General features: G+C 37.4%; 3 protein-coding genes across 6 annotated transcripts in view; all 3 read left to right on the forward strand.

The window, feature by feature from the left end:
* Positions 1-1111, forward strand: part of ciao2b (cytosolic iron-sulfur assembly component 2B) — an 8553-nt gene extending 7442 nt beyond the window's left edge. Inside the window, exons 3-5 of the mRNA XM_061972606.1 lie at positions 24-149; positions 230-275; positions 341-1111. Coding sequence (XP_061828590.1) covers positions 24-149; positions 230-275; positions 341-441 — 273 coding nt within the window. The 3' untranslated portion in view covers positions 442-1111. The remainder of the gene's footprint in view (positions 1-23; positions 150-229; positions 276-340) is intronic.
* A 16227-nt stretch (positions 1112-17338) lies between these two features.
* wipf1b (WAS/WASL interacting protein family, member 1b) lies at positions 17339-78753 on the forward strand. Its single transcript, XM_061966489.1, has 10 exons — positions 17339-17480; positions 49347-49454; positions 67710-67804; positions 67897-68005; positions 70538-70690; positions 70758-71448; positions 71522-71613; positions 74740-74967; positions 75049-75162; positions 78282-78753. Exons 3-10 carry the CDS (start codon positions 67745-67747, stop codon positions 78332-78334), a joined length of 1500 nt encoding a protein of 499 aa, XP_061822473.1. The 5' UTR covers positions 17339-17480; positions 49347-49454; positions 67710-67744; the 3' UTR covers positions 78335-78753.
* A 7350-nt stretch (positions 78754-86103) lies between these two features.
* Positions 86104-115601, forward strand: gpr155b (G protein-coupled receptor 155b). 4 transcript variants are annotated; one of them, XM_061966457.1, is made up of 20 exons: positions 86107-86477; positions 86707-86906; positions 100695-100842; positions 100918-101047; positions 101126-101304; positions 102918-103070; positions 103149-103216; positions 105643-105814; positions 105957-106112; positions 106186-106269; positions 106338-106461; positions 106550-106634; positions 108532-108619; positions 108754-108973; positions 109055-109129; positions 110861-111018; positions 111101-111196; positions 111272-111336; positions 111399-111536; positions 114961-115601. In XM_061966457.1, exons 2-20 carry the CDS (start codon positions 86743-86745, stop codon positions 115253-115255), a joined length of 2598 nt encoding a protein of 865 aa, XP_061822441.1. In that variant the 5' UTR covers positions 86107-86477; positions 86707-86742; the 3' UTR covers positions 115256-115601. The 4 variants fall into 4 exon arrangements, with proteins under 4 accessions (XP_061822449.1, XP_061822432.1, XP_061822423.1 ...); XM_061966465.1 differs by having other exon boundaries at positions 86104-86477; positions 100918-101304; positions 114900-115099; XM_061966448.2 differs by having other exon boundaries at positions 86106-86477; positions 86674-86906; positions 100918-101304.
* Positions 115602-122500: the final 6899 nt, after the last annotated feature.

Genomic DNA, 122500 nt, shown 5'->3' on the forward strand with positions numbered 1-122500 from the left:
CCTCCTGTGTCCATCTTATCCAGGTAAACGATGTAGGCAGCACCGTGGGCATCGAGTTCACCCCCACCATCCCTCACTGTAGCATGGCAACGCTCATCGGCCTGTCAATCAAAGTCAAGCTCCTGCGCTCGCTCCCGGACCGCTTCAAAGTGTGTGCATCTCCAAGCGTCACAACTTTTGTGTTTCCGTGTGTGAGCGCCACGAGTGTGTGTGTGTTTTCCCCCTGCAGATTGACGTGCACATCACGCCGGGGACGCACGCTTCAGAAGAAGCAGGTAAGAAGCATGCGGGACGTTTGTCCACCACGGAAGATCTGATTGTCCCTCGTTTGTGTGCGTAGTGAACAAGCAGCTGGCCGACAAAGAGCGAGTGGCGGCGGCTCTGGAGAACTCGTCCCTGCTGGAGGTGGTCAACCAGTGTTTGTCCTCCAGGAGCGTCTGAACAACACTTCCTGGCGTGGGGAAAGAACGCGTCCACCTGAGGAGGTGCATTGCAGTTCCACATCTGCAGGATGTCGGCGGTGTGGGACAAAAAGCGCAGCTCACTGCTTGCTTGGCTTCCAGGTTGAAACACACTGAGACACTTCATTAGGTACACCTGCACCACCCAGTCACGTTAAATACAAAGCTCATGTATCGGATCTCATAGTATTTACATTATTTACTTACATTTACTACTTAATGGTGAGACTATTAATATATTTTTACCTATTGCAATAATTTGAACTATCAAAACAAAACATTAAACATCTATTTAATAGACTAGAATGCTTTTGCTGCAGACATGCAATAGTAAACAGAATAATAGAAAAATAAAGATTGATGAGTGGATATTGGACAATGAGAGTTATGATAAACATGAAGTACACACCAAAATACAGTAGGTTTTTGTCTCAAACAATGAAGGGAGTGCTTTCACACCCTTTTATGCTTTATGAATATTTGTTTATAATATTGCATTACAATTATGTGTGCACCAGCCAGCATGTTACATATAGTAGTCCAGTGCACAGGGACTTAGAACTTACACGCAATCAAATTACATTGCCTTCAAAGAAGTCATGCTTATGTTTTCAAGGGCCAAAGTAAATAAAATGTTCCAAAAAAAAAAAGGTTTCTTGATTATCATTTGCCCATCTCAGTGGTGTCCAAACTTGTTCCACTGAGACCGCACTCTGAAAATGTTGATATTCTTTGTTTTCTAAATCAATACAATATATACAACTTTTTTTTATCTTTATCTTTGGGGCTCTCTAGTTTGTTCCCGGGGACCCAGAAGGGTCTCAGTCATAAACATTTTCAAAAATAAGTCATATACCGGTATATGTATTTAAAAAAAAAAAAAAATCAGTGCCTAAATCTCTGGATCAACTTTTGGTCTATCCGTCAATATAAAGGAAAACAATTGTTATTGTTTTGTGCCATTTTTTGTTAAATAAAACTTAGTTTTTTAATAGAAAAGACACAAAATATGCACTATCCCCCACCCAAATGTTTACCATTTTTGTCAATGCACTGAAAAATTAAAGCATGCAAGGACCGTTTTTATATTTTTAATTTGCAAAATCAATACAATATATATGTTTTTATATTTTTATTTTTTTTTTTTTTTATATATACGGGTATATATATATAGGGCTCTCAAGTTTGGTCCTAGGGTCCCGTGAGGGTCTCAACATAAACATGTTAAAAATAAATCATAATATTTTTCTATCATTATTATTATTATTTTACACTTATATTTTTAAATCACCTTAAGATCTATCTATCGATATAAAGTTAAACTATTTTTACGTTTAATGCCCTTTTTTCAAAGAAAACCCTGTTTTTTTAATGGCCAAAACACAAAATAAGCAATATTTTCCCCCAAAATGTTTAAAAAAAAAATGTCAATGCAGTGAAAAATTAAAGCATACAGGGCCATTTTGATATTTTTCAATTGCAAATATATATACACTTTTTAAAAACATTTTTATTCATTAGGGCTTTCCTCAAGTTTGGTCCCAGGGCCCCGAAAACACAAAATAAGCAATATCGCCCCCACATTTTAACAATTTTTTTTCCAATGCAGTGAAAAATTAAAGCATGCGGGGTCGGTTTGATATTTTTAATTTGCAAAATCTATTAAAAATATAGATTTTTTTTTTTTTTTACCTTTAGGGCTTTCCTCAAGTTTGGTCCCGGGGACCAAACCCACAGAAAATGCGAGATTTTCCACAAAAAAATATCTCAAAGTGGAATACTTAATGTGAGCAATAACCATTAAAAAAAAAATCCCACTACAATTTTGGACGATCCATAAGGACCCCACTCATAAAAGTGTAAAAAATAAGTCATGCTTTTTTTCCCCTCTAGTTTAAATTCATATATATTTGTCGATTATATGTTTTTATTAGTTTTTTTAATGTGTTTTTATTTATTTTTGTTTTATGCCCTTTTTGTCAAAAAAAACAACAACTTTTTTTTATAATGCAAACCCACAACATATGCAATATTTTCCACACAAAATATCTCAAAGTGGAATATTTAATGTGAGCAATGACCATTAAAACTAAAAAAAATCCCACTACAATTTTGGGGGATCCAGAAGGGCCCCACTCATAAAAGTGTAAAAAATAAGTCATAAATGTTTTTCCCTTCTAGATCAAATTCAAATATATATGTCGATTAGAAGTTTTTATTCGTTTTTTTTAAATGTTTTTATTTATCTTTGTTTTCTGCCCGGGCTTCACGGTGGAAGAGGGGTTAGTGCATCTGCCTCACAAGACGAAGGTCCTGAGTCGTCTTGGGTTCAATCCCGGGCTCGGGATCTTTCTGTGTGGAGTTTGCATGTCCTCCCCGTGACTGCGTGGGTTCCCTCCGGGTACTCCGGCTTCCTCCCACCTCCAAAGACATGCACCTGGGGATAAGTTGATTGGCAACACTAAATTGGCCTTAGTGTGTGGATGTGAGTGTGAATGTTGTCTGTCTATCTGTGTTGGCCCTGCGATGAGGTGGCGACTTGTCCAGGGTGTACCCCGCCTTCCGCCCGAATGTAGCTGAGATAGGCTCCAGCGACCCCAAAGGGAATAAGGGGTAGAAAATGGATGGATGGATGGATGGATGTTTTCTGCCCTTTTTGTCAAAAAAACAACTTTTTTTATAATGCAAACCCACAAAATATGCAATATTTTTGAGCAATGACAATTTTAAAGAAAAAAAACAGCCTGCATGGCATCTTTGTGTTATTCGAGTTAACATTGCAACTTTTGATGGTTTTTTTTTTTTTTTTTTTTTTTAATAGTATTTTAGAATGTGCCTCAAATGGACACTTTGAACACCTCTGGCCTATCCTAAAATAAACAACCTCATTTTTGGTAAATTTTAAATGTGCTCTATAAATAAAGTTGATTTGATTTGATTTGATTTAAGTCAGTCCTGAACTTGGTGGATAAAAGCGAGTAATGCCCCTGAACATCCACCAGGGGGCGTCCTTGTATAGTTGCTCACCAGAACATTCTTCTCTTTTTCCATCAGATTTGAAAAGGGAAGCCATTTGGCTTTGAGTCAGGAACATTCCGTCAGTACCGAATATGGCAGACAGACCCCAGTGACGTCACTTCTTGCACACATGAACACTCCTTGTAATAATAATAATAGCAGGAAAGTAACATTTGAACAGACAGCAGAGTGATTATGTGAGCGGTCCACATGTGACTTAGACTTAGACTGCACACGTGTAAATGAAGGAAAGGAGAAGACGTTGTTCGACTCCTCACATCTGGAAACATCGCGAGGCGGAGGAAGTGCAGACCACCAAGAGGGAGGGGGAGACAAAAAAACACCTCAACATTGCACTAAATTATACTACGAGCGGCCCACGCCTGTGCAGTGGTGCAACACCACTTTTAATTGGTTCCGTGGCGCAGCTCATACCAGGAGAAACTGTTGTTAGCATTCTAATGTTAGCATGCTAACTTTTTTGTGCTAATTTAGCAGGTGTACACCTCAGTCATATTGTAGTACTTGATGCATGCTAACGTTAGCAAGCGAAAAATTTTCAGACACGCATCTTAGATCAATATATTTTGCCACCTGACGCATGTTGCAGTTAGCATTTTTAGCATGCTAACATTAGCATGCTAGATCTTTTTTTAGCTAATTTAGCAGATATTTGTCGAATTGATTGATTGATTGAGAAGTTTATTGACATCTTAAGGAATTGACGAGTTCAAGAGGATTGTTTCCATTGTAGGCCATTACATATTCAGCACATTTGATACATTCAATAATAAAAGTTATATAACCTGTAACATGTATATAAAAAATTACGTAAAAAAAAAAAAAAAAAATACCTGTTAGCATGCTAACGTTAATATGCTAGTTGTTTTTTTTGCACATTTTGTACAAGTATACACCTCTGCCATATTTTAGTACTTAGCAGGCTAACATTTGAAACACATTGTTCAGGTACACATCTTAGAGTAATATATTTTGGTACCTGACGCAAGTTACAGTTAGCATTTTAGCATGCTAACATTAGCATGCTAGATTTTTTTTTTAGCTAATTTAGTAGGTATACACCTCAGCACCAAATGTTGTATATTTAGTTACTTGTTGAGTGATACCTTTTAGCATGCTAATGTTAATATGCTAGTTTTTTTTGCTAATTTTGTACAGGTAAACACATCAGCCATATCTTAGTACTTGATGCATGCTATCGTTAGCAGGCTAGCATTTCAAACACATTGTTCAGGTACACATCTTAGAATAATATATTTTGGTACCTGAAGCAAGTTACAGTTAGCGTTTTAGCTAGCATGCTAGATTATTTTAGCAGGTTTACACCTCAGTGTCATATACTTTGGTATTTCACTCATTTTAATGGTAAGCATGCTATTGTTAGCATGTTAGTATAGTACTAATAAGCATGCTAGCTTTTTATGCAAACATTTTTTGCAAAATTTGTACAGGTATACACCTCAGCTAACGTTAGCAGGCTAATATTTCAAACACATTTTTCAGATACACATCTTAGAGTAATATATTTTGGTACCTGACGCATGTTACAGTTAGCATTTTAGCATGCTAACATTAGCATGCTAGATATTTTTTTAGCTAATTTAGTAGGTATACACCTCAGCATCAAATATTGTATATTTAGTTGTTGAATGGTACCTTTTAGCATGCTAATGTTAACATGCTAGCTTTTTTTGCTAATTTTGTACAGGTAAACACATCAGCCATATTTTAGTATTTGATGTATTTGTATTTTACATGCTAACGTTAGCAAGCTAGTATTTCAAACACATTGTTCAGGTATACATTTTAGATTTATTTATTTTGGTACTTGACGCAAGTTACAGTTAGCATTTTAGCTAGCATGCTAGATTATTTTAGCGGATTTAGCAGGTTTATACATCAGTGTCATATACGTTGGTATTTCACTAATTCTAATTGTAAGCATGCTATTGTTAGCATGTTAGTATAGTACTAATAAGCATGCTAGCTTTTTTTGCAAAATTTTTTGCAAAATTTGTACAGGTATACACCTCAGCTAACGTTAGCAGGCTAATATTTCAAACACATTTTTCGGATACACGACTTAGAGTTATATATTTTGGCACCTGACGCAAGTTACAGTTAGCATTTTAGCATGCTAACATTAGCACGCTAGATATTCTTTTAGCTAGTTTAGTAGGTATACACCTCAGCATCAACTATTGTATATTTAGTTACTTGTTGAATGGTACCTTTTAGCATGCTAATGTTAACATGTTAGCTTTTTTGCTAATTTTGTACAGGTATATACCTCAGCCATATTTTAGTGCTTGATGCACGCTAACGTTAGCAGGCTAGCATTTTAAACAAATTGCTCATATATACATCTTAGAGTAATATATTTTGGTACTTGACGCAAGTTACAGTTATCATTTTAGCATGCTAACATTAGCATGCTACATTATTTTAGCGGATTTAGCAGGTTTACACCTCAGTGTCATATACTTTGGTATTTCACTAATTCATATGTCACGCATATGCTTTCCACTGCCACTAGAGGGCGTATGTGCACAGTGACTGCTACTTTTATCATATTTTCACAGTCCTCCTCTTGGCTGCTGATTTACACACGCAGTATTTGTTTGAAAAACCTCTTTTTAAAATTGTGTTTTTAAATTGCATTCACAAAAATCACAGATTGTTATCTAATCTAATAAAAGGAAATAGAAAAACTGCAACCGAATCCCAGCTTTACAATACTTAGGAGAGCCAAGTTCAAAGTAATTGACTAGACATACAAATACAACACTTATTAAATATAATACTTATTAAATACAATACTTATTAAATACAACATTTATTAAACACAATACTTATTAAATACAAGACTTATAAAATACAATACTTATTAAATACAATACTTATTAAATCCAATACTTATTAAATACAACATGTATTGAACACAATACTTATTAAATACAATACGTATTAAATACAATACTTGTGAAATATAATACTTATGAAATATAATACTTATTAAATATAATATTTATTAAATACAATACTTATTGAATACAACATTTATTAAACACAATACTTATTAAATACAACATTTACTAAACACAACACTTATTAAATACAATACTCATTAAATACAATACTTATTAAATACAATACTTATTAAATGCAATACATACATAATACATTCATCCATCTATTTTCTACCGCTTGTTCCGATACATATTAAATATAATACATATTAATTACAACACTTTTTAAACACAATACTTCTGAAATATAATACTTATAAATACAATATCTATTAAATACAATACTTAATACTTAATTAAAAAAAAAATATATATATATATATATATATATATATATATATATATGGGTGCTCCAAAAAAATAAATTCGCTGCCAAATTGGGATTTTTATACATTCTGATTCTAGGTCGATTGGTAATTTTAAATAAACATTATATATATATATATATATATATATATATATATATATATATATATATATAATTTTTTATTTTTTTTTGCAATATAGTTTAATTGTTAGGGGTTTGTTTTTTTGCAAAACATTTTTAAGAATCAATTTTTAGCTATTGCTGATGTTATTGATATCGTTCCTTTTATTCATTTTAGATGTTCTTTTTTTTAGTATTGTATTTAATAAGTATTGCATTTAATAAGTAATGTATTTAATAAGTATTGTTTTTAATATATGTTGTATTTAATAAGTATTGCATATATATATGCATGTATATATGTATATATATATATATATATATATATATATATATATATATATATATATATATATATATATATATATATATATATATATATATATATATACATATATATATATATATATATTATGTATATGTGGGCAGCACAGTGGTACAGGGGTTAGTGCGTGTGCCTCACCATAACAAGGTCCTCGGTTCAAATCCTGGGCTCGGGATCTTTCTGTGTGGAGTTTGCATGTTCTCCCCGTGACTGCGTGGGTTCCCTCCGGGTACTCCGGCTTCCTCCCACCTTCAAAGACATGCACCTGGGGATAGGTTGATTGGCAACACTAAATTGGCCCTAGTGTGTGAATGTGAGTGTGAATGTTGTCTGTCTATCTGTGTTGGCCCTGCCTTGTCCAGGGTGTACCCCGCCCGAATGCGGCTGAGATAGGCTCCAGCACCCCCCGTTACCCCGAAAGGGACAAGCGGTAGAAAATGGATGGATGGATGTATATGTGTATATATACATATATTTATATATATACATATATATATATATACACATATGATTAAAAAACAACATTGTGCATGTAATAAAAAGTACTTAAGAAAAATACAATGAAAATAAATATCTATATATAGTACAGAGCTGCTGGTTGCAGGAGCTCTGTCCTCTTGTGTATCCTCCTTTTGTGTTCTTGAAGTTTTTCTCTTGTTTTCTTGTGGTTTTTGCCTTTCGGTTCGAGTCCCGACTGCGCAACATTGGGCAGCACTTTTGTGACTTCTCTTTTTGTTTTTGGTGCTTTTTTTTTTGTTGGTCAACTTATGGATCTGCCTTCTGGGAGCCTTTTGGCAACGGCCATGCAGAGACTGGGGGCGAGATGCGGAGGAAGCAGCCGGCGACGGACGAGCCTAGCGGAGCTGAATGAGCACGTTTTAGACACTCGGGTCTCCCCTCGACGGATTCTTGCTCAGCCGCAGGGGATTGGACATTGGCCGAGAGCTAGTGGGCAGCCTAGGATGGAGTCGGCTTTTCTGGTTGCTTTGTTGGGTCTGTTCCTTTCTCTGGCCCCTCAGCGGACGATGGCGTATGTTAAGTTAAAGTTAAAGTACCAATGATTGTCACACACACACTAGGTGTGGCAAAATTATTTTCTGCATTTGACCCATCACCCTTGATCACCCCCTGGGAGGTGAGGGGAGCAGTGAGCAGCAGCGGTGGCCACGCCCGGGAATCATTTTTGGTAATTTAACCCCCAATTCCAACCCTTGATCCTGAGTGCCAAGCAGGGAGGTAATAGGTGGGCATTGGAATGGCATTAGTGTGCCGGTTGAAAAACACTGAATTAAGGAATGTTAAGTTAAAGTTAAAGTAGCAATGATTGTCACACACACACGAGGTGTGGCAAATTATTCTCTGTATTTGACCCATCACCCTTGATCATCCCCTGGGAGGTGAGGGGAGCATTGAGCAGCAGCGGTGGCTGCGCCCGGGAATCATTTTTTGTGATTTAACCCCCAATTCCAACCCTTGATGCTGAGTGCCAAGCAGGGCAGGCAATGGGTCCCATCTTTATAGTCTTTGGTATGACTCGGCCGGGTTTTGAACTCACGACCTACCGATCTCAGGGCGGACATGTGAATAAACATTTAAATAATATTTCTGTGTAAAAAAACTAATTTCAGAACGTATATATCTGCGGCTTATAGTCCAGAGTGGCTAATATATAGGGGGGGAAAAAAGTTTTCCGCTGGCAGTGTGCCTCCGCATTTTTTCAACGCAAAAAATATGCCTTTGCTCAAAAAAGGTTGAAAAACACTGAATTAATGTATATAAATAAACATTTACAAAATATTTCTGTGTAAAAAAAATCATTTCAGAACGTATGTATCTGCGGCTTATAGTCCAGAGTGGCTAATATATAGGGGGGGAAAAGTTTTCCGCCGGCAGTGTGCCTCCGCATTTTTCCAACGCAAAAGAATGTGCCTTGGCTCAAAAAAGGTTGGAAAAACACTGAATTAAGGTATGTAAATAAACATTTACAAAATATTTCTGTGTAAAAAAACTCATTTCAGAACGTATATATCTGCGGCTTATAGTCCAGAGTGGCTAATAAATGGGAAAACATTTTTTTTCCTGCCGGTTGTGTGCCTCCACATTTTTTCAACGCAAAAAATATGCCTTGGCTCAAAAAAGGTTGAAAAACACTGAATTAAGGTATGTGAATAAACATTTACAAAATATTCTGTGTAAAAAAAAACTCATTTCAGAACGTATAAATCTGTGGCTTATAGTCCAGAGTGACTAATATATGGGGGGAAAAAAGTTTTCCGCTGGTTGTGTGCCTCCGCATTTTTTCAACGCAAAAAATGTGCCTTGGCTCAAAAAAGGTTGAAAAACACTGTATTAAGGTATGCAAAGAAACATTTACTAAATATTTCTGTGTAAAAAACAAACTTCAGAACGTATATATCTGCGGCTTATAGTCCAGAGTTGCTAATATATGGAGGAAAAAAAAGTTTTCCGCTAGTAGTGTGCCTCCGCATTTTTTCAACGCAAAAAAATGTGCCTTGGCCCAAAAAAGGTTGAAAAACACTGTATTAAGGTATGTAAATAAACATTTACTAAATATTTCTGTGTAAAAAACTCATTTCAGAACGTATAAATCTGCGGCTTATAGTTCAGAGTGACTAATATATGGGGGAAAAAAAGTTTTCCGCTGGTTGTGTGCCTCCGCATTTTTTCAACGCAAAAAATGTGCCTTGGCTCAAAAAAGGTTGAAAAACACTGAATTAAGGTATGTAAATAAACATTTACAAAATATTTCTGTGTAAAAAACTCATTTCAGAACGTATATATCTGCGGTTTATAGTCCAGAGTGGCTAATAAATGGGAAAACATTTTTTTTCCTGCCGGTTGTGTGCCTCCGCATTTTTTCAACGCAAAAAATATGCCTTGGCTCAAAAAAGGTTGAAAAACACTGAATTAAGGTATGTGAATAAACATTTACAAAATATTCTGTGTAAAAAAAACTCATTTCAGAACGTATAAATCTGTGGCTTATAGTCCAGAGTGACTAATATATGGGGGGGAAAAAAGTTTTCCGCTGGTTGTGTGCCTCCGCATTTTTTCAACGCAAAAAATGTGCCTTGGCTCAAAAAAGGTTGAAAAACACTGTATTAAGGTATGTAAATAAACATTTACAAAATATTTCTGTGTAAAAAAATTATTTCAGAACGTATATATCTGCCGCTTATAGTCCAGCGGGGCTAATATATGGGTATTTTTTTTAAATTTTCCGCTAGTAGTGTGCCTCCGCATTTTTTCCACGCAAAAAAATGTGTCTTGGCTCAAAAAAGGTTGAAAAACACTGAATTAAGGTATGTGAATAAACATTTACAAAATATTTCTGTGTAAAAAACTCATTTCAGAACGTATATATTCTGCGGCTTATAGTTTAGAGTGGCTAATATATGGGGGGGGAAAAAAGTTTTCCGCCGGCAGTGTGCCTCCGCATTTTTTCAACGCAAAAAATATGCCTTGGCTCAAAAAAGGTTGAAAAACACTGAATTAAGGTATGTGAATAAACATTTACAAAATATTCTGTGTAAAAAAAACTCATTTCAGAACGTATAAATCTGTGGCTTATAGTCCAGAGTGACTAATATATGGGGGAAAAAAAGTTTTCCGCTGGTTGTGTGCCTCCGCATTTTTTCAACGCAAAAAATGTGCCTTGGCTCAAAAAAGGTTGAAAAACACTGAATTAAGGTATGTAAATAAACATTTACTAAATATTTCTGTGTAAAAAAACTCATTTCAGAACGTATATATCTGCGGCTTATAGTCCAGAGTGGCTAATATATGGGGGGGGGGGAAAGTTTTCCGCCGGCAGTTTGCCTCTGCATTTTTTCAATGCAAAAAATGTGCCTTGGCTCAAAAAAGGTTGAAAAACACTGACTTAAGGTATGTAAATAAACATTTACAAAATATTTCTGTGTAAAAAAATTATTTCAGAACGTATATATCTGCCGCTTATAGTCCAGCGGGGCTAATATATGGGTATTTTTTTTTCTTTTCCCGCTAGTAGTGTGCCTCCGCATTTTTTCCACGCAAAAAAATGTGTCTTGGCTCAAAAAAGGTTGAAAAACACTGAATTAAGGTATGTAAATAAACATTTACAAAATATTTCTGTGTAAAAAAACTCATTTCAGAACGTATATATTCTGCGGCTTATAGTTTAGAGTGGCTAATATATGGGGGGGAAAAAAGTTTTCCGCCGGCAGTGTGCCTCTGCATTTTTTCAACGCAAAAAATGTGCCTTGGCTCAAAAAAGGTTGAAAAACACTGAATTAAGGTATGTAAATAAACATTTACTAAATATTTCTGTGTAAAAAACAAACTTCAGAACGTATAAATCTGCGGCTTATAGTTCAGAGTGGCTAATATATGGGGGGAAAAAAAGGTTTATGCCTCTGCATTTTTTCAACGCAAAAAATGTGCCTTGGCCCAAAAATGGTTGAAAAACACTGTTCTATGTATATATAGAACAATATATATGTGTATGTGTGTGTGTATATATATATATATATATATATATATATATATATATATATCCATCCATCCATTTTCTACCGCTTATTCCCTTTGGGGTCGCGGGGGGCGCTGGAGCCTATCTCAGCTACAATCGGGCGGAAGGCGGGGTACACCCTGGACAAGTTGCCACCTCATCGCAGGGCCAACACAGATAGACAGACAACATTCACACTCACATCCACACACTATATATATATATATATATATATATATATATATATATATATTAGGGGTGTAACGGTACGTGTATTTGTATTAAACCGTTTCGGTACGAGGGTTTCGGTTCGGTTCGGAGGTGTACCGAACGAGTTTCCACACGAACATATAAAGTAGCTAAAGTCTTAACAAGCTGCTCCGCTTCTTCTGCCTCATCTCTGTCAGTACTCTACACAGCACCCAGCATTGTCCCGCCCACACAACCATCTGATTGGTTACACACAGAGCGGTAACAGCCAATCAGCAGTGCGTATTCAGAGCGCATGTAGTCAGTGCTTAGCGTTTAGCAGGTAAGCATCAAGCAGCGGACTCTCCCCAAATGATACTAAACACCTCCCAGTCAACTACTAGTAACATCACTATGAGCCCGTTGACCTTCTAGAAACATAAAAGGCAGCTCAGCTCGCTCGCAGTCCTGGCTTGAGGTGAAGGCTATTTCGCTTTTAGCGTAACGTTAGCTCATTTTGCGGTGTGTGTGTGTGTGTGTTACGGACAGCAAAGCCCTGTCTGTCTGTTATTTCACTTTACCTTTTTCTGTGTTGATTGAGCTGTGTTGAAGCAGCAAAAAAGGACATTATGTTAAATGAAGAGTTTCTGTCTCTGATAGTTGATATAATAATGTAAGTGCATCATTAAGCCTACATGAACTCCATGGTGTTCTTGGATGAATAGTCTCTCCTATTGCTATTGTACCATTTTTTTCAGCTATAGTTACATTAATCATTAGTAATGTAGCAGCCTAGTTTTGAATGGCAGGGTCCCTGCTATCACATGTTGATAAAAATATAACATTATCAACTACAGGCTTCCCAAATGCTGTAATAAATTAAGCGTTATGAGTTGACTTGAAACTGTTTAATGTTGCACTTTTTATACGTAGAAGAAATGTTTTGTCATTTTGTTTAATCTGAGCAACAACTTGAGGCAGTTTAATGTTGATAAACGTGGGCAGAATTATTATAGTGTTCCCAATGTTAAAAGGATAAAGCCATTGTTTACAAATTTGGTAAATAAATAACCAAAAAATGTATATTTTGTTGTTTTCTTACTATACCGAAAATGAACCGAACCGTGACCTCCAAACCGAGGTACGTACCGAACCGAAATTTGTGTGTACCGTTACACCCCTAGAAACTCAACCGACTGTCATGGAATAGATATGGTAACGATAAAAAAGGTTATACAAGACATTTCAGAACCTCTGACATATATCACCAATGTATCATTTTTAACCGGTAAATTCCCTGATATAATGAAAATTGCAAAAGTCGTACCAATTTATAAGAATGGAGACGTACACCAGTTTACTAACTACAGACCAGTTTCATTACTTCCACAATTCTCCAAAATCTTGGAAAAATTATTCAATAGTCGATTAGATTTATTTATTAACAAAAGTGGGACGCTTGTGGAGAACCAATATGGATTCCGAGCAAATATCTCAACATCAATAGCACTAACCAAAATAACAGAGGAAATTACCAATGCAATAGATGGTAAAGAATGTGCGGCCGCAGTATTCATGGACTTAACAAAAGCATTTGACACAATTAATCATGATATTTTAATACGAAAATTAGAACGATATGGCATCAGAGGTTTGGTATTGAATTGGGTAAGAAGTTATTTAACCAACAGGAAGCAATATGTAAATATGGGTGAAAATATGTCAACACGGCTAGATATATCCTATGGTGTACCCCAGGGGTCAATACTGGGACCAAGATTGTTCAATCTTTATATAAACGACATTTGTAAGGTTACGAAGGACTTAAAGTTAGTTTTATTTGCAGACGACACAACTGCTTTCTGTTCAGGAGAGAGCACACAGAAGATAATACAAATAATAACAGAAGAAATGAACAAATTAAAAAGATGGTTTGACAAAAACAGACTATCTTTGAATCTCAGTAAAACTAAAATAATGCTATTTGGTAATAGTAGAAAAGAGCATCATACACAAATACAAATAGACGAAGTAGACATAGAAAGGGTAAAAGAAACTAGATTTTTGGGAGTATTAATAGATGATCAAATGAACTGGAAATCTCATATACAAAACATACAACATAAGGTGGCAAAAAACATTTCAATAATGAATAAAGCAAAATATGTCCTGGGCCAAAAATCACTGCATATTCTCTACTGCTCGCTAGTGTTACCATATCTGAGTTATTGTGCAGAAATATGGGGAAATAACTACAAATGTGCGCTACATTACAAAAAAGATCAGTTAGAATAATACATAATGTTGGATATAGAGAACACACAAAGCCTTTATTTATTAAGTCAGAAATATTAAAGTTTGGTGATTTGGTAAAATTGCAAACAGCTAAAATGATGTACAAAGCAAACTATAACCTGCTACCAAAGAATGTAACAATTCTTCTCAACTAAAGAGGAGAAATATAACCTTAGAGGAAAAAATAATTTAAAACATTTATATGCACGTACAACACTTAGAACTTTTAGCATATCAGTATGTGGAATTAAATTATGGAATGGATTAAGTAAAGAAGTTAAAAATTGTACTGATATGATCCAGTTTAAGAGGTTGTTCAAAATAATAGTGCTTGCAGAGTACAAAAAAGAAGAATTATGAGAAATACTTTCAACCCTATTGAAAATAAGGTTGAAAGTATCTCAGTATGTTAATAATGACTGAATTAATTAATTAATTACATATTACAAAACTGTTGTATACTAATTCATAGATGTTATTTTATTATATAAAAGGTCAGTAAATGATTCTATATATTTGTAAACGCTTGAAGTGAGAAAGGGGTAGGATTAAATAAGCTTTGCTTCTTCCTACTCCTTTTCGGGCATGATGTAAAATGAAATGATATGAAATTGTGTGATGTATTATGATGTAAGTGTGTTCATGTTCGAAATAAACTAAAGAAAGAAAGAACGCTAATGCTAATCAGAAGCATGTTTACGGCATATCCAATTTAAATTAGCATCGAGCTAGCCTGTTTTGACTCGTGACTTGCTTGCTTTGTTACCATGGAAAAGTGTAACGTTACGGAATACGCTCGTTTCCCCGCCAAACGCTTTGCAACCTCGGTGTCAAAATTTGGGCGCCGTTTGATTTCACGTGAATTGCTAACCGGCAGTGCCGTCGGAAACGGGCGAGTACCGACAAAAATACTGAATTCAGTAGTGAAGTGAATTATATTTATATAGCGCTTTTTTCTAGTGACTCAAAGCGCTTTACATAGTGAAAACCCAATATCTAAAAGTTACATTTAAACCAGTGTGGGTGGCACTGGGAGCAGGTGGGTGAAGTGTCTTGCCCAAGGACACAACGGCAGTGACTAGGATGGCGGAAGCGGAGATCCCAATGTTAAAAGGATAAAGCCATTGTTTACAAATTTGGTAAATAAATAACCAAAAAATTTATATTTTGTTGTTTTCTTACTGTACCGAAAATGAACCGAACCGGGACCTCCAAACCGAGGTACGTACCGAACCGAAATTTTTGTGTACCGTTACACCCCTAATATATATATATGTATTAGAGATACCCCTAATATATATATATGTATTAGAGATGCGCGGATAGGCAATTATTTCATCCGCAACCGCATCAGAAAGTCGTCAACCATCCGCCATCCACCCGATCTAACATTTGATCAGAACCGCACCCGCCCGCACCCGCCCGTTGTTATATATCTAATATAAACGATGCAAGGCATTAGTGAGGTTATAAAGCTTTTGCCTGTTAAAGAAAGGAGACTGATCCAATGCAGCACAGACATTCGCGTGCCACGCTGTCACGGCCCAGACGCACACCAGTGCGCAATCATATGGGAGCCGCGCTGAGCGCACCTCCAAGCGCGTCTCGCTGCCGGCGACGGCCGGGTATGGGCCCGACGCTCCAGCGCCATCCATTTTCAGGGCTAGTTGATTCGGCAGGTGGGTTGTTACACACTCCTTAGCGGGTTCCAACTTCCATGGCCACCGTCCTGCTGTCTATATCAACCAGGGTGAGCCCCACCCCTTTCGTGAGCCCCACCCCTGTTACGCGCCCCCGGCAACAGGGGTGGCGGGCAGGTAAGCTGCACGGGCGGAGCGCGCGGAGTGACCCCTGTTACGAGCCCCCGGCCACGGGGGTGGCGGGCAGGTAAGCTGCTTACCTGCTGCGCGTGACGCCGGCCGCGGCGAAGGCGGACGAGGCGGGGTGTCGGTGCGGTGGGCGCGGTGGTGACCCTGGACGTGCGTCGGGCCCTTCTCGCGGATCGCCTCAGCTACGGCTCCCGGTGGGGCCCTCTCGGGGGAAGGGGCCTCGGTCCCGGACCCCGGCGAGGCGTCCCTTCTCCGCTCCGTAAAAGCGTCCATCTCTCTTTTTTTTTTCTTCTGTTGTGGCATATGCAGCAGGTGCCTGCTCGTTTTTCGTATGTGGGTAACAACATTTAACTATGTATATATATTTCCGAATTGGTTTAACTGCCACCCGCCTGAATCTATTTAAAATCTAATTTTTTTTTTATTTCAACCGCCCGACCCGACCCGCGGATAAAATCTAATTGGAGAGTGGCCGTGCGCGACCCGAGGGTCCCTGGTTCAATCCCCACCTAGTACCAACCTCGTCATGTCCGTTGTGTCCTGAGCAAGACACTTCACCCTTGCTCCTGATGGGTGCTGGTTAGCGCCTTGCATGGCAGCTCCCTCCGTGTGTGAATGTGTGTGTGAATGGGTAAATGTGGAAGTAGTGTCAAAGCGCTTTGAGTACCTTGAAGGTAGAAAAGCGCTATACAAGTACAACCCATTTATTTATCATTTAATTTCATCCGCCCGATCCGCGGATAATCCGCGGACTCCGCGGTTGTGCCCGCAAACCGCGCATCTCTAATATGTATATATATATGTATCTGTTTATATTTTTTTATTTAATTTCTGATTATTATTAATGTATTATTATTTTTTTTTTTGTTTATTTAATTGATGTATTTATAGATACTACTTTTTTTTTTTTGCTGTTTCTTTCTTTTTTGGGGTGGGGGGTGGTATGGTTGGGATATAAACAAAAAATATTTTGACATTTAGGACAGACAACAGATATATGATATATGTGAATATGATGTAATGGATAATAAAAATAAAAAGAAGAAAAACACTGTTCTATGCATGTGCGGAATATGTATTGTTTTGTAGCTGTATGTAGAAACGGCGCCGCTGGTTTGCATCAGCGTTTTTTTTATGTCCTTTGTGTTTTTACCTTATTTTGTTGTGGAAAAACTCACGCACGTATGCATGCACGCAGGGCTCTTGAGGAGGAGAAGGAGGAGGGGGGGAGGAGGAGGATCATCTGGCCCCGCCCCTTTGCAGACTTGACCACCGCCTGCGCGCGCAGTCGCACACAAGCCTCCTCATCGCATCGGCGAAAGCGCTCCGTGGACGACTAACCGGGCCGCGCGCGGTGCTGCTCCACGCGTGCCGAGGTGAGTAAAGTTGTCGCCTTCCCATCCGTCTCACGGCGGTCCTTGCAGCGGGGCAGGAAAGTTCCGCCGCCGGCCGGAGGCTCGGCGAGGCGTTGTTGTTGGCTGCCCGCCCGCCTTGGCTCATTTTCGGACTTTCTCTCTCTCTCTCTCCCTCTCTCTCTCTCTGTGCACATTTCGCCTTTTTTTTTTTTTTTTTTTTTTTTTTTTGCACGCACTAAAAAAAACCATTACGTGTTTTGTCGCCGGTTTGGCGGAAAAGAGCATTGACATGTGACAGGCCGTGACAGAAGGACTGCTCATCCGCATATCCTGTTTGACAGTCAACATCTCCAGAGGAGAGATTGCCACCTAAGATTAGTTATGCAGATTAAAAGCCTCTTTTTTTTTTCTTCTTCTTCCCCCCCTCACGCAACATGGCGGCATCAGTGTTATAATAAGCACCTTTCATACAGAAATATGACCAACAACAATGTCGGGTCTGTGCCTTTCGCACAGAACCCCACATTAGAGTCATTTCACCCAACTTTTTTCACTTCGGATCAAATATTATTCCGCGGGTCGTTAAAAAGCATTAAAAGCAATTAACATGGATTTTTTGCTGATATTGAACCGATATCACTTATCGATACCCCGTCCAGGCGTTAGAGACTGGTATAGCTCAGTTGGTAGAGCGGCCGTCCCAGCAACTTGAGGGTTCCAGGTTCGATCCCCGCTTCCGACATCCTAGTCAATGCCGTTGTGTTCTTGGGCAAGAAATTTTACCCACACTGGTTTAAATGTAACTTGGGTTTTCACTATGTAAAGCGCTTTGAGTCACTGGAGAAAAGCGCTATATAAATATAATTCACTTCACTACTGAATTCAGTATTTTTGTCGGTACTCGCCCGTTTCCGTCGGTACTGCCGGTTACCAATTCACGTGAAATCAAACGGCGCCCAATTTTTGACACCGAGGTTGCGAGCATTTGGCGGGGAAACAAGCGTATAAGTGACGTTACACATTTCCATGGCAACAAAGCAAGCAAGTCAGGAGTCAAAACAGGCTAGCTCGATGCTAATTTACATCGGATATGCCGTAAACATGCTTCTGATTAGCATTTGCGATTTCACATGGCGATTTCCACGCCTCCATCTCTGGCATTTGAAACGACAGCTGAGATGCACGTTGCAACCGTGTGTATTAAGTGCAATACTTACAGTATTAACACTTTTTAGGGCACGACAAAAGACATATTCAAGGTAATGAATCTTTCTTTCTTTCTGGTTTATTTGAAATGGGGACAGATACAGAAAAATAGATATCTGAAACAGTCATCCCATGTATGCATCATAGTGTTTGTAGCCAAAGCTAATTTACAACACTTGTCCCCGACAACAACAACAACAACAACAACAACAACAACAACACAGATCTAACATCATTAAAATAGGAAAATAAAAAGGCAAAGACTACTTTCTGACACCTCAATCAAACTGTGGCGGTATAGCTCGGTTGGTAGAGCGGCCGTGCCAGCAACTTGAGGGTTCCAGGTTCGATTCCAGCTTCTGCCATCCTAGTCCCTGCCGTTGTGTCTTTTGGCAAGACACTTCACCCACCTGCTCCCAGTGCCACCCACACTGGTTTAAATGTAACTTTTAGATATTGGGGTTTTCACTACGTAAAGCGCTTTGAGTCACTAGAGAAAAGCGCTATATAAATATAATTCACTTCACTACTGAATTCAGTATTTTTGTCGGTACTCGCCCGTTTCCATCGGTACTGCCGGTTACCAATTCATGTGAAATCAAACGGCGGCAATTTTGGACACCTTGTCAAGCATTTGGCAGGGAAACAAGCGTATCCCGTAGCAGACGGCCTCTGAGTGACGTTACACATTTCCGTGGCAACAAAGCAAGCAAGTCACGAGTCAAAACAGACTAGCTCGATGCTAATTTACATTGGATATGCCATAAACATGCTTCTGATTAGCATTTGCGATTTCACATGGCGATTTCCACGCCTCCAACTCTGGCATTTGAAACGACAGCTGAGATGCACGTTGCAACCGTGTGTATTAAGTGCAATACTTACAGGATTAACACTTTTTAGGGCACGACAAAAGACATATTCAAGGTAATGAATCTTTATTTCTTTCTGGTTTATTTGAAATAGGGACAGATACAGAAATATAGATATCTGAAACAGTCATCCCATGTATGCATCATAGTGTTTGTAGCCAAAGCTAATTCACAACACTTGTCCCTGACAACAACAACAACAACAACAACAACAACAACAACAACAACAACACAGATCTTCCATCCATCCATCCATTTTCTACCGCTTATTCCCTTCGGGGTCGCGGGGGGCGCTGGAGCCTATCTCAGCTACAATCGGGCGGAAGGCGGCGTACACCCTGGACAAGTCGCCACCTCATCGCAGCTAACATCATTAAAATAGGAAAATAAAAAGGCAAAGACTACTTTCTGACACCACAATCAAACTGGGGCGGCATAGCTCGGTTGGTAGAGCGGCCGTCCCAGCAACTTGAGGGTTCCAGGTTCGATCCCCGCTTCCGCCATCCTAGTCACTGCCGTTGTGTCCTTGGGCAAGACACTTCACCCACCTGCTCCCAGTGCCACCCACACTGGTTTAAATGTAACTTTTAGATATTGGGTTTTCACTATGTAAAGCGCTTTGAGTCACTAGAGAAAAGCGCTATATAAATATAATTCACTTCACTACTGAATTCAGTATTTTTGTCGGTACTCGCCCGTTTCCGTCGGTACTGCCGGTTACCAATTCATGTAAAATCAAACGGCGCCAATTTTGTACACCTTGTCAAGCATTTGGCAGGGAAACAAGCGTATTCCGTAGCAGACGGCCTCTAAGTGACGTTACACATTTCCATGGCAACGTAGCAAGCAAGTCACAAGTCAAAACAGGCTAGCTCGATGCTAATTTACATTGGATATGCCATAAACATGCTTCTGATTAGCATTTGCGATTTCACATGGCGATTTCCACACCTCCAACTCTGGCAATTGAAACGACAGCTGAGATGCACGTTGCAACCGAACGGCCGGTGTGTATTAAGTGCAATACTTACAGTATTAACACTTTTTAGGGCACGACAAAAATACATATTCAAGGTAATGAATCTTTCTTTCTTTCTGGTTTATTTGAAATAGGGACAGATACAGAAATATAGATATCTGAAACAGTCATCCCATGTATGCATCGTAGTGTTTGTAGCCAAAGCTAATTTACAACACTTGTCCCCAACAACAACAACAACAACAACAACAACAACAACAACAACAACAACACAGATCTTCCATCCATCCATCTATTTTCTACCGCTTATTCCCTTCGGGGTCGCGGGGGGCGCTGGAGCCTATCTCAGCTACAATCGGGCGGAAGGCGGAGTACACCCTGGACAAGTCGCCACCTCATCGCAGCTAACATCATTAAAATAGGAAAATAAAAAGGCAAAGACTAAATGTAACTTTTAGATATTGGGTTTTCACTATGTAAAGCGCTTTGAGTCACTGGAGAAAAGCGCTATATAAATATAATTCACTTCACTACTGAATTCAGTATTTTTGTCGGCACTCGCCCGTTTCCGTCGGTACTGCCGGTTACCAATTCATGTAAAATCAAACGGCGCCAATTTTGGACACCTTGTCAAGCATTTGGCAGGGAAACAAGCGTAGACGGCCTCTAAGTGACGTTACACATTTCCGTGGCAACAAAGCAAGCAAGTCACAAGTCAAAACAGGCTAGCTCGATGCTAATTTACATTGGATATGCCATAAACATGCTTCTGATTAGCATTTGCGAGTTCACATGGCGATTTCCACACCTCCAACTCTGGCAATTGAAACGACAGCTGAGATGCACGTTGCAACCGAACGGCCGGTGTGTATTAAGTGCTATACTTACAGTATTAACACTTTTTAGGGCACGACAAAAATACATATTCAAGGTAATGAATCTTTCTTTCTTTCTGGTTTATTTGAAATAGGGACAGATACAGAAATATAGATATCTGAAACAGTCATCCCATGTATGCATCATAGTGTTTGTAGCCAAAGCTAATTTACAACACTTGTCCCCAACAACAACAACAACAACAACACAGATCTAACATCATTAAAATAGGAAAATAAAAAGGCAAAGACTACTTTCTGACACCTCAATCAATCTGGGCCGGCATAGCTCGGTTGGTAGAGCGGCCGTGCCAGCAACTTGAGGGTTCCAGGTTCGATCCCCGTTTCCGCCATCCTAGTCACTGCCGTTGTGTCCTTGGGCAAGTCACTTTACCCACCTGCTCCCAGTGCCACCCACACTGGTTTAAATGTAACTTTTAGATATTGGGTTTTCACTATGTAAAGCGCTTTGAGTCACTGGAGAAAAGCGCTATATAAATATAATTCACTTCACTACTGAATTCAGTATTTTTGTCGGTACTCGCCCGTTTCCGACGGTACTGCCGGTTACCAATTCATGTAAAAATCAAACGGCGGCAATTTTGGACACCTTGTCAAGCATTTGGCAGGGAAACAAGCGTATTCCGTAGCAGACGGCCTCTGAGTGACGTTACACATTTCCGTGGCAACAAAGCAAGCAAGTCACGAGTCAAAACAGACTAGCTCGATGCTAATTTACATTGGATATGCCATAAACATGCTTCTGATTAGCATTTGCGATTTCACATGGCGATTTCCACGCCTCCAACTCTGGCATTTGAAACGACAGCTGAGATGCACGTTGCAACCGTGTGTATTAAGTGCAATACTTACAGTATTAACACTTTTTAGGGCACGACAAAAGACATATTCAAGGTAATGAATCTTTATTTCTTTCTGGTTTATTTGAAATAGGGACAGATACAGAAATATAGATATCTGAAACAGTCATCCCATGTATGCATCATAGTGTTTGTAGCCAAAGCTAATTCACAACACTTGTCCCTGACAACAACAACAACAACAACAACAACAACAACACAGATCTTCCATCCATCCATCCATTTTCTACCGCTTATTCCCTTCGGGGTCGTGGGGGGCGCTGGAGCCTATCTCAGCTACAATCGGGCAGAAGGCGGCGTACACCCTGGACAAGTCGCCACCTCATCGCAGCTAACATCATTAAAATAGGAAAATAAAAAGGCAAAGACTACTTTCTGACACCTCAATCAAACTGGGGCGGCATAGCTCGGTTGGTAGAGCGGCCGTCCCAGCAACTTGAGGGTTCCAGGTTCGATCCCCGCTTCCGCCATCCTAGTCACTGCCGTTGTGTCCTTGGGCAAGACACTTTACCCACCTGCTCCCAGTGCCACCCACACTGGTTTAAATGTAACTTTTAGATATTGGGTTTTCACTATGTAAAGCGCTTTGAGTCACTGGAGAAAAGCGCTATATAAATATAATTCACTTCACTACTGAATTCAGTATTTTTGTCGGTACTCGCCCGTTTCCATCGGTACTGCCGGTTAGCAATTCACGTGAAATCAAACGGCGCCCAATTTTTGACACCGAGGTTGCAAAGCATTTGGCGGGGAAACGAGCGTATTCCGTAACGTTACACTTTTCCATGGTAACAAAGCAAGCAAGTCACGAGTCAAAACAGGCTAGCTCGATGCTAATTTAAATTGGATATGCCGTAAACATGCTTCTGATTAGCATTAGCGATTTCTAGGGGTGTAACGGTACACAAAAATTTCGGTTCGGTACGTACCTCGGTTTGGAGGTCACGGTTCGGTTCATTTTCGGTACAGTAAGAAAACAACAAAATATACATTTTTTTGGTTATTTATTTACCAAATTTGTAAACAATGACTTTATGCTTTTAACATTCGGAACACTATAATAATTCTGCCCACGTTAATCAACATTAAACTGCCTCAAGTTGTTGCTCAGATTAAATAAAATGACAAAACTTTTCTTCTACATATAAAAAGTGCAACATTAAACAGTTTCAAGTCAACTCATCATGCTTAATTTATTACAGCATTTGGGAAGCCTGTAGTTGATAATGTTATATTTTTATCAACATGTGATAGCAGGGACCCTGCCATTCAAAACTAGGCTGCTACATTACTAATGATTAATGTAACTATAGCTGAAAAAATAGTACAATAGCAATAGGAGAGACTATTCATCCCTGAACACCATGGAGTTCATGTAGGCTTAATGATGCACTTACATTATTATATCAACTATCAGAGACAGAAACTCTTCATTTAACAAAATGTCTTTTTTTGCTGCTTCAACACAGCTCAATCAACACAGAAAAAGGTAAAGTGAAATAACAGACAGACAGGGCTTTGCTGTCCATAACACACACACATACACACACCACAAAATGAGCTAGCGTTACGCTAAAAGCGAATTAGCCTTCACCTCAAGTCAGGACTGCGAGCGAGTTCAGCTGCCGTTTAGGTTTCTAGAAGGTCAACCAACGGGCTCATAGTGATGTTACTAGTAGTTGACTGGGAGGTGTTTATTATCATTTGGGGAGAGTCCGCTGCCTGATGCTCACCTGCTAAACACCTACCTGCTCATCACAACGCTGGAGGACTGACTCCATTCGTTCTGAATACGCATTAAAATAGGAAAATAAAAAGGCAAAGACTACTTCCTGACACCTCAGAAAAACTGAAAGAAGAGTAAGAAAACAAGACAGGATAGTCATAGCTCACTTTTGTAAAGTTTGAAGATGAAGAAGTTATGAATGTTAATATAAAATACATATGGCGATAAAAGTTGAATGATAACGTTGCTTGAATCTAATTAATGAATTAATCGACACAGACGTCACAAAGTCATCAAGGTTCACCTTAGATATAAGACATGGGAGAAAGTTGTGAACGAGTTTCACTTTGGCGTCTCGTTGCGCATTACTGTGGTGTGTTCAAGGACCCTTGATTAAAGTTAGAAACAGAGGCGTCATTAGTTTTTGAAGACCGTGGGAGACTTAACCCTGATGAGATGCACTAATAATAATATATTCATAATAATAATGATGTGTTATTATGATTTGTATGTTAGGTGAGGTGAGGTGACTTTATTAGCGCCCGAAGGTAAACTTGTTTTGCAGCCAGCAAGATCAGGAGGATCCATTAAACAAACACACAGGAAGAAAGTCAGTCTAAGACATGCAATACAAATAACTACCACGTAACAAGCAATACACGCATCGCTAAGATTATACATTTGGAATGTACTAAAAGGATACAAATATAAAATCACTTTTAGATATTTCCCCATAAAAAGGATGAAATATAAAATCACATCCAGATACAATTTTCCCCCCAAAATAGCTAAAATATAACCTCACAATCAGATAAACATTCCCCATAAAAAGGGTAAAATCACATTTAGATACAATTTCCCCATAAAAAGGATACAATATAACCTCACAATCAGATACAATTTCTCCATAAAAAGGATGAAATATAAAATCACATATAGATAAAATTTCCCCATAAAAAGGATACATATAAAATCACATCTAGATAAAATTTCACCATAAAAAGGGTAAATATAAAAATATATATATATATATTCCCCTTAAAAATAATAAAATAAAAAATCACAATCAGATAACATTTCCACATAAAAAAATGATAAAATATAAAATCACATTTAGATAAAATTTCCCCCCAAAAAATGCTAAAATATAACCTCACAATCAGATAAAAATTTCCCTGTAAAAAGGTAAATATAAAAGCATATTCAGATTAAATTTCCCCTTAAAAAGAATAATATACAAATTCACATTCAGATAAAATTTTCCCCCAAAAAAGCTAAAGTATAACCCCACAATTAGATAACATTTCCCCATAAAAAGGATAAAATATCAAATCACATTTAGATCAAATTTTCCCCTTAAAAAGGATCAAATATCAAATCACAGTCAGATGAAATTTCCCCCCAAAAGAGGCTAAAATATAACCTCACAATCAGATAAAATTTCCACATAAAAGGGGTAAATATAAAAGCATATTTAGATTAAATTTCCCCTTAAAAATAATAAAATAAAAAATCACATTGAGATAAAATTCCCCCCCCGAAAAAAGCAATAATATAACCCCACAATCAGATAACATTTCTCCATAAAAAGGATGAAATATAAAATCACATTTAGATAACATTTACCCATAAAAAGGCTAAAATATAACTTCACACTCAGATAACATTTCCCCATAAAAAGGGTAAATAAAAAGCATATTCAGATTAAATTTCCCCTTAAAAAGAATAAAATAAACATCACATTCAGATAACATTTCCCCCCCAAAAAGACTAAAATATAACCTCACAATCAGATAAAATGTATTCATAAAAAGGTTAAATATAAAATCACAATCAGATAAAATTTATTCATAAAAAGGTTAAATATAAAATCACAATCAGATAACATTTCCACATAAAAAGGGTAAATATAAAAGCATATTCAGATTAAATTACCCCTTAAAAAGAATAAAATAAAATAAATCACATTGAGATAACATTTCCCCCGAAAAAGGCAAAAATATAACCCCACAATCAGATAAGATTTCTCCATAAAAAGGATAAAATATAAAATCACATTTAGATAAAATTTCACCATAAAAAGGATAAAATATAAAATCACATTTAGAAAAATTTTCCCCATAAAAAGGGTACCAGTAAATATAAAAGTATATTCAGATTAAATTTCCTCTTAAAAATAATATTTAAAAAAATCACACTCGGATAACATTTCCACATAAAAATTATAAAATATAAAATCACATTTAGATAAAATTTCCCCATAAAAAGGCTAAAATATAACCTCACAATCAGATAACATTTCCCCATAAAAAGGGCAAAAAAAAGCATATTGAGATGAAATTTCCCCTTAAAAATAATAAAATAAAAAATCACAATCAGATAACATTTCCCCCCAAAAAAGGCTAAAATATAACCTCACAATCAGATAACATTTCTTCATAAAAAGATTAAATATAAAATCACAATAAGATAAAAAATATCCACATAAAAAGGGTAAATATAAAAGCATATTCAGATTAAATTACCCCTTAAAAAGAATAAAATAAAATAAATAACATTCAGATAACATTGCCCCCAAAAAAGGCTAAAATATAAAATCACAATCAGATAAAATACTATAAATAAAAGATTAAATTACACAAAAGCAAATATGGTCAAAACATTGTATTATCCATTGATGATAAACCTACTTGGCATATTTATAATCATATTTAAGTGAATAATGACAGTTTATATGATTTTTTAAAACTATTTTCTGGTCACTTTACATTGAATTTTGGACACTTTTCTGGTAAACATTTTTTTTTAAATTATTTTTAAACAAAATTAAATTATTTAGGGCACCGGTGTCCAACCCAAGGACTGGGGGCCAGATATGGTCCGCCACATCGTTAAATGTGGCCCGTTTAATGTGAAAGTACTTTATCTTTTCTTACAAAATGTATTCGTTCTTTCCATTTTGACGGGAAAAAAATGCATGTATTGCATGCGATGGCATATCTTTTAAACTTTAATATTATCTAATAATGCAACAAATGTACTATCATATGTGTAAAACCTCTTTATCAAAATAAAAATATTATTAAATATCTCCTTGACTTATGATTTCGAAGCAAGTTATGCATCAAATTGTACACTGTAAAAATGACAATAGATGTTACGGTAAAAAAAACCTCCCAGCTCAGTTGCCAGAATTTTACTGTAAAAAATGATGTACTAAAATTTTTTTAGTTACAGTAATATGCAGTAAAAAAACACCGTAAATTTGACAGTACAATTTTGGGCTGCCGATTTTTTACTGCAAAATTTAAAAAAAATGTTTACATCGTGTGTAAAAAATGATAATAATTAGATGCATAGGCACTTGAAAATTATTATAATGAGGAATTATTCACGGTTACAAGCGGCCCTCTAAGGAAAGCCAGATCTGCAATGTGGCCCTCAGTAAAAATGTGTTCGACACCCCTGATTTAGGGGATTTATTTACTGTTGATATTTTTTAAGATACTTTAATCCCCTTTTTTAAAGGTAAGAAACCTTCCGTAAATTCCGGACTATAAGCCGCTACTTTTTTCCTACGCTTTGTACGCCGCGGCTAATTTATGGATTTTTCTTTGCTGACGGCATCAAACCAAATCGTTTTTATTAAACACACGCAAAGACACCCAAATGGTGGGTTATTGTTTGTGCTGCGGCGCCATCTTTTGGACCACTTTGCTCACTGCAGGTGCTGCTGGGTGACGTTGAAATTCCTGCTGTTTTAAGCTTTGAACCGGAAGTAGAAGTACCGTTCGGTCTTCTAACCGTCCGTAGTGTTCCTACTTGTATGGATTCTTCTTTCATCCTTACGAACAACGTTTGTAGGTTTTACAGTATAACTAAAACAATTCTTTCTTACTAAACCAGGGATCCCCCAAACTACGGATCCAAAATCCGTCCCGTGGCAAGTCCCAAAATTAAAAAAATTAAAAATAAATAAAGCAATATTTAAACAATTATTATTATTATTTTTTATCTGTCTTTTCTAATCCATTTTCTACCGCTTGTTACTCTCGGTGTCTCCTAGATGCTGAGGCAAATCATATTGGCAAAAAATGCATTTTCCCATCGATAACGTGACATCATCGCGCTTGGAATATGTATATATGTATATATATATATATATATATATATATATATATATATATATATATATATATATATATATATATATATATATATATATATATATACATATATATATATATATATGTATATATACATATACAGTATATATATATATATATATATATATATATATATATATATATATATATATATATATATATATATATATATATATATATGTATGTATATATATATATATATATATATATATATATATATATATATATATATATATATATATATTATATACATATATATATCGCTATAGCTTGCTGTTCTATGCGCCATGTTTGTTTGTGTTGGCATCACTATGTGACGTCACAGGAAAATGGACGGGTGTATATAACGATGGTTAAAATCAGGCACTTTGAAGCTTTTTTTTAGGGATATTGCGTGATGGGTAACATTTTGAAAAAAACTTCGAAAAATATAATAAGCCACTGGGAACTGATTTTTAATGGTTTTAACCCTTCTGAAATTGTGATAATGTTCCCCTTTTAACCAAATCCGTGCAATAATACATTTTGAGTGCATGTAAACATACCAAGTGTTGGGTTTAACGTGGGACAGGGGGCAGGGGGGCCTTCAAGAATCTTTTGTATGGGTCCCCAGAATTTGATGCTCCGCCTCTGCTTGGCAGCACACACTTGTCCAAAATGTCCAAAATGACGAAGTTGATGATGCAATGAATTCCCGACTGGTGTTTGAACGTCACAAGTTTGCTGTTCCTTCAGTTGTCGTTTTAGTGCAACCGGAATCTCAAAACCACTTCCTCTGCTGGTTATCATTACAAAGGAGCACATGTGGAACACACACACACACACACACACACACACACACACACACACACACACACACACACACACACACACACACACACACACACACACACTATTTACAAGCCTATTTTAGGCATAAAAAGCAGCATGTTGGTAGTAGTTTCTGGCCTCCTGTCATCTGTTAGCTTTGTAACACAACCGGTTTGAAGTCCTCGCGACTCCCAAGTTCCGGGAATTCCTCCTCGGTGGCCCTTTTTGCGGCGTAGTCGTCACCCGGATCGACGTTGTGTGACCTTCTCACGGCGCCGCGTTGATGCTTTTTCCATTGACTGGAAGAACGTGCCGGGGAAACCAAGAGCGACGTGAATAAAACACACCTTTGTGTCTGTTTTGGATGGTGACATCATCGCCACATGACTGGCTTGTTGCCACACCGCACACGCACACGCACAGATACGGAGATGTATTTAAAGATATTGCCGTGTCACATGAAGAAAAAAAATGTACTGCCCAGAAATGAGTCACACCACACATTTTGAGTTTTAAGTCTATTTTAGATGTGTCTTGTCCAAAATCAAGCCTTGTTGCTACTTAGGGCCGGGCGATAAAATGATATCAATCTACATCGGGATAGTCGATAATCGATATCTGTAAAAAAAAAAAAAATGCATTTGATATAACGTTCAATCATTTTTTTTTTCTTCTTCGGAAGGAAGGAAGAGGAAGTTGTAAAGCAAGGTTGGTTGCATGAACAAAGGCAGTAACAGCCAATCAGGTGACAGTATCAACTTCTGCGATAGATAACTCAAAAACTCACATTGCAACAAGCGATCACCGTATTTTTCTGACTAAAACCGTTTTTATTTCCTCAAAAATGGACAGTGCGCCTTATAACCCGGTGCGCCTAATGTACGTTTTAATTCCGGCTGTGCTTACCGACCTCAAAGCAATTTTATTGTGTACATGGCGACCAGTAGATGGCAGTCACACCTAAGAGTAGGGATGATGATAATAAAGACGGAAAAAAACATATATAAATCGCACCGGAGCCCGGCCAAACTATGAAAAAAAATGCGACTTATAGTCCGAAAAATACCGTATATATATACACACACAATGGAATTCTTTTTGTATTGTTTCCGTTTCACAAATTCACCAAAATGTCGCCGTGGAGTTATTGAGTCTGTTCAGCTGATTGGAGCTCGTAGGTCCATCCCGATGACTTCTGTTTTGTTTGATCAGCCGTTTTACTGCTGTGTTACAGACACCATTTAGAAACAATTAAGGTATGTAAATAAACATATACAAAATATTTATGTGTAAATAATTAATTTCACAACATATATGAGTGTGGTGTGGCTAGGGATGATACTCGAAACCGGTTTTCCCGGTTGTTCGATAAGAAAAGAACCGAGTCCTCGGACTCGAATCCCTTTTTGAGAACCGGTACCCGTTATCGAGACCACTATAGTAAAGAAAAAGAGTTGGTTCTTTATTCGAATCCCTGGGAACGAGTCACGTCCCAACCAGAAATGCCCCTTGAGACATCACAAGAAATGACGTCATGTAGCTCAGTCATTAGGCGCAGATAGGGAAAGCAGGAAAAACAATGGACCGGAAAAAGCGCTCCAAGGTGTAATAAAGTTCAAAACAAAAAGGTATAATCCAATGAATAACTTTACTGAGAGATTTGAGCAGGGTACAAACACATGACGGACACTTTTACGACCAACCGGAAACATAGCAACCAGGCTAGCAACGCACCTCCTTTACGGCAGCTGTCGCAACGTTCTTAAAGCAACCGCAGCACATACATACTGTATATATACAACATATATCTCCCTTTTTTAACTTTTGTTTTTCTTTCCTTGTAAACAAAACAAAATCACACTGTATATGTGTTGTCTGTCTAATTATAAATAATGCAGACGAGGCGTGTTGGCTGAGTTCTTGACGTTTACTTTCACAGCGTGCTCATAACCTCATTCTTAGCTGCCGGGTGACGACATGCAACAACACTTTTCGGGGCAACCCCGCATGCTCGTCACTCCCGTTGCATGCTGGGTAGTGTAGTTGTTATATTCCCTAGCTCAGGGGTCGGCAACTCGCGGCTCCGGAGCCGCATGCTTGCCGACACCCCCGATTTTCCCGGGAGACTTTCGGATTTCAGTGCCTCTCGCAGAAGACTCCCGGGATTAATTTTCCCCGAATAATAATAATAAGGGCGTGCCATGATAGTACAACATTTAGCGCCCTCTACAATCTGTATAAACAGCTTGTCTGCCCAGCCTCTTATTGTATGCATCTTCTGCTTGCACACGTAAGTGACAGCAAGGCATACTTGCTCAACAGCCACACAGGTTACACTGACGATGACCATATAAAACAACTTTAAGACTCTTACTAATAATGCGCCACACTTTGAACCAAAACCAAACAAGAATGACAAACACATTTCGGGAGAACATCTGCACCTTAACACAACATAAACACAACAGAACAAATACCCAGAATTCTATGCAGCCCTGACTCTTCCGGGCTACATTATACACCCCTGCTACCACCAAACCCCGCCCCCACCCCAATCCTGCTCCCTCACACATCAACCCCCACCTCCCCCACCCCCTCCGTGCGTCGGTTGAGGTGGGCGGGGTTTGGTAGCGGGGGTGTATAATGTAGCCTTTGAATTTAAATATTTACAAAAAAAATTACGTAAAGAGTAAAAAAAATCTGTGGATTTTGCCAGTTTTTTTTACAGAAAAAACCTGGCAGCTTAGTTGCCAGTAAATTTTTTTACTGTAAAATATATGGTGTTATTTTATTATTATTTTTTACAACATATTACTGTAAATAGAAATACGGTACCGCTGTTTAATTTGATTTTTTTACCATAATAAAATGTGCTACCATATAATCATCAACCGTGGATTTTACAGAAACATAAAAAAAAAAAAAAGCTCACAGCTCAGTCGACGGAATTTTACTATAAAAAAACAAACATCGGTCGGTTTTTTTCAAACTTACAGTAATATGCTGTAAAAAAAAAAAAAAAAAAAAAACTCCCTAAGATTTACAGTAAAATCTATTGGTCATTTTTATAGTGTACAATTTGATGGATAACTTGCTCGGAAATCATAAGTTAAGCAGATATTGAAGTATTTATTTGGATTTTGACCAACAAAGTTAGATAATATAATATTTGTTGCAATATTGAACACTAGTTTTTCCCCTTGTTAAAGGGGAACATTATCACAATTTCAGAATGGGTTAAAACCATTAAAAATCAGTTCCCAGTGGCTTATTATATTTTTCGAAGTTTTTTTCAAAATTTTACCCATCACGCAATATCCCTAAAAAAAGCTTCAAAGTGCCTGATTTTAACTATCGTTATATACACCCGTCCATTTTCCTGTGATGTCACATAGTGATGCCAACACAAACAAACATGGCGGAAAGAACAGCAAGCTATAGCGACATTAGCTCGGATTCAGACTCGGATTTCAGCGGCTTAAGCGATTCAACAGATTACGCATGTATTGAAACGGATGGTTGTAGTGTGGAGGCAGGTAGCGAAAACGAAATTGAAGAAGAAACTGAAGCTATTGAGCCATATCGGTTTGAACCGTATGCAAGTGAAACCGACGAAAACGACACAACAGCCAGCGACACGGGAGAAAGCGAGGACGAATTTGGCGATCGCCTTCTAACCAACGATTGGTATGTGTTTGTTTGGCATTAAAGGAAACTAACAACTATGAACTAGGTTTACAGCATATGAAATACATTTGGCAACAACATGCACTTTGAGAGTGCAGACAGCCCAATTTTCATCAATTAATATATTCTGTAGACATACCCTCATCCGCTCTCTTTTCCTGAAAGCTGATCTGTCCAGTTTTGGAGTTGATGTCAGCAGGCCAGGGAAGCTAGGGTCGATATTCTTCTCTTGATCATCTTCAGTGACATAAGGGACGGTGTGAGCCAAGACATCCAGGGGGTTTAGCTCGCTCGTCTGCGGGAACAAACTGCCGCCATTGCTTGCCGTGCTACCGAGGTCCTTTGTCCCTGAATTGCTCACACACTCCGGCAGATTCAATGGGGGTCTGGCGGCAGATTTCTTTGACTTTATCGTTGGAAATGCATCTGCTTTGAGTGTCGCAGGATATCCACACATTCTTGCCATCTCTGTCGTAGCATAGCTTTCGTCGGTAAAGTGTGCGGAACAAACGTCCAATTTCTTGCCACTTTCGCATCTTTGGGCCACTGGTGCAACTTGAATCCGTCCCTGTTCGTGTTGTTACACCCTCCGACAACACACCGACGAGGCATGATGTCTCCAAGGTACGGAAAACAGTTGAAAAAACGGAAAATAACAGAGCTGATTTGACTCGGTGTTTGAGAAAATGGCGGATTGCTTCCCGATGTGACGTCACGTTGTGACGTCATCGCTCCGAGAGCGAATAATAGAAAGGCGTTTAATTCGCCAAAAGTCACCCATTTAGAGTTCGGAAATCGGTAAAAAAAATATCTGGTCTTTTTTTCTGCAACATCAAGGTATATATTGACGCTTACATAGGTCTGGTGATAATGTTCCCCTTTAAACTAGAAAAAAACCATAATACCATTAGTAAGAAAATAAGAAAATAAAGAGAGAAAATATAAGGTATTTTATTGACACATTAATTCCAGGCTTTTGCGGGCCATATAAAATGCGTGTAGGGCCAGATCTGGCCCGCGGGCCTCGAGTTTGACACCTGTGCACTGGACACACCAATAAGCTTGTTTATAGATGAACAATAAAACTCATCATAGGAAGTTACCATTTGTTATATTTGTTATAACTTTGTGACATGATACAATGCACATTAATGAACATATCAAATAGAAAAGTGACAGATTGTTTCCAAAGGCTAATTTCCATCTGTATCTCATTCAAAGGAACACTAATTCAGCGTTATACTGAGTTGTATTTTTCATGCACTTATTTTTGCTCTATTTATCTGGCACAAGTGGAAAGACGGTCCCTGAAAATAATGCCTACATTGAACCGGTCTGTGGTGCCAAAAAGGTTGGGGACCACTGATGTAGAACACAAGGAAGTGTTTTGAATGTAGACAAAAAAATCATAATATGACCCCTTTAATGCGTCTATGGTCCGAAAAATAGAGTACAGTATTCAGGACTTTTTTTTTGTATTCACTATTGAGTGGTTTCTGGCTTTAAGACGTGTAGCAAAGCCTGCTTTCTATTTATAATTTGTATGTTTTTACGCCTCGCCTCCTCATATGGAAGGAGGTTTTTCCCATCAGGATGTCATTAAAAGCTTCAAAAGCGAGCCTTTGAGGGCCTCTTTTCACAAAAGTGAGGGAGCACCATGTTCCTCACCTACAGGGACACATGCCAATAATATTAATGCATTTTTATTTAAAATTTTTACAGAGGGTAAAAAGTAGCAAGGAGAGCATTTAGGCATCGGAAACAGATCTAATGTTGGTCTAAAACTGTAAGAGAGGGGAAAAAAAGAATGAGCCGTTTTGTGCTCGCCGGAGAGAGATCATGTGACCCATGTGCAACCGTGCTCCTCTTCTGAGAGAGAGAACCGTTCCAAAAGTAAACGCCGTGATGCGTTCCACATGCGGAATGTCCGAGACGTGGTCAAGCATGTTGAAGTGCAGCATTCTTTCCGCTGCCACGTTTGGGACCACTCGCGCTTTCTGATGCAGGAGACGCATCAATATTTCAAGCACGGATACCGTCTGCGCCTTCTCGGGGGCCTTTTGGGAAATGCTGATGTCAGCGTTCGCGCAGAGCGTCCCTTCCACTGTTTTGGAGAATGTGCTGTTCCGATTGGAACCTCTTGAGTCAAACGCTCCAACAGTGGGAGCCAACGTGTTCTGCAAAATATGCATAACAAAAACAGGCCTGGGCGATACGGCTGGACTCGGTATCACGATTTAAGTGTTTTACGTCAGTCGTTATCAATCATTATTGATATTTAAATACAAGAGCAGGAGAAAAATATATTTTTATTTTAAATCTAACCTTCTTCGGCTACCAAAGCAGAAAGGAAATGTCAACACAAGCACGGAAAACACTCAAAACAATGTAAACAAAATAGTAAAATCACATTGAACACTTAACAATAATAATACAAATCAAAAAATAAGGAACACGTAAGAAATGATTAATAAAGTGTAAGAAAATAGTGCAAAATGTAAACATACAGAAACCTGAGAAGAGCTATTTTCTGCAGGTTTAGTGGCAGGAAGCTACAGCTGTGCTCTAAAGGGTGAGCGCGGCTAAGGAACAAAAATGCAAAAATAAGGAACATGTAAGAAATTATTAATAAAGTGTAAGAAAATAGTGCAAAATGTACACAAAGAGAAACCCGAGAAGAACTATTTTCTGCAGGTTTAGTGGCAGGAAGTTACAGCTGTGCTCTAAAGGGTGAGCGCGGCTAAAGAATAAAAATGCAAAAATAAAGAACATGTAAGAAATTATTAATAAAGTGTAAGAAAATAGTGCAAAATGTAAACAAAGAGAAACCTGAGAAGAACTATTTTCTGCAGGTTTAGTGGCAGGAAGTTACAGCTGTGCTCTAAAGGGTGAGCTAAGGAATACAAATGCAAAAATAAGAAACATGTAAGAAATTATTAATAAAGTGTAAGAAAATAGTGAAAAATGTAAACAAAGAGAAACCTGAGAAGAACTATTTTCTGCAAGTTTAGTGGCAGGATGTTACAGCTGTGCTCTAAAGAAATTATTAATAAAGTGTAAGAAAATAGTGCAAAATGTAAACAAAGAGAAACCTGAGAAGAACTATTTTCTGCAGGTTTAGTGGCAGGATGTTACAGCTGTCCTCTAAAGGGTGAGTTAAGGCATACAAATGCAAAAATAAGAAACATGTAAGAAATGATTAATAAAGTTTAAGAAAATAGTGCAAAATGTAAACATTAGGAAACCTGAGAAGAACTATTTTCTGCAGGTTTAGTGGCAGGAAGTTACAGCTGTGCTCTAAAGGGTGAGCGCGGCTAAGGAATAAAAAAGCAAAAATAAAGAACATGTAATAAATGATTAATAAAGTGTAAGAAAATAGTGTAACATGTAAACATAGAGAAACCTAAGAAGAACTATTTACTGCAGGTTTAGTGGCAGGAAGTTACAGCTGTGCTCTAAAGGGTGAGCGCGGCTAAGGAATAAAAATGCAAAAATAAGGAACATGTAAGAAATGCTTAATGAAGTGTAAGAAAATAGTGCAAAATGTAAAAAAAGAGAAACCAGAGAATAACTATTTTCTGCAGGTTTAGTGGCAGGATGTTACAGCTGTGCTCTAAAGGGTGAGCTAAGGCATACAAATGCAAAAATAAGAAACATGTAAGAAATTATTAATAAAGTGTAAGAAAATAGTGAAAAATATAAACAAAGAGAAACCTGAGAAGAACTATTTTCTGCAAGTTTAGTGGCAGGAAGTTACAGCTGTGCTCTAAAGGGTGAGCGCGGCCTAGGAATAAAAATGCAAAAATAAGGAACATGTAAGAAATGATTAAAAAAAGTGTAAGAAAATAGTGCAAAATGTAAACATAGAGGATCCGGAGAAGAACTATTTTCTGCAGGTTTAGTGGCAGGAAGTTACAGCTGTGCTCTAAAGGGTGAGCGCGGCTAAGGAATTAAAAAGCAAAAATAAGGAACATGTAAGAAATGATTAATAAAGTGTAAGAAAATAGTGCAAGATGTAAACATAGAAACCTGAGAAGAACTATTTTCTGCAGGTTTAGTGGCAGGAAGTTACAGCTGTGCTCTAAAGGGTGAGCGCGGCTAAGGAATAAAAATGCAAAAATAAGGAACATGTAAGAAAGGATTAATAAAGTGTTAGAAAATAGTGCAACATGTAAACAAAGCGAAACCTGAGAATAACTATTTTCTGCAGGTTTAGTGGCAGGAAGTTACAGCTGTGCTCTAAAGGGTGAGCTAAGGAATACAAATGCAAAAATAAGAAACATGTAAGAAATTATTAATAAAGTGTAAGAAAATAGTGCAAAATGTAAAAGTAGAAAAACTTGAGAAGAACTATTTTCTGCAGGTTTAGTGCCAGGATGTTACAGCTGTGCTCTAAAGGGTGAGCACAGTTAAGGTGGTGTGGTATTAGCGGTCTTGGTATCATATACAGACCACATTGGTCTGACTACAGTCCCTTTTAAAGTCCACAATTTCTCCATTTTTACTTTCTGTCCTCACTCAATGCAAAGAATCAACCGTCAGACAACCAAACTTGATAGTTGATACTGTTACCTGATTGGCTGTTAGCGTGCCACGCCCACTGATCAGTGACCAGTGCCTTTGTCCATGCAACCAACCTTGCTTCCATACTTCCGCTTTCTTCCCACGAAGAAGAAAACAATGATAAAAATTAACGTTTTATCCAGCAACACAGAGAGGGACAAGCAGTAGAAAATGGATGGATGGTTTTATCAAAGGCATTTTGTGTGTGTTTATCAGGGATATATACTGATACTGTTTTATCACCCAGCTCTAATGAAAATCCAAACATTTATTGTTTATTGTTACGATTTTTCTTTATTTCATAACAATAACAGTGATGATAACCATAGAACTAGAACCAGGACATAGGAACGCGTCCCAAGGTTTTTCCTTCCAGGACCAAGGGTCAAAGAGAGAAATTGTGCAACGCTGCCAAAACGTCCTCGTACTGCTCAGAGCCACTGGGGGGCATTTTTGCTTGGTTATCTGCTGACTGAGACCACTAAGTGAGCTCCAGAGCCAATAATGTAGTGAGTCCGGGCTGCAGAGCCGTTAAAGTAGAAAAGCCATGACGCAATCGAGCCCGCCGCGAAAACCGGAAAAAAGTCAACAAAAAGTGACACCTCTGCATGTACGACCACAAGACTTCTTGTAAGCTCTTTTTTTTTTAAATTATTGTGGTAATACAGTAAGTGTTTCTGCTATTTTGCAAAAATACAAATACAAAACTATTAATAAGATTTACAGCGGTTTAATTGATTAATTGAAATGGATTACAATCAATGCCCCCCTCTACCTCAAATAACTACTCACCCCCAAATCCTCCACACGACACCTCCGCTCCGGACAAAGCTACGAACAATGGGAGACCGGGCTCTCTGCTCCGCCGCTCCCAGTCTGTGGAACGCTCTCCCTGACCACCTGAGGGCACCACAGACTGTGGATGCTTTTAAAAAGGCTTAAAAAACCCTTCTTTCTTTTTTCTTTTTTTTCTTTTTTTTTTTTTTAATCTTTTTTTTTTTAATTAATCAATCCAACAAAACAATACACAACAATACCACAACAACCCAGCAATATTCAGAATAGCAATAAACAGAGCAATTGAGGACACACAAACATGACACGGAACAATCTAAAAGTAGTGAGACAAAAATGAATATTATCATCAACAGTATCAATATTAGTAATAATTTCAACATAGCAGTGATTAAAAATCCCTCATTGATATTATCATTCAAACCCTTCTTTTTAAAAAAGCCTTTTTTTTTTAACATACTGTATGCATACTAGTTTTAGCTATTTGGCTGTTCTGGTTTTTATTTTTATTTTATTTTTTATTATCTTTTTATTTTTATAATTATTATTATTTTTTTTAATACACTGTAGCACTTTGAGGTTGTTTACTCAATGTAAAGTGCTTTTTACAAATAAAATGTATAATTATTATTATTATTATTAATTTAATCTCTGTTTGGACCCTCCAAAATAAAGTGGTAATGTCATAATAATGTACAGTATTCACCTTGGAGGGTTGACTTATATGGCATCTCCTTGCAGCATGCTTCTCGGTCAAATACACCATCCGCAGCTTCTCCATATTTTCATGGATACATGTCAGCCGATGTTATTTTAACGTCTTTGACTGGCGTTATCAACTCGTCTCATTCTGCTTCAGCACGGTGCCGACTAGCAGTGCTACGCTCCAACTGCTTCACCATGCTTGCTATCTACACGCTCCGTCATGTTTTTGATGATTTATTTTTTTAATCCATTGAATTTCATCCACTTTTTCTACTCAAGAACTCACTTTTTTCCTGTATTAAATGTGCTTCATCACTTATAACACGAGAGGATAAGACGGGCGTGTCAAACTAATTTTTATTGAGGGCTAAATGGAACATATTCGGCGTAGCAATATGTTTGGTGTAGCAGCGTGATCGGCGTAGCGGCATGATAGGTGTGGTAGCATGATAGGTGTAGTAGCATGATAGGTGTAGTATCATGATAGGTGCAGTATCATGATAGGTGTAGTATCATGATAAGTGTAGTATCATGATAGGTGTAGTATCATGATAGGTGCAGTATCATGATAGGTGTAGTATCATGATAAGTGTAGTATCATGATAGGTGTAGTATCATGATAGGTATAGTATCATGATAAGTGTAGTATCATGATAAGTGTAGTATCATGATAAGTGTAGTATCATGATAGGTGTAGTAGCATGATAAGTGTAGTATCATGATAGGTGCAGTATCATGATAGGTGTAGTATCATGATAAGTGTAGTATCATGATAGGTGTAGTATCATGATAGGTGCAGTATCATGATAGGTATAGTATCATGATAAGTGTAGTATCATGATAGGTGTAGTATCATGATAGGTATAGTATCATGATAAGTGTAGTATCATGATAAGTGTAGTATCATGATAGGTGTAGTATCATGATAAGTGTAGTATCATGATAGGTGTAGTAGCATGATAAGTGTAGTATCATGATAAGTGTAGTATCATGATAGGTGTAGTATCATGATAAGTGTAGTATCATGATAAGTGTAGTATCATGATAGGTGTAGTATCATGATAGGTGTAGTATCATGATAAGTGTAGTAACATGATAAGTGTAGTAACATGATAGGTGCAGTATCATGATAAGTGTAGTATCATGATAGGTGTAGTATCATGATAAGTGTAGTATCATGATAGGTGTAGTATCATGATGGGTATAGTATCATGATAAGTGTAGTATCATGATAAGTGTAGTATCATGATAAGTGTAGTATCATGATAGGTGTAGTATCATGATAAGTGTAGTATCATGATAGGTGTAGTAGCATGATAAGTGTAGTATCATGATAGGTGTAGTATCATGATAGGTGTAGTATCATGATAAGTGTAGTAACATGATAAGTGTAGTAACATGATAGGTGTAGTATCATGATAAGTGTAGTATCATGATAGGTGTAGTATCATGATAAGTGTAGTATCATGATAGGTGTAGTATCATGATAGGTATAGTATCATGATAAGTGTAGTATCATGATAAGTGTAGTATCATGATAAGTGTAGTATCATGATAGGTGTAGTATCATGATAAGTGTAGTATCATGATAGGTGTAGTAGCATGATAAGTGTAGTATCATGATAGGTGTAGTATCATGATAGGTGTAGTATCATGATAAGTGTAGTAACATGATAGGTGTAGTATCATGATAAGTGTAGTATCATGATAAGTGTAGTAACATGATAGGTGTAGTATCATGATAAGTGTAGTATCATGATAAGTGTAGTATCATGATAGGTGTAGTATCATGATAAGTGTAGTATCATGATAAGTGTAGTAACATGATAGGTGTAGTATCATGATAAGTGTAGTATCATGATAAGTGTAGTAACATGATAGGTGTAGTATCATGATAAGTGTAGTATCATGATAAGTGTAGTAACATGATAGGTGTAGTAGCATGATGACACAACCTGACTTCAAACTGCCTACCAGTCATGATCAAACGATGCAAAGCGGTCAAGTAAAACCAGATTGTGTCGTCACATTTATTGCTCATGTCATGTCATGTCATGTCACGTGTGTGTGTGTGTGTGTGTATGTGTGTGTGTGTGTGTGTGTGTGTGTGTGTGCTGTGAAAGTGAAACTGAAGTCAACAATGAAAGGTGACACCAGCTTCCTGTTGCTGGAACATAACTTATTGTCAATCAATCAACGCATGTGTGTGTGTGTGTGTGTGTGTGTGTGTGTGTGTGTGTGTGTGTGTGTGTGTGTGTGTGTTCTGGCAATGCTTACTTAATGGGGACATCGCTCTGTTTACACAGTCACCTTTAGGGGACCTCTGACGGTATGGGGACAAAAAAACAGGTCCCCTAAAGAGAAACCTTTTTAAATGATAGTCAGATCCATTCTGAACTATATTTTGTGTGTGTGTGTGTGTGTGTGTGTGTGTGTGTGTGTGTGTTCTGGCAATGCTTACTTAATGGGGACATCGCTAGTCTGTTTACACCAGGGGTGCTCACACTTTTTCTGCAGGCGAGCTACTTTTCAATTGATCAAGTCGTGGGGACCTACCTCATTCATATATATAATTTATATTTACTTATTTATGAAATATATGTTTTTGTTAACAAGTTAAAGGTGTTTAATGATAATACAAGCATGTTTAACACATATAGTTAATATTGTTAATAAATTAAAGGTTTTTAATGATAATACAAGCATGTTTAATATATATAGTTAATATTGTTAACAAGTTAAAGGTGTTTAATGATAATACAAGCATGTTTAATACATATAGTTAATATTGTTAATAAGATAAAGGTGTTTAAAGATAATGCAAGTATGTTTAACACATATAGTTACTATTGTTAACAAGTTAAAGATGTTTAATGATAATGCAAGCATGTTTAACACATATAGTTAATATTGTTAATAAATTAAAGGTGTTTAATGATAATACAAGAATGTTTAACACATATAGTTAATATTGTTAACAAGTTAAAGGTGTTTAAAGATAATACAAGCATGTTTAACACTTATAGTTAATATTGGTAATAAGTTAAAGGTGTTTAAAGATAATACAAGCATGTTTAACACATATAGTTAATATTGTTAACAAGTTAAAGGTGTTAAAAGATAATACAAGCATGTTTAACACATATAGATTCCTTTCTTTCATGAAGACAAGAATATAAGTTGGTGTATTACCTGATTCTGATGACTTGCATTGATAGGAATCAGACGGTGGTGCTGATAAGGTCCGCATTTTCGAATGGAGGAGAAAAAAAGTCCTCCTTTCTGTCCAATACCACATGAAAGTGGTTGGTTTTTGGCATCTTATTTGTCCAGCTTCCATACTCCTTTGTATACACTTTACAAGAAATACATTGTCGGCAAACTCCTAGGCTTGCTATCTTGTGCACGCCAGCTTTCTGAGACTCTTATTTTGTAAGGCAGGCAGGATGAAGCAGCACTTTTATTGTGCAACTGTGCAGTCGGTCTTTGGAGTTTTGACGACAGGTACGGCGCCAGAGTCTGTTGAAATAAAGTGTTTCTCGCCTTCCTGTCGGTAATTTTAATGAGCTGGCAGCAGCCAGCGTCATCTCAGAAGACCCTCGGGTGCCGTGAATGTCAATCAAGTGACGAAAGTGACGTCATAGTGAAGATTTATGATCGCTCATTTTAGGACTATTTTTTTAATGCCTGGCTGGTGATCGACTGACACACCCTCCACGATCGACCGGTAGCTCGCGATCGACGTAATGAGCACCCCTGGTTTACACAGTCACCTTTAGGGGACATCTGACGGTATGGGGACAAAAAAACAGGTCCCCTAAAGAGAAACCTTTTTAAATGATAGTCAGATCCATTCTGAACTATATTTTGTGTGTGTGTGTGTGTGTGTGTGTGTGTGTGTGTGTGTGTGTGTGTGTGTGTGTGTGTGTGTGTGTGTGTTCTGGCAATGCTTACTTAATGGGGACATCGCTCTGTTTACACAGTCACCTTTAGGGGACATCTGACGGTATGGGGACAAAAAAACTGGTCCCTTAAAGGGAAACCTTTTTAAATGTGTGTGTGTGTGTGTGTGTGTGTGTGTGTGTGTGTGTGTTGGGAGGGTGTAAGCAAACAATGACTCGAAGGCGTGGCTGTTGCTAAATTTGTGCCTTGTTTTTTTAATTACACATTTTATATTTGCCTTCTAGGATAGTTCATTACACATGTTTGACATTTTTACAACAATTTATATTTTATTTTCTAACTTGGATTTAGTTTTTTAGTGTAATTTAGGGCCAATGTGTGTATTACACACATGGCAGTACATAAAATACACAAAATATGAAAAAAAGTACATTTTTATAATAATAATAAGGATGATAATCTTCATCATCCTTGTTGTTATTGAAATGTTTATGATTATACAATATAACCGTATAAACATTGCATATCATGGTTATTTTGACCAAATTATCACAATTAGCATTATTATCGCGGTATTGTTGAATGTGCTCAATAAGTACTTTTACACGCACTGAAATCTTTTAACAAAATTTTATATATAAATAAATAAATAAATAAATAAATACAAATAAAATAAGTAGACTCAGAAAAAAAAAAGTTTTCTCGCTCCGTAAGATTTATTTTTAATTGTGTGTTAAATATGTTCATTGTCGTCCACTTTGATTTGAAAGCGTTTTAGAATATTTTTTAAATTAATCACTTTGTTTTACTTCCGGTTTATGTGACGTTTTTTTTTTTTTACTGGGGAACGACGTTAATGGCTCCTGTTTTCATGTTAGCATTTAAGCGAGCTAGCAAACTAATGCTAACCGGTCCATAAGTATATGAAGGTGTGGTTATCAGTTGCGGTTTTTCAATAATTTTAATTTGATACGGTTGTACTCACGGTCGGGAGTTTTACCGCGGTTATCATTGTGTGAATGCTCCAAAGCATTCACACAATGATGACCTATTCTGGAATCGCGGGCTTTCCCGTAGCAAATTCCAAAAATTCCCAGATTACCCAGAATTTCCGGTTTCTCGGTACATTTTTTCCCATTTAAAATGAATTGGCCATTTTTCAAACTTTCACCATTTTCACATTTTTCAACCTATCCATACCATTCCACCTTCAACACATTCCACCATCCTGGAAATTCAAACTACTCTTTTTCCAAGTTCCAAAAAATTCCAGGATTTTCCAGAATTACTGGTTTTCCAAAGCCCTATTTCTACCCTTTTTTCTGGCGACTACTCCTCACACATTTTTCAACCCACTTCAATCGTTCCACCGTCAAAACATTTCTCTTAATCAGGACAAAAAAACTAAGTTGTTTTTTTGAACTGGAAAAATTCCTGGGTTTCCCCAAATTCCAGGAATTCCGGAATACCATTTCTCAATTCAACATGTTACCACTTCAACATTTCTCGATCGATTTGGAAAATTCCAACACCAACCATTTCAACTCATTCAGAACATTCAAGTTTTTTACCATTTTCCCCAAAATTCCTGCTTTTCCCGAAATTCCCAAATTTGGGGGAAATTCCCATTGAAATCAACGGGACATTCTTCAAAGTTCCACAACTCCAAGTTAAAAAAAATTCCAGGATTTTCCAGAATCCCTTGTTTTCCAAAGCCCTATTTCCACCCTTTTATTCTGGCGACTACTCCTCCCACATTTTTCAACTCACTTCAACCGTTCCACCGTCAAAACATTCCTCTTAATCAGGACAAAAAAACGAAGTTGTTTTTTGAACTGGAAAAATTCCCGGTTTTCCAGAAATTCCAGGAATTCCGTAATGTCATTTCCCAATTCAACATGTTACTACTTCAACATTTCTCGACCGATTTGAAAAATTCCAACACCAACCATTTCAACTCATTCAGAACATTCAAGTTTTTTTTACCATTTTCCCCAAAATTCCCGCTTTCCCCGAAATTCCCAAATTTTGGGGAAATTCCCATTGTAATCAACGGGACATTCTTCAAAGTTCAACAACTCCAAGTTAAAAAAAAATTCCAGGATTTTCCAGAATCCCTTGTTTTCCCAAACCCTATTTCCACCCTTTTATTCTGGCGACTACTCCTCCCACATTTTTCAAGCCACTTCAACCGTTCCACCGTCAAAACATTCCTCTTAATAAGGACAAAAAACAACGTTGTTTTTTGAACTGGAAAAATTCCCGGTTTTCCAAAAATTGCAGGAATTGCATAATGCCATTTCTCAATTCAACATGTTACTACTTCAACATTTCTCGACCGATTTGAAAAATTCCAACACCAACCATTTCAACTCATTCAGACCATTCAAGTTTTTTACAAGTTTCCCCAAAATTCCCGCTTTCCCCGAAATTCCCAAATTTTTGGGAAATTCTCATTGAAATCAACGGGACATTCTTCAAAGTTCCACAACTCCAAGTTCCAAAAAAATTTCAGGATTTTCCAGAATCCCTTGTTTTCCAAAGCCCTATTTCCACCCTTTTATTCTGTTGACTACTCATCCCACATTTTTCAACCCACTTCAACCGTTCCACCGTCAAAACATTCCTCTTAATCAGGACAAAAAACAAAGTGGTTTTTTGAACTGGAAAAATTCCCGGTTTTCCAGAAATTCCAGGAATTCCATAATACCATTTCTCAATTCAACATGTTACTACTTCAACATTTCTCGACCGATATGAAAAATTCCAACACCAACCATTTCAACTCATTCAGAACATTCAAGTTTTTTACCATTTTCCCAAAAATTCCTGATTTTCCCAAAATTCCCAAATTTGGGGGAAATTCCCATTGAAATCAACGGGACATTCTTCAAAGTTCCACAACTCCAAGTTAAAAAAAAATTCCAGGATTTTCCAGAATCCCTTGTTTTCCCAAACCCTATTTCCACCCTTTTATTCTGGCGACTACTCCTCACACATTTTTCAACCCACTTCAACCGTTCCACCGTCAAAACATTCCTCTTAATAAGGACAAAAAACAACGTTGTTTTTTGAACTGGAAAAATTCCCGGTTTTCCAAAAATTGCAGGAATTGCATAATACAATTTCTCAATTCAAAATGTTACTACTTCAACATTTCTCGACCGATTTGAAAAATTCCAACACCAACCATTTCAACTCATTCAGAACATTCAAGTTTTTTTTACCATTTTCCCCAAAATTCCTGCTTTTCCCGAAATTCCCAAATTTGGGGGAAATTCCCATTGAAATCAACGGGACATTCAAAGTTCCACAACTCCAAGTTCCAAAAAAATTTCAGGATTTTCCAGAATCCCTTGTTTTCCAAAGCCCTATTTAAACCCTTTTATTCTGTCGAAGTTGTTTTTTGAACTGGAAAAATTCCAGTTTTTCCAGTAATTCCAGGAATTCCGTAATACCATTTCTCAATTCAACATGTTACTATTTCAACATTTCTCGACTGATTACAAAAATTCATACACCAACCATTTCAACTCATTCAGAACATTCAAGTTTTTTTTTACCATTACAACTTTTCCCAAAATTCCCAAATTTTGGGGAAATTTCCATTTAAATCAATGGGACATTCTTCAAAGTTCCACAACTCCCACATTTTTCATCTGATTCAAACTGTTCCAACTTCAAAATATTCAGCCTGTTTGGGAATTGTGTGCTCTACTTTAACAATTCTAAAAAAAAAAAAATTCCAGGATTTCAGTTCAACTTCAGCATTGGAGCATTCACACGCAATTCCTTCAGGAATTGCCTCATCGAGTTATTATTGTTTATCGTTACAGTCCTAATATATAATATTAATAATTATACAATTATTATTATCTTATATTTATAATGATTCTAATGACAAGAAGAATAATTAGGGCAGATATTGGCAGAAAAATGATCTACCTTTTACTGATAAATTTGATAATATTACAAAATAGAACACATAAAAAAAATTAAAAACACGATTATAATGAGGCAAGATTACCTGTCCTGTGCTGTAGGTTGTTCGGGTGAGCTCAATGTAAACACACATGGCGTCCGTCGCTTTGGGACTTCTTCACTGTTCAGCGGAACACATTTTGCGTGGTATTTGCACCAAATGTTCTGCAAAACCCCCCCCCCCAAAAAAACATCACGCTTCAACACATCAGACTTTACCAGCCAATGATTGTGCCAGCTCCAAAGAAAGGTGTGCACACAAAAAAATAAAGACAGTAATAAATAGTTTCACGCAACCTGAACTGACTCCACTTTGCAGCCAAATTCCTTTTTAATGTTTACTCAGACGAGGCCCCGTGCTGATTTATCATTTATGTGCGCGGCGTTGGCTTCTGGCAGAGGCCCCTTGCACGCCACATCAGACGCCGCTATTGTTAGCAGACGAGTGCGCCAGCTCCAACAGGTTCGGTTCTCGCCCCCTCAGCCGAGGCCAAAGAACGGCTAAAGAACACAAAGCTCGTGCGTCTCCTCGAGTTGCAAAAAAAAAAAAAAAAGTCAGAAAAGAAAGCAGGAAGTGCCATGCTGAGAGAACAGGAAGTAGCCGCTGTGAAAATATTACACTACTTTTAAATTAAAGTACACGTGCACAATAAAAGTGTGCAAACGTAAAGTGTGTTTACGACGAATAAGGTTGACAAACATTCAAAATAAGACAAGTTTAAACGTTTAAAAAGTGAGTGGCTGTTAGCACTTTAGCATGGTAGCAACAACAAAAGACTACTTTCAGATAGGGTTGTACGGTATACAGGTACTAATAAAGTACGGCGGTACTAATGAAAAATACTAGAGATGTCCGATAATGGCTTTTTTGTCGATATTCCGATATTGTCCAACTCTTAATTACCGATTCCGATATCAACCGATATATACAATCGTGGAATTAACACATTATTATGCCTAATTTTGTTGTGATGCCCCGCTGGATGCATTAAACCAGGGGTCGGCAACCCGCGGCTGTAGAGCCGCATGCGGCTCTTTAGCGCCGCCCTAGTGGCTCTCTGGAGCTTTTTAAAAAATGTATGAAAAATGGAAAAAGATGAGGGGGAAAAAAAATAATTTTTGTTTTAATATGGTTTCTGTAGGAGGACAAACATGACACAAACCTCCCTAATTGTTATAAAGCACACTGTCAGCTTCACGGATTCGAGTATTTGGCAAGCGCCGTTTTGTCCTACTAATTTTGGCGGTCCTTGAACTCACCGTAGTTTGTTTACATTTATAACTTTTCTCCGACTTTCTCGGACATGTTTTATGCCACTTCTTTTTCTGTCTCATTTTGTCCACCAAACTTTTAAGGTTGTGCGTGAATGCACAAAGGTGAGTTTTGTTGATGTTAATGACTTGTGTGGAGTGCTAATCGGGCATATTTGGTCACTGCATGACTGCAAGCTAATCGATGCTAACATGCTATTTAGGCTAGCTATATGTACATATTGCATCATAATGCCTCATTTGTAGCTATATTTGAGCTCATTTAGTTTCCTTTAAGTCCTCTTAATTCAATTTATATCTCATGACATACTATCTGTATGTAATATGGCTTTTAATTTTTTGCGGCTCTAGACAGATTTGTTTTTGTATTTTTGGTTCAATATGGCTCTTTCAACATTTTGGGTTGCCGACCCCTGCATTAAACAATGTAACAAGGTTTTCCTAAATAAATCAACTCAAGTTATGGAAAAAAATGCCAACATGGCACTGCCATATTTATTATTGAAGTCACAAAGTGCATTATTTTTTTTTAACATGCCTCAAAACAGCAGCTTGGAATTTGGGACATGCTCTCCCTGAGAGAGCATGAGGAGGTTGAGGTGGGCGGGGGGTAAGGGGGAGCGGGGGGGGGGGGGGGGGGTGTATATTGTAGCGTCCCGGAAGAGTTAGTGCTGCAAGGGCTTCTGGGTATTTGTTCTGTTGTGTTTATGTTGTGTTACGGTGCGGATGTTCTCCCGAAATGTGTTTGTCTTTCTTGTTTGGTGTGGGTTCACAGTGTGGCGCATATTTGTAACAGTGTTAAAGTTGTTTATACGGCCATCCTCAGTGTGACCTGTATGGCTGTTGACCAAGTATGCTTGCATCCACTTGTGTGTGTGAAAAGCCGTAGATATTATGTGATTGGGCCGGCACGCAAAGGCAGTGCCTTTAAGGTTTATTGGCGCTCTGTACTTCTCCCTACGTCCGTGTACACAGCAGCGTTTTAAAAAAGTCACTTTTTGAAACCGATACTGATAATTTCCGATATTACATTTTAAAGCATTTATCGGCTGATATTATTGGCAGTCCGATATCGGACATCTCTAGTTGTAGGGCAACTTCAAGCAGTTTGTTATTCCTTCACATTGTGAACAACATCAGTCCCCATGAGTCCAGTTTCATTGAGGCTCAAATGATTTGATTGAAAATGGTAAATATAAGAGGAATAAATCCAATTGGGTTAAGTTGTCAATGACCATATATGGTGATGGCATGCTGACTTGTTGCACATATGTTTTAATGGTTTTAAGATGAAGGAGCATGTTTAGGGTGAACTAAATAGGAAGTGAGAAAGAAGAAGTGGCGTTTGCTGAATGTGAAGCTCGCCTTGTCAGAGTTTACAGGAAGTTCTTGTCGTTTTTTGTTTTTTTTACATTCTAGCAACCACTTCATCTTCTGCTTTTCTTTTTTTTTTTTTTCCTTTTCAGCTGCATGCGGCTGCTGCTCGCATTTTGCGTTTTCATGAGGACGGAACTGAGGTGCTTCTTCTATTGTCTGCTCAACGTGCTGCTGATTCTTCTATGGACGCAGATTGAGTAAGTGGACTTCATCTTGTCTTTTGTGGCGCCGCCGGCGTGGACGGCGATCGTGTTTGAAAGCCGCCATCCTTGTTTGACCTCGGGGCACGTTTGGAGCTGGTGTTTTTAGGGGCACACTGCGGAACGTTCGCCGTTTAAATAGGTGCATTTTGTTGATACAAGAACCAACAATGATGCCATTTTTTTTCTAAAATTTGATATGATTTAAAAATGTGTATACTGCAGCGTTACACAGCCAAAATGTGTCAGATAACTGAAAACACACATTTATTTGATTATTAAGCATATATATTTTCGCAGGGATTTTTATTGAACCAGCTCTTGCTGATGTTTGCCATATTTTTATGTATTTATTTTTGTAAACATTTTTATAATTTTTTTTAATTGTGTTTGAAGTACTTTTATTATTTGTTTTTATTTTATTTAAATTTTATTTTTATAGTGTTTGATGTATATTTATCATTTATTTTTGTTTATTTTGTTTGTTATTTTTCGACGTATTTTAATGATTTTTTATGTTTTTTTTATATCTGATATGTTTTTAACATTCTGTAAGCACTAATATTATTACTATTATTATTAGTATTACTATTATTATTATGTCAAATAAATAATTATAATTGACTATAATACATTTCTTGTAATTATAATAAACCGCACAGTACAGTGCTGCAAAAGTAGCATAATAATACAAATTAAATAAAATACAATGTATAAACATTTTAAAAATAAAAATACAAAAAATACAAAAAAAAATACAAAATATATATATATATATATATATATATATATATATATATATATATATATATACACATATATTTATATATATATATATATATATATATATATACATATATTTATATTTATATATATATATATATTTATATATATATATATATATATATATATATATATATATATATATATATATATATATATATATAAAATATATGTAATACATAGAATAAATACATATATTACATACAAATAAATAAAATACATTTAAATGTATTAAATGTTTAATCCTGTAAATTTAATGGTAATTAACCATAATAGGAGAGATAAGAAAAAACATTATTACATAATATGTAACATTTTTGCTAAAATGTCTGGATCCCGATCATATTTGCCTTTTTTGAACCGACTGACGATCAGCCAATGATTTCCCGAGCCCAGCCGAACTTTGCCGCAGCTGTGTCCCAGTGTTTAAATGCTAAAGGTTGTACTCCCCTGAAAGGTTCCTTCAAAAGGGACGGGGTGAACGCTCAAAGAGAACCAATTATATTTCCATATTTCTTGTTACGCCCACGCAGTAGTTGCATGCGTTCCAAGAGGGTGCATGTCTTGCCAGAACACCGGCTCCAATTTAAGAGCGATCTGCAACAAACGGGTCGTCTAGCCACGGTGAGGATACTAATCCTCCAAAAATAAATTAACTTTTACCTCCAAGTATCATTATCACTGGAGGACTAGGGAGAAAGGAATAGCTAAGCATGCTGGACACGCACACACACACACCGAGCAGGATGAGGCAAAAAGCTAAAAACATTTAATGCAAGGTAGAACTGATCGATCCAGATATCGATACATAGTATAGTATCAGCATCACCAACAATGTTCCCTCTAATTTTTCATGTGTGTGAGCAAACGCAAAAACTCCCTGAGTATTCAGTGGAGCCCATGTGAGCAACATCACACGTGCACACTGTGGCTACACCAGCAGCACACCTGTCCCAAACCTGACTAAATAACAAGTTAAATTTCCATCCATCCATCCATTTTCTACCACTTGTCCCTTTCGGGGTCGCGGGGGGTGCTGGAGCCTATCTCAGCTGCATTCGGGCGGAAGGCGGTGTACACCCTGGACAAGTCCCCACCTCATCGCAGGGCCAACACAGATAGACAGACAACATTCTCTTATTATTATAATTAAATGACAGCAGTCATTTCCATGAGGTTATTTTCTAATATAAGTGTTTAGGCCCACTTACAATGACAATAACAAACAATATTGTTTTTCATGAACTGTGTACTTGTATTGTTTGTCTGGGTGGAGGTCCTGCTTTGGAAATAATTTGTACCCCTTTCAGACATTGCATTTAGTTCCCATTAAAACATTCACATGTTGCACAATGAGATGTAAGCAGGGGATCATGTGTACATTCCTGCAACTTCCTTTTTGTAAAAAATATATTTCTATTAGTATTTATTTAATATACTAACAGCATTTCATGATTAATATTTATAACTTAAGATTCCTAATAAATGACACGAGAATAAGCACACATTTGATTGGTAAACCATAGTGTAACGACCTGGAATTACACTTTATGTGTGGTGTTGGAGTTGTCCGACTTTTTGTGTGGCTGTAAACGCATCACTGGTTAAGTGCCATATGTGCATGTGTTGGCGCAAGTGAGAAAGAGCGAGCGGCTGCTGTTGATATAACAAAGTTGCTTTTGGTCTGGTTTGTACTGCAGAAAATGACCACTTTTGCTAGATATAATTTTTTTTACTAATGTTTTGGTGATGTGTTTATGGCCGACAATAAAGAGTTTTGCTCAGTAAAGTGGTCGATGGAATTCATGTCCTCAAAGCGTCTCGACAGACGTTACAATATTTGAACAATGATGACGAAAACTGTTTTCTCTGTCGTGTCCATGTCGTGTCGAAAATTGTTATGCGCTTATTTTTTTATTTGATTTTGTGCGTGGCATAAATTTGCCGTGCGCAGAGGATGCTTGAGCAGTGCGCAATTGCACAGGCGCGCACCTGAGAGGGAACGTTGGTATGTATGTATGTGTGTATGTATGTATGTATGTATGTATGTGTATATATGTATATGTGTGTCTATATATATATATATATATATATATATATATATATATATATATATATATATATATATATATATATATATATATATATATATATTTGAGATGCGCGGATAGGCAATTATTTCATCCGCAACCGCATCACAAAAGTCGTCAACCATCCGCCATCCACCCGAACCAACATTTTATCAAAACCACACCCGCCCGCCACCCGCCCGCCACCCGCCCGTTGTTATATATCTAATATAGACGATGCAAGGCATTAGTGAGGTTATAAAGCTTTTGCCTGTTAAAGAAAGGAGACTGATCCAATGCAGCAGAGACATTCAATGCGTGCCACGCATCTCTTGGCCACGCATTCGTGGCTAAGAGATATTAATGCATGATAATATTATTTATCATTATTATAATATTATTGTCATTTCCATTAAGAAAGTGTTGACTATTGTTGCCAATGCCCTCAGATCAGGAGTGCGTTCCTCCCACTTTGTGTGCGCAGTTGCAGCAAGCAGAACGAGGCTTTTAAGAAGTTAAAAGATATAGCTAGGCCTATATTTTCGTTAGGTAAAAAAAATGTTCTGAATTTATTTCAATGAATATTAACTTGTTAACGTTATAATGCTCAAATAGGGACAAGGGCGGGGTGCACAGTGAAGCAGTGAACAATTTCGCGACAAAGATGAACCTTTATTGATTGATCTGCAGCCATGACAAAATATCAGACAATCTCCATTGTCAACGACAGGCGGGAAAATAAAGATAAACACATAGCCTATGTTATAGGCATAGGCTCATACGTTTTTAAGTTGAAATAAAAAAAAATAAAAAAAATGTGCCTCATAAGCCTTAGGCTGTCAATCACGCGCACAAACTTAAATTATACAATAACATATGTATGTCATCTCTATTTAAACAAAAATAAATTAAATAAATAATAATAATAAATTACCTGCAACTTATTGGCCAAGGCAAATAGCTGAAGGGGGGAAATCTAACCCATCAGACTGCACTTTATCATCAAACTTGAATTATAATGAAAATAGACGGTCGCGACAAACAAAGCAGGCTAAATAGCCTTACATTGTCGCCAATCGGAGATGCGCTTCACTTGAAAGCGAGGCCAAATAATTAACACACAGTAGTATATCTCGAATAGAAAAAAACCACAATAAACAACGCAATTGCCTTAATTTCTTTGCATTGTAGTGCGCCCAAACAACACGTAACCATCAAAATTATTTAGCTGACCGAACTCAATATAGGTTAGACATGGGCTTATTTGGTATAGCCTATAGGTAACGTAGACTAATTTGTTAAACATATCCAACCGTATGTCTACTTACTTTTTTTTTTGTTAGCACTATGCAGGAATAAAAGGGCATCTACAGTGCCAGGATTCATGCGAGAGCGCCTGGCCTCTAAAATGCGCCCTGCTGCGCTGAAGGAGCGCTCACTTGCGCCACTTGTTACTGGGACGCGGTGCCTGATGAAAAATTGACTGTTTCAAAGAGTGCTGCTCGTTTTTCGTATGTGGGTAACAACATTTAACTATGTATATATATTTCCGAATTGGTTCAACCGCCAACCGCCTGCATCTATTTAAAATCTATTTTTACCCGCCCGACCCGCGGTTTATCCGCGGACTCCGCGGTTGTGTCCGCAAACCGCGCATCTCTAATATATATATATATATATATATATATATATATATATATATATATACACATACATATGTATATATACGTTAGGTCAGGAAAAAACACAGAGGCTATTTCATGATGAAATACCCTATCCTGACCCAACCTATATTCCGCTATACCCCGGTATTGAGCACTGTATAACGGATAAACCACAGAAACCTCAACTATACATATATATGTATATATATATATACATATATATATATATATATATATATATATATATATATGTATATGTGTATGTGTATATATATATATATATATATATATATATATATATATACATGTATATGTATATGTGTATGTGTGTATATATATATATATATATATATATATATATATATATATATATATATATATATATACACACATACATATGTATATATACGTTAGGTCAGGAAAAAACACAGAGGCTATTTCATGATGAAATACCCTATCCTGACCCAACCTATATTCCGCTCTACCCCGGTATTGAGCACTGTATAACGGATAAACCACAGAAACCTCAACTATACATATATATGTATATATATATATATACATATATATATATATATATATATATATATATATGTATATGTGTATGTGTATATATATATATATATATATATGTATATGTGTATGTGTATATATATATATATATATATATATATATATATATATATATATATATATATATATATATATATATATATACATGTATATGTATGTGTATATAAATCTCCTGATGAATGAGGGAACCCACCCTCATGAAACAGGCCTGTAGAGATGAAATAGTCTTGTGATTTTTTCCCCCACACATACATATATATATATATATATATATATATATGTATATGTATATGTACATATATGTTTATGTATGTATATATGTATTTATATGTGTGTGTATATATACACCATGTGTGTTGACCTTTATGTTAGTTGCATTTTTTTTTTCTTCTCCATGACCAGGGAAGGTTGTTTGGACCCAAATCATTTAAATGGGAACCAATGCTAGTTTTTGTTTAGTTATTGTGCACCAGTCACTTTATTTTTATTTAAAAAATACATCATCTGATTTGAAACAATACGAGCAAAATCTAAATTTAGGTAGGTCAGCTTCATAAAAATGTGTTATTGTGCTTATTTTCATTACTGTTCAAAGTCAGATAGGGCTAAATGGGGAACTCAAATGTGGATCGGATTTGAGGCCAAAAATGTCAGATCCGGAAAAAGTTTGTTTTCGCATTTACATTTTGCTAACTACTATAGGGCTTGAATGTGTGACGTGTAAAGGCAATGCATCATGGGTCTTACTGCATTGGAGTAGCATCTTTACATTGGGTTGAACATAAGACTCTGTCCTAAAGTTGTGTTTGTTTCTTGAACAAGATCCAAATATGTTGCGAACGTGCGGCATCAAAAACTGCCACAATTGTTGTCATTGGAGTTATCCGATAATGGCTTTTTTGCCGATATTCCGATATTGTCCAACTCTTAATTACCGATTCCAATATCAACCGATACGATATATACAGTCGTGGAATTTACACATTATTATGCCTAATTTTGTTGTGATGCCCCGCTGGATGCATTAAACAATGTAACAAGGTTTTCCAAAATAAATCAACTCAAGTTATGGAAAAAAATGCCAACATGGCACTGCCATATTTATTATTGAAGTCACAAAGTGCATTATTTTTTTTTAACAGGCCTCAAAACAGCAGCTTGGAATTTGGGACATGCTCTCCTAGACAGAGCATGAGGAGGTTGAGGTGGGCGGGGTTGATGGGGGGTACGGCGGGGGGTGTATATTGTAGCGTGCAGGAAGAGTTAGTGCTGCAAGGGGTTCTGGGTATTTGTTCTGTTGTGTTTATGTTGTGTTACGGTGCGGATGTTCTCCCGAAATGTGGTTGTCATTCTTGTTTGGTGTGGGTTCACAGTGTGGCGCATATTTGTAACAGTGTTAAAGTTGTTTATACGGCCACCCTCAGTGTGACCTGTATGGCTGTTGACCAAGTATGCCTTGCATTTACTTGTGTGTGTGTGTGAAAAGCCGTAGAGATTATGTGATTGGGCCGGCACACAAAGGCAGTGCCTTTAAGGTTTATTGGCGCTCTGTAATTCTCCCATAAATTTTACTTTTTTAAACCGATACCGATAATTTCCGATATCACATTTTAAAGCATTTATCGGCCGATAATAACGGCAGTCCGATATTATCGGACATCCCTAGTTGTCATGATCGCTTTAGGAACAAAACAAAACAAAATTCGATGCGATATGTTTCATTTCCAGCATGGAAGCAAAGCCAAGGAAGTCGGGTTAGTGAGCTAGTAAAGAGATGGCGAATAGCCTGGGTCGCAGCCGTGAGACCATCAAACATGACTTTTAACGTCACCACCTGGTACATGTTGGCGTGTTCACGGCATTTTCACACTGGTCAGTTTGAACCAAAGCCTGTTTTGTTCTGTTTCACATTTAGTAGGATGTTCCTGGAATAGAAAGTTCTGGAATCTTCCTGCTTGTAGGATTTATAAAAGGCTTTCTTTTACACACATTCATCCCCCGGAAGGTTTATTTATTTATTTTTTTTACTGTTGGATTTAGTGAAAGGTCAAATTACATTACTGAATAAAAGCACAGAGCACATCTGGAAGTGTGTGTGTGTGTGTGTGTGTGTGTGTGTGTGTGTTCGGGCAACGCTTACTTAATGGGGACATCACTCTGTTTACACAGTCACCTTTAGGGGACCTCTGACGGTATGGGGACACAAAAACAGGTCCCCTAAAGGGAAACCTTTTTAAATGATAGTCAGATCCATTCTGAAGATGCCTAAGTAATTTTTAAGCTTTGGCCCATAAAACATGTTTACTGTTTAGTTTGAGTATGTTAGTATATTAGTTAAAACTAATATATTTTTCCAAAAACAAAACCTGGCTTAGTGTTCTTTAGGATGACATTTTCAAACAGCATGGTTATAAAACATTATTACCTTAAAGTATGATTCACATCCAGAATTTTCCATCCTTCTATATATGGTAGTTGGAGTTGCAGACAACTTCATTACTGCTGAATAGCAGTTGTCAGTAATGTCACAGAAGATGCAGGATTTGCTTTAACATTTAAGTGGTGAAACTTCCTATAAGAGGACAGTCTGTGGAACGCTCTCCCTGACCACCTGAGGGCACCACAGACTGTGGATGCTTTTAAAAAAGGCTTAAAAGCCCTTCTTTTAAAAAAATTTTTTTGGGGGATATATACATACTAGCTATAGCTATTTGGTTGTTCTATTTTTCATTTTTATTTATTTATTTATTATCTTTTTATTTATTAAAAAAAAAAAATATTTATTTTTATTTTTTTTATTTAGTTTTTTAATACACTGTAGCACTTTGAGATTGTTTACTCAATATAAAGTGCTTTTTACAAATAAAATATATTATTATTATTATTAGCTGTAGTGCTGTATTCTGAGGATCATGTCATATTTAATTTGAACTTCTTTTTTTTTTTTTTTTTTTTTTTTTATAAATGGTCCTCAGTCGTCACGTAGAAATTTGTGTGAATTACGCAAAATTATTTAAATTTGGTCCCCATGAACCATATTAACTCTTTTTTTCCCAGGGTCCCCAGTAAGAATGATCAGCACATTACTTCATCAATCCAGAGATTTAAAGACGTGTATGAGCTAACTGGGCAGTGGCCATTTTACCTCATTTTCTTTATGCCTCCACAACCTGTAGAAAGGGTGGTCCTCACAAGTGATGATCAAAAACTTGGTCCCCATTCCAAATGATAACCAGTATGTGTGTGTGTGTGTGTGTGTCATGCATATGCAGCACAGGATGTTAGCTTAGCCACTCAGCACACTCCTTGCACCGCCAACACGTTGCAAGTCTGCGATGACATTTTCCCCTCCGGTGTTATTGTCCAGACAATCTGCGTCTCCATGAGTAATACCTGAGTATTGGCGGTGGAAACGAGCGTGTTAAGCGACGTGATGCAATCCGTGGCCCTCGTGAGCCAGCGAGTTGAGGGACTGAGCCTGACGTACACGTTTATCAATGTCCAGGGACGTAAACAATCTGAAGAACAGTTGTTCCTCAGTGCTGCTTCAAGACTCTTTCTTCAAAGCAGGTGGAGTTTGGCGACGAGAGAAGGCTCCGTTCATGCTGAAGACGTTAGGACGGGGGCTTCCAAAATGTGGCCTGCAGCTAATGTTTTAACGGCACATTCTAAAAATACAATAAAAAATTAAAGCTGCAAGCAGCGGTGGACGGGACCGACTTTGACGGCACATAAAATCCAAACCGGAACAGTAATTAAAACTCTTTGGTCAACTTTTAATCAGAAGGGGTAAATCTCTCTCCTGTGCTAGTTTGAAGCCGACACGACAAACGCGCTCAGAGGAGATAATGTTTGAAAAAAGGTGACCGGTTTTTACAAAACTTTTGTTTTGAAGGGGACCTATTAGAGGCTCCAATTACTTCACATCAAATATTCCATTAAAAAAAAAAAAGGTAGTGGCAAGATATTGCAGATTTTAGTTTTTTGCCATAAAAAAACGGGTTTTGACAAAAAACTTAAATATATACATTTTGACAGATAGACCTGAAGTTGATCAAGAGATTTAAGTGTTAACATTTGGGGCGGTATAACTCGGTTGGTAGAGAGGTCGTGCCAGCAACTTGAGGGTTCCAGGTTCGATTCCCGCTTACGCCATCCTAGTCACTGCCGTTGTGTCCTTGGGCAAGACACTTTACCCACCTGCTCCCAGTGCCACCCACACTGCTTTAAAGGTAACTTAGATATTGGGTTTCACTATGTAAAGCGCTTTGAGTCACTAGAGAAAAGCGCTATATAAATATAAATTCACTTCACTTCATTTTTATGACTGAAACCCTTCCGGGAAACTGAGGGGAGCCCTTAAGGTTATATATATATATATATATATATATATATATATATATATATATATATATATATATATATATATATATATATATATATACAGTATATATATACAGTATGTATATATATATATATATATATATATATATATATATATATATATATATATATATATATATATATATATATATATATATATATGTATATATATGTATATGTATATATATATATATATATATATATATATATATATATATATATATATATATATATATATATATATATATATATATATATATATATATACGCGTTCGGTCAGGAAAAAACACAAGAAGCTATATCATCCCTACAAGCCTGTTTATATATTTTATAAAATCAGGGAAACATATATATATATATATATATATATATATATATATATATATATATATATATATATATATATATATATATATATATATATATATATGTATGTATGTATGTATGTATGTATGTATGTATGTATGTAAATATATATATATATATATATTAGAGATGCGCGGATAGGCAATTTATTTCATCCGCAACCGCGTCAGAAAGTCGTCAACCATCCGCCATCCACCCGATGTAACGTTTGATCAGAACTGCACCCGCCCGCCATCCGCCCGTTGTTATATCTCTAATATTAATTTAAAAAAAAAAAAAAGGGTGAAAACTACGCGAATTGCACCTTGTGCAGACAAGATTTTTTCGATCGGACACGGAGGAATTAGCGATGTAAAAGACCACGTTGGGACAAAAAAACACAAGTCTAATGCCGTTGCTAGCGATACAAGTGGAAAACTTTCAATGTTTTTCGTCGCCCAAACAGATTCTTTGGATGTGATGAATGCCGAAGTTTTATTTACGGAGGCAATAATTGAGCATGGACTTCCAATCGCACTGGCTGATCACATGGGACAGTTAATAATCCAGGGTGTACCCCGCCTTCCGCCCGATTGTAGCTGAGATAGGCTCCAGCGCCCCCCGCGACCCCAAAAGGGAATAAGCGGTAGAAAATGGATGGATAATGTAATGCAACCTTTAAAAATCATTACGCGGTGATCGCGATCCCAAAAATAAACTTTTCTTGCATGATAATGTCCAGAAAAATTCGCTTTATATCACTATAGAGTCCTTTTAACGAATGAGTTTGATGGTTTATCACAAACCTTAAATGAAAGAAGTCCTTTGTTCTCCTGTAGCATGGCCTTGCTTCGTGTTTGGTGCGCGTGTCGGCTGTATTTCACAGCACGACATACTGTTAAAAGTGTTTATACTATTTATACTTTCAATTAACAAATTGAAGTCTTGTGAAAGGTTGACAGGATAACTGGCATTAACTGTCAAAATAATTTCAAACTATTGAAGTTAGCTTACAGAATAAACATGTCAATCAACCCATATGATTTTTGCTGTAATATTTTTGTTTTGAAAAGTCACTGTGACTGATAGAAAAGTGATGGTTTTAGCAACATTTTAACCTGTCTGAATGCTAATAATCATTTTGCGTCGGGGGGCGAAGCCCTGAACCCTCCACCAGGACTTTGTCCTGGACCTACCGGGGCCTGCGGCCCTTGGACCCTGGCTACTAGGTTTTTCTGATTTAAAAGTTGGCAGGTATGGTGAGGTTATAAAGCTTTTGCCTGTTAAAGAAAGGAGACTGATCCAATGGAGCACAGACTTGCGCGTGCCACGCTGTCATGACCCAGACGCACACCAGTGCGCAATCATATGGGAGCCGCGCTGAGCGCACCTCCAAGCACGTCTCGCTGCCGGCGACGGCCAGGTATGGGCCCACGCTCCAGCGCCATCCATTTTCAGGGCTAGTTGATTCGGCAGGTGGGTTGTTACACACTCCTTAGCGGGTTCCGACTTCCATGGCCACCGTCCTGCTCTCTATATCAACCAGGGTGAGCCCCACCCCTTTCGTGAGCGCACTGCGCGCGGAGTGACCCCTGTTACGCGCCCCCGGCAACAGGGGTGGCAAGCAGGTAAGCTGCGCGGGCGGAGCGCGCGGAGTGACCCATGTTACGAGCCCCCGGCCACGGGGGTGGCGGGCAGGTAAGCTGCTTACCTGCTGCGCGTGACGCCGGCCGCGGCGAAAGCGGACGAGGCGGGGTGTCGGTGCGGTGGGCGCGGTAGTGACCCTGGACGTGCGTCGGGCCCTTCTCGCGGATCGCCTCAGCTACGGCTCCCGGTGGGGCCCTCTCGGAGGAAGGGGCCTCGGTCCCGGACCCCGGCGAGGCGTCCCTTCTCCGCTCCGTAAAAGTGTCCATCTCTTTTCTTTTTTTTTCTTCTGTTGTGGCATATGCAGCAGGTGCCTGCTCGTTTTTCGTATGTGGGTAACAACATTTAACTATGTATATATATTTCCGAATTGGTTTAACTGCCACCCGCAAAAAAAAAAAAAAAAAAAAAAAAAAAATCTAATTAATCCGCCCGACCCGACCCGCGAGCGGATAAAATCTTTTTTTTTTTATTTCATCCGCCCGATCCGCGGATAATCCGCGGACTCCGCGGTTGTGTCCGCAAACCGCGCATCTCTAATATATATATATATATATATGTATGTATGTATGTATGTATGTAAATATATATATATATGTGTATATATCTATATATATATATACATATATATATTTAAAAAAAAAAAAAATAAAAAAAAAAAAAAAAAAAATATATATATATATATATATATATATATATATATATATATATATATATATATATATATATATATATATATATATATACATATATATATATATATATACACATATATATAGTCGATGTTTCTGTGGTTTATCCGTTATACAGTGCTCAATACCGGGGTAGAGTGGAATATACGGTAGGTCAGGATAAAACACAAGACGCTATATCATCCCTACAAGCCTGTTTCGCAGGTTTTATATATTTTTATATATTTTATAAAATCAGGGAATCCTGCAAAACAGGCTTGTAGGGATGATATAGCCTCTTGTGTTTTTTCCTGACCTAACGTATATTCCGCTGTACCCCGGTATTGAGCACTGTATAACGGATAAACCACAGAAACCTCGACATACATATACATATATATATATATATATATATATATATATATATATATATATATATATATATATATATATATATATATATAAAAAATGTATTAGTTATAAAAATGAAAAATATCAAAATGGCCCCCGCATGCTTTCATTTTTCAGTATGCGGTCCTCAGTGGAAAAAGTTTGGACGCCCCTGCATTCGAAGGAAACAATTTGGCCTTTTGTTATTTGCATTGGACACACACACACACACACACACACACACACACACACACACACACACACACACACACACACACACACACACACACACACACACACACACACACACACGCACACAATGCAGTGCTGTGTCCACAGCTGATCACAGCGTGCGACATCAATGTCAGCGTGCATCACGTGACGTCAGCGTGCACAGTGGCGTCATTGATCCTTCGTCGGCTTCTTTCAAAGTTAGAGTTGTCCTCATGGCGCTGCAACATGAATTTCAAAACGCAGTCTCTTTACTGGGGGGCCGCTGTGGGGAGCGTCCACTTCCTGCCTCGTGTCGTCACACGTGCACTTTCGTCACCGCCGCAGGAAGTCGGCCGAGTTGCTGCATCCACAAAGCGATGAGTTCAGTCGCTGAGAGTTGGCAAGATGCTCAAATCAGTTTAGTTTGCGCCCTCAATTCACCCTCATACACTAAGATAAGTGGACCACATCTGATTTATAAAAAAAATCTGATTTAAATCTGATTTTGTTCTGTTTACATTACAAGTAAAATGTGATCCAGTATAAAAGAGGAAAGGCCCCAATGGCCCCGTTTACACTGCACACCAAATCAGATTTTTTTTTGACACGGATCTGATTTTTTTGGCCAGTCTAAACGCTCCAAAGGGCTTCAGATGTGATCCTTTCACATTAGATTCAGGCCACATCAGAAGGCAGTCCTGAATCCGATTGGAATCGGATCTTTTCAAATGTGACTTCAGTCTAAACAAAAATGCGACTTAAATGCGACACGATTGCGACTTTTGTCATCTTTGGGCGAGCTACGTCATTTGTGTGCGTGTGTATGTATGTATGTATGTATAGTCGTGGTTTCTGTGGTTCCGTTATACAGTGCTGAATACCGGGGTAGAGCGGAATATACGGGAGGTCAGGAAAAAACACGGAGGCTATTTCATCCCTACAAGCCTGTTTCGCAGGTTTCCCTGCTCTTCAGGGGATTTTATATGTATGTATGTATGTATATATTTATATATTTCTATATATATATATATATATATATATATATCTATATATATATGGGCTTCACGGTGGCAGAGGGGTTAGTGCATCTGCCTCACAATACGAAGGTCCTGAGTAGTCTTGGGTTCAATCCCGGGCTCGGGATCTTTCTGTGTGGAGTTTGCATGTCCTCCCCGTGACTGCGTGGGTTCCCTCTGGGTACTCCGGCTTCCTCCCACCTCCAAAGACATGCACCTGGGGATAAGTTGATTGGCAACACTAAATTGGCCCTAGTGTGTGGATGTGAGTGTGAATGTTGTCTGTCTATCTGCGTTGGCCCTGCGATGAGGTGGCGACTTGTCCAGGGTGTACCCCGCCTTCCGCCCGATTGTAGCTGAGATAGGCTCCAGCGCCCCCCGCGACCCCAAATATATATCCTTATATATTCATATTCATATATATATATATATATATACATACATATATATATACATACATACATACATACATATAAAATCCCCTGAAGAGCAGGGAAACCTGCGAAACAGGCTTGTAGGGATGAAATAGCCTCCGTGTTTTTTTCCTGACCTCACGTATATTCCGCTCTACCCCAGTATTGAGCACTGTATATATATATATATATATATATATATATATATATATATATATATATATATATATAAATATAAATATATATATATATATATATATATATATATATATATATAATCTGAAAAAAATTATATCATATATATATATATATATAAATATAAATATTATATATACTGTATATATATGTATATTTAATATTTATATATGTATACATATACATTTATTCAGATTTTATATATATATATATATATATATATATATATATATATATTATAAAATCCCTCTGAAGAGCAGCGAAACCTGCGAAACAAGCTGTGTTTTTTCCTGACCTAACGTATATATGTATATATATGTTTATATGTGTATACAGTATATGTATGTATGTATGTATATATGTATATTTATGTGTATATATGTATATATAAATATATGTATATGTATATATATGTATGTATGTATGTGTGTATATAAATACTGTATATACAGTATATGTATTTATACATATATGTGTGTATGTATGTCTATGTATATATGTATGTATGTTTATATAAATATATGCATATAAATACATATACATATATGTGTGTGTGTATGTATATACGTATATATATACATACACACACACATATATATATATATATATATATATATATATATATATATATATATATATATATATATATATATATAAATCTCCTGATGATTGAGGGAACCCCCCCTCATGAAACAGGCCTGTAGAGATGAAATAGTCTTGTGATTTTTTCCCACACATACATATATATATATATATATATATATATATATTTCTTACATATGGCGACTATTGACGAGTGATGCGTGGAAAATTTGGCCATCGAAAAAATACTTTGCTCACCGAAACCGGATGTTGTGGTGACGCATCCACTTCCGCCGGCGGGTGGCGTCCTTCCCCGCACACACAAATGACGTCGCTCGGCCAAAGATGAGGTGAAAGTCACATTTAAAAGATCACAGATTCCAAATGGACTCCAACAATCTTCCATACGTGGGCCAAATCGTATACAAAAAGATCCGATTTGAAGCACTTTGGAGCGTTTAGATTGGCAAAAAATATCACTTGAGGGCAACAAAAAGAATCAGATTAGGCGTGTGTGCAACCATGAATTACACGCAAAGAAACGAAACGAGGCCTCAACATGACAGCTGTGCTGAACGACACTTCCTGTTGATTAGCCGCCACACAGGAAGTCAGTATTCATATGTTATTGTTGCTGAGAGAGGCACCAGCACCTCCCGCGACCCCGATAGGGACAAGCGGTAGAAAATGGATGGTATGGATGTTCACCTTGCTGGTAAATCTGTTAAAGGTTCTCCGGATGACAACACGTCTGTTAAAAGAGGGCTCAGGCGCCAAAGCAAGCGGAACGCCAAACGTGCCTCATTAATCATTTCAATACTTTGCCACATTTCCACAAAATGCTCCAGTTCATTCTTCTTCAGCGTGGAAGGGAGGGAGGATCCTTTTACTGGAATGATGGAGTCCAATTAGAAAAACACTAAATAGAGCATGCCTGGAATAATGGTAACTTAAGGCTTGTGATGATTTTAATCTGCATTTACCTTGTGGTCTACATCAGGGGTTTCCTCACCCTTTTGACCTTGAAACACAACTTTCCAACTACAGAGGGGCCCGGGACCCACTCAAATGTTAACACTGACTTAGTAACCTTACTCCTCATTATATCTAACCTACTTACACCTTGTCAAATAATATGAAAGCATGTGTTCAAAGCTCAGTCTAAACAGGAGGGGGAAATCATAACCTGCAGTGAGCGAACTCGTCCAAAAGATGGCGCCAAAGCACAAACAATAACACACCTATTCAGTGTCTTTGCTTTGTTTAGTTTGTTTTTTTAAACTAATCGCATTATGGCCGTCCATCCATCCATCCATCCATCCATCCATCCATCCATTTTCTACCGCTTGTCCCTTTTTTGGGGGGTCAGCAAAGAAAAATCCATAAGTTAGCCGCACCGTTTTGCAGAGCGTAGGAAAAAGTGATAGTCCGAAGTTTACGGTAACATTTATTAACACGCGCAAAAGTACCGTCGAGTACCAGTATCGATTCCCAGGTACCAGGAATTGGTACCGTATCGGTTCAAATGTGTACCCATCCCTATTGATCATTGCAGACTGCATTTAAAAAATATATATTTTTACGTTTCATGTTTTTTCTTTATGATCAATCAAATTGGTATCGGGGGCGCCCCCCTGTTGGAGGTACAACCCTTCAAATTTTAATCCAGTGGTTCTCAACCTTGTTGGAGGTACCGAACCCCACCAGTTTCATATGTGCATTCACCGGACCTGAACCATCCATCCATCCATCTTCTTCCGCTTATCCGAGGTCGGGTCGCGGGGGCAGCAGCCTAAGCAGGGAAGCCCAGATTTCCCTCTCCCCAGCCACTTCGTCCAGCTCCTCCCGGGGGATCCCGAGGCGTTCCCAGGCCAGCCGGGAGACATAGTCTTCCCAACGTGTCCTGGGTCTTCCCCGTGGCCTCCTACCGGTCGGACGTGCCCTAAACACCTCCCGAGGGAGGCGATCGGGTGGCATCCTGACCAGATGCCCGAACCACCTCATCTGGCTCCTCTCGATGTGGAGGAGCAGCGGCTTTACTTTGAGCTCCCCCCGGATGACAGAGCTTCTCACCCTATCTCTAAGGGAGAGCCCCGCCACCCGGCGGAGGAAACTCATTTCGGCCGCTTGTACCCGTGATCTTGTCCTTTCGGTCATAACCCAAAGCTCATGACCATAGGTGAGGATGGGAACGTAGATCGACCGGTAAATTGAGAGCTTTGCCTTCCGGCTCAGCTCCTTCTTCACCACAACGGATCGATACAGCTTCCGCATTACTGAAGACGCCGCACCGATCCGCCTGTCGATCTCACGATCCACTCTTCCCTCACTCGTGAACAAGACTCCGAGGTACTTGAACTCCTCCACTTGGGGCAGGGTCTCCTCCCCAACCCGAAGATGGCATTCCACCCTTTTCCGGGCGAGAACCATGGACTCGGACTTGGAGGTGCTGATTCTCATCCCAGTCGCTTCACACTCGGCTGCGAACCGATCCAGCGAGAGCTGAAGATCCTGGCCAGATGAAGCCATCAGGACCACATCATCTGCAAAAAGCAGAGACCTAACGGACCCAAACCGTAATCATAAAATGATGTTGTTATATTAAAGACATACTAATAAAGATATACTTTACAAACAGAAAGTTACAGGAATGTACACATGATCCCATGTTTACATCTCATTGTGCAACATGTGAATGTTTTAGTGGGAACTAAATGCGATATCTGAAAGGGGTTCACATTATTTCCAAAGCAGGACCCCTCCACCCAGACATATAATACTAGTACACAGCTCATGAAAAACAATATGTTATAGTCATTGTAAGTGGGCCAAAACACTTATATTAGAAAATAATCTCATGGAAATGACTGCTGTCATTTGATTATAATAATAAAACATTGAACTTGTTATTTAGTCAGGTTTGGGACAGGCGTGCATGTGCACGTCTGACGTCGCTCACATGTGCTCCACCGAATGCTCAAGGAGTTTTTGCATTTGCTCACACATATGGAAAGTTAGAGGGAACATTGTTTGGGGGTATCCATAATACGCCGACAGGGAGAAGTTTTTGTTTACACGATGAGTCGGGTGTGTCTTGACCTCCGCGGCGGAGGCTCTGCCGAACCCCTGAGGCCGACTCACCGAACCCCTAGGGTTCGATCGAACCCAGGTTAAGAACCACTGTATTAATCCATTCATTTTGTGTCTACTCTCCCAACCACCAATCAGCAGAGAGTATTGTTTCTGGCTCCGCCCCTTGGCAACATTTACAAAGCAAGCAGTTTGTGTCACCTCCGCCCTTTGTCCACCAGGGTGCAGCGTCCGGTGCAGACAGTGTGACGTGGCCATGCCAGCCCCGCCTCCCCCTCCTCCCCCAGGAGCCCCGCCTCCGCCCACCTTTGCACCCGTGAGTCAATCAACAGGACACTTGTCAAAATCAGGGTCAGGTTTCCTTTCACGATGTGTGTGTGTTGTGTGTGTGTTGTGTGTCATGTTTAGGCGAGCCGTGGGGAGCAGAAAGGAAGAAACGCTCTGTTGTCGGACATTTGTAAAGGTTCCAGACTCAAGAAGGCTGTCACCAATGACCGCAGTGGACCGATACTCGACAGTAAGATACCGGACAGTAAGACCGAGGCTGCGACAGTCGTACCTCAACTTGGGATCGTTTTCTCCTTGAATTGAAATCCATTTATTCAGGGGTTCTCCCCCCGAAAAACGGCACCATTTGAACATGTGACATGCCTTAACGTTGCAACTCCAAAAAAAATAATTAAAAATTTAAAAAAAAATTGAAAATACCCGTAAGTTGAGGTACCACTGTATTAGTGAATTATATTTATATAGCGCTTTTCTCTAGTGACTCAAAGCGCTTTACATTGTGAAACCCAATGTCTAAGTTACATTTTCAAACCAGTGTGGGTGGCACTGGGAGCAGGTGGGTAAAGTGATACAACGGCAGTGACTAGGATGGCAGAGGTGGGGATCGAACCTGGAACCCTCAAGTTGCTGGCACGGCCACTCTACCAACCGAGCTATACTGCCCCACTGTATGAATCAGGGGTGTCCAAAGTGCGGCCCGGGGGGCCATATGTGGTTCATAGCTATTTTTTTTACCGGCCCGCCTTAGAGTCGTTAGCATTTTAATAATAGCATGCTAAGGTTTTTTTTTTTTTTTCAAATTTTGCCTCAGCGTCAAGTATTTTGTTTCTTGACAAATGGTACCTTTTAGCATGATAATGTTATTTTTGCTACCTTTGTTTAGCTAATTCTGTAAATATACACCTCAGTCATATTTTGGTACTTGTTGCATGCTAACATGAGCCGGCTAGCATTTTAAAGGAATTGTTTCAGGTACACACTTAAGAATGATATGTTTCGGTACTTGACGCATGTTAGTTAGCATTGCACCTGCGAAATTAGCTAAAAAAGCTAGCATGCTAATGTTAGCATGCTAGCTTTTTTAGCTAAAAAAAAAACTGGCACATTACCGTTAGCATGCCAACAGGTATCATTTGTCGAGAAACAAAATATTTGACGCTGAGTCCTAAACCTGCGAAATTAGCTAAAAAGCTAGCATGCTAAATGTTATAATGCCAGCTTTATTAGCTAATTTTTTTGCTTAAAAAAAAAAAGCTGGCATATTAACGTTAGCATGCTAACAGGTATCATTTGTCGAGAAACAAAATATTTGACGCTGAGGCCTAAACCTGCAAAATTAGCTAAAAAAGCTAACATGCTAATGTTAGCATGCTAGCTTTTTTAGCAAATTTTTGAGCTAAAAAAAATCTGGCATATTATCGTTAGCATAACAGGTATCATTTGTCGAGAAACAAAATATTTGACGCTGAGGCCTAAACCTGCGAAATTAGCTAAAAAAAAAAGCTAGCATGCTAATGTTAGCATGCTAGCTTTTTTAGCTAATTTCGCAGGTGCAATGCTAACTAACATGCGTCAAGTACCAAAACGTATCATTCTTAAGTGTGTACCTGAAAAATTCCTTTAAAATGCTGCGAAATTAGCTAAAATTGCTAGCATGCTAATGTTAGCATGCTAGCTTTTTTAGCTAATTTCTCAGGTTCAGGCCTCAGCGTCAAATATTTTGTTTCTCGACAAATGATACCTGTTAGCATGCTAACGTTAATATGCCAGATTTTTTTTTAGCTAATTTTGTATGTATACACCTCAGTCATATTTTTATAATGATGCATGCTAACATTACCATGCTAGCATTTTAAAGGATTTTTTTCTGGTACACACCTCAGAATAATTTATTTTTCGCAGGTTTAGGCCTCAGTGTCAAATATTTTGTTTCTTGACAAATGATATCTGTTAGCATGATAATGTTATTTTTGCTACCTTTGTTTAGCTAATTTTGTAGATATACACCTCAGTCATATTTTGGTACTTATTGCATGCTAACATGAGCCCGCTAGCATTTTAAAGGAATTTTTCAAGTACACACTTAAGAATGATATGTTTTGGTACTTGACACATGTTAGCATTGCACCAGTAAAATTAGCTAAAAAGGCTAGCATGCTAATGTAAGCATGCTAGCTTTTTTATCAAATTTTTGAGCTAAAAAAAAGCTGCCATATTACAGTTAGCATGATAACAGGTATAATTTTTCGAGAAACAAAATATTTGACGCTGAGGCCTAAACCTGCGAAATTAGCTAAAAAAAAGCTAGCATGCTAATGTTAGCATGCTAGCTTTTTTTAGCTAATTTCGCAGATGCAATGCTAACTAACAAGCGTCAAGTACCAAAACATATCATTCTTTAGTGTGTACCTGAAAAATTCCTCTAAAATGCTGCGAAATTAGCTAAAATTGTTAGCATGCTAATGTTAGCATGCTAGCTTTTTTAGCTCATTTCTCAGGTTTAGGCCTCAGCGTCAAATATTTTGTTTCTCGACAAATGATACCTGTTAGCATGCTCACGTAAATATGCCACATTTCCTTTTTCTTTGATTTTTTTAAATTTTTTATATTGTACTGGTTTTGAAGGGGGAACAACCAAAATGGTCCCCGCATGCTTTGGTTTGCCAGTCCGTGGCCCTCAGTGGGAAATGTTTGGGCACCTTCGGTATGAACGTAATGGATGTAAATGAACCACAACTCATACTTCTTGTTTGCATCTCAGACCCCAAAGGTGGAGGGAGTGCAGGAGGAGGAGGAAGTTCGGGCGGAGCGGGAGGCGGTGGAGGTTTTGGTGGCGGGGCCTCTCCTGGTTTAGGGGGCCTCTTTGCAGGAGGGATGCCAAAACTGCGCTCTTCATCCAACCGAGACTCCGCTGGTAAAAGTGACAATAATGGTGAAAAACATGAACGTTGAATTTTCACACGTCGCGTTCTCTCCTCCAGACTCCACGCCCCCCAGGGGACCGGCGTACCCCCCAAGTCGCTACAGCGGCCCCAGCCCCTTCAGCAGCGGTGGGCACTCCGGCGGTCCTCCAAAATTCCCAGGGGCGTCTTCTGTGGTCCGTGGCGGCGTTCTTGACTTCCCCAAGAACCGGACAAGTCTCTCGCCGAGGCAAGACACTCCTGGAGGTCCTCCACCCGTGCCCAACACGCCGCGGCCCAACCAGAACTTCAGTCCCCGCGGTGGGCCGCCACCTCCTTCCGGACCCAGAGCCAGCCCTGCGTCCGGGCCGCCGCCCCCTAGTCTTCCCCCAGGGCGGCACGGGCCCCTTCCTCCGCCGCCGGGGGCACCAAGGCCCGGGTTCTCCACGTCGTCGCCCACGCCATCCTCCAACAGCGGCAGACCGCCTTTGCCGCCAGCACCAGGGGGGAGGCCCACGCTTCCTGACGACCGACCTCCTCCCCCGCCGGCGCCGGTCGGGGGTCACCGGCCGTCGATGCCCCGTGACCTTCCCCCTCCACCTCCTCCCGCCGTCAACTGCAAACCTCCCTCGTCTGCTTCCCCGCGCTCTTCTGGGGGAGCGCCGCCTCTCCCGCCCGGGCGCCCGGGACCTCCTCCTCTACCGCCCACGCCGGCCGTGGGGGACGACCACAGCACGCCTCGGCTACCCCAAAGGAACAGCTCGCTCCACAGGTGAGAAACATGTGGAATATTTATCTGGATAATCATGAATTATGGTCCGTTCATGATGTCGTTCCTCCTCCAGCAATTCCCCACATACCCGCACGGGACCCCTGCCTCCGCCGCCCAACGAGAGGCCGCCATCCTTCGGAAGAAACCAAAGTTCACCACGCGCAGGTTGATATCACACTTTACGCCGATACAGTGGGTCGATACTAAAATATCCATACCCCAGATACCAGAAATGTTTGCTCTAATATCGATTCTCAAAGCAAAATATTGATACTTTAGGTCAGGGATGGCAACTATTTCCATACTGAAAAGTCAGGTGGCTATATTAATAATAATAATAATAATAATGAATTACATTTGCAACGCAATTTACATTTGTTAAAATCTCAAAGTGCTACAAAGTAATAAAAAAATAAAATTAATAAAAATGAATAATAACAATAATACAAAAAATAAAAATATTGGTATTTTTTTATATAAAAACAATTCTAACAACAGATATTGTGTCAACTTTGTAATATTGGTGACAAAGTATATTAATATTAATTATTAGAACAATTCAGTTTTTTCTCATTATGTACCACTTTGTTTTGCTCTTTTTTTTTTACTGTTTTTTTCCCCTTTAAGACAATAATAAAAAAAAAAATAATAATAATATGATTGTGTAGCTACATAACCTAGTGTGTCAAAAAATTCTGCCTGTATGAAAATATTCATTTTCATTTACATCATTTTAACAGTGTTATTATGGTTGTTTTATTTTTTAAATTTAATTTATAAGTTAATTAATAGTAAATAAAAAATACTATATATTAATATATTTTATTTAGAGAGCATCTATTATTTTCGATCAGGGGTGTCCAAACTATTTCCACCAAGGGTCGCATTCTGAAAAGTCAAGGTTTTTAGCTTTTTCTCATTATGTACCACTTTGTTTTGCTCTTCTTTTTTTTTTTTTTTTTTTACTGTTTTTTCCCCCTTTAAGACTAGAATAAAAATATTAATACTAATAATGCGATTGTGTAGCTGCATAACCTAGTGTGTCAAAAATTCTGCCTGTATGAAAATATTCATGTTCATTTACATAATTTTAACAGTGTTTGGGGTGTCCAAACTATTTCCACCAAGGGTCGCATTCTGAAAAGTCAAGGTATGGCGGGGCCATATTGATAATTTTTTATTTTTTAAAAAATGCTTAAAAAAAAAAAATTAAAAAAAAAGATGCTATAAAACAGATATTGTGTCAAGTATATTATTATTATTATTTATTAGAAAAATTTAGCTTTTTCTCATTATATACCAATTTTTTTTCTCAGTTTTTTCTACATTTTCACTATTTTTCCCCTTTAAGACTAGAATAAAAATATTATTAATAATGCGATAGTGTAGCTGCTTGTATGAAAATATTCATGTTCATTTACATAATTTTAACAGTGTTATTATGGTTGTTTGATTGTTTTTATTTAATTCATAAGTTAATAAATAAATACATAAGAAATACTATATATTAATGTATTTTATTTAGAGAGCATTTATTTTTTTAGATCAGGGGTCACCAAACTATTTCCACCAAGGGTCGCATTCTGAAAAGTCAAAGTATGGCGGGGCCATATTGATATTTTTTTATTTTAAAATATGCTAAAAACAGATATTGTGTCAACTTTGTATTATAGGTGACAACGTATATTATTATTATTATTTATTAGAACAATTTAGCTTTTTCTCATTATGTACCAATTTGTTTTCTCTTTTTTTTGTAAATTTTTACTGTTTTTCCCCTTTAAGACTAAAATAAAAATAATAATAATATTGTGATTGTGTAGCTGCATAACCTAGTGTGTCAAAAATTCTGCCTGTATGAAAATATTCATGTTCATTTACATAATTTTAACATTATTTAGAGAGCATCTATTATTTTAGATCAGGGGTCTCCAAACTATTTCCACCAATGGTCGCATTCTGAAAAGTCAAAGTATGGCGGACCCATATTGATATTTTTTTTTTATCTAAAAGAAAATGCTAAAAACAGATATTGTGTCAACTTTGTAGTATAGGTGACAAAGTATATTATTATTATTTATTAGAACAATATGTGGGCTATACCGAGGATGTCGTTGTGGCTTGTGCAGCCCTTTGAGACACTTGTGATTTAGGGCTATATAAATAAACATTGATTGATTGATTGATTGAATTTAGCTTTTTCTCATTATGTACCATTTTTTTTTCTTTTTTTTTTCCACATGTTTACTGTTTTTCCCCTTTAAGACTAGAATAAAAATAATAATAGTAGGATTGTGAAGCTGCATAACTTAGTGTGTGAAAAATTCTGCCTGTACGAAAATATTAATGTTCATTTACATAATTTTAACTGTTTATTATGGTTGTTGTAATTGTTAAAATTAATTAATAAGTTAATTAATACAAAAATAAAATAGTACTATATATTAGTATTTTTTATTTTGAGAGCTAAACTTCACTGCAAGGGTTGCATACTGAAAAGTCAAAGTATGGCTGGGCCATATTGATATTTTTTTTATTTAAAAAAATGCTAAAAACAGATTGTGTCAGCTTTTGTATTATAGATGACTAAGTATATTATTAATAAATATGAGAACATTTCAGCTTTTTCTCATTATGTACCAATTTGTTTTGCACTTTTTTATCTATATTTTTACCGTTTTTTTCTTCTTTAAGACTAGAATAAAAATAATAATAATAATAAGATTGTGTAGCTGCCTAACCTCGTGTCAAAAATTCTGCCTGTACGAAAATGTTAATGTTCATTTACATAATTTTAATCATTTAAAAAAATTATAAGTTAGTATTATTTTATTTTTTGATTAACTTACTGAACATTGTGTATGGTTTAAGTATATTTTATTTTGAGAGCTTCGAATATTTTAGATCAAGGGCTGCGTACTAAAAAATAAAAATAAAAAATAAAAATAGCAAAAAAAATAAAAATAAATTGCAAAAAACTTATATATATTTAATGGCAACACTTTGTGTTATAGATGACTAAGTAAAATATTATTACTAGTTTTAAAAAGTCAGATTTTTCTCATTACTTTCCGATTTTTTGCTCTTTTCTTCCTATATTTATTGTGTTTTTTTAGATAGTCATGTTATTATTCGAAAATACACAACTTTTAAAATTTTAGCAGACACGTCTGGTATATTTGCACAAAGTTTAGGTATCCGGTATCCGCAGCCTGAATTTTATTTGGTATCAGATCGGAAAGACAAACGCCGGTATCGCACATCACTACCGTTTACCTCCGCCTTCCGCAGGGCCGCTTCCTCCGCCGCCCCCCGCGGGTCGCAATGTGGGCGGCGGCAGCGTGAGGTCATCGCCGGGGCACTCTCCGATCGGACGGATGGGATCGGATTCCCCTCGTGGCGGCCCCGGTGGCAGACCCCCTCTGCCTCCGGACAGACCCGGGGCCGGGGGCGCCCCTCCTCCGCCGCCGCCGCCCATGGGCAACGGTTTCCTCAACTCGCACCACAACCAGACACACGGTGAGTGCTGCCAACTGGATTTATTCCATTACAATTGGATGCGTTGTTATAATATCTGATCCCCCGATGCCCCGCCCCCAGATGACTGGGCGGCTCGCTTCACTTTCCACCCGGTGTCGGACCTGCCGCCGCCAGAGCCGTACCAGCCCTTCCACAAGACCTACCCCAGCAAGATGGGCAAGGCGGACAGCAGAGGTCAGCCTGACACTTTAGCATGCACACAGTGCCACCTGCTGGCAGAAACATATAGGAGGGTCAAATGAGACAGAAGGAAATAAATAAATACACATTAAAATATTTTAGGTAAAGGTCTCATTAATTGATTATAATTTAAATTAAATACATAAATGTGTTAATACAATATAAAAGTATATTTAAAAAATAAATAAATAAATAAAAAAAACAAAAAACTGCCATATCTTTTTTGTAGTTGTATTCCTTTTTTATTATTGTTATTATATTATATTATAAGTCGCAGATTTATATGTTGTGAAATGAGTTATTTTCACAGGAATATTTTGTAAATGTTTTTTACATACTTAATTGTTTCCAAACGGTATCTGTAACAAGGCAGTAAAACGGCTGATCAAACAAAACAGAAGTCATCGTCATGGGCCCGCTAGCCGCGTAAGCTCGCTCTCCAATCAGCTAAACAGACTTAATAACTAGAGATGTCCGATAATATCGGCCGATAAATGCTTTAAAATCTAATATCGGAAATGATCGGTATCGGTTTCAAAATGTAAAATGTATGACTCTTTTAAAACGCCGCTGTACGGAGTGGTACACGGACGTAGGGAGAATTGCAGAGCGCCAATAAACCTTAAAGGCAATGCCTTGCCTGCCGGCCCAATCACATGATATCTACGGCTTTTCACACACACAAGTGAATGCAAGGCATAATTGGTCAACAGCCATACAGGTCACACTGAGGGTGGCCGTATAAACAACTTTAACACTGTTACAAATATGCGCCACACTGTGAACCCACACCAAACAAGAATGACAAACACATTTCGGGAGAACATCCGCACCGTAACACAACATAAACACAACAGAACAAATACCCAGAACCCCTTGCAGCTCTAACTCTTCCAGGACGCTACAATATACACCCCCCCCCCCCCCCCCCGCTACCCCTTACCCCCCCCACCTCAACCCCGCCCACCTCAACCTCCTCATGCTCTCTCAGGGAGAGCATGTCCCAAATTCCAAGCTGCTGTTTTGAGGCATGTTAAAAAAAATAATGCACTTTGTGACTTCAATAATAAATATGGCAGTGCCATGTTGGCATTTTTTTCCATAACTTGAGTTGATATATTTTGGAAAACCTTGTTACATTGTTTAATGCATCCAGCGGGGCATCACAACAAAATTAGGCATAATAATGTGTTAATTCCACGACTGTATATATCGGTATCGGTTGATATCGTAATCGGTAATTAAGAGTTGGACAATATCGGTGACTCCACGGTGACGTTTTGGTGAATTTCCTAAAAAATGTCCTAAAAAAAAAAATAGCTCACACAATTTAACAAATAATAAAAAAGATGAATAATTAAAATAATTAGAAAAATACAATTCATCTTCGGGCCTCATTTGCTCATAAAATTCGGTAGGTCTTTATTTGTGTAGCACAACTATTGGCGCTATCCTATGAGCGATTTATTTTAATTTTTTTCAGGCCTGCGGGCCTTACATCGCAAAAAGTCAGTGTTCAAAAACAAGGAAAAAAATACAAAAATGAGGGGTATTTTATTTGAACTAAGCAAAATTATCTGCCAATAGAACAAGAAAATTCGGCTTGTTAAGACTTTCCAAAACAAGTAAAATTAGCTAACCTCAATGAACCCCAAAATACCTTAAAATAAGTATATTCTCACTAATAACAAGTGCACTTTTCTTGGTAGAAAAAAAATAGACCTTTTTGCTCAAAATGTTGAAAAATATTCTTAAATGAAGTAAATGCTAGTGCCATTATCTTGACATAATGATATGCGCTCGGCATGACATTTCTTGAAACCAGCAAACTTATACTAAAAACAAATTTATTGTTCTTAATGGAAAGGCAACAAGGCAAGCGCTTGTTACTCTCGGGGTCTCCTAGCCGCTCAGGCAAATCATATGCTCTAAAGATGCATTTTTCCATCGATTAAATTAGTGCGCATTTATACAGCCTTTTTTATTGTAATTTTGAAGAATTTATCTGAATGTGCATGAACTATTTCTGTTCAAAATTGTTTGAAATGTTAAATGTTTAAATATTAACTGTCAGTTTACTGTACTGTGCCAACTGTACTACTATATGAGTACATCTTTTCTATTGTTTCATTGAAAATAAAACAGCAAAGTCCTTTTGGCTGTCATCTGTTTTAATTATGAGACACAATTGTGTCAAAATCATGATTTTTTTTTTTTTCATACTTGAAGTAAGAAATTATTACTTTAAAAAAGTAGTTTTATACTTGTGAGTGTTGATGACACAGTTGATATTCTAGTTTCAAGCATGTTTTACTCAATATAGGTCATCAAATCTCAGCAACAAGCTGTAATATCTTACTGAGATCATTTAGGACCAAAACACTTAAAACAAGTAAAACACTCTAACATAAAATCTGCTTAGTGAGAAGAATTATCTTATCAGACAGAAAATAAGCAAATATCACCCTTATTTGAGATATTTCATCTTACTTAGATTTCAGTTTTTCCAGTGTAGCTTGGACACCCCTTCCTGAAGGATTTACACAACTCCCGTTGCCTCAACAAAGCAAAAAGCATCACTAAGGACAACACACACCCTGACTTCCACCTGTTCGACCTGCTACCATCGGGCAGGCGCTACAGGTGCATTAGAGCCAGAATAAACAGGCTCAGAGACAGCTTCTTTCCCAGAGCTGTCACCATCTTGAACTCTAACTTATAATAATAATTCACCCCTATACAATATCCTACCCTAATACCCTACTGTGCAATATTACCCTTCGAGTGCAATACATCCGACACTGATTGTTATTTATTACTCCGGTACTCTTGTCTTGTTCTGTATTTCTATAGTGTTTTGTATATTGTACAGGATTGCTTATTATTTTTATTGGATAGTAGTCTGTTTATTTAAATTGTTAGTTGTTTCTTTATTACCTCTTGTGTAATTTATTTTTACCCCATATTTGTTCCCACTACCGCACCTTAAGTTGGAGTCCTTAATCTTGTTATATGCAAATATAATGACAATAAAGTCCATTCTATTCTATTTAAACCCATCCAAGTAGTTCAGTTTGCTAATTCAGCTTGTTTTTTGTTTTATCGTTTGGCAGGTTCGGGTAAAAAGGAACGAGGCGCTCCCCCTCTTCCTCCTACACCCAGGTGAAAAAGATGAAGACAAACATGCGAAGTGGACCAAAAGGACGGACGACAAAAGTGTTAAGAGAGGGGGGAGGGGGGGACTATGTTTTTGTTTGGAAGAGTTTTATCCACTAATCAGACAAACGTTCCAGCCTCCACTATCACAAGATTCCAGTTCATGCTTTGCCTAATATTTTAATTATTCCACAATGTGTGTGTGAAGAAGTCGTTCATTCGCACAAAACCAATCAAAGTGTCACTCAGCTTCCTCAGGGGATCCCTTTTTGTCCTTTTTTTCGGCTTCAAATGTGGCGAGTCGTGTTCATATCGTGCCTTTTCCTGTCGGCCTGCTTCACGGCGTGGAAGGAGATCCGCCAGGGATGACCCCCGTGTGCCTTAAAGCAGATAATATATGACAAATTGAGAATATTATGCAGATAAAAAGCGTCGGAGGGAATGCAGTGATTTAGCCAAAGTGCGTTTACTTACGTGTGAGTGTTCCTGAACGCTACTTTTCCTTTCCTGATTGCACATCTTTGGTTCAAGTCTTTAATGGCTGTTGCTGTTGTTGTTGTTGCACACGGCACTGATTCTTCTTTTCTGCTGGTTTGTTGTGAACGAGCCACCTGTTGGACCATGAAAGACCTGTGTGTGTGTGTGTGTGTGTGTGTGTGTGTGTGTGTGTGTGTGTGTGTGTGTGTGTGTGTGTGTGTCCAAGGAAGTGTTAGCGAGGGTTTGTTGTTTCAACAACTGTGCAGTATTATGTTGTTTGTGCGTTACACAACAATGCTTTGGTCTTTTGCATACATGACGGGTTAATTGTGCACAAAAGTGGCTCCGACTTTGTTTTACACGACAATCAGAAGTGAAATAAACTTACAGTTCCACCCTGGCGGATGTCGTTCATATGAAAGGAACACAAAGTCTTTTTTTTTTTTTTTAATGGCACATTCTTAAAAAAATATTATTACAAAAAGAAAAAAGAAAAAAAAGTGGAATAAAAGAGAAGACATTGCAATGTTGACTCTACACAAAGCTGTTTTTTTTTCTTTAAACCTGTCATTTCTCAAAACATAATAATGAATCAAAATCAATGTTGTTATGAATTATTGACCTATAGAAGGCTCCAATTACTTCACATCAAATATTGCACTTTGAAATATTTTTAGGGCAAATATTTCATATTTTGTGTTTTTTTTTTCTTTAAATCTGTCTTTGCTCAAAACATAATAATGAATCAAAATCAATGTTGTTATGAATTATTGACCTATTAAGGCTCCAATTACTTCACATCAAATATTGCAAATATTTTTGGGGAAAATATTGCCAATTTTGTGTGGTTTCTATGACAAAAAGGGCAAACAACAATTAAACCATTAAAAAAAATAATTAAAAAGTGGAATAAAAGAGAAGAAATTGCAATGTTGACTCGACACAAAGCTGGAATATAGGCTGTTTTTTTTCTTTCTTTAAACCAGTCATTTCTCAAAACATAATAATGAATCAAAATCAATGTTGTTATGAATTATTGACCTATAGAAGGCTCCAATTACTTCACATCAAATATTGCACTTTGAAATATTTTTAGGGCAAATATTTCATATTTTGTGTTTTTTTTTTCTTTAAATCCGTCATTGCTCAAAACATAATAATGAATCAAAATCAATGGTGTTATGAATTATTGATCTATTGAAGGCTCCAATTACTTTAGATCAAATATTGCATTTTGGATTTATTTTTGGGGAAAATATTGCATTTTAATTTTTTTAATTTTTTTTCTTAAAGTCTGTTTTTGCTCAAAACATAATAATGAATCAAAATCAATGTTATGAATTATTGACCTATTGAAGACTCCAATTACTTTAGATCAAATATTCCACTTCGGATTTATTTTGGGGGAAAATATAGCATTTTTTATTTCTTTAAATCTGTCTTTGGTCAAAACATAATAATGTATCAAAAGCAATGTTGTTATAAATTATTGACATATTGAAGGCTCCAGTTACTTCACATCAAATATTGCACTTTGTATTTATTTTTGGGGAAAATATTGCATATATATATATTGTTTTTCTTTAAATCTGTCTTTGCTCAAAACATAATGTATCAAAAGCAATGTTGTTATGAATTATTGACCTATTGAAGGCTCAAATTACTTTCACATCAAATATTGCAAATATTTTTGGGGAAAATGTTGCCTAGTTTGTGTGTTTTTTATGACAAAAAGGGCAAAAAACAAATAAACCATTAAAAAAAAAAAAGTGGAATAAAAGAGAAGAAATTGCAATGTTTTTTTTCTTTAAACCTGGCATTTCTCAAAACATAATAATGAATCAAAATCAATGTTGTTATGAATTATTGACCTATAGAAGGCTCCAGTTACTTAATATCAAATATTGCACTTTGTATTTATTTTTGGGGAAAATATAGCATTTTTTTTTTTCTTTAAATCTGTCTTTGCTCAAAACATAATAATAAATCAAAATCAATGTTATGAATTATTGACCTGTTGAAGGCTACAATTACTTTAGATCAAATATTCCACTTCGGATTTATTTTTGGGGGAAATATAGCATTTTTTTTTCTTTACATCTGTCTTTGCTCAAAACATAATAATGTATCAAAAGCAATGTTGTTATAAATTATTGACCTATTGAAGGCTCCAGTTACTTCACATCAAATATTGCACTTTGTATTTATTTTTGGGGAAAATATTGCATATTTTGTGTGTTTGTTTTTAGAAAAAATCTGTCTTTGCTCAAAACACAATGAATCAAAAGCAATGTTGTTATGAATTATTGACCTATTGAAGGCTCAAATTACTTCACATCAAATATTGCAAATATTTTTGGGGAAAATGTTGCCTAGTTTGTGTGTTTTTTATGACAAAAAGGGCAAAAAACAAATAAACCATTAAAAAAAAAATGGAATAAAAGAGAAGAAATTGCAATGTTGACTCTACACAAAGCTGGAATACAGGCAGTTGTTTTTCTTTAAACCTGGCATTTCTCAAAACATAATAATGAATCAAAACCAATGTTGTTATGAATTATTGACCTATTGAAGGTTCCAGTTACTTCACATCAAATATGGCACTTTGAAATATTTTTAGGCGAATATTGCATATTTTGTGGTTTTTTTTCTTTAAATCCGTCATTGCTCAAAACATAATAACGAATCAAAATCAACGTTGTTATGAATTATTGACCTATTGAAGGCTCCAGTTACTTTAGATCAAATATTCCACTTTGGATTTATTTTTGGGGAAAATATTGCATTTTATTTATTTTTTATTTTTCTTAAAATGTGTTTTTGCTCAAAACATAATAATGAATCAAAATCAGTGTTATGAATGATTGACCTATTGAAGGCTACAATTACTTTAGATCAAATATTCCACTTCGGATTTATTTTTGGGGACAATATAGCATTTTTTTTTTCTTTAAATCTGTCTTTGCTCAAAACATAATAATGTATCAAAAGCAATGTTGTTATAAATTATTGACCTATTGAAGGCTCCAGTTACTTCACATCAAATATTGCACTTTGTATTTATTTTGGGGGAAAATATTGCATATTTTGTGTGTTTGTTTTTAGAAAAAATCTGTCTTTGCTCAAAACACAATGAATCAAAAGCAATGTTGTTATGAATTATTGACCTATTGAAGGCTCAAATTACTTCACATCAAATATTGCAAATATTTTTGGGGAAAATGTTGCCTAGTTTGTGTGTTTTTTATGACAAAAAGGGCAAAAAACTAATAAACCATTTAAAAAAAAAAATTTAATAAAAGAGAAGAAATTGCAATGTTGACTTTACACAAAGCTGGAATACAGGCAGTTGTTTTTCTTTAAACCTGGCATTTCTCAAAACATAATAATGAATCAAAATCAATGTTGTTATGAATTATTGACCTATAGAAGGCTCCAGTTACTTAATATCAAATATTGCACTTTGTATTTATTTTTGGGGAAAATATAGCATTTTTTTTTTTCTTTAAATCTGTCTTTGCTCAAAACATAATAATAAATCAAAATCAATGTTATGAATTATTGACCTGTTGAAGGCTACAATTACTTTAGATCAAATATTCCACTTCGGATTTATTTTTGGGGAAAATATAGCTTTTTTTTTCTTTAAATCTGTCTTTGCTCAAAACATAATAATGTATCAAAAGCTATGTTGTTATAAATTATTGACCTATTGAAGGCTCCAGTTACTTCACATCAAATATTTCACTTTGTATTTATTTTTGGGGAAAATATAGCATTTTTTTTTTCTTAAAATCTGTCTTTGCTCAAAACATAATAATGTATCAAAAGCAATGTTGTTATAAATTATTGACCTATTGAAGGTACCAGTTACTTCACATCAAATATTGCACTTTGTATTTATTTTTGGGGAAAATATTGCATATTTTGTGGTTTTTTTTCTTTAAATCTGTCTTTGCTCAAATCATAATGAATCAAAAGCAATGTTGTTATGAATTATTGACCTATTGAAGGCTCAAATTACTTCACATCAAATATTGCAAATATTTTGGGGGAAAATGTTGCCTAGTTTGTGTGTTTTTTTATGACAAAAAGGGCAAAAAACAAATAAACCATTAAAAAAAAAAAAGTGGAATAAAAGAGAAGAAATTGCAATGTTGACTCTACACAAAGCTGGAATACAGGCAGTTTTTTTTCTTTAAACCTGGCATTTCTCAAAACATAATAATGAATCAAAACCAATGTTATGAATTATTGACCTATTGAAGGCTCCAGTTACTTCACATCAAATATGGCACTTTGAAATATTTTTAGGCGAATATTGCATATTTTGTGTTTCTTTTTCTTTAAATCCGTCATTGCTCAAAACATAATAATGAATCAAAATCAACGTTGTTATGAATTATTGACCTATTGAAGGCTCCAGTTACTTTAGATCAAATATTCCACTTTGGATTTATTTTTGGGGAAAATATTGCATTTTATTTATTTTTTATTTTTCTTAAAATGTGTTTTTGCTCAAAACATAATAATGAATCAAAATCAATGTTATGAATTATTGACCTATTGAAGGCTACAATTACTTTAGATCAAATATTCCACTTCGGATTTATTTTTGGGGAAAATATAGCATTTTTTTTCTTCTTTAAATCTGTCTTTGCTCAAAACATAATAATATATCAAAAGCAATGTTGTTATAAATTATTGACCTATTGAAGGCTCCAGTTACTTCACACCAAATATTTCACTTTGTATTTATTTTGGGGGAAAATATTGCATATTTTGTGGGGTTTTTTCTTTAAATCTGTCTTTGCTCAAAACATAATAATGAATCAAAATCAATGTTGTAATGAATTATTGACTTATTGAAGGCTCCAATTACTTCACATCAAATATTGCACTTTGGATTTATTTTGGGGAAAATATTGCATATTTTGTCGTTTTTTTTCTTTAAATCTGTCTTTGCTCAAAACATAATAATGAATCAAAATCAATGTTGTTATGAATTATTGACTTATTGAAGGCTCCAATTACTTCACATCAAATATTGCACTTTGAACTATTTTTAGGGCAAATATTGCATATTTTGTGTTTTTTTTTCTTTAAATCCGTCATTGCTCAAAACATAATAATGAATCAAAAGCAATGTTGTTATGAATTATTGACCTATTGAAGGCTCCAATTACTTTAGATCAAATATTCCACTTTGGATTTATTTTTGGGGAAAATATAGCTTTTTTTCCCCTTTAAATCTGTCTTTGCTCAAAAAATAATAATGAATCAAAATCAATGTTGTTATGAATTATTGACCTATTGAAGGCTCCAATTACTTTAGATCAAATATTCCACTTTGAAATATTTTTAGGGCAAATATTGCATATTTTGTGGGTTTTTTTCTTTAAATCTGTCATTTCTCAAAACATAATAATGAATCAAAATCAGTGTTGTTATGAATTATTGACCTATTGAATTCTCCAATTACTTTAGATCAAATATTGCACTTTGTATTTTTATTTTTGGGGAAAATATTGCATATTTTGTATTTATTTTTCTTCTTTAAATCTGTCTTTGCTCAAAACATAATAATGGATCAAAATCAATGTTGTTATGAATTATTGACCTATTCAAGGCTCCAATTACTTTAGATCAAATATTGCACTTTGTATTTTTATTTTTGGGGAAAATATTGCATATTTTGTATTTATTTTTCTTCTTTAAATCTGTCTTTGCTCAAAACATAATAATGGATCAAAATCAATGTTGTTATGAATTATTGACCTATTCAAGGCTCCAATTACTTTAGATCAAATATTCCACTTTGGATTTATTTTGGGGGAAAATATTGCATATTTTGTGGGGTTTTTTCTTTAAATCTGTCTTTGCTCAAAACATAATAATGAATCAAAATCAATGTTGTTATGCACTATTGACCTATTGAAGGCTCCAATTACTTTAGATCAAATATTCCACTTTGGATTTATTTTAGGGAAAATATTGCATATTTTGTCGTTTTTTTTTCTTTAAATCTGTCATTGCTCAAAACATAATAATGAATCAAAAGCAATGTTGTTATGAATTATTGACCTATTGAAGGCTTCAATTACTTTAGATCAAATATTCCACTTTGGATTTATTTTTGGGGAAAATATAGCTTTTTTTTCCCTTTAAATCTGTCTTTGCTCAAAAAATAATAATGAATCAAAATCAATGTTGTTATGAAATATTGACCTATTGAAGGCTCCAATTACTTTAGATCAAATATTCCACTTTGAAATATTTTTAGGGCAAATATTGCATATTTTGTGGGGTTTTTTCTTTAAATCTGTCATTTCTCAAAACATAATAATTAATCAAAATCAGTGTTGTTATGAATTATTGACCTATTGAATTCTCCAATTACTTTAGATCAAATATTGCACTTTGTATTTATTTTTGGGGAAAATATTGCATATTTTGTATTTATTTTTCTTCTTTAAATCTGTCTTTGCTCAAAACATAATAATGGATCAAAATCAATGTTGTTATGAATTATTGACCTATTCAAGGCTCCAATTACTTCAGATCAAATATTCCACTTTGGATTTATTTTGGGGGGAAATATTGCATATTTTGTGGGGGGGTTTCTTTAAATCGGTCTTTGCTCAAAACATAATAATGAATCAAAATCAATGTTGTTATGCACTATTGACCTATTGAAGGCTCAAATTACTTTAGATCAAATATTCCACTTTGGATTTATTTTGGGGGAATATATTGCATTTTTTTTTTTTTTTTCCTTTAAATCTGTCTTTGCTCAAAACATAATAATGGATCAAAATCAATGATGTTATGAATTATTGACCTATTGAATTAATGGTGAATATCTTACTAATTTGCATGTTAATAAGGCCATGCAGAATAGGGCATTAATAAGTACTTAATAATGACTAATTAAGAGCCGATATGTTACTAATTTAAAATTAGTAACATATTGGCTTGTAATTAGTCATTATTAAGTACTTATTAATGCCCTATTCTGCATGGCCTTATTAACATGCAAATTAGTAAGATATTCACCATTAATTCGTTGCTTATTAACATGCAAATTAGTAACATATTGGCTCTCAATTAGTAATTATTAAGTACTTATTAATGCCCTATTCTGCATAGCCTTTATCAACATGCAAATTAGTAACATATTCACCATTAATTAGTTGCTTATTAACATGCAATTACTAATTTGCATGTTAATAAGCAACTAATTAATGGTGAATGTGTCCCCCATACTTAAGTGTTACCAAAAAAACATTAGATTGAAGGACATTTTTATGACATTTACCAAACTTGAGGGATTAAAAAATATATATTTCATTTGCATATATTTTAATGGTTTTGAAAATGATAAATATCAAAACAGCCTCCACTGCTTTGTTTTCTTTAGTGGAAAAAGTTTGGACACCCCTGCTTTTAACACACCACAAACATGAGCAACCCAGTCACGTGATGTCCCCGCCCATCACCACGCCCACATCCAATCACAGACCGCTAACGGAATCATGCCTGCATTTCTATTGGCTCGTTCGCCCGTCAGTCACTTCCAGCTGTCAGATTCAGAAGCCGTGCTTGCTTTCGCCTCCCGGAGACAACCAACCTTGAAGGAGCCTTCGTGTACAAAAATGGTCGTTTAAGTGACAAAGGTACGCGGTATTTGTTGTAAAGTAAAGTATTTCAGGACCGTTTGAGTGGTAAAATCAAGATACATGTCCGTTGTCGACGTCGGAAGGCTGGACGTGCCCGGATGTTTTTAGCATGCTAATGCTAGCCTTTGCTACATCCATGCTAGCATGACTTCTATATACTTTTCACTTTAACTGTTTCCGTTTCCGGTTTTAGTATTCGACTTTCTCTTCATTTCGCCTCCTTCAGCGTGCCATCATCACCTGGCCCAGCCCAGCCGTCACCATGGAGACCGCCTCCAGCTACGTGCTCATCCACGGGAAGAACGTCTCCCACAGCACCGTGGCGGTCTCCGCCGCCGCCGCCGGTGCCCACATGTCCATCGACAAGCTCTTCCCCGCCCTGCTGGAGTGCTTCGGCATCATCCTGTGCGGATACATAGCCGGCAGGTGGGTGGGTGCCCATTTCATACAGAATGGAGCTTCCGCTACTTTGGGGGGCGTGGCATCGCAGGGGGTGTCCAAAGTGCGGCCCGGAGCTAATTTTGTAACGTCCCGTTTACATTCTAATATTAGCATGCTAATGTTGGTATTTAAGTTAGTGTAACCGAGGGTTTATATATGTCGCCTATACGGTATAAAACTACAAAATAATAAACACGGAGTCTCCAGTTCACACGAGGACCCTTTATTTACCTTCTTTCCAAAACCTCCGCTCCACTTCAACAACGTGACCTCACTTCCGCTCTTAGCGCCTTCAAAATAAGAGCTCAAGGCATATACTGTATGACAGCGTATAACAGGAACTTAACATCACCAAGAGGAAAGCCCATAAAAATAGGTTACATACCTCCCCTCCTACAAAAAGAAACGTCCTCGTTTCAACACCATAACAGAATAAGTGCAAAAATAACACAGGCAGTAAAAAAAACACAGGAGTTAACACACACACACAAAAAAATATATATGCATGTTCCCCTCACACCACTGCAGTCAGGCCCGGTCCTAACCAATCTGGCGCCCTAGGCAAGATTTTAGGTGGCGCCCCCCCACATCGGCACTGAAGTGTATATACTCACAAGAAACTGAATAGCTTTGTCTTTAACCTTTTTTTTTTACTTACAACTATACCTAATATATAAAGGGGTGGAAAAGTGACTATTACCTGCAGGGCAAACATTAGCTAACCAGAAGGCAATAACAATGTAAACAAAAAACACCTGCTTAAAAGATCTAATACAAATGTCCCTGAGGAATGTAAGGTGGGAGTACTGTAATTACCTAACGTTACATTATTATTTTCCATAACAATTTAGCCCCCTCCACAATATTAACCCGACGTTAAAACAGAACTAGCTATTTATTGATTAGCAATTGCCGAATCATGTAACATTAGCTTAATGCTAAAAAGCCAGCTACTATCACATTCTGTAACAGACAAATAATTTCATGTAGGCTAACGTTACCTACCTGCTACCTCTGTCTTTACTCGTTTCTCCTCCTCTTCTTTTCTCTTTTTTCTTCCCTGGGCACCTGACAGTTTTGGCCGTTTTGACATCTTGTGTTGATTTTTTGATGTGGTGACGTCCAAAAAGAGTCATGATACGGGAAGGGAGGGTGTGCACCGTGCGGGGGGTCGTAATGTTGTAACAAATAATATTTCTATTAAATAGGCTTTACTTTGCATTTTAATTAACGTGGGATTATTTTTTGTATTTAGAAATAATAGTACCAACTTTTTTTTTTTTTTTTTTTCTCCAACATTTGTGGCACTGGCGTGGCGCCCCCTGATGGACGGCGCCCTTAGCATTTGCCTATACGGCCTATGCCACGGGCCGGCCCTGACTGCAGTCACGCATGCCACACTATTCCCACGTACACCAGAAAATTCTGATACACCATAGCATCCCGACATACTATACACATATGAAACGTGCCATCACAGTAAGAACATGTTAAGTGACCTTGACAACCTTTAACCGAAAGCCCAACTTTTGTTTAATTTTCCTTCTATTTCTAAACAGCTAACCAAAAGTGACAAAGTCCTCAAAACGAACTGGTAGCCTCACATTCCTCCCAGAACGAGAAACAGTCTGTAGTGGCTCTAGGGTGCCTGTAATCTGAACAGTCCCTGTGTCACCAGAGATCAGCGGCTCGTCAGCCCTAGCACCCCCTTCTGGCGACCCCTCGTCCAGCACTGAGGGAGCCTGACTAGGAGAAGCAGACAGGCCATTTGAAAAACCAGCAGCCCTCGGTAGTGTGTATGGTTTCAGTCTATCATAATGGACGACCTGCCCCCGTCCATCAAACTCCAAAGGGTTGTCAATATGATAGGTGAGTCCAGGTTCCCCTTGAGAGTCCAACACAGACAGGACCCTGTAGGGCCCCTTCCAGTGGGGAGCAAGTTTCATCCTGTCCTCTGTCGGATTACGTAGCCAAACCAGATCCCACCGCTGCCACCAATGTAACCGAGGGTTTATATATGTCACCTATACGGTATAAAACTACAAAATAATAAACACGGAGTCTCCAGTTCACACGAGGACCCTTTATTTACCTTCTTTCCAAAACCTCCGCTCCACTTCAACAACGTGACCTCACTTCCGCTCTTAGCGCCTTCAAAATAAGAGCTCAAGGCATATACTGTATGACAGCGTATAACAGGAACTTAACATCACCAAGAGGAAAGCCCATAAAAATAGGTTACATACCTCTCCTCCTACAAAAAGAAACGTCCTCGTTTCAACACCATAACAGAATAAGTGCAAAAATAACACAGGCAGTAAAAAAAACACAGGAGTTAACACACACACACAAAAAAATATATATGCATGTTCCCCTCACACCACTGCAGTCAGGCCCGGTCCTAACCAATCTGGCGCCCTAGGCAAGATTTTAGGTGGCGCCCCCCCACATCGGCACTGAAGTGTATATACTCACAAGAAACTGAATAGCTTTGTCTTTGACCTTTTTTTTTTTACTTACAACTATACCTAATATATAAAGGGGTGGAAAAGTGACTATTACCTGCAGGGCAAACATTAGCTAACCAGAAGGCAATAACAATGTAAACAAAAAACACCTGCTTAAAAGATCTAATACAAATGTCCCTGAGGAATGTAAGGTGGGAGTACTGTAATTACCTAACGTTACATTATTATTTTCCATAACAATTTAGCCCCCTCCACAATATTAACCCGACGTTAAAACAGAACTAGCTATTTATTGATTAGCAATTGCCGAATCATGTAACATTAGCTTAATGCTAAAAAGCCAGCTACTATCACATTCTGTAACAGACAAATAATTTCATGTAGGCTAACGTTACCTACCTGCTACCTCTGTCTTTACTCGTTTCTCCTCCTCTTCTTTTCTCTTTTTTCTTCCCTGGGCACCTGACAGTTTTGGCCGTTTTGACATCTTGTGTTGATTTTTTGATGTGGTGACGTCCAAAAAGAGTCATGATACGGGAAGGGAGGGGGTGCACCGTGCGGGGGGGGCGTAATGTTGTAACAAATAATATTTCTATTAAATAGGCTTTACTTTGCATTTTAATTAACGTGGGATTATTTTTTGTATTTAGAAATAATAGTACCAACTTTTTTTTTTTTTTTTTTCTCCAACATTTGTGGCACTGGCGTGGCGCCCCCTGATGGACGGCGCCCTTAGCATTTGCCTATACGGCCTATGCCACGGGCCGGCCCTGACTGCAGTCACGCATGCCACACTATTACCACGTACACCAGAAAATTCTGATACACCATAGCATCCCGACATACTATACACATATGAAACGTGCCATCACAGTAAGAACATGTTAAGTGACCTTGACAACCTTTAACCGAAAGCCCAACTTTTGTTTAATTTTCCTTCTATTTCTAAACAGCTAACCAAAAGTGACAAAGTCCTCGAAACGAACTGGTAGCCTCACATTCCTCCCAGAACGAGAAACAGTCCGTAGTGGCTCTCTGGTGCCTGTTATCTGAACAGTCCCTGTGTCACCAGAGATCAGCGGCTCGTCAGCCCTAGCACCCCCTTCTGGCGACCCCTCGTCCAGCACTGAGGGAGCCTGACTAGGAGAAGCAGACAGGCCATTTGAAAAACCAGCAGCCCTCGGTAGTGTGTATGGTTTCAGTCTATCATAATGGACGACCTGCCCCCGTCCATCAAACTCCAAAGGGTTGTCAATATGATAGGTGAGTCCAGGTTCCCCTTGAGAGTCCAACACAGACAGGACCCTGTAGGGCCCCTTCCAGTGGGGAGCAAGTTTCATCCTGTCCTCTGTCGGATTACGTAGCCAAACCAGATCCCACCGCTGCCACCAATGTAACCGAGGGTTTATATATGTCGCCTATACGGTATAAAATTACAAAATAATAAACACGGAGTCTCCAGTTCACACGAGGACCCTTTATTTACCTTCTTTCCAAAACCTCCGCTCCACTTCAACAACGTGACCTCACTTCCGCTCTTAGCGCCTTCAAAATAAGAGCTCAAGGCATATACTGTATGACAGCGTATAACAGGAACTTAACATCACCAAGAGGAAAGCCCATAAAAATAGGTTACATTAGTTTTTTTTTTTTTAGATAATTTTATAGGTATTCACCATACTTGCCCACCTTGAGACCTCCGATTTCGGAAGGTGGGGGGTAATGTGTCGTTCGCGAACGATTCGTTCGAACGAACGAATCTTTTGAGTGAACGTACTGAACCGAATCACTTCATGAACTGATTCGTTCCTTTCTCAGTTCAGTTGAGCTCCGCCGCGACCATGCCGATATGAGTGGAACTGGCGCATTCTGTGACTCACTGAACCCTCGACGTCGGCGAACAACACAGCCAGCTACTCATCATGGGGGCGGGGGGAGGGACTGAGCGAACGATTCGTTCACCGCGGATTAACGACATGAATCACTCAGTGAACGACAACGCTCTCGCTCTCTGCTCTGCTTGCCCCAATGCCGCGAGTGATTCTCCTCCCGTCGCGGAGATATGTTTCATGCCATTGGCATCCGTTCTCCATTCATTCTCCAAGCTAACGGCCAATGTTGACTCAAGCCACATGAAAACAAACACACACACACGCCCCGTCCCCATTATCTCAACACATAAAGTTATGAGAGTAGAGGAGACAGGGCAAGGCTGAGCAGCAGCGACGCGAGGAGGAGGGGTGGGGGGTAAAGTGTAGGGCAGGCTGTTTGAGAAGATTTAAAATAAAAATAATAACTAATGTATGTACATATACATAGACTATTATTTATCTTGATTTTTATATTATTTAAGCTATTTATTTTCTTTTTTATTGCATATTTAAGTTGATATTTCCATTTTTATATTTTTAAATGTTCTAATTTAAAACATTTGTATGCTCGTACAACACTTTTAAAACCTTTTAGCATATCTATATGTGGAATTAAATTATGGAATGGATTAACCAATAAATAAAACAAAGCACCAATATGATTCAGTTTATGTGACTGTTCAAATTACAAGTGTTCACAAAGTACACAGAACAAGAATTATGATGAACATCTTGAACCCTTTTTTCCCTTTTTTATTGAGACAATTATTATTTATGTATTTAATATTAGTTTGCTTACTATTGTATATTATTTATTTGTTCACTGTTCTGTTACAGAGAACAACAAAATTGGAAAAAATTGCAATGGTATTAAAAGGGGTAGGATTAAATAAGCTCTGCTTCTTCCTACTCCTTTTTGGATGTGCTGTAATGAAACAACTGGAAATGTGTGATTACATTGCATGTTCGAAATAAACTGAAACTGAACTAAACGTAGGCTACAGAACATTTAGTTTTTATGTTGGCATTTCTGGCTCTTAATTTATTTGTTTTATTTTGAAGGTATTTATTTTCTTTTTGTTTGCATATTTAAGTTTACATTTTCTTTGCTACAGAACATTTAGTTTTTATGTTGGCATTCGTTAAGGGTTTCTTGATTTAATATTTGTTTTTGCACTAAACAAACAAGGCCTATTTATTTAACTGTTGATTGCAAGCATTTTAGTAGGCTATAACTATTTTTTTTATTTCCCACTTTTATTTATTTCTTATTTTCATTTCAGTGCAATAAAACATATTTAACAACAGGACTCGCGAACCTACTGACACAGAGAACTGACTGTGTCGCGGAGGAGGACGTCACATTGAGGCTCTCGTTCAGTCACTGTGCGTGTCGTTCATTGGGTGCTGAGGGCTTGTGTCGTTCGCGAACTGACACACACCGAGATCTGCCGCTGGGGAATCTGTTACTGACTGACTCGTGATTCGCCGACCTGCACACAGAACTGCTGCTGCAGAAGTGATTCGGTGATTCGGTGAACACATTTTTTGAACGAATCAATTTAAGGAACTGATTCTAGTGATTCAGTACAGTCAAAAGAACTGCCGATCCCATCACTAGTGGGGGGTGGGGGGATTGGTCGGGGGTGGGGCGGGGGGCGTGGTTGGGGGCGTGGTTAAGAGGGGAGGAGTATATTTACAGCTAGAATTCACCAAGTCAAGTATTTCATATACTGTAAATATATATATATATATATATATATTAGGGCTGCAACTAACGATTAATTTGATAATCGATTAATCTGTCGATTATTACTTCGAGTAATAATCGGGTAAAAGAGACAAACTACATTTCTATCCTTTCCAGTATTTTATTGAAAAAAAACCAGCATACTGGCGCCATGTTCTTTCAACTTGCCAAATAAAACAAGGGAAATGTTACAAAAATGCACACTTTTGACACCCCTGCTATAGATAATAAAAAATGTAATCTGATAAATGTATCGATAAAAAGCAGAGCCTGACGACGCATGCGTATTTATCACAACTCTCTCGTCTCTCCCCCTCCCTCACGAATGCTGCTGCACTCACAATTTGTTGTTTTTAATCTTCTTAACCTTGAACGTACATTGAAAATACACGCAACCCTAACTCAAAATGCCGGACATTTGAGGCATTTAAGAAACACCGCCCGACAGCCCCGCAAAAGATGACATGTCCGGTGAAAAGAGGACGTATGGTCAGGACGCAGCGATCGGTTTCACATCCGGTGAAACCGATCGCTGCTAGTCCTCTTTTGCTAACATGCTAGCAGCTAACGGGCTACGTATAGACTGACCATACGTCCTCTTTTCACCGGACATGTCATCTTTGGCGGGGCTGTCAGGGCGGAGTTTCATAAACGCCTAAAATGTCCGGCATTTTGAGTATTGTTTACACAATGTGCAGTATGCTACTTAATATGTCCGTGTGGAAGCTCGTTCGGTACACTTCCGCACCGAAGCAAAACCCCGTGCCGAAACGGTTCGATACAAATCCACGTACCGTTACACCCCTACTATTTTGATTATTGTTTCTCAGATGTTTGTAAATGTTGCAGTTCATAAATAAAAGTAAAAAAAATAAATAAAAAAAACGTAGCCTCCGCGCATGCGCATAGCATACATCCAACGAATCGATGACTAAATTAATCGCCAACTATTTTTATAATCGATTTTAATCGATTTAATCGATTAGTTGTTGCAGCCCCAATATATACAGGTAAAAGCCAGTAAATTAGAATATTTTGAAAAACTTGATTTATTTCAGTAATTGCATTCAAAAGGTGTAACTTGTACATTATATTTATTCATTGCACACAGACTGATGCATTCAAATGTTTATTTCATTTAATTTTGATGATTTGAAGTGGCAACAAATGAAAATCCAAAATTCCGTGTGTCACAAAATTAGAATATTACTTAAGGCTAATACAAAAAAGGGATTTTTAGAAATGTTGGCCAACTGAAAAGTATGAAAATGAAAAATATGAGCATGTACAATACTCAATACTTGGTTGGAGCTCCTTTTGCCTCAATTACTGCGTTAATGCGGCGTGGCATGGAGTCGATGAGTTTCTGGCACTGCTCAGGTGTTATGAGAGCCCAGGTTGCTCTGATAGTGGCCTTCAACTCTTCTGCGTTTTTGGGTCTGGCATTCTGCATCTTCCTTTTCACAATACCCCACAGATTTTCTATGGGGCTAAGGTCAGGGGAGTTGGCGGGCCAATTTAGAACAGAAATACCATGGTCCGTAAACCAGGCACGGGTAGATTTTGCGCTGTGTGCAGGCGCCAAGCCCTGTTGGAACTTGAAATCTCCATCTCCATAGAGCAGGTCAGCAGCAGGAAGCATGAAGTGCTCTAAAACTTGCTGGTAGACGGCTGCGTTGACCCTGGATCTCAGGAAACAGAGTGGACCGACACCAGCAGATGACATGGCACCCCAAACCATCACTGATGGTGGAAACTTTACACTAGACTTCAGGCAACGTGGATCCTGTGCCTCTCCTGTCTTCCTCCAGACTCTGGGACCTCGATTTCCAAAGGAAATGCAAAATTTCATCCGGAGTTCCTTAAGGCTCTGGATGCTGTGGGGCTGTCTTGATTGACAAGACTCTGCAGCATCGCGTGGACATCGGGGGCGGTACCTCTGGATTGGCAGACCGGGGTGGTGGTTCCTCTCTTTAAGAAGGGGAACCGGAGGGTGTGTTCTAACTATCGTGGGATCACACTCCTCAGCCTTCCCGGTAAGGTCTATTCAGGTGTACTGGAGAGGAGGCTACGCCGGATAGTCGAACCTCGGATTCAGGAGGAACAGTGTGGTTTTCGTCCTGGTCGTGGAACTGTGGACCAGCTCTATACTGATTCCCTCGTTCTACTGGGGGACTTCAATGCTCATGTTGGCAGCGACAGTGAAACCTGGAGAGGCGTGATTGGGAAGAATGGCTGCCCAGATCTGAACCCGAGCGCTGTTTTGTTATTGGACTTTTGTGCCCGTCACAGATTGTCCATAACGAACACCATGTTCAAACATAAGGGTGTCCATATGTGCACTTGGCACCAGGACACCCTAGGCCGCAGTTCCATGATCGACTTTGTAGTTGTGTCATCGGATTTGCGGCCTCATGTTTTGGACACTCGGGTGAAGAGAGGGGCGGAGCTTTCTACCGATCACCACCTGGTGGTGAGTTGGCTGCGATGGTGGGGGAGGATGCCGGACAGACCTGGCAGGCCCAAACGCATTGTGAGGGTTTGCTGGGAACGTCTGGCAGAGTCTCCTGTCAGAGAGAGTTTCAATTCCCACCTCCGGAAGAACTTTGAACATGTCACGAGGGAGGTGCTGGACATTGAGTCCGAATGGACCATGTTCCGCGCCTCTATTGTCGAGGCGGCTGATTGGAGCTGTGGCCGCAAGGTAGTTGGTGCTTGTCGTGGCGGTAATCCTAGAACCCGTTGGTGGACACCGGCGGTGAGGGATGCCGTCAAGCTGAAGAAGGAGTCCTATCGGGTTCTTTTGGCTCATAGGACTCTTGAGGCAGCGGACAGGTACCGACAGGCCAAGCGGTGTGCGGCTTCAGCGGTCGCAGAGGCAAAAACTCGGACATGGGAGGAGTTCGGGAAAGCCATGGAAAACGACTTCCGGACGGCTTTGAAGCAATTCTGGACCACCATCCGCCGCCTCAGGAAGGGGAAGCAGTGCACTATCAACACCGTGTATGGCGGGGATGGTGTTCTGCTGACCTCGACTGCGGATGTTGTGGATCGGTGGAGGGAATACTTCGAAGACCTCCTCAATCCCACCAACACGTCTTCCTATGAGGAAGCAGTGCCTGGGGAGTCTGTGGTGGGCTCTCCTATTTCTGGGGCTGAGGTTGCTGAGGTAGTTAAAAAGCTCCTCGGTGGCAAGGCCCCAGGGGTAGATGAGATCCGCCCGGAGTTCCTTAAGGCTCTGGATGCTGTGGGGCTGTCTTGATTGACAAGACTCTGCAGCATCGCGTGGACATCGGGGGCGGTACCTCTGGATTGGCAGACCGGGGTGGTGGTTCCTCTCTTTAAGAAGGGGAACCGGAGGGTGTGTTCTAACTATCGTGGGATCACACTCCTCAGCCTTCCCGGTAAGGTCTATTCAGGTGTACTGGAGAGGAGGCTACGCCGGATAGTCGAACCTCGGATTCAGGAGGAACAGTGTGGTTTTCGTCCTGGTCGTGGAACTGTGGACCAGCTCTATACTCTCGGCAGGGTCCTTGAGGGTGCATGTGAGTTTGCCCAACCAGTCTACATGTGTTTTGTGGACTTAGAGAAGGCATTCGACCGTGTCCCTCTGGAAGTCCTGTGGGGAGTGCTCAGAGAGTATGGGGTAACGGACTGTCTGATTGTGGCGGTCCGCTCCCTGTATGCTCGGTGCCAGAGCTTGGTCCGCATTGCCGGCAGTAAGTCGGACACTTTTCCAGTGAGGGTTGGACTCCGCCAAGGCTGCCCTTTGTCACCGATTCTGTTCATAACTTTTATGGACAGAATTTCTAGCCGCAGTCAAGGCGTTGAGGGGATTTGGTTTGGTGGCTGCAGGATTAGGTCTCTGCTTTTTGCAGATGATGTGGTCCTGATGGCTTCATCTGGCCAGGATCTTCAGCTCTCACTCGCAGCCGAGTGTGAAGCGACTGGGATGAGAATCAGCACCTCCAAGTCCGAGTCCATGGTTCTCGCCCGGAAAAGGGTGGAGTGCCATCTCCGGGTTGGGGAGGAGATCTTGCCCCAAGTGGAGGAGTTCAAGTACCTCGGAGTCTTGTTCACGAGTGAGGGAAGAGTGAATCGTGAGATCGACAGGCGGATCGGTGCGGCGTCTTCAGTAATGCGGACGCTGTATCGGTCCGTTGTGGTGAAGAAGGAGCTGAGCCGGAAGGCAAAGCTCTCAATTTACCGGTCAATCTACGTTCCCATCCTCACCTATGGTCATGAGCTTTGGGTTATGACCGAAAGGACAAGATCACGGGTACAAGCGGCCGAAATGAGTTTCCTCCGCCGGGTGGCGGGGCTCTCCCTTAGAGATAGGGTGAGAAGCTCTGCCATCCGGGAGGAGCTCCAAGTAAAGCCGCTGCTCCTCCACATCGAGAGGAGCCAGATGAGGTGGTTCGGGCATCTGGTCAGGATGCCACCCGAACGCCTCCCTAGGTAGGTGTTTAGGGCACGTCCGACCGGTAGGAGGCCGCGAGGAAGACCCAGGACACGTTGGGAAGACTATGTCTCCCGGTTGGCCTGGGAACGCCTCGGGGTCCCACAGGAAGAGCTGGACGAAGTGGCTGGGGAGAGGGAAGTCTGGGCTTCCCTGCTTAGGCTGCTGCCCCCGCGACCCGACCTCGGATAAGCGGAAGAAGATGGATGGATGGATGGATGGATATATATATATATATATATATATATATATATATATATATATATAAATACTTGACTTTCAGTGAATTCTAGCTATATATATATATATTTATTTTATTATATGTATATATAAGTAAAAGAAATACTTGAATTTCAGTGTTCATTTATTTACACATATACACACACACATAACACTCATCTACTCATTGTTGAGTTAAGGGTTGAATTGTCCATCCTTGTTCTATTCTCTGTCACTATTTTTCTAACCATGCTGAAGACCCTCTCTGATGATGCATTGCTGTGTGGCATGCACAAAAGTGCTTCCATCAAATGCACTAGAGTCTGGAATCTTCCATCTCTCCCTAGCATGGCCCAAAACCGGTCAATCTTTTCTTCCTGAGGAAGATCTTCACTGCCAAGCACTTGGTAGTCCACTACTTCTTCCCGGAGGCTATCCAGGTCCAATCGCAGCTGCGGCTTGGAACTTACAAGCGTATTTCTTCATCTTACTCGTCGTCGGCGTCGCCACGGCTGTATCTTCCTCGTTCTTCTGCTTCGTCTCCTTGTTGTGTGCGCAGTTGTGCACTGCACTCTCTAAAAGCCCTAGATGTTATTGTCACATATGCATGTACAGTAGATGGCAGTATTGTCCCGTTTAAGAGTGTCACAACATTGCTGTTTACGGCAAACGAACTGCTTTACGGTAGACGAAAACGTGACTGCTGTTGTTGTGTGTTGTTACCGCGCTGGGAGGACGTTAATGAAACTGCCTAACAATAAACCCACATAAGAAACCAAGAACTCGCCCTCGATCATTCTACAGTTATAACGTCATTGGGCAGGCACGCTGTTTATATTGTGGGAAAGCGGACGTGAATACAGGCTGTTCTCACTCAGGTCCGCATGGAGCTGGAGGGGGCGTGGCCGGGAGGGTTGGCAAGTATGGTATTCACCCTAGTCATATTTTTGTACTTGATGCATGCTAATGTTAGCATGCTAGCATTACACCTGTAAAATATGTCGGTACTTGACACGTTGCAGTTAGCATTTTAGCACACACACACACACACACACACACACACACACACACACACACACACACACACACACACACACACACGTATTGGTTATCATTTGGAATGGGGACCAAGTTTTTGATCATCACTTGTGGGGACCACCCTTTCTACAGGTTGTGGAGGCATAAAAAAAATGAGGTAAAATGGCCACTGCCCAGTTAACTCATACACGTCTTTAAATCTCTGGATTGATGAAGTACTGTATTTTTCGGAGTATAAGTCGCTCCGGAGTATGAGTCGCACAGGCCGAAAATGCATAATAAAGAAGGAAAAAAACATATATAAGTCGCATTTTTTCGGGAATTTTTTTGATAAAACCCAACACCAAGAATAGACATTTGAAAGGCAATTTAAAATAAATAAAGAATAGTGAACAACAGGCTGAATAAGTCTACGTTATATGAGGCATAAATAACCAACTGAGAACGTGCCTGGTATGTTAACGTAACATATTATGGTAAGAGTCATTCAAATAACTATAACATATAGAACATGCTATACGTTTACCAAACAATCTGTCACTCCTAATCGCTAAATCCCATGAAATCTTACGTCTAGTCTCTTACGTGAATGAGCTAAATAATATTATTTGATATTTTACGGTAATGTGTTAATAATTTCACACATAAGTCGGGGACCCTGGGGAAAAAGAGTTAATATGGTTCATGGGGACCAAATTTAAATAATTTTGCATGATTCACACAAATTTGTACGTGACTACTGAGGACCATTTAAAAAAAAAAAAAAAAAGTTCAAATTAAAAATGACATGATGCAAATGTCTCACACTCAAACCAACCAGTAAACATGTTTTATGGACCAAAGCTTAAAAATCACTTTGGCATCTTCAGAATGGATCTGACTATCATTTAAAAAAGGTTTCCCTTTAGGGGACCTGTTTTTTTGTCCCCATACCGTCAGAGGTCCCCTAAAGGTGACTGTGTAAACAGAGCGATGTCCCCGTTAAGTAAACATTGCCAGAACACACACACACACACACACACACACACACACACACACGCACACACACACACACACACACACACACACACACACACACACACACACACACACACACACACACCGACTATGGTTGTAGTACAAGTAGGGATGTCCGATAATGGCTTTTTGCCGATATCCGATATTCCGATATTGTCCAACTCTTTAATTACCGATTCCAATATCAACCGATACCGATATCAACCGATATATGCAGTCGTGGAATTAACACATTATTATGTCTAATTTGGACAACCAGGTATTGTGAAGATAAGGTACTTTTAAAAAAAAATAATAAAATAAAATAAATCAATTAAAAACATTTTCTTGAATAAAAAAGAAAGTAAAACAATATAAAAACAGTTACATAGAATCTAGTAATTAATGAAAATGAGTAAAATTAACTGTTAAAGGTTAGTACTATTAGTGGACCAGCAGTACGCACAATCATGTGTGCTTACGGACTGTATCCCTTGCAGACTGTATTGATATATAATGTAGGAACCAGAATATTAATAACAGAAAGAAACAACCCTTTTGTGTGAATGAGGGAGGTTTTTTGGGTTGGTGCACTAATTGTAAGTGTATCTTGTGTTTTCTATGTTGATTTAATTAAAAAAACAAACAAAAACAAAAACGATACCGATAATAAAAAAACGATACCGATAATTTCCGATATTACATTTTAACGCATTTATCGGCCGATAATATCGGCCTGCCGATCATCTCTAAGTACAAGTACTGTTGAAACCGGATGCCCTTGAGCTCACTTTTGAGCTTCATGGCAAAGGTTGTGAACACAGTACTTTATGTACATATGATTTCTTAATTTTTTTTTAATACGTTTTAAAAAAACAAAACAATTTCACATTGTCAATATGGGGTATTGTGTGTAGAATTTTGAGGGACTTTCTGGACGTAGATGTACTGACGTGTGTCCTGTCACCGCAGGGCTGATGTCATCCCCGAGAGCCAGGCAAAGGGTCTGGGCAACTTTGTGTCCAAATTCGCCCTCCCAGCTCTGCTTTTCAAGAACATGGTGCTGCTGGACTTTGGCGACGTCATTTGGTCGTTTCTGTGGAGCGTCCTGATTGCCAAGGTCGGGAATTTACACCAAATGAGGATGTCAAGAATGCACTTGACTTATATGCTGTGTGTGTGCTTGTGTGTGTAGGTGTCTGTGTTTGCACTGGTGTGTGTGCTCACGCTTATGGTGGCCAGTCCTGAAAACAGATACGGCAAAGCTGGTCTGTACGCCATCTTTGCTACTCAAAGCAATGACTTTGCACTGGGGTACCCTATAGGTGAGGCCCGCACAAACGCCACCATAAATACTTCCAAGTACACTCAGCTCTTACTCTCTTTGCCTGTATTTCCTGCAGTGGATGCTTTGTACCGCAGCACGTACCCAGAGTACCTGCAGTACATCTATCTGGTGGCCCCTGTGTCCCTCATGCTGCTCAATCCCATCGGATTTGCTCTCTGTGAGGTGCAGAGGTGGAGGCAGGCCGGCAACGCACAGCAAAGCTCTGCAGGAGTGATGGCGGTTGTGGTCCTACAGGTGCTGTCCCTGCAGTCCAATATCCCAATCAAGTGTACCACAAACATGGAGGACAATCTAGATCCGGGGGTCCAAACTTGTTCCACACATTTTTGATAGTTTTTATTTTCAAAACCAATACAACATAAATATATATTTGTATACCTTTTAGGGCTCCCCTCAAGTTAAAATAACTTTAAAAAGTTTAATGTAAATTTAAATAAAAATAAAAAATAAAAAAAACTTTAAAAATAACTTGAAAGTTTTTAAAGTTAGCCAGAATAAAAACTTCACACACTTTAAAGTTTAAAAAAAAAAAAAACTTTAATAACTGTAAAGTTAAAAAAAAAAAAAAAACAGAACTTTAAACACTTTAAAGTAAATTTTTTCTTAAAAATTCACTTTATATCGACAGACCTGAAGTTCATCAACTTCAGGTCTCTGTCAAAATAAAGTAAAAAAAAAAAAAGCTTTTAAACCCTAAATGTTGATTAAATTAAAAAAAGTTAATCTTTAAAAAAACAAAACAAAGAATAACAACTAATAATTATACGTTTTTAAAGTTGTCTTAAAAAAAAAAAAACTTCTGCAAAGTTAAATTATTTTTCTTAAAAATTTTAATATGTTTAAAGTTTATTTTAAAAAATAACTTCAAAAAGTTTTTTTTTTTAACATCACGTATATATCGACAGACCTGAAGTAGATCAACTTCAAGTCTATCTGTCGATATGGAGTTAGTGTTTTAAATTTGTTTTACGCTTTATGCCCTTTTTGTCAAAACCTTGTTATTTATGGCAAAATATGCAATATTTCCCCCAAGAATTTTTTTAAAGTGGAATATTTGATGTGAAGTAGTTAAAGCCTTATATAGGTCAATAATTCATAACAACATTGATTGACGATGATTAATTCATTATAATTTTTGAGCAATGACAGCTAAAAAAACAAAAGAAAAACACACAAAAATTATTAGGGATCCAAAAGGGGCTGCACTCATAAAAGTTTAAAACATACTGTGTAAGTCATACTTTTGTTTTTTTCAATGCTTAAATCGACTCCAGATCTATTTGTCGATTATAAGATTTCATCATTTACATTTTTTTTCTATTTTATGCCCTTTTTGTTAAAGCAAACTTTTTATATAAGGCAAAAACACAAAATAAGCTATATTTTCCCCCTCAAGAAATATTTCTTAGTATGAAGTCAACAGAGCCTTGAATTCATAACAACATTGATTTTGATTCATTATTATTATTTTTTTAGCAATGACAGCTTAAAAAAAACAGCCTGCATGGCAGCTTTGTGTTATTACAGTCAACATTACAATTTTCCCCCGTCACATTTCCCCCGTTTGCTCGTTTATTCCACTTTTTTATGTTTTTTTTTTTTTTAACAGTATTTTCAGAATGTGCCGTGGGCCGTCAGAAAATTAACCGCGGGCCGCACTTTGGACACCTCTGATCTAGATCAATGTGTGACAGTACATTGCAGTTCATTTGCTGCATACTGTGTCCTTCTTTCCCCTTTTTTCTAAATGATACTTATGATTGATTACATTTTATTGATTGAGTGAGGTGTGAACCCAGATGGAAGTTCCAGAAATGTGCATGCTAATAAAAGCTGTAACCCTCCAGGTGTTGAAGAATCCAATTGTGTTTATGGTGGTCGTCGGCATCGCCTCTCACTTCGCTCTGGGCCAGAGGATCCCTGCTGTGCTGTCCGACTTCATCGATGGCCTGGCCAACTCTTTCGGAGGGGCGGCCCTGTTCTACCTGGGCCTCACTATGGTTCGTCCGCTTAGGCCTAAGACTTGAACGCATAGGAAGTACAGGAAGACACCACATGACTCCATGTTTGTGTCGCAGGTGGGTCAGCTGAGGAAACTGACAAGAGATGCTGGAGTCGCTTTGATTCTCCTCATCACTGCCAAACTGTGAGTGACCAATGAATATCTGAGGGGATCTATCTCTTGGTTATTGTTTTTTTTAATAACAACTACTTTTAAATCCACTTTGTAGAGAAGTGGGGCAGAAGAAAAAAACACTAGGATATTTGGATAAATGCAAGATGGCATATCTCTAAGAAATGTATCAGTGAAGAAGTCTGACATATTGTACACGGTGTCCATTTTGGTACTGATTCAAACTGGGTGGTATTTTTTGAATGAGAGGCTTAACAAGTAACGATGCACTCTCTTAATTGGATATTAGTTCTTTAGCTCCAAAATCAACAACATTCATGATTTCAAAGATATAATAATGTGTATAAGGATGACCATGTTTTTCACATCCGATATTGGAGCCTTGAGTATTGGTTGATACCGATATTGATCCGATAATATAGTACTGGGCGATATGGCTGAAAACTGTATCATGATATCAGTGCTTTATATCGGTGTATATCGATAATTAGTGATATTTTTATGACTTATCGAGAAATAAGGACCAGGAGAAAACAATTATACACTGTAAATATCCTCTGATTATAATCCGTTCAGCTATCAAGGCAAAAAGGAAACACAAGCATAGAAAACACTCAATCAATGTCAACAAAATAGTAAAATCAAATTGAACACTTAACAATAAGCTCTGAAAATGAAGGTGCACAAATATGGAATACTGTGTGTATATATATATATATTAGGGCTGCAACTAACGATTAATTTGATAATCGATTAATCTGTCGATTATTACTTTGAATCGATTAATAATCGGATAAAAGAGACAAACTACATTTCTATCCTTTCCAGTATTTTTTGGAAAAAAAAACCAGCATACTGGCACCATACTTATTTTGATTATTGTTTCTCAGCTGTTTGTACATGTTGCAGTTTATAAATAAAGGTTTATAAAAATAAATAAATAAAAAATAAAAATAAATAAAAAATTGCCTCTGCGCATGGCATAGATCCAACGAATCAATGACTAAATTAATCGCCAACTATTTTTATAATCGATTTAATCGATTAGTTGTTGCAGCCCTAATATATATATATGTATATATATATATATATATATATATATATATATATATATATATATATATATATATATATATATATATATATATATATATATATATATATATATATATATCTATGTATATATATATATATGTGTGTGTATATATATCAGAATCAGAATCAGAATCAGAATCAGAATCAGCTTTATTGTTATTACGCAAGGTAACGAGATTGAGGCCATTCCATACAGTGCGATGTGTGCATGCTAGAAAAACAATGTGCAAATATATAAAAATATAAAAAATGTAGAAGTGCAATGAATATGGTGTGAAATGAATATATACATGAAAAAAACAAAAACAAAAACAGGGTGGTTGGTGGAATGGGTTATTGCACCGAAGAGAAGGCAGTTATGAGGGACAATGGGGCAGTCCGTTCAGGATGGTTATGGCCCTGGGGAAGAAGCTGTAATATATATATATATATATATATATATATATATATATATATATATATATATATATATACATATACATATATGTATGTATGTATGTATATACATATACATATATGTATGTATGTATATATATATATATATATATATATATATGTATATATATATATATATATATATATATATATATATATATATATATATGTGTGTGTACTCCTTTATGAGTGGGCCCTTTTTGGATTATTGACCTAATTACCAATTACTTTAATTCAAATATTTCACTTTGAATTTTGTTTTGGGGGGAAAATATTGCATCTTTTGTGTGTGTTTTTTTACCAGTTCCCAGAGAGCGAGTGCCTTTGTTCATGCAACCAAACTTACTTCGGTACTTCCGCTTTCTTCCAACGATGAAAAAACAAATATCGAATGTTTTAACGAACATATTTTTCATTGTATTTATCCAGATGCATATTGATATCGTTTTATCGCCCAGCCCTATTATACGACATACTTTTATTAATGTAGTGTGGAATGTTAGAAAAAAGGCTTGATCAAGTGAAGTGAGTCAAACAGAGAACAATGGTCGGTGTGAAAAACAATAACCTATTTATTATTAACCGTCTTTAATGGAACTATGCTGTTTTTTTAGTGGCACCTAGTGGCCACAATAATTCATGAAGTTGAGTTTAATGATGCGGACACATTTGTTACTGGAACTTTCTAATACACTCACTCCTTGGAGACGTTGTATGTGTGAGCAATATGTAACTATGTCTAAAGAATATGTAACTATTATTATTGTTCCCTAAATTAGCTCAGGAGTTATGTTCCATGGCGAGTGTTTTAACCCAACGTGTCCCCCTGATATAGAGGATTTTTGTCTGGATTTTTCGAAGTAGAAAACGTCTCCAGAATCATCGGAAATAACAATTTCTCCCCTCAGTCTGGTGATGCCGCTGGTGTGCAAGGACATGATGGACATTCTGGATGTGGGCGTCAACAGCACCAGCGCCAACCACACCAGCTTGACCAACTTTGCCTTCCTCTACGGCGTCTTCCCCACCGCGCCCAGCGTGGCCATCTATGCCGGACACTACAGCCTGGAACTGGAGGTGGTGAGTACTGCCAAGTCAAATATTCCCGTTATTGACAAATGTATCCAATATTTGTTGTCTCCAGAGACCCCATCTTCTTCTTCCCTGCTCGCCAGTTAGCTGTAACACGTTAGCATTACCTCTGGCCGTCATGTCCCATCAGGTGACTTCAGGCATGGTCATCAGCACGTTCCTGTCGGCGCCCATCATGTACGTGTCGGCCTGGCTCCTGGCGATCCCCCTCATGGACCCTGCCCCCCTGGTGGCAGAGCTCCAAAACGTCAGCTTCAACATCAGCATCGTCTGCCTGGTTGCGCTGGTGCGTTCTCTCAACTTCTTGGATGACTGTCGCCAAGATGAATGTTGACTTTATTTTCCACGTCTTGTGGCAGGTGTGGACCATCGTGGTGATGCTCCTCAGCAGGAAGTTTAACCGTCTTCCTCACCTGTTTGCCTTAAATCTCTTCTTGGCTCAGGTTGGACTTCCACTTCCGTGATGCCTTGTGATCTATTCATGCCCATTAATTGTCTTTCTGCACCCTAGTTCCTGGTATGTGTCAGCATGATCCTGTGGAACTTCCTGGTCAGACAAGAAGATAATCTCATCGGCAAAATTCTGGCCTTTTCGCTGCTCTACAGCTCTCTTTACAGCACGTACATTTGGACAGGCACGTGTGCATGTCCGCTCCACATTTATTTGCAGGAAATAATCTGCTTGCTCCTGATTGCATCTCCTCTCCTTCCCTTTTTTTGTAGGTCTAATCCCGCTCTGCTTGGCTCTGACCAGCAGAGATGATCTGCTGAGGCTGCGTCCGGCAGTTTTCATGGTTTTTGGCTGGGGGTGAGTTCATGAGGTTTGTTGCAAATGCAAACCGGAAATTTGACATGGAATGGCAATTTATCAATATAGCAAACGTGTCCAAAGTGCAGCCCCTGGGGACCTTTTCGACTTGCAGCTCATTTTTTTATTGGCCCTTAGCATATTGTAAAAATAAATTATACATATATTGTAAACTATATATATACATATTATACACATAGTGTAAATACATATTATATATATATATATATATATATATATATATATATATATATATATATATATATATATATATATATATATATATATATATATATCTCCATCCATCCATTTTCTTCCGCTTATCCGAGGTGGGGTCGCGGGGGCAGCAGCCTAAGTAGAGAAGCCCAGACTTCTCTCTCCCCAGCCACTTCGTCCAGCTCCTCCCCCGAGGCGTTCCCAGGCCAGCCGGGAGACATGGGTCCTGGGTCTTCCCCGTGGCCTCCACATATATACATATATTGTAAAAATAAACTATACATATTATAGATGTATACATGTAAAAATGTATTACACAAATTATACAAAAAATTTTTAATAAATTATAGACCTGCACATTGTACAATATATAAATTGTATACACAATGTAACAATAATGTATACATTTACACATATTATAAAACAAATGTATGCATATATTGCAAAATTTATATCGATTTGCAGCTCGTTTTTTTGTTGGCCTCTCAGCATATTGTAAAAATAAATTATATATATATTGTAAATATATATATATACATATTATACACATAGTGTAAATACATATATTATATATATATATATATATATATATATATATATATATATATATATATATATATATATATATATATATATATATTGTAAAATTAATTATACCTATTACACACATATTATAGATGTATACATGTACATATACATTATAAAAATTATACACATATTTTAAAATAAATTATACATATGCACATTGTACAATATATACATTTTATACACAATGTTAAAATTATTTATACATATACAAATATTGTAAAAAATAAATTATACATATACACATATTGTAAAAAATAAATTATACATATATTGTAAAATATACATACATATTAGACACATAGTGTAAATACATATTTTATTTACATACATATATTGTAAAATAAATCATACAAATGCACGCATTGTAGATATACATATACATGTTAACATTATAAAATGATACACATATTTTAAAATATAGATATGCATATTGTACAATATATAAATGTTATACACAATGTAACAATAATTTATGCACACACTCATATTGTAAAAATAAATTATACATATTATGCACACATTGTGGATATACATGTAAAAATATAAAAATTATACACATATTTTGAAATAATTTATACATATTATACACATTGTAAAAATATAAACGTTATACACAATGTAAAAATAATTAATACATACAAACATATTGTAAAAATGATTAATACATACAAACACATTGTAAAAATACATTATACATATATTGTAAAATATATATACATATTAGACACATGTGTAAATACATAAATAATATATATATATATATATTGTAAAAATAAATGATACATATTATACACACATTGTAGCTACATCCATATACACATATTGTTAAAATAAATTATAAATGTACATATCCATCCATCTATCCATCCATCCATCCATTTTCTACCGCTTGTCCCTATCATAAAAAATACATATACACATATTATAAACATATATAATTTATGTTATGAAAATACATTATACATAGTAGACACATTGTAAAAAAATATAATATAATATTTATAATTATTTATAAATATGTAGTGTTTTTATTGATTACATAAGATATAAGTTGTTGTTATTGTTCTCATGTAAATAATATTCTTGTGCGTAGGGTTCCCTTGGTCATGGTGGGAGGTCTTTTGCTCTCTGGCCAAAGGACCGACAGCATTGACTCTGCCTTCTTCTATGGCAAAGCTCAGGTTCGTTTTAACATATCACCACTTTAAACTCTCCACTTAATTCATTTTCCGTTTAAAACCCTCCTTTAAATCTGCCATGAACACCCCCACCCCAAAACAAGCCGATGAACAAATATCATATTCTGCGTCCTAAGATCATCAGCACAGCCGTGGTGCTCGCAGTCAGCCTGGTGCTCGGTGCCATCTCTCTGATGGGCCTCAGCCAGGGGGACCGAGAGCAGAGAGGCTACCAGGTCCTGAACAGGATGGCTGTCCCTGCTGCAAATAATGAGGATCTGAGGACCCCTGGTGGTGTAGGAGACACACAACAGCAGCAGCTGGCAGAAACTTCACCTGCCTGCAGCATTAACTCTGGTATCAACTACACTGTATTTTTGATTTATGATAATGTTTTGAATATATATTATTGATTTGTGTTCTGTTTGTGTGTATTAGACATCCACACGCCTCCTTTCCAGTCGGTGCCTGACATGATCGCCAGCACACAAAGGAACAATGGCAACAACATTGGTATGACATAGAGCTGGCAATAAGGCCGAAAACTGTATCACGATATTAGTGTTTGATATAGCTCAAAACATTTTTATTTGAAATATAACCTTCCTCTGATTATAACCTGTCAGCTATCAAGCCAGAAATGTCAACACAAGCTTGGAAAATGTCAACACAAGCATGGAAAACACTCAAACAATGTCAACAAAATAGTAAAATCACATTGAACACTAATAAGCTCTTGAAATTAAAGAATATGTAAGAAATACTTAATTAAGTGTTACAAAATAGTGCAAAGTGTGAAAATGTAAACATAGAGAAACCTGAGAAGAACTATTTTCTGCAGGTTTAGTGCCAGGAAGTTTCAGCTGTGCTCTAAAGGGTGAGCGCAGCTAAGGTGGTGTGGTATTAGCGATGTTGGCGGGGACGAGTGCCTTGCATCATTTACTCACCACATTGGTCTGACTAAGGTCCCTTTGAAAAAAACCAAAAAAAAAACCTGCCATATTGTCATTTCCTGTTTTATCCACAATTTCCCCATTTTGACTTTCTCTTCTCACTCCATGCAAAGATTCAAGCGCCACACAACCAAACATGACAGTTGATACTTTCACTTGATTGGCTGTTAGCGTGTCACTCCCACTGATCAGTGATCACTTTCTGCGTTGCTAGGTTACCAGAGTGAGTGCCTTTGTTCATGCAACCAACCTTGCTTCGCTACTTCCGCGTTCAATCGTTTATACGAACGCATTATTTATCTATGTTGTTTTATTCTATTGTGACGTATAAATAATATTTTATACGTCATTAACTGATAAGTGTGTTTTTATAAATACCGTATTTTTCGGACTGTAAATTGCAGTTTTTTTCATAGTTTGGCCGACTTATACTCAGGAGCGACTTATGTGTGAAATTATTAACACATTACCGTAAAATCTCAAATAATAATATTTAGCTCATTCACGTAAGAGACTAGACGTATAAGATTTCGTCAAATCAAATCAAATCAAATCAACTTTATTTATAAAGCACATTTAAAATTTACCACAGAGGTAGCCAAAGTGCTGTACAATGGGCAAGTTAAAAGATAATACGAGTACCGAGCAAACACAACCCAAACAGAACACGATAAAAAATAAATAAATAAAATAGAATAAATAAAAACATAAAAACAGTTTCACAGCAGGAGTATTATGGGGCGTCATTGCAGGATGGATATCACTCAGTGTTAAAAGCCATGGAATAAAAGTATGTTTTTAAGAGAGATTTAAAAACAGGAAGAGAGGAGGCTTGTCTAACACGCAGAGGTAGGTCGTTCCAGAGCTTGGGAGCAGCAACGGCGAAAGCTCTGTCACCTCTAAGCTTCAGCCGGATTTAGCGATTAGGAATGACAGATTGTTTTATAGCATGTTCTATATGTTATAGTTATTTGAATGACTCTTACCATAATATGTTGCGTTAACATACCAGGCACGTTCTCAGTTGGTTATTTATGCCTCATATAACGTACACTTATTCAGCCTGTTGTTCACTATTCTTTGTTTGTTTTAAATTGCCTTTCAAATGTCTATTCTTAGTGTTGGATTTTATCAAATACATTTCCCCCAAAAATGCGACTTATAGGTTTTTTTCCTTCTTTATTATGCATTTTTCGGCAGGTGCGACTTATACTCCGGTGCGGCTTATACTCCGAAAAATACGGTAGATATTCCATTACCTTTGTAAATTTGATGTTATTTTCCACCCCAGACCACCCGGGGGCGCTGTGCGACAGGCAGCAGCAGAGTTCCTCCTCTTCAGAGCATCCTCTAAACCCGGCTGCAGCCGAGCGTGGAGGCGCTGACGACGACAAGCAAACAGTCAGACACGTGCTGCTCTGTCTCCTGCTCATCGTCAGCTTGCTCGCAGTGAGAATTCACGTCTATCTTTTTTTTTTACCACCTTACGGATTTGTTTTGTTCAAACGTCATCTGGCGTGTTTGTGTGGAGAACCTCTCCAGCTGCCTGTGGTGGTTGTTCAACAAGGATCCAGGACGGCTCTACTTGGAGTTGCAGTTCTTTTGTGCTGTGGCGAACTACGGACAGGTAGCACATTTTTTTTCAATTGTTTTTAATGCGATAAATACTAATAAATATGTATCGTTACGCTCTTGAACAAAGGGCTTCCTGTCTTTCGGGATCTTCGGCCTGGATCATCACCTCATCATCCTGCCCTTCAAGAAGAGGTGAGAGCTGTCGTGTTGACCATAGCGAGGAGTCACGTGACCACAGAGGGGCGTGTCCGCAGGTTGCAGGGCTTGTGGCGAGGTCGCGCCGCAGATGAGCTGAGTCCTGCGCGAGGAGCCGAGGACGTCAGGCTCACCTGCACGCAGTTTGTGCGCTACCACAAGGAGCAGTGTGTGCACGATATATTTCACACACGCAGGTATGTTCAATATTCATTTATTCATGTAAGATTCTACACCAAAAAAACATCTACCGTATTTTTTGGATTATAAATCGCTTCTGAGTATAAATCGCACCGGCCGAAAATGCATAATAAAGAAGGAAAAAAACATACGTAAGTCGCATTTTTGGGGGAAATTTATTTGATAAAAACCCAACACCAAGAATAGACATTTGAAAGGCAATTTAAAATAAATAAAGAATAGTGAACAACAGGCTGAATAAGTGTACGTTATATGAGGCATAAATAACCAACTGAGAACGTGCCTGGTATGTTAACGTAACATATTATGGTAAGAGTCATTCAAATAACTAACATATAGAACATGCTATACGTTTACCAAACAATCTGTCACTCCTAATCGCTAAATACCATGAAATCTTCTGCCTCGGTGTTGCTTCTAAACAACTCTGACAACTCCAAAGGTAGAAAAGGTATTTTACGGTAATATGTTAATAATTTCACACATAAATCGCTCCAGAACTATGAAAAAAACTGCGATTTATAATCCGAAAAATACGGTATTTATTAGTATTCCTCCGCAAAACTTTGGCGCCCTCCACAGCCCACAGTTTTCATCCAATTGGAACTATTTGAGTATCAAAACCTGGAATTGTGAGCTCCCCCCAAACAAACAGAAATCAGAGATTACCCAGAATTCCCAGTTTATGGGTCATTTTTCCAGTTGAAAAGGAATGGGCCATTTTTTGAACTTGCTCAATCGATTTGAACCATTCCCTCATTCACACACTTCACTCACTTACCTTGGAACATCAAACTACCATTTTCCAAGTTAAAAAATAATAATTCTAGATTTGCCAAAATTGCCAGTTTTCTGGGTCATTTTCCCAGTTGAAAATGAATGGGCCATTTTTTGAACTTGCACAATTTCCACATTTCTCAACCGATTTGAACCGTTCCACCATCTGCACACTCATCTCACCCTGGACAATCAATTAACCAATTTCCAAGTTCAAAAAAATTCCAGGAATTCCCGGTGTTCCAAAGCCCTATTTTCACCTCTTCCTGGAAAGTTTTCAAAGTCCACATTTTTAAACTGTTTTTGACTATTCCACCTTTAAAACATTCTTCTTAATTGGGACAACAAAAGTTTTTCGCGTTTTTTTGTGTAAAATTTTCCGGTTTTCCCGAAATACCAAAATACCAATTAAAATTGAAACTGTGACACCCTCCTATTCATATCATCTAGCATAAGTGTTGTATTACCTCTATTTCCAAAATTTCACGTTTTTCCCGAAATTCCCAAATTTCTAGGAAATTCCCATTCAAATGTTCTACAATGCCCAAAATTTTTGCGCCATTTTTACCCGATTCTGACTTTTCAACCAACCACCCACACTGCTCTTCCTTTTTTACCTTCTTTTACCTTTTTATTTAACATATTTTACCTTTTATTTACCTTATATTTATCTTCTTTCAGCTTCTATTTATTTAATATTTATTTTCTTTTGGCTTCTGTTTACTTTCAATTTATTATCTTTTGGCTTCTATTTACCCTTTTCACCTTCTTTTATATATTTTTTTATAACTTTTATTTATCTTCTATTCATCTTCTTTTGGCTTGTATTGACCTTAATTTTAACCTTTGTTTACCTTTTTATTTAACTTATTTTATCTTTTATTTACCTTATATTTATCTTCTTTCAGCTTCTATTTATTTGCGATTTTTTTTCTTTTGGCTTCTATTTACCTTTTTTTTGTACCTTATTTTACCATTCTATTTACCTTATTTTATCTTTTATTTAACCTTGATTTACCCTTAACCTTATTTTACCATTTTTTACCTTTTATTTAACTTGTTTAATTTTATTTAAACTTTTAATTACCTTCTAAATTACCTAATTTTACCCTTTGATTTACCTTCTTTTATCTTTTATTTATCTTCTATTCATCTTCTTTTGGCTTCTAATGACCTTTTTTAACCTTTGTTTACCTTTTTATTTAACTTATTTGACCTTTTATTTACCTTTATATTTATCTTCTTTCAGCTTCTATTTACTTTCGATTTTTTTTCTTTTGACTTCTATTTACCTTCTTTTTTTTTACCTTCTTTTACCGTTCTATTTGTCTTCTATTATTTACCCTTAACCTTCTTTTACCATTTCTTTACCTTTTATTTCCCTTGTTTGATTTTATTTTGACTTTTATTTACCTTCTAAATGACCTAATTTTACTCTTTTATTTACCTTCTATTTAACTATTTTACCTTCTTTACCTTTCTTTTTTCACCTTCTGTTTACTCTTTATTATTATACTGGTTTTACCTTTGTTTACCTCCCATTTACCTTTTTTTTTTTTTTTACCTTTTATTGACCTTTTAGCCTTTAGCCTTTTCTTTCGTTTACGTTCTATTTAACATATTTTACCATTTTGTATGCAGTCTAGCTTTTATCCATATTTTTAGTTACACTCATTAAACGATTAATCGATGCAACAGAATATAAATAATTGTTCACATGTCTCTGATGGGCACATCAATCAGTCTGAGGAGTAAAAGTTGGCCCTTTTTATCGAAACTGTTACCCAGCATCACCTCTGTGTGTGGCTAACGTATCCACGCCTTCTAGAAGTGTACGTACAACAGCGATGATGTTGCCGTATGGCAGCACTCATTTCCACACCAACGTTGGTCTTGATGCATCTGAACTTTGTCGTGAAAAAGGGCGTACGGCAGGTTTTTCTGCGTAAGCAAGCTTGTTACATGAGGCCCTAGGAGTTTGGCTGTCGTTCTGTTTGAGCCCAAAACAAAGCACAGATTTTGTTTTGTCGCCTGCTTGACTGTGGCTGCTTCCTGCATTAAAAACAAGCAAAATTCTTCAGTTATTTATTCACACTGACACTATGAAATGTCCAATAATGGACAACGATTGCATCTTCTTGCTCCTTTGTAATACTTTCTTGCTTTTACTTATTATTTTATAAAGCCAGACTAATCTGGATGTTTCAGAGCAGTGGTTCTCAAACTTTTTTTTACCAAGTACCACCATAATGACCGAGATTATCAGTAGCGTAGTAGGCCTAAGTATTGATTAAAAACAAGGCAGAGGTTTTATTTGAACAGTCTATTTCATATGTTACACACAGTTCGAACAGTAACACTGTGTTTGAATATAGGAAAAATAAACACTGTAGTTTAATCAAGAGATTCTTTGGTGTACTACTAGATGGAGCCCACAGTACCACAGTTTGAGAATCACTGTTTTAGAGTCTTGGGCGCTTTTCTTTTCTTTCTCACAAACAATTCTTTGCACTCTTCTTGCTTTCTTTTTCTTTCCTCCCTGGGTTCTGTTTTGGCTCCACCTCCTCTCTCGCTCCCCGTAGTGGCTCAGGAGAGAGTGTGAGCGCTCCAACAGGTGAATCCTTGCTCTGATAATAATGACAGGTGCCGGAGCGACGCCCCGCAGCAGCAGACGCCGGACCTCCAGGCGGACCGGCGCCAGCATGAGCCCGCCCCAGACCCACCTCACCAGCACCCCCACATCCGAAGCACGTTCCTCGGCTGCGACCTGGTCGACTGGCTGATCGGCCGCGGACTGTGTGCGGGGCGAGCCCAGGCCCGGCGCTACGTAACACGTCTCCAGCAGGGGGGGGTGTTGCGCGACGTGACGGGCGAGCACAGCTTCAGGGAGGAGTGCACGCTCCTCTACCACTTCGCACATGAGGACGAGACCAGCTGATGAAGACCCGAGCAGCCACCACCAGGCCACAACACTAAGTGCCTTACGGTGCCGTTTTTCCATCCGCCACTAGGGGAGCTCTTGTTCTTCAAAGTGCAGGCAAGTCCCCTCTTAAAAAAACATTTATTTTTGCACAGCATGTGAAGGTTCTGTCGCTTTCCACATCGCTTGGTGGTTGCTGCTTTTGGCTCCACCTTCCTCAACTGACATGTTTTGTTTCTCTTTACTTTTATTATTTCAATGCACTGAAAGGTCCACAATATGTCTTTTACAGCAGGGGTGTCCAAAACTACGGCCCGCGAGGCGTCATAAGTTTAATAATAAAAATAAGAAATCTTACCCGCTATGAGATTGCATTCAATTTAATTGTCTGACAAAGCCGATGTAGTCATTTTGTTGCCAACCAGTGGACAACATGAAGAATTTAGGTCAATGACTTTTAATAATGCTCTTACTTATATGACCTAATGCAAACAACCTTTCCTAGTCATGGTGGGGAAAAAAAATAAACCAAAGAAATCCAACCGACACAAAATGTCAACAGACATGGTCTCACATAACACAACCTGTTCACTGTATTTTGTGGACATAAAAAACGTTCATGCACTGTAAGAAATTCAAAATGACAGCCAATCAAATCTATTACAAAGCATAATGGAAAAAATGCAAATCCATGTTTGGCGCATTTTAGCTGCTTGATATTTCTGATTGGTTACAAAACTTTAAGGAGGTTGTCACGGAAGTAAACAAGGTAGGAGTTGAACTTTCACATACTGTTAATATCCAATTATATTGATTATTAGTTATTTATCCATTATATTAATATATCCATCCATCCATCCATCTTCTTCCGCTTATCCGAGGTCGGGTCGCGGGGGCAGCAGCCTAAGCAGGGAAGCCCAGACTTCCCTCTCCCCAGCCACTTCGTCCAGCTCTTCCTGTGGGACCCCGAGGCGTTCCCAGGCTCGCCGGGAGACATAGTCTTCCCAACGTGTCCTGGGTCTTCCCCGCGGCCTCCTACCGGTCGGACGTGCCCTAAACATCTCCCTAGGGAGGCGTTCGGGTATATTAATATAATATAAGTAAAAAAGTTTGGACACCCCTGTTTTACAGAGATACAATGGGTACGGAAAGTATTCACACCCCTTACATTTTTCACTCTTTGTTTTATTGCAGCTATTTGCTAAATTCAAAAAAGTTAATTTCATTTCTCATTAATGTACACTCAGCACCACATCTTGACAGAAAAAAACAGAAATCTAGAAATTTTAGCAAATGTATTAAAAAAAACAAAAAAACAACAACTTTGGAGCGCCTCTCTTGTTGCATCAGGTTGGATTGGATTCTTTTTATCCACTTTAAAAAAAATTATTTTTTTTTTTAATACATTTGCAACAATTCTACATTTCTGTTTTTTTTGTTAAGATGGGGTGCGGAGTGTATATAAATGAGAATTAAAATTAACTGTTTTGATTTTAGCAAATGGTTACAATGAAACAAACAGTCGAAAATGTAAAGAGGTGTAAATACCCACTGTAATAATGATATACATTGAACAATATGTTCATTATTGTGCTTGTAGTTTACACTCCTTATACTTACAGTGGTCCTCATACAGGGTTTCTACAGGTCATTAAAAAGCATTAAAAAAGGATTTTGCAAAAATTAAGGCCTTAAATGGCACGAAAAAGCATTTAATACAATGTCCAAAAAATCATATATTTGCAATTAGCAACAAAATAGACAACAAATCAAACCACCAAACCCAGTTTTTCCTCTTGGGGGAAAAAATCTGCACTTTGAGATGTTCGATATTTTTGAAATGCAATTAATGCTAACAAATATTGAGAGTCCATTCTATCTGATGTTTGGTTATAGGATAGAAAGATAGAAGAAAGTAAAAAAGGTAAAACAGTTAAACAAAAAGTAAAAGAAGTTAAAATAAAAATAAAAGAAGGTAAATAAATGTATAAAGAAGCCAAAAAAAGATAAATAGAAGGTATATAAAAGGTGAAACAAGTTTAAATAAAAGTTAAGATGATAAACAAAGGTAAAAGAGTAAATCAAAGATTAAAAAATGCAAAATAAGGTAAATAAAAGTTTTTTAGAATTCAAAATAAGGTAAATAAGATTTAAAGGAAAGTAAAAAAAAGATACAAGAAGGTAAAAGGGTAAATTGAAGATTAAAAAGATAAAATAAGGTAAATAAAAGGTAAATAGAAGGTAAAATAAGTTAAATAGGAGTTAAAGGAAAGTTAAAAAAAATCAGAATTTAAAAAAGGTAAAAGAAGGTAACAAATATATAAAACATGTAGTATAAAGAAGCCAAAAGAAGATAAATAAAAGTTAAATAGAACTTAGAAGAAAATAAATAGAAGGTAAATAAAAGGTATGTCGAGGGTAAAAGATGGTTTTACTTACAATAGTACAAAATATTACAGTAATGAGAAATATGGTTATTGCATTTGAAAGTGTTACTTGCATTATATGTTATGATACATTCCGTGCTTAATTTGGCCACAGTTAGTGTCAACTTTTCAACTATTCACCATTATTATTGTCAAATGTTTACAATTTTGTCCAGACAGACAATTGTATGCTTTTGAATCGATACAATAACGATCTGCAGTCGGACATGGGCACTAAAATTGGTTTTAAGTTGCATTAAAAAGCATTACATTAGATTTGCTGTAATCTGCAGAAACCCTGTAATATTTTGGTGACCATATTTATTAGAAACCACTACAAAGTACAGTAATGAAGTAAACTTACTGTGAAATGAATACTTGTCTGACATTACTATCTTTGCTTGTGTTTTCCTGATCAAAGTACACTGCCATTCAATTCTGCTGTAACTGAGGATAAATAGTTTACCTGAAGGACATAGTTACATTTATTCTGAAATATTATACTGAGATGTTTGACTATCATCACGTTAGGGAAGCATTGGTTGCGCGCATGACTTGAAATTATGCAAACTGCTAATCTCGCAAGTAAATGCGTCCCCTAGGAACTCTGCTACATAAATAGATTTGTGAGAGTCATATGTTTTCGATCCTTATGTATGACAATAACTCTTATGTTTTTCGTTTTTCTATGCATTCTAACTTGTAAATAAACAGTAACAAAAGTCAGCCAACATATAGTGCGTACTATAGTGCCTGTAAAGCGCTCTATAACACATCCAAAAACGTCCATCAAGGTTTTATTTACATGCTGTAAGTATGTATGTAACATTCATAATAACATGTATAATTTACATAATTTGCTCTTTTTAAACATAGGGGCATTTTAATTTCAAAGACGCATCACAATGTTTGCTTTCTCCTTCAACAACAACAACAACAACACTACTAATCATGGCAGACGTCATGAGAGGCAACAAAGACTACTTTGGGACAAATGATGATCCATAATTCTATATTTTTGAGCCTGAAAATACAGAGGATGAACTACAGGTTTTAAAAACATGAACATAATAAAACAATCACTTACTGTACAATGTCTGCTCTCACTCAGATGCCGACTGTTGGGATGTTTATATCTTCCTGTTTAGATTTTAAAATTAATTCTAATTCCCACTTAGGTAAAAAAAAAAGTGACACAAACGTGCATCTTTTCGTTTCTTTCTCGCCATTTCTTGGTATAAGTTCGATGTCAAAGTCGACCAAATTCTCGGTTTATGGCCACAATATTTTATACCTAAGTGAGAAGCATATGTATAATCTATAACTTTCACCTACTCAGAGGCGATGCAGCAGCTCATCGGCTCAATATGTCAATATAGCTGCATATGCTAGTTACCTCTCTGTGATCACTGCGCCGCTAAAAGTAGTTCCTCTGCTTTAGAGCTTATAATAATAATAATAATAATAATAATAATACTTGGTTAATATTCAGGTCACAAGATGTAAATGGAGTATTGTTGGTGGTTTTTGGAATTTTTATACAGAGCTTTATAGATTTCTCATTTTAGCTGAATTGTTAGCCACCTCGTGCTTGCCGTATTTTACAAATTAGAATGCATAAAAAAAAGAAAGACGTGTTTTTGTCTTACATAAGTGCATTTCTCCTTTAAAGTCCTGCTATCTAACGATTCATTTTTAAAATCAGATCAATCACACTTTTGAATTTGAATTAATCACAGGTTATTACTGGCTTGCATAATTGAAAGTAACTTAAAATAAATACCCTAATATTTAGACGCAAATGCAAATTTATTGCAAATCAAAAAAAAAAAAAGTGTATCTTGAATGCACGTCATTTTCTCAAAACCTGCTAACAATTTTATCCAAACTTCTGTCTATTTTTTTGTTTTGCATGATTAATCTGCATTTATACATGATGAATGCAATAACTTAATGTGATTAATCGCGTGAGTTGACGCATTAAATTAAAAAAAGACCCTAATATTTGGACACAAATGCAAATTTATTGAAAATTTAAAAAAAAAGTGTATCTTGAATGCACTTCATTTATTTTCTCAAAACCTGCTAACAATTTTATCCAAACTTTCGTCTGTTTTTTTTGTTTTGCGTGATTAATCTGCATTTATGCTGGATTTATTGGACACTTTTGGAACCCAACACGAAAGCAGCTAGTTTGCACATTATTTTGTCTCCCACAACATCCATGAAAATGACTCATGGGAAATTATGCAAATTAGTTGACATCTAGCCTCCCGCTCGCAAAATATCCCCTGTTTTGCGTGAGGAGTGTTTCTGACTTTCAGGTTCTTATGATTACTGGGTGCCTCCGCCAATGTGAAGGTGTGTGTCGGTGCGTGCATGACGTGTAAGAGAGAATAAAAACATTTTAAGAAGAGCTTTATTGCGCCTTTTCCTCTCAAACAAGAATCAACATTAGCTTTGACGTTACATCATGCCCAACAATTAGTCACGTTTGTTGTCAGCTGATGACAGCGATTGAGCAAAGTTTAGCCACTAATGTAAACTATCAAAGAATGTATATTCTAAAGTAACAAAAACATGAGGGCTAATTGTTAAGTCGCTTCCCCGGGAGTGCTTTGGGCATGTGCATGTGTACGAGACGGCGACGAGTGACAGCCATAAATACGGAGTGAAATTACTGCCAAAACTCCACAAACACCCACACATTTTTTTACTCACGCCCAATGTATCGCAAGTAAAACAAAAAAATGTTTTCAATTAAAAAACGATTAAAAAGCAAAAAACAATTTGTTTTTTTTAATTGAATAAATTTGTTTTTATTTGTGAATCAATTTTTACTCACAGAAAGTATATATTTTTTTAATTGAACAAAATTGTTTTATACTTATGATTTTTTTTTTACTGAACAAAATTGTTTTTTTTACTTGCAAATCAATTTTTGGGATTGAAGAAAATTGTTCCAATACTTGCAAATCGTTTTTTTTAATTGAAGAAAATTGTTCGTATACTTGCGAATAATTTTTTAATTGCAGAAAATATATTTTTACTTGCCGAAAATTGTTTTTCTTTTTACTTGTAAATCGTTTCTTTACTTTCTGAAGACTTTTTATACCTGCGATTAGTTTTTTAATATAATTTTTTATTTTATTTAAACAAATGTTTTTTTATTCGCTAATCGTTTTTTAATTGTAAAAAATAGTTTTTATACTTGTGAATAATTTAATTTATTTAATTGAAGAAAATTTTTTTTTTTACTTGCAGAAAAATACGGTTTTTTTATGTGCCAATTGTTTTTTTACTTGAAGAAAAAAATATTTTCTTCAATTAAATAAATTAAATTATTCACAAGTATAAAAACTATTTTTTACAATTAATTTATTGAAGAAAAATGTTTTTTTAACCTGCAAATCATATTTTCACTTGCAGAAAAATGTTTTTATAATTGTGAATCGTTTTTTAATTGAAGAAAATTGCTTTTATACTTGTGAATTGTTTTTTTTTGTAATTGAAGAAAATGTTTTTTACTAGCAAATCATATTTTTACTTGCAGAAAATAGTTTATTTGTGAAATGTTTTTTATTTGAAGAAAATAGTTTTTTTTACTTGCAGAAAAGGTTTTTTGTACTTGCGAATTGTTTTTGTATTAAAGAAAATTGTTGTTATACAGGCAGCACGGTGGAGGGGGGGTTAGTGCGTCTGCCTCACAATACGAAGGTTCTGAGTTGTCTTGGGTTCAATCCCGGGCTCGGGATCTTTCTGTGTGGAGTTTGCATGTTCTCCCCGTGACTGCGTGGGTTCCCTCCGGGTACTCCGGCTTCCTCCCACCTCCAAAGACATGCACCTGGGGATAGGTTGATTGGCAACACTAAAATTGGCCCGAGTGTGTGAATGTTGTCTGTCTATCTGTGTTGGCCCTGCGATGAGGTGGTGACTTGTCCAGGGTGTACCCCGCCTTCCGCCCGATTGTAGCTGAGATAGGCTCCAGCGCCCCCCGCGACCCCAAAGGGAATAAGCGGTAGAAAATGGATGGATGTTGTTATACAGTATTTGCAAATCGTTTTTTTTAAATGAAGAGAATTGTTTAGTTTTTTTTTTACTTGTGAATCGGGCATGAATAAAACATTTTTGTGTGTTTGTAGAGTTTTGGCAGTAATTTCACCCCAGACTAATTCTTCGTGCCGTCGTGCAATTTTTTATTAAACATAATTAGTAATTGAGAAAAATATAGACAGGGACTATATTAAAAAAATATACGTTCTGTTAAACCACCAATAATAGCATAAACTAGCCAGTGGTGTTCTTGTTATATATTTTTTGGTTTAAAAAAATGTAACTTTGCAAAACAGACCCTTCAAAAAGGCAAAAACAAACAAGAAAAAAATAAAAACAGCGGCAAAAAAAAATCTATATTCATCGCAGCTTTGTTAAACATAGATTATAACATTTGGTCAAAGAAGAAGAGAACAGTCTCTCATCCTCAGACACACACTGACTATAAGTCACTATGGCAACTTTTGACAAAGTGCAGTTCAAAGATGAACTCCTTTAAGACGTTTTGAAGGGAAGAAAGAAACCAATCAGAAAAGTCAAATAATATATGCATGTAAACACGTCTCTGTAGTTCATAATCAGCCTTTGCTCATATTTTCTAGACGTCAACGTGCCAGAGACTCACTTTATTAGGTACGCCTGCACAATCTAATACGATCCAGTACAGAGAATAATCTGCCTTTACAAAGATACTGTTTATCCTAACAATACGTTTATTTTTCTGCTTGCCCTTACACACACTGAAAGATGGTTGACCCTCTACAAACTACATTATTATCACTTT

Source organism: Nerophis lumbriciformis, linkage group LG02 (genome assembly GCF_033978685.3).
Source record: "Nerophis lumbriciformis linkage group LG02, RoL_Nlum_v2.1, whole genome shotgun sequence".
In the NCBI taxonomy this organism is placed as follows: domain Eukaryota; kingdom Metazoa; phylum Chordata; class Actinopteri; order Syngnathiformes; family Syngnathidae; genus Nerophis; species Nerophis lumbriciformis.

Coding starts and splice junctions, on each gene's coding strand:
- wipf1b (XM_061966489.1), top strand. CDS start 67,745: ATGCCAGCCCCGCCTCCCCCTCCTCCCCCAGGAGCCCCGCCTCCGCCC. Junction 67,805..67,896: donor CTCCGCCCACCTTTGCACCC/GTGAGTCAATCA, acceptor TGTCATGTTTAG/GCGAGCCGTGGGGAGCAGAA. Junction 71,449..71,521: donor AGGAACAGCTCGCTCCACAG/GTGAGAAACATG, acceptor TTCCTCCTCCAG/CAATTCCCCACATACCCGCA.
- gpr155b (XM_061966448.2), top strand. CDS start 86,743: ATGGAGACCGCCTCCAGCTACGTGCTCATCCACGGGAAGAACGTCTCC. Junction 101,305..102,917: donor TGGCGGTTGTGGTCCTACAG/GTGCTGTCCCTG, acceptor GTAACCCTCCAG/GTGTTGAAGAATCCAATTGT. Junction 106,635..108,531: donor TTCATGGTTTTTGGCTGGGG/GTGAGTTCATGA, acceptor TCTTGTGCGTAG/GGTTCCCTTGGTCATGGTGG.